Source organism: Salmo salar, chromosome 08 (genome assembly GCF_965601325.2).
Source record: "Salmo salar chromosome 08, fSalSal1, whole genome shotgun sequence".
In the NCBI taxonomy this organism is placed as follows: domain Eukaryota; kingdom Metazoa; phylum Chordata; class Actinopteri; order Salmoniformes; family Salmonidae; genus Salmo; species Salmo salar.
In genome coordinates, this window is record NC_138298.1 from 29,582,123 (window position 1) to 29,726,301 (window position 144,179).

The following is a 144,179-nucleotide window of genomic DNA, read 5'->3' on the forward strand; positions in this document are numbered from 1 at the left end:
TGTTTTACTACTTCCTCTCAATGACTGACGTAATGTTACCGACTCACAGCATCCCCTTGTTTTACTACTTCCTCTCAATGACTGACGGTAATGTTACAGACTCACAGAATCCCCTTGTTTTACTACTTCCTCTCAATGACTGACGTAATGTTACAGACTCACATCATCCCCTTGTTTTACTACTTCCTCTCAATGACTGACGGTAATGTTACAGACTCACAGCATCCCCTTGTTTTACTACTTCCTCTCAATGACTGACGGTAATGTTACAGACTCACAGCATCCCCTTGTTTTACTACGTCCTCTCAATGACTGACGGTAATGTTACAGACTCACAGCATCCCCTTGTTTTACTACTTCCTCTCAATGACTGACGGTAATGTTACAGACTCACAGCATCCCCTTGTTTTACTACTTCCTCTCAATGACTGAAGGTAATGTTACAGACTCACAGCATCCCCTTGTTTTACTACTTCCTCTCAATGACTGACGTAATGTTACCGACTCACAGTATCCCCTTGTTTTACTACTTCCTCTCAATGACTGACGGTAATGTTACCGACTCACAGCATCCTCTTGTTTTACTACTTCCTCTCAATGATTGACGTAATGTTACAGACTCACAGCATCCCCTTGTTTTACTACTTCCTCTCAATGACTGACGGTAATGTTACAGACTCACAGCATCCCCTTGTTTTACTACTTCCTCTCAATGACTGACGGTAATGTTACAGACTCACAGCATCCCCTTGTTTTACTACTTCCTCTCAATGACTGAAGGTAATGTTACAGACTCACAGCATCCCCTTGTTTTACTACTTCCTCTCAATGACTGACGTAATGTTACCGACTCACAGTATCCCCTTGTTTTACTACTTCCTCTCAATGACTGACGGTAATGTTAGACTCACAGCATCCCCTTGTTTTACTACTTCCTCTCAATGACTGACGGTAATGTTACAGACTCACAGCATCCCCTTGTTTTACTACTTCCTCTCAATGACTGACAGTAATGTTATAGACTCACAGCATCCCCTTGTTTTACTACTTCCTCTCAATGACTGACGTAATGTTACCGACTCACAGCATCCCCTTGTTTTACTACTTCCTCTCAATGACTGACGGTAATGTTACAGACTCACAGAATCCCCTTGTTTTACTACTTCCTCTCAATGACTGACGTAATGTTACAGACTCACATCATCCCCTTGTTTTACTACTTCCTCTCAATGACTGACGGTAATGTTACAGACTCACAGCATCCCCTTGTTTTACTACTTCCTCTCAATGACTGACGGTAATGTTACAGACTCACAGCATCCCCTTGTTTTACTACGTCCTCTCAATGACTGACGGTAATGTTACAGACTCACAGCATCCCCTTGTTTTACTACTTCCTCTCAATGACTGACGGTAATGTTACAGACTCACAGCATCCCCTTGTTTTACTACTTCCTCTCAATGACTGAAGGTAATGTTACAGACTCACAGCATCCCCTTGTTTTACTACTTCCTCTCAATGACTGACGGTAATGTTACAGACTCACAGCATCCCCTTGTTTTACTACTTCCTCTCAATGACTGACGGTAATGTTACCGACTCACATCATCCCCTTGTTTTACTACTTCCTCTCAATGACTGACGTAATGTTACAGACTTACAGCATCCCCTTGTTTTACTACTTCCTCTCTCAGCCTCTTGAAACATCTCATTGGTGTAGTGGCTTGTTCTACAGCACTGGAACAGGCAAGGCAGAGACACTAAACATTGACTGATATATTAATGTAGACTAGATATCAAATAATGAAGTCAGCATCCCCCTTATTTTACTACTTCCCACTGTCGCTTGAAACATCTAATTGGTGTAGTGGCTTGTTCTCCAGCAGTAAACAGGAAAAGGCACTAAGTAAAGTCAGAACATTGACTGATTATATGAATATATCAAATAATAAAGTTAAACAATTTGTACAATGTACAGCACTGTTAGCTATGGACTCTTTCATTGAGTGCTGCATCTTTCTACTACTCTAGCTCCAATACTTCCCCACACCTGTCACATGGAATAACGCTGGAGAGACGAAGCAGGTACGAGGAGTCAAACATTTAATATAGAACGGACATGGAACGAGAAAGGAACAGCGTCAGAAAAACAAGTAACACAGACAAAAAACTATTAATGCAGCAGCGGGGAACAGAGCAAGGGAACTGACAAATATAGGGGAGGAAATAAACAGATGATGAGTTATTCCAGGTGAGTCCAATATCGCTGATGCGCGTGACGAGGGAAGGCAGGTGTGCGTAATAGATGATAGGAGTGAGTGATGCAGGGCAGCCTGGCGCCCTCGAGCGCCGGGGGGGGTGGGAGGGGGTTGGCGGGGGCATGACGTGACAACACCGACTCGACCTTTCGTCCAACAACTGGTCCAACAACTATTTCAGTTATAGCACCAATCCAGCGTGAAGATGATGCATATGTTTCCGCTTGCTCTGTAGCTTCTCTTTCATGTTTTTCCTTCAGCTCCTCTTCTTCTTCCATTAGACGCTCTCCTTCAAGCTGTTCCTTCAGTTCTTCCATCTCTTCTCTTTGTTCTCTCTCAGGATCCTGTTTCTTTTCTTCAATCTTTCTCTCAGCCTCTTGTAACATCTCAGTGGTGCAGCGGCTTCCTCCACTTCTTTTCACCATCTTGTTTATCTTCTCAAGCAGCTCAGTGACCTGAGAGGGATTCTGATCTCTGTTGTTGAAGACATGATATCCCCCATGACATTGTTTTATGAAACGTTGAAGATCTGGAGAATCATCCAGATATTCTTTAATTGACGTTCCCTTGAGACGATCTCCATGGGTAAATAGGACCATTGTGTAATTTGCAGCCCGTTCTCCAAAGGTTGTCTGAATGATCTTCAGTATTTCCTTCTACTCAGGTGTAAATCTACCCAGCTGGATCACAACCAGGAACACATGGGGACGAGGAACAGAGAGAAAGATGCACTTTTCTATCTTTATCATTGCCTCCCCTTTGGTACAGTTGGTGTGAAACACACCTGGATTCTCGATAACAGTGATCAATTGTCCATCCACCTCACCTTTGACCATTATACAGTCTGTCACATAGGAGGGAGATCATTTAGACTTAAAAGCATTTCTTCCCAGGGTGGTGTTTCCTGCTGCACTCTTTCCAGCTCCAGTCTTCCCCACCAGCACAATCTGGACCTCATCATGGAGTTCTGTTGGATTACAAGGACACTGTTGTTACCTTTGACACTAGTCTAACCTTGATCTTATGTTAGCACATTGACAAAGTGTTTTGAATAAAATAATTTTCCTTCCACAAAGTGAGAGGAAGAATGGACGGCATCACCCGTGTTAGTAGGCTTTCATTTTGTTGAGGGAAACTATTTTACTGAAACATTTCTCAAGATTAGTCAATTTTGCAGAGGTTCTCTTTCTCTATAAGTCAATACATTAAGCTGCATTTTTAGTTTCACACTGCTTCTGGACTCCAACGACTAACATTTATGGTCTATAGACTATACACTTCAAGCAAATGAATGATGACTTAATGAATCAGTGGAAACATTTAAGAAACACGGAAGCCTACACTTTCAATTAATACTCACTGATTCTTTAGACTAAACAAGGAGGCCTACACTTTCAATTAATACTCACTGATTATTTAGACTAAACAAGGAGGGGCTTGAAATGGAACATTTCCACTCGTTCAGATGGTTCCACTTCCACCCCCAGTAGTAAATTGAGTAGCTTGCTGTCTATGATATGTGAGAATTGGTACTAGGTTCCGATATTAGTTTTTGAAACAATTTTACGACAAGTCGGCATAGTGCAGGCCTTACTAGAGCAGATGGTTGTAGAGACAGGTTCACTCTGTTCCCCATTGTTCAGCACAGTTGAGACACTGATGGTGTACTGGGTACCAGGTCGTAGGTCAGAGAGTGTCTTGTGACAGTCGTCAGTGTATGCTGCCATGGGCTCTGTTCTTGGGCTGCAGTAAAATATGAGGAAGCGCTGAGGGTTTTGGTCCAGTCCGAGAGTCTTGGTCCATCTTACAGAGAGGGAGGTAGATTTCAGCTTCTTTATAGCCAAGTCTCCTGGTGCTGGGACCTCTAAAATAAATTGTAAACAATTAAAGGAAGGCGTTAGTATGTAAAACTGAGTGACCTAACTGGAAATTGCATGAAAAAAAATATTTCTAAAGTTGTTCCTTACTTGTGGTCAAGGTGATTGACACTATTTGGCTTTGTACCCCATCGTACAACCCAGAACAGACAGTGACTAAGTATTCAGAGCCACATTGAAGGTCAGAGAGAGTGATGCTGTGTGAAGATGTGGTAGTGATGTGTGGTTCTGTCCCTGGACAGTGGTAGGAGATCTGGTAATGATGTTGCGTTTGGTCCAATCCTGGTGGCTGGCTCCAGCTAACAGCAGCTGATGTGGTGTCCACTGAGTCAACAGTCAGCTGGTCTGGAGCAGGAAGTACTATGGGGAAATACATTATTGTTAGTGTTACAGTTTAACTCCAGAAATATACTACAGGAGGAAAAGTAGAATAAGTCCAGTGATAAACATGTCTGCAATTGCTTTTGATATGGGAAGAAATAAGTTAAAACAGAAGTCACAACAGAAGTTGATTTGTAATGTAACAAAATGTCTGTTCTGGTTACTGGTAAAGAGATGATGAGCTGTAACAAGGTGAGGTAGATCTCTTACTGGTGTAGATGGTTGTAGAGACAGGTTCACTCTGTTCCCCATTGTTCAGTACAGTTGAGACACTGTTGCTCAGCAACATCGAGAGCATCCTGACTGGTTGCATCACTGCCTGGTACGGTAGTTGCTCGGCCTCCGACCGCAAGGCACTACAGAGGGTAGTGCGTACGGCCCAGTACATCACTGGGGCTCAGCTGCCTGCCATCCATGACCTCTACACCAGGTGGTGTCAGAGGAAGGCCCTGAAAATTGTTAAAGACACCAGCCACCCCAGTCATAGACTGTTCTCTCTACTACTGCATGGCAAGTGGTACCAGAGTGTCAAGTCTAGGACAAAAAGGCTTCTCAACAGTTTTTACCCCCAAGCCATAAGACTCCTGAACAGGTAACCAAATGGTTACCCGGACTACTTTAACTATACATTCATGTACATACTACCTCAACTGGCCTGACCAACCAGTGCTCCTACACATTGGCTAACCGGGCTATCTGCACTGTGTCCCACCACCCGCCAACCCCTCTTTACGCTACTGCTACTCTCTGTTCATCATATATGCATAGTCACTTTAACCATACCACATGTACATACTACCTCAATCAGCCTGACTAACCGGTGTCTGTATATAGCCTTGCTACTCTTTTTCAAATGTCTTTTTACTGTTGTTTTATTTCTTTACTTACACACACACACACACACACACACACACACACACACACACACACACACACACACACACACACACACACACACACACACACACACACACACACACACACACACACACACACACACACACACACACACACCTTTTTTTCGCACTATTGGTTAGAGCCTGTAAGTAAGCATTTCACTGTAAGGTCTACTACACCTGTTGTATTCGGCACACGTGACAAATACACTTTGATTTGATTTGATAGTGTACTCGGTCCCAGGTCGCAGGTTTGAGACAGTTTTGTGGCATTCCTTAGTATTTGCTGTGCAGGGATTTTTTACTGGGATACAGTAGGATATGAGGAAGCGTTGTAGAACTTTCTCCATTCCTTCAGCCTTGGACCAGTGGAGAGTGAAGGAGGTATCTTTCAAATGGTCTACCTTTAAGTCTCTGGGTGGAACCACTGGAACATAACATCTGTTTTATGAAGATCCATAACAATATCTCTTTAAAACACAAAGTATGTCAGTGCAAAATGACTAAAACCAAACTCTTTACCTATGAATACAAATGCTGAGACCCATCTGCTTTGTCTGCCATCTTCTCCCTCTGTGGCCACACTGAACTGATACTTTTCACCAGGTTGGAGACTGTTTATTTTAAGATGATACCCGCCTTTCACTCTTGATGAGCTTGTTTCTCAGTCACATTCCCAGGTCATTCTGAACTTGTGTGGTCCTTCAACCCCCTCAGGAGAACCCCAGTTCAGAGACACAGAGTCTGATGTCAGCAACAGGATCTGGATGTTACCAGGAGGGGGCAGCACTGCTGAAGACATGACAGGAGAGAAAAAACAGACAATTGGAACTGTATTTACAAACACAAATGCATATCAGAATTTAAGGAGTAACAAATGATATCCTAACAAATCATTTTTTATTGTATATTCAACATTGTTCACAAGTTATAAGCTATCACTAAAGGTCTCAAAACACAACTTTTGGGTCAGTTAATTATTGTTTGTACATTCACTTACCATCGACTGACTGACTTTACGCGTTGCTCTCCATCAAAAGTCTTGAGCAGTGGAAACAGAGTAAGAAATCTTTTCATTGAAAAAACTAAATGTTTATGTTGCAAAACAAGCAATGATACAGCTTGTAGCATGATCTTGCATAAACAGTACTACCAAATGCATAATCTTCTGTAATAATTATATTCAGTTATCCACTCAGTTAAATGAGGGGGAAATCAGCTACCTGTCGTCCAGCTTGTTTCATCCCATCATAGATGGTATCATGTCCTTTGTGTTCTGTTACTACACAGACTGCAGATCAGCTTCTGGTCTGTCCTGCAGAACACCTCCAGAGCTCTGTGGTGTTCCTGACAGTCTCTCCTCCAGGTGTCTAGTCATATCCACCACTGTGTGTCTTTGTGTTTGATGTTGATACCTTTCTACAAATTACGCACAAGCCATTACCACGTGATCGTCCTCCCCAATAAAGGTGCCACCAACCCCCTGTGCCATGGGTACACCTTCCTGAAAACTATGGCACTGTACTTTGCTAAAACCTGATCTGCCTGTTCATGTCCTTAAAGATGAGAATGTTCTAATGTGGTTAGATGACAAGAGAGTAAGAGATGATAAATGTGTGACCTATCGAATAGATAAGTCATATTTTTGGTCCGTCCGTAACTTATTTTCTGCTTGTAGCAGGGCGCGGTAACAGGAATCCTTTTCTCTAACTATAAGTCACATGATTTCATGAGAAAATGTTTCTGCAGTAAGGGTGTATAAAGCAAGTCAAGGTGTGCTTGTGTAACAGTGTAGGTTCCGTCCCTCTCTTCGCCCCAACCTGGGCTCGAACCAGGGACCCTTGCACACATCAACAACTGACACCCCACGAAGCATCATTATCCATCGCGCCACAAAAGCCACGGCCCTTGCAACGCAAGGGGAAACCCTACTTCAAGTCTCAGAGCGAGTGACGTCACTGATTGAAACGCTATTAGCACGCACCACCGCTAACTAACTAGCCATTTCACATCGGTTACACTTGGATGAATGTCAACAAGATGTTTACCAGCATTGTTAAAATAACTATGTTTTAGTTAAATCTGACCATACCAGTTCCTTCCCTAAAACCCTCAAATTCAAATCTGGACCAGTTCCTGTTCCACTGCTTCCCCCCCTTCTCCCCCTCTATCAGGGACTGATTTACACCTGGGACACCAGGTGGGTGCAATCAGTTATCAGGTAGAACAAAACCAGCACCATTTCAAGATTTGAATACCCCTGGCCCAAAATAAGAAAATGTTCCAATGTAGTTCATGAAGAGGTAGGCCTATTAGGATTATGTGCACAGCTATTAACCTCACGTGTAGCTGTAGCAATTGATTAGGGGCCAGGGTTATTCAAACTTTACCCTACGAGGACTGGACTACTGCTGGTTTCCTGTTCTACCTGATAATTGTTGACAGCCACCTGGTGTCCCAGGTCTAAATCAGTCCTTGATTAGAGGGGAAGAATTGAAAACAAGCAGTGAACTGGTTTAGAGGTCCAGATTTGAATTTGAGGGGATTAGGCCTACAACTATATTGAGAGAAAGATCGTCTTTTTCTGCATATGAAAATGATCAGATCTCATAACGTTTGGGGAAGTATGCATCACGTCAGGAAACCCATTCATGTGACATTATATTGCAATCTTCTGAGACTTGCAGCGCAACTGCAAAAAATACTACCTGGAACGCTGCCAGCTTTTTTGCAGTTGCAAGTAGTAAAAACAAAAACACTAATTTGACAATTGTTTAATGTATGCTAAGAACAAATAAAACCCTTTTTGTGAACTTCCTTGTGCGCAATCTGTCATTATGTGAGATCTGGGACATTTGATTTTTAACTGTTCAAATTACCTGAGAGGAATCGCAGTTGTTATGACATTGTGAGTCCCAAAGTCTTTCACAGTTTGAATAAGAATCAGCCGACCTGCCAGTCATCAAACATATATTAACCTGACACTTTTAAAAAACATGTTGACTTACCATTGTCCTGCTGCATCCAGTGTAGCCAGGAGCATGTAATAAAAGGGTGGAAGCCTAAGGTGCTGTTCCAGACATAAGACGAGGAAGACAAACAGGAGGCGAAGGGAGGAGCATCTGCTCATGCATCACTTGGGACCCCCCCGCATGGAGGGGGCAATAAGTAGTCCACTCGAGTGGCCCCTCCCTAATCCAAATAAATGTGCGAGTGTGGTGTCTCGCTTTTTCTACCGTCTCTGACTTTAGATATCCTTGTTTTTCTACAGTGAAAAGACTACAATAGCCACAAAGCTGTTGATAACTAAGGCAATCCATGACGGCAGTTGTTTAACATAGCAGTCAACCTATTTCCTGTAGTCTCAAAATGATTCAACATTTTGTTTAAAGTAACAGTGTATTTTTAATGTCTACTTCAAAATGGAGCACACTTTATTAATAACATGCATTAAATCATATGAAATATGTTGACTCACCCACATAAGTATACCTGGATCCACATGTATCAACTCTGATGGTTATCTTTGTTTTGGTTAATGGCTATGCTAATGTAGCGTCTACCTGAGGACAAGGCACTTGGTAATAGCCTGCAATTTACATCTCCCATGTATACGGAACAAAAATATAAACGCAACATGCAACAATTTCAACAATTTTACTGAGTTACAGTTCATATAAGGAAATCAGTCAATTGAAATAAATTAATTAGGCCCTAACCTATGGATATCACATTACTGGCCAGGGGTGCAGCCATGGTTGGGCCTGGGAGGTCATAGGCCCACTCACTTGGCATCCAGACCCACCCACTGGGGAGCCAGGCCCCGACAATCAGAATGAGTTTTCCCCCAAAAAAGGGCTTTATTACAGACAGAAATACTCCTCAGCACCCAACCCTACGACGATCCCCCAGGTGAAGAAGCCAGATGTGGAGTTCCTGGGCTGGTGTGGTTACACGTGGTCTGTGATTGTGAGGCCAGTTGGACGAACGTCTCTAAAACCACGTTGGAGGCAGCTTATGGTAGAGAAATCAACATTTAATTCCTGGCAACAGCTGCAGTCAGCATGCCAATTGCAAGCTCCCTCAAAACTTGAGACATCTATGGCATTGTGTTGTGTGACAAAACTGCACATTTTAGAGTGGCCTTTTATTGTCCCCAGCACAAGGTTAACCTGCGTAATGATGATGCTGTTTAACCAGCTTCTTGATATGCCACACCTGTCAGGTGGATGGATTATATTGACAAAGGAGAAATGCTCACTAACAGGGATGTAAACACACTTGTAGAGGTGCTGAGGGTGGTGCAGCACCCCCTGCTAAATCAAAATGAAATAAATACAAATAAAAAGCCTTTATTACTCCTGTATGAGTGGACAAACATTTCTTTATTTTATCTTTATTTAACTAGGCAAGTCAGTTAAGAACACATTTTTATTTACAATGACGGCAGTGGGTTAACTGCCTTGTTCAGGGGCAGAACGACAGATTTTCACCTTGTCAGCTCGGGGATTTGATCTAGCAACCTTTTGTTACTGTCCCAACACACTAACCACTAGGCTACCTCAGATCAAATTTTCTTGAACACCGGGACACTTTTTGGTTATGAACCAAACTTGAAACGTCAGTTCTCCCATTTGTTGTTGTGTCGTCTGGCCTTAGAGCAGGTTGGAGCCCAAACACTGTAGCCATAGAGATAGATGGAGGACTCATCTTTATATCTATGCCATTATAGTGTTTGTGATATCATGGGCAGCGCCAGTGAGGCTACAACCCATAGGAATCCCCATCCAATTGACTACTTTAAAATGGCGGAAGCCGTCAATGGCAATATGCATGCTATAATGGCTTATATCCATGATGAGTCCTCTAACTCTATGACTAATTTAAATTTTGTCTGACTGAGTCATTCAGGAAATACATTTAGCTTGGCCAGGATAATTGATATATATTATAAATTCAGGACAAACAACTTTCCGTCTGTTCTTCTAAAACATTTTCAAAGAGACTCAATTTATTTTGCATAGCTCATATGATATCAAATTTTTATCAAAGACAATTTTAGACTACTTTGTATATGGTCAAATACTGTAAAATGAATTAAAACAAAAGCCTATTAGCAGTAGCGAAAATCTGATATCAACTTTGGAGGGGACAATTACATTAAATTTTCTCAAGAGCAATTCCTGAGGGGGACACCAAAAGTAGTGCTGTAACACATAGCAATATGGTAAATGTATATTGAGGAACCAAAGAAATAAGGTGTTTGCCGTACTCCTAACTACCGGTACCCAAAACTACACAACTAATCACAACAGCAATACCATTGCCTTTAACAAATCTTAGTTCAGTCACCAGTTTAAGTTGAGAGTGGGGGTATCCATGGCATTTTCCAATTATGTTCCTATTTTACAAGTCAAAAAAATGGAGAACCTTTCATAATGTTGCCAAACAAAGACTCAACAAACTTACCTGAGACTCCCTGTCTCTGCCAGTCTGTCCCTGCATATCTGTCCCCAACTCTGCTGTCTGTGTGCCATCTGTTGCCTGCTCTGCCTAATGACATCATTGTGAAACTTCCATTCCAAATTTCCATTAGAATTTCATTTCTTTCTTATGAACATTTTATCAACTAGTCTTTGAGATATTAGGCTACTAGGGTTCTTACTTTGCGTTTTGGTGTACTGAAAAATACTCTGATGTCCGTCTTTTATTTTTCTGCCATTTTTCTACCTGGCTGGCTGGCTGGCTACACACACACACAGTGTGTAGGTTATTTACAGTAGGAGATGGGCTTCTATCATCTTATCTTTTATCATTCTATTTGGGCTTCGATCTAAAAGGTAGCTAGCAAATGTGAAACGGATTAAAATGACAAGAGTTGACAGCTGTATGAGTTCACCATTTACACAACATATGCTGCAACCTTTTGTAATTTTAATAGTTTGTTTCATATTGGCTGGCTTCCAACAATAGATTGAATTTGCAAAGCTAGCGAGCACCAATTCCGTTTCAGTGGTGTTTGCTACCCGGGTTAAATAAAGGTGAAATAAAATAAATAAATAAATAAAAGTTCCCTTGCGACAATTTAGCTTTTGCAACGAGACCATTAAATATATTTAAGACAATGGTAGAAGAGAGTGTAGTTCTGTTCAATTTATCGCTAACCTTATCGCAGGGACTTTGAAGCACTAACATACATCATCTGCATGCTGATCTTGGAATAAATTGACGATAGCAAAGATTCCATCTTTGACGAGGCCACATAAATGGAATAGGTACTAGCTAGCTTAATAGTTAATATTTGCGCGCTAGCTCTGCATATTCAGCTAGTGTGTGTGCGCGATTGACTGGATTATCCTCACTTCAGTTACGTTCATTGAGTGCCTTTCAGACAGTAGATACGACCCCTCTGTTACCTTGCCAACTAAGGAACTGGCAGTGGATCAAAACATTGTGAGGGAAAGGGTGGGGGGGGGGTCGCAATCTTTTGAAACTTAAAAACGAGCTATTAAGTGTCTATAATCAGCACAATTGCTTTCATTGCGTATTATTAATATTATTTAAATTACATAGTTATGTTTCAGTGATATATTGGGGGGGACAAATCATATTTTTCCAAGGATTGGGGGGTTGTGTCCCCCCCGTCCCCCCCGGGATTTCCGCCCCTGCCTATTAGCCTAATCATGTTGGCAATAGTGCGTTTATAGGCTCTAATTAGGATTCGTAATTTGCACAAAATATTTCATGAATTCAAGCATTAGGCTATAATTAGGCCTTCTGGTTGTGTAGGCGATTATAGGGAAATCTGCAATTTGTATTGCAATTAGTACAGTTAAAACACTTTGGTGAAGTGAGCCGACACTCGCAAATGCAGTCTATTCATTCACTGCAGCTGCAGCGCGAGTGTTAGTAAGCGGAGTTTGTATTTTCAGACAAATGAAAAGGTTCATAATAGGAACACTTTGTGTACCTGTGGCGCAGGATCAAGTGCTCCTACCGCCAACACCAATAAAAAAAGAACGTAACCCTCCATAGCTGGGTTATCTTCAGAAATGTTTGGTGATCGACTAGGAATGCCTTGAAGATCGACCAATTGACCGATTGGTGACCACTGCTTTACGGTATAGCGTGTTTCCTGGAAGGGAAACGGAGTTGAATAAAGATCATAGCTACAAAGCATTCATTCCAAGCAAAAAGTTTGCAGTACACTTATTCAATCTTTCATAATCCACATGTAATTTTAATTAAATAATGTGAAAGCAAGATGTGTTACAGTCATGACATACAAACACAGTACACACACGTTCACAGCAAGATCTAAGTGAGCTTGATATGTTTTTCTTTGTATTTTCATTAGAGATATTATCAATTTAAATAAGTGTTCAATAGCTACATTTACTTTTTTAACTGTAATAATGGCTGGTAGATTTTTTTTGTGTGCCACTAGTAGATAATTAATCCAGTGTGTTGACCATTGTTTACCATACGATGCCCATGAGTGTATATAAATGAAGTTAACAGACAAAATGGCTGGTAAACATATTTTGAGATGTGTGCCACTAGTAGATCATTAATCCAGTGTGATAACATGCCCATATTATGCCAGCTTAAAGGGAGTCTTTTTTTATTTTTCCCAAGTGGCCTGGCTGTGTTGGGCCGGGCTGAGGTGGTGGTGGTGGTTTCTGGGTACTGGTCTAGGCAGAGAGGCAGAGGCAGGAGGAGCCTGCAGTGGAGGAGTGGCATTGGGTGTTGAGGTGGTGCCCATGCTAGGCCAGGCCCGGGTGCTGGGGAGGGCTGAGTAGATAGCAGCTAACCCGCTCTGCTCGGCCCTCCCTACAGACACTGGTAGGACTAGGAAGCAGCCTCTGCAACAGCAACGGACCCAAGAATAGGTGAGAAATGGATGACGGGGGACGACACACAGATATAGAGTGACAAACACACACACACACACACACACACACACACACACACACACACACACACACACACACACACACACACACACAGACTGGGTACAGTACTGTACTACAACAAGCAGGCTTAACATCCCCTCCCCAAACACACAGACTAGTTTGAGCTTGTTAGCATTGTTAGCTAGCAGCCTACATGCAAATTCGCTATTACTTGTGCTAATTCTGTTAGCTTTCAGGCAATATACTCTCAATGGGCTTTTTTACTTTTTTTGCACCCACTTGTGTACTAAACTGTTACAATATGAAAATCTGGATACCGCCCAACCCTAAATATAAAACTGGTAATAGAACACTGGTAGTAGAAAACTAATAATATAACACTGTTAATATAGCACTGGTAATCAAACATTAATAATAGAACACGGGTACTAGAACACTGGCAGTAGAACTCGAATAATATAAAACAACACTGGTAATAGAACACTAATAATATAACACTGGTAATACAGCACTGGTAATAGAACACTAATAATATAACACTGGTAATACAGCACTGGTAATAGAACACTAATAATATAACACTGGTAATACAGCACTGGTAATAGAACACTAATAATCGAACACTGGCAAATCGAACACAGGTAATAGAACATTAGTAATAGAACACTGGCAGTAGAACACTAATAATATAAAACTGGTAATAGAACAATAATAGAACACTGGTAGTAGAACACTAATAATATAAAACCGCTAATAGACCACTGGTAATAGACCACTGCTAATAGACCACTGGTAATAGACCACTGCTAATAGACCACTGGTAATATAACACTGGTAATATAACACTGCTAATAGACCACTGGTAATATAACACTGCTAATAGACCACTGGTAATATAACACTGCTAATAGACCACTGGTAATATAACACTGCTAATAGACCACTGGTAATATAACACTGCTAATAGACCACTGGTAATAGACCACTGCTAATAGACCACTGCTAATAGACCACTGGTAGTAGAACACTGGCAGTAGAACACTGCTAATAGACCACTGGTAATATAACACTGCTAATAGACCACTGGTAATATAACACTGGCAGTAGAACACAGGTAATAGAACATTAGTAATAGAACACTGGCAGTAGAACACTAATAATATAAAACTGGTAATAGAACAATAATAGAACACTGGTAGTAGAACACTGGTAGTAGAACACTGGTAGTAGAACACTAATAATATAAAACTGCTAATAGACCACTGGTAGTAGAACACTGGCAGTAGAACACTGGCAGTAGAACACTGGTAGTAGAACACTAATAATATAAAACTGCTAATAGACCACTGATAATATAACACTGCTAATAGACCACTGGTAATATAACACTGCTAATAGACCACTGGTAATATACCACTGGCAGTAGAACACTAATAATATAAAACTGGTAATAGAACAATAATAGAACACTGGTAGTAGAACACTGGTAGTAGAACACTGGTAGTAGAACACTAATAATATAAAACTGCTAATAGACCACTGGTAATAGACCACTGGTAATAGAACACTGGCAGTAGAACACTGGCAGTAGAACACTGGCAGTAGAACACTGGTAGTAGAACACTGGTAGTAGAACACTGCTAATAGACCACTGGTAATATAACACTGCTAATAGACCACTGGTAATATAACACTGCTAATAGACCACTGGTAATATAACACTGGCAGTAGAACACAGGTAATAGAACATTAGTAATAGAACACTGGCAGTAGAACACTAATAATATAAAACTGGTAATAGAACAATAGTAGAACACTGGTAGTAGAACACTGGTAGTAGAACACTGGTAGTAGAACACTAATAATATAAAACTGCTAATAGACCACTGGTAATAGACCACTGCTAATAGACCACTGCTAATAGACCACTGGTAATAGACCACTGGTAATAGACCACTGGTAATAGACCACTGCTAATAGACCACTGGTAATATAACACTGCTAATAGACCACTGGTAATATAACACTGCTAATAGACCACTGGTAATATAACACTGCTAATAGACCACTGGTAATATAACACTGCTAATAGACCACTGCTAAGAGACCGCTGGTAATAGACCGCTGGTAATAGACCGCTGGTAATATAACACTGCTAATAGACCACTGGCAGTAGAACACTGGCAGTAGAACACTGGCAGTAGAACACTGGTAGTAGAACACTGGTAGTAGAACACTAATAATATAAAACTGCTAATAGACCACTGATAATATAACACTGCTAATAGACCACTGCTAATATAACACTGCTAATAGACCACTGGTAATATAACACTGGCAGTAGAACACTAATAATATAAAACTGGTAATAGAACAATAATAGAACACTGGTAGTAGAACACTGGTAGTAGAACACTAATAATATAAAACTGCTAATAGACCACTGATAATATAACACTGCTAATAGACCACTGGTAATATAACACTGCTAATAGACCACTGGTAATATAACACTGGCAGTAGAACACTAATAATATAAAACTGGTAATAGAACAATAATAGAACACTGGTAGTAGAACACTGGTAGTAGACCACTGCTAATAGACCACTGCTAATAGACCACTGGTAATAGACCACTGCTAATAGACCACTGCTAATAGACCACTGGTAATATAACACTGGTAATATAACACTGGTAATATAACACTGCTAATAGACCACTGGTAATATAACACTGCTAATAGACCACTGGTAATATAACACTGCTAATAGACCACTGCTAATAGACCACTGCTAATAGACCACTGGTAATATAACACCGCTAATATAACACCGCTAATAGACCACTGCTAATAGACCACTGCTAATAGACCACTGCTAATAGACCACTGGTAGTAGAACACTGGCAGTAGAACACTGGCAGTAGAACACTGACAGTAGAACACTGACAGTAGAACACTAATAATATAAAACTGGTAATAGAACAATAATAGAACACTGGTAGTAGAACACTAGTAATATAAAACTGCTAATAGACCACTGCTAATAGACCACTGATAATAGACCACTGGTAGTAGAACACTAATAATATAAAACTGGTAGTAGAACACTGGTAATAGAACACTTATAATAGAACACTAATAATTTAAAACTGGTAGTAGAACACTGGTAATAGAACACTGGTAATAGAACACTAATAATTAAAAACTGGTAATATAACACTAATAATTTAAAACTGGTAATAGAATACTGGTAGTAGAACACTAATAATTTAAAACTGGTAATAGAACACTGGTAGTAGAACACTGGTAATAGAACACTGGTAATAGAACACTGGTAATAGAACACTGGTAATAGAACACTAATAATTTAAAACTGGTAATAGAATACTGGTAATAGAACACTGGTAATACAAAACTAATAATTTAAAACTGGTAATAGAACACTGGTAGTAGAACACTGGTAATAGAACACTGGTAATAGAACACTAATAATTTAAAACTGGTAATAGAACACTAATAATTTAAAACTGGTAATAGAACACTGGTAATACAACACTAATAATTTAAAACTGGTAATAGAACACTGGTAGTAGAACACTGGTAATAGAACACTGGTAATAGAACACTAATAATTTAAAACTGGTAATAGCACACTGGTAATAGAACACTGGTAATACAACACTAATAATTTAAAACTGGTAATAGAACACTGGTAGTAGAACACTGGTAATAGAACACTAATAATATAAAACTGGTAATAGAACACTGGTAATAGAACACTGGTAGTAGAACACTGGTAATAGACCACTAATTCACTGGTCATCAGGTCTCTCTTGGAAAAGAGATATTGATCTCAATGAGAATAAACCTGTATAAATAAAGATAAAATAAAACATTTAAAAATAATAATAGACCACTGCTAATAGACCACTGCTAATATAACACTAATAATTTAAAACTGGTAATAGAACACTGCTTATAGAACACTGCTTGTAGAACACTGGTAGTAGAACACTGGTAGTAGAACACTGGTAGTAGAACACTGGTAGTAGAACACTTGTAGGAGAACACTGGTAATTTAAAACTGGTAATAGAACACTGCTAATAGAACACTGGTAATAGAACACTGGTAGTAGAACACTGGTAGTAGAACACTGGTAATAGAACACTGGTAGTAGAACACTGGTAGTAGAACACTGGTAGTAGAACACTGGTAATTTAAAACTGGTAATAGAACACTGGTAGTAGAACACTGGTAATAGAACACTGGTAATAGAACACTAATAATTTAAAACTGGTAATAGAACACTAATAATTTAAAACTGGTAATAGAACACTGGTAATAGAACACTGGTAATACAACACTAATAATTTAAAACTGGTAATAGAACACTGGTAGTAGAACACTAATCATTTAAAACTGGTAATAGAACACTGGTAGTAGAACACTGGTAATAGAACACTAATAATATAAAACTGGTAATAGAACACTGGTAATAGAACACTGGTAGTAGAACACTGGTAATAGACCACTAATTCACTGGTCATCAGGTCTCTCTTGGAAAAGAGATCTCAATGAGAATAAACCTGTATAAATAAAGGTAAAATAAAACATTTAAAAATAATAATAGACCACTGCTAATAGACCACTGCTAATATAACACTAATAATTTAAAACTGGTAATAGAACACTGCTAATAGAACACTGGTAGTAGAACACTGGTAGTAGAACACTGGTAATTTAAAACTGGTAATAGAACACTGCTAATAGAACACTGCTAATAGAACACTGGTAGTAGAACACTGGTAATAGAACACTGGTAGTAGACCACTGGTAATAGAACACTGGTAGTAGAACACTGGTAGTAGAACACTAGTAGTAGAACACTGGTAGTAGAACACTGGTAATTTAAAACTGCTAATTTTAACATTTAACATTTAATTCATTTAGCAGACGCTCTTATCCAGAGTGACTTACAAATTGGTGCATTCACCTTATGATATCCAGTGGAACAACCACTTTACAATAGTGCATCTAAATCTTTTAAGGGGGGGGGGGGGGGGGGGTTAGAAGGATTACTTTATCCTATCCCAGGTATTCCTTAAAGAGGTGGGGTTTCAGGTGTCTCCGGAATGTGGTGATTGACTCCGCTGTCCTGGCGTCGTGAGGGAGCTTGTTCCACCATTGGGGTGCCAGAGCAGCGAACAGTTTGGACTGGGCTGAGCAGGAACCGTGCTTCCTCAGAGGTAGGGGGGCCAGCAGGCCAGAGGTGGATGAACGCAGTGCCCTTGTTTGGGTGTAGGGCCTGATCAGAGCCTGAAGGTACGGAGGTGCCGTTCCCCTCACAGCTCCGTAGGTAAGCACCATGGTCTTGTAGCGGATGCGAGCTTCAACTGGAAGCCAGTGGAGAGAGCGGAGGAGCGGGGTGACGTGAGAGAACTTGGGAAGGTTGAACACCAGACGGGCTGCGGCGTTCTGGATGAGTTGTAGGGGTTTAAAGGCACAGGCAGGGAGCCCAGCCATCAGCGAGTTGCAGTAATCCAGACGGGAGATGACAAGTGCCTGGATTAGGACCTGCGCCGCTTCCTGTGTGAGGCAGGGTCGTACTCTGCGAATATTGTAGAGCATGAACCTACAGGATCGGGTCACCGCCTTGATGTTAGTGGAGAACGACAGGGTGTTGTCCAGGATCACGCCAAGGTTCTTAGCACTCTGGGAGGAGGACACAAGGGAGTTGTCAACCGTGATGGCGAGATCATGGAACAGGCAGTCCTTCCCCGGGAGGAAGAGCAGCTCCGTCTTGCCGAGGTTCAGCTTGAGGTGGTGATCCGTCATCCACACTGATATGTCTGCCAGACATGCAGAGATGCGATTCGCCGCCTGGTTATCAGAAGGGGGAAAGGAGAAGATTAATTGTGTGTCGTCTGCATAGCAATGATAGGAGAGACCATGTGAGGATATGACAGAGCCAAGTGACTTGGTGTATAGCGAGAATAGGAGAGGGCCTAGAACAGAGCCCTGGGGGACACCAGTGGTGAGAGCGCATGGTGCGGAGACAGATTCTCGCCACGCCACCTGGTAGGAGCGACCTGTCAGGTAGGACGCAATCCAAGCGTGGGCCGCGCCGGAGATGCCCAACTCGGAGAGGGTGGAGAGGAGGATCTGATGGTTCACAGTATCAAAGGCAGCAGATAGGTCTAGAAGGATGAGAGCAGAGGAGAGAGAGTTAGCTTTAGCAGTGCGGAGAGCCTCCGTGACACAGAGAAGAGCAGTCTCAGTTGAATACCCAGTCTTGAAACCTGACTGATTAGGATCAAGAAGGTCATTCTGAGAGAGATAGCAGGAGAGCTGGCCAAGGACGGCACGTTCAAGAGTTTTGGAGAGAAAAGAAAGAAGGGATACTGGTCTGTAGTTGTTGACATGGGAGGGATCGAGTGTAGGTTTTTTCAGAAGGGGTGCAACTCTCGCTCTCTTGAAGACGGAAGGGACGTAGCCAGCGGTCAAGGATGAGTTGATGAGCGAGGTGAGGTAGGGGAGAAGGTCTCCGGAAATGGTCTGGAGAAGAGAGGAGGGGATAGGGTCAAGTGGGCAGGTTGTTGGGCGGCCGGCCGTCACAAGACGCGAGATTTCATCTGGAGAGAGAGGGGAGAAAGAGGTCAAAGCACAGGGTAGGGCAGTGTAAACAGGACCAGCGGTGTCGTTTGACTTAGCAAACGAGGATCGGATATCATCAACCTTCTTTTCAAAATGGTTGACGAAGTCATCCGCAGAGAGGGAGGAGGGGGGGGGGGGGAGGATTCAGGAGGGAGGAGAAGGTAGCAAAGAGCTTCCTAGGGTTAGAGGCAGATGCTTGGAATTTAGAGTGGTAGAAAGTGGCTTTAGCAGCAGAGACAGAAGAGGAGAATGTAGAGAGGAGGGAGTGAAAGGATGCCAGGTCCGCAGGGAGGCGAGTTTTCCTCCATTTCCGCTCGGCTGCCCGGAGCCCTGTTCTGTATATGTAATAGAACACTAACAGAAAAGTTAGAGCATGTTTGCAGAGAGACAGCCTTAGGCATGTGGTGTGTGTGTGTGTGTGTGTGTGTGTGTGTGTGTGTGTGTGTGTGTGTGTGTGTGTGTGTGTGTGTGTGTGTGTGTGTGTGTGAGACAGATCACAAACAATTGAAGCACTCACCATCCCTGGCCCAGAAGAGCTACAGCCTGTATAGGATTTTGTTCCACCCCAACACTAATGACACCTGATTAGGTAGTGATTCAGATAGTGATCAGTTCATAAGTAGAATCAGCTGTGTTAGTGCTGGACTGGGACAAAAGCCTGCACATCTTGTAGCTTCCTCCAGTTCCAGTGTTAATGATCACCATCCTATCTGTAGTGTAGTTTACTAAACCAGTGTTTCTTAATCCTGGTCCTGGGGCCCCTAAGGGATGTACATTTTTGTTTGGCCCAAGCACTGCACACCTGATTCCACTTATCAATGGTTTGTTATCTTATTTTATCAGGTGTGTAGTGCTAGGACAAAAACCCATGTTCACCCCTTTGTGTCCCCAGGACCTGGGTTAAGAAACACTGTTCTATACATTACCAGATGATTTACCCATTATAGCAGATTGGATGTGAGAACAGGAGAATAGTGAGGGTGTTGTGCCCAGAGATGTGTGATGACTAGTTGAGATTAAAGAGAATTTAACTAGTAGTAGAACAAGTGGCAGGGACACTGTTGTGTTTTTCAAATCCCAGAATGTAGCTTTAATTATTAAACCAAGGACTACTTCTTTAAATCAACAACACAACCACATACACCTGGGCTCTTTCTCAGTCGTCTAAACATCTGTCCTCTCCTTCTCTGATCTGAAAGAAGTGAACAGGTGTAAGCTAAGCCAGTCTAATGATGAGCTTCCTTCTACTATTTTGTTTTTACCTGTTTTTTTTCCAAGCTGTTGAAGGGGAGGAGAGAAGGGATTTTTAAGCAATCGATTACATTTCCAAAGATGCCATACCAACACCTTCATCTAGTGGTCAATTCTGGTGTTTGTGATTACCAGGGATTAAATAATGTACCAAGCGTCTCAGAATAACATTGTTGATTTAGGATCAGTTTAGCCTTTTAGATCACATTTAATAAGACTGCATGGACAGGGAGGACCTGATCCTAGATCAGCACTCCTACTCTGAGACGCTTGATACGTATGGCCAGTGTGCCATTACATGTCTAATAGCTGATTAAAACAGTCAAATTACTAACTATAAATACCTAGGCCAAGTGAACAAGCAATACTGGTGTTCTATTGATGGACAGTATTTCTCATGACAGCAGATAATGCTTTACACCAAATAATGTTTTTATTCATGATCTCTATCGACAAGATAGTACACAATGTATGCTCTTCAACCAATCGCTGCCTGCACCCGCCCGCCCGACTAACATCACTACTCTGGACGGTTCTGACTTATAATATGTGGACAACTATAAATACCTAGGTGTCTGATGAGACTGTAAACTCTCCTTCCAGACTCACATTAAGCATCTCCAATCCAAAGTTAAATCTAGAATCGGCTTCCTATTTCGCAACAAAGCCTCCTTCACTCATGCTGCCAAACATACCCTCGTAAAACGGACTATCCTACCGATCCTCGACGATGTCATTTACAAAATAGCCCCCAACACTACTCAGAAAACGGGATGTAGTCTATCACAGTGCCATCCGTTTTGTCACCAAAGCCCCATTTACTACCCACCACTGCGACCTGTATGCACTCGTTGGCTGGTCCTCGCTACATATTCGTCGCCAAACCCACTGGCTCCAGGTCATCTATAAGTCTCTGCTAGGTAAAGCTCCACCTTCTCAGCTCACTGGTCATCATAGCAACACCCACCCATAGCACCCGCTCCAGCAGGTATATTTTACTGGTCATCCCCAAAGCCAACTCCTCCTTTGGCCGCCTTTCCTTCCAGTTCTCTGCTGCCAATGACTGGAACGAATTGCAAAAATCACTGAAGTTGGAGACTTATATCTCCCTCACTGACTTTAAGCGTCAGCTGTCAGAGCAGCTTACCGATCGCTGCAGCTGTACACAGCCCATCTGTAAATAGCCCATCCAACCAACTACCTACCTCATCCCCATTTTTGTTTTTCTGCTCTTTTGCACGCCAGTATTTATACTTGCACATGCTCATCTGCACATATATCACTCCAGTGTAAATTACAAAATTGTAAATACTTCGCCACTATTGGCCTATTTATTTCCTTACCACCTTACTTCATTTGCACACACTGTATACAGATTTTCTATTGTGTTATTGACTGTACGTTTGTTTATCCCATGTGTAACTCTGTTGTTTTTGTCGCACTGCTTTGCTTTATCTTGGCCAGGTCGCAGTTGTAAATGAGAATTTGTTCTCAACTGTCCTACCTGGTTAAATAAAGGTGAAATAAAATAAAGGCATTTTTACTTTCAATTTCAACAATTTGCATGATTTCACTTAATGTCTGAAAAGTCCAGTGTATGTGTGTTTTCACTGCAGATGAAATAACATTTGTAAGAGATCATAAACAATATATTTGAACAGTACAACAAAATAGTTTTTTTTTGTCTTTATCATGGTGATAGTTTAGTCAACTGAAAGCCATGTACTGCAGGCTCTCGAGAGTTCAATCTCACATCATCAACTATAAAAATAAAATCACCAACATCAACAAATCTCAAAGAGAAAATTGGCATTATCATCATCATCATCAACAAAAAAAACATAATTATCAACACCAAAAAGCAAAACTCTCATCAACAATATAACCTTCATCAACAGCTACATTTATAATCACCATTATCAACAAAAACACTCATCACCATCATCAATACCATCATAATCATTAGCATCCAAAACAACAGAGTGCAGTACTTCAGAACATACTGTATACATCAAGCATACCTGAAGAGTATTAATGAAGTTACATTACTGATGGTCACTAAGCAGTACTTCAGAACATACTGTATACATCAAGTATACCTGAAGAATATTAATGAAGTTACATTACTGATGGTCACTAAGCAGTACTTCAGAACATACTGTATACATCAAGCATACCTGAAGAGTATTAATGAAGTTACATTACTGATGGTCACTAAGCAGTACTGCAGAACATACTGTATACACTCAAGCATACCTGAAGAGTATTAATGAAGTTACATTACTGATGGTCACTAAGCAGTACTTCAGAATATACTGTATACATCAAGCATACCTGAAGAGTATTAATGAAGTTACATACTGATGGTAACTGATTATGAAGTATACTTTATACAAACTAATGTGTTCAAAGCAATGAAGTCATTGAACAAATCACTATTAGAAGGAGCAATCAACTAAAAACAATTTTATTTTAAGTCTACTTAGTAATCATTCTTGAAGTAAATTATTTAAAAGACCAATACATGTGTAATACCTGTATATGAAACAACACGTGCATATTCTCAACCAAAAAAATTACAATAAGATGAACATTTAAAACGTAAAATAACTGAAACAAAAGCCAACTGTTTACCACTGAACCATACAGCCCTTCTAATCATTAATCTGTGATCAACTGTTTACCACTGAACCATACAGCCCTTCTAATCATTAATCTGTGATCAACTGTTTACCACTGAACCATACAGCCCTTCTAATCATTAATCTGTGATCAACTGTTTACCACTGAACCATACAGCCCTTCTAATCATTAATCTGTGATCAACTGTTTACCACTGAACCATGCAGCCCTTCTAATCATTAATCTGTGATCAACTGTTTACCACTGAACCATGCAGCCCTTCTAATCATTCATCTGTGATCAAGCCATATAGGTTAGATGGCAAAGTAAATGAGAAAATAATTATTATAATTGAAAATAAATAATCAATGCCAGACTAGCTCCTTATTTACCTGTGTATTGTGTTTATCTAGACTAGAGTAACCGATGTGAAATGGCTAGCTAGTTAGCGTGGTGCGCGCTAATAGCGTTTCACATCGGTTACACTAGCTCCTTAGTTACCTGTGTATTGTGTTTATCTAGACTAGATCCTTAGTTACCTGTGTATTGTGTTTATCTTGACTAGATCCTTAGTTACCTGTGTATTGTGTTTATCTAGACTAGCTCCTTAGTTACCTGTGTATTGTGTTTATCTAGACTAGCTCCTTAGTTACCTGTGTATTGTGTTTATCTAGACTAGATCCTTAGTTACCTGTGTATTGTGTTTATTTATGGACATTATCAGTAAAACACTCCATCTGTTGGTTAACCTGTTGGTGTTCACGTTGACTTTTCTATGATTTCTGAATTAACTTAAAATGCTTTACTTACATGGACATTATATATATTTTTGTATTACTTGATTATATTGTATTCCTTTACCATAAAACTCAGTGTTAGCCATTTCATTATGGAACATCAGATCTGTAAATTGCCAAGTTCATATAATTTATCAAAGTATCTGAAATAACTTGTCGTGCCATAGTTTCTCCTTTTCAAATTGAATTGGGTATTGCCAGATCTGTACATTATTTCACATATATTGATTTCTGTGATATAGCCATGTCATGAGAGTTATTTCTGGTTGTCATGTCTGACATCTTTGAACGGTTGGATGTGGACAACTAGAGTTGTTATTGCTAGTTTTATACTAATCTTCAATGTTGAATGACTTTTTCAAGCTCTTCAATGCATCCTCAGGTGTTAATGCCGTCCAGTCCTTTGGGATATCTGCAGGGAGTGCATCTGTGTCTTTAGCAATTCTCTCATTGAATGTAGCCATCACATACTTCCAGTAGTCTGTAGCCTCCATACTGGAATCTCCATCTATGTTCCAGTCAGGGTAATATTTCTGGTAGTCCTTGTAGGGATAAGGTTCTTTTGCTGTTGAGGATATGTAAAATGAAAGGCCACTTATCACAAGAGATGAACATATGTTAATAACTAGCACCTTTGTATTTTTGTACCTCCAAGCGCTAAGGCCTTTTGAACGGTGAATGGAGGTGAAGTGTTTGGTATGCTCCTTACCTCCTGCTTCACATGGTGCTTTGCAGAAGGGACATACCTCCCCACAGCCAAACAGACTGGTGAACATCTTGTCCTGAGGCTTGAATGGCAGAGATCTGAGTCTCTTTTCAATGTCTCCTCCCTTATCGTACTCAGCTGCCAGTGACAGATCCATTTCTCTCACACAATCTGTTAGGTAGTCAGCAAACTCTTCCGTCTTTTCAGAGTAGTTCAGAGTCATGATTGAATCCAGACCATCCTTGGGGAAGACAAGCTTCTCTCCAAGGGCACAACACATGTTCTGAATAAATGTATTGATGTCTTTTACAGTGCTTGTTGTATTTCTGATGTTTGAAATTGCTGCAGTGATTATCTTGACTATCTCTGAAAGATGTTTCTTCTCCAATTTCTCCAGACAGCTGTCCTTTGAGAGTTGTTGGGCAATTCGGTCTAACAGCCAGTCCTTCACAAACTTTTCATAATGGTTCATGTACCCTTCATATTTCTCATATTCTCCATCAGTCAGGAGTTGTTTCAAAATGGAGAACTGGAAGAACGTCCGTGTGCTGTAATCCTGTGACCCTTTACCGGTCTTCACTTCATCAACCACATCAGGACCAATCATTTTGGACACATATTCCTGTACAGCTGGCTGTAAGAGCTTTGTGAACTCCTCAGCTTTCTTTTCGCACTGATCTCGGTTATGAAACAAGTCTATGAAGTCAGTAAGGTACTTGTTCTTAGACTGTTCCAGACATTTTCGGGGGTCGTTGACTGAAATGAAATCATCATGTTTCTTTTGAAATGTTCTTGCTGCTCTGCCACAGATGTGCAACTTCAGCTTAACCTCACATTCCTCACTAACTTTACGTTTGATGTTTTGTTGCGATGTTTCATCAATTATTTCAAGCAGCTCTTTGATGTAAGTGGCATGGTAATCTGTTTTGCTTTCCACCTTCTGGGTTATAAAGTCCTGACACTGCGTTATGATGTAATCACACAACTCTTGCAGTTTCATCCTGCTATGGGCTCTATTCAAGTGCATCACAAAGCCTTTAGTCTTCTGCCACCAATCCACTGACTCTACAATAAATGGTATCTTCCCATAATTAACCAAGCTGTTTTCAACCAACATATTATTGACATAACCCGACCTCGTAGATAAATGGTCACGTAAAATGCTGAAGGCATCCTGAGCAACATCTCCTCTTGTGAGTCCTCTGAATTTGATCTCAGACAGAGTTTCCTTCCACATACTTTCAAACTCTTCTCTGAGTGCCTCATCAGATAGGACAGATTTGTTCTGTCTACAAGTTTTCAGCAAAGCCAGCACTTTTTTTTCTAGTGTTTTTGCTTGTGAACGCTTGATGTCATCTAGTTTGGCCATTCCCTCTTTGATTTCAACAGCTCCATGTAGAGTGTTACTCACTGTGTTTTCTGTCTCTCGTTTCAGTGTTTTGGCACTGGCCACAAATTCTTCCCTGTATTTTTCCACCAGATTGACATGGCCATCTTGCTTTTTAAAGTATGTAATTAGATTGTTTTGGATTTCCTTTTTCCCCACTGACAGCTTCTCCGATGCTTCTCCCATCAGGTTATTAAGCATATAACTTATGGTGATCTGGGGATTAAGAACTGTCATGCCAAAATTTGAAATTTTGGTTTCAGCAGCAATCATCCAGTTGTACATCTCCTTCTGGAATATCCATTCCCAACCATTGTACTCAGAGCATAATCTGGAGTATGCATCTGCAACCAAGCTGTTTCTGAAACTGAAGATGAAGTTCTCAAATTTAACAGACTCCCACAAGTTTTGTGTCCACTTCATGAAAAGTGTCAAATCATCATTTTTTTGGCATTTTTTAAAATCTTGCATCAAGCTCTTTTTGAAGTCATACACAGCCTCACTGTAGCCAGCATTGACTGGAACCATAGGGGGAGTCCCATTCCAGAGCCCTGGGATGTACCAGCTGCTTGTGTCTGGATCATACTCCATCATGTCAGTGAACTTTGTGTTTTCCTCTTTATTCTCCATTTTGGCTGCTGCGTGGGTCATTTCATTCAACTGTTCCAACAACTTCTTCCTCTCCCTCATGTTGTTGTCATGAGCAGACATGTCAGGCACATTCTGGTGCACAAAATGACATACTGGCTTCTTCCCCACTTCCTTCATCCTGATAAAAGCATGAACAACAATCTGTAGAATGTCTTTCATCTCTGTGGAGTTCTCCATGGCGATGTTGACAATCGTGACATCACTGAGTCCAATCACCAGTGTTGCCAGTTCATTGTCATGTTCATGGCTATCATCTAGTTGAGACAAATCAGGTGATTTCAACCCCTCTGTGTCAATCACCATGATGAAGTCACATTTCAGCTCCTCCTTGAGGTCTTTGTTGACTTTTATCAGTAGCATGAAGGCCCCTCTGGTGCATCTTCCACTGCTGACTGCAAACTGGACCCCAAACATGGTGTTGAGGAGAGTGGACTTCCCAGTGCTTTGGACCCCTAAAACTGTGACCACCCGGATCTTGCTATTGGATTCCACAAGAGTATGAAGCTGAGTCAGTACAGCTGATATCCATTTCAGAGGGATATTTGATGCATCTCCATCCACAAGCTCAATGGGGAAACCATCCAACAGCATCTGAGCACACAATCCAGGGAGATGCTCCATCTGTTTCCTTTGAGGGCTGTCTTCGGGGAGGGAGCAGGTAGCTTCATATAACTGGCCTAACTCACGCAGGAAGTGTTCAAGTCCAAGGGAACAGTCAGATATTTGCCTATCCACATCTGCAATGTGTTTTTTATCTGCAGATTCTTTTTCCTGATGCATTTTATACTTTTCTTGCAAACCAGACAGATTCTGCCGTGACAGATTGTCCAAATATATCCGCATCCATTTGAGGAAATAGGTCCGCTCCACTTCTGAACTTGACATGCAGATTATGAAATCTGTCATTGCTTCTGTCATATCAAATCTTTGTTGCTTCTCTCTCAGCTCTTTCTCCTTTATCCTCAGAGAACTCTTGTAGTGTTCAATTTCTTGACCTCCTGCTTTTCTCAGTCTACATCTCTCTTTCTCCAACTGGGAAAGCTCTTTCCAGATTTTCCCTTGTAAGGGTAGCTGCTTGTCTTTGAATTTCACTGTGTCTGTGATGCTGCTGGTGATTTTGTCTGCCATCTTCCTGGCACTCTGACACTCATTACGGTCTTCATCAACCAGAATCCCCATCTGACGAGCAATACCAGACATTTTTTCAATTGTCAATTTGTTTTGGCATTTGTCAATTACATCACCCACAGATGACTGCAGGGTTTTTACAAATGCTGCTTCATTCCGCCCCTTCTTTTCTATTACATGTGTTACTTTGTCTCCTGTGAATGTTTCTCTCTGAGAGTTAACAACCAGAAATAACTCTGTGTTTATGTCTTTCAAAACCTCAGAATCTGTCTCTAATTCATCACTAAACATGTAAATTGCTGTTGATGTTTGACACAGAAAGGAAAACTGTGTCTTAAAGGACCTGATGTCTCCTCTGAGGTTGGCAAAAGCCACAGGCTTAGTGAACCTGTCTATGTTTCTTTTCCCACATGGGAGGTACCAGCTGATTTCAACTAGGCCATTAGAAATCGTCCGAGGTACATCACCACAGTCCATATCATGATGGACAAATGTGTCAGGATTACTTAGCAGTTTGTTCAACATATTAGACTTGGACAAGTTGCTCTCTCCCAGCCTAACAAAGGACACCATAGGAATGTCTGAAAGTATAATTCTCTCCTCTTTGAAGGACTTTGTGTCTACTTGTGAAGAGAGTCTAAACTTCCTCACAATGTCCCTCAAGGCCCACAGCATCAACGTGCTTTGTTCTGTGTCACAGTTGGGCAGCAGAAGAGGAACAGCAAACTGACACATGGACATTTTAAGGGTCATCTCCTGCTGGAGGAACCCATCTGAACACAGAAACAGGGCAGTACTCAGGTCCAATGGATTAATCGCATAACTGTTATCAGAGTCACTTTTTAGTGTCACTCTCCTAGCATTCACATTTGCCATCATTAATTTCTTAAGGAAGGCCCCTGGAAGTGACTGCATAGTGGTAAGAGGTTCATCTGATGTAGTATTAGCATTTATCTCATGGACAGTACTTAACGTCAGCTTGTTTTCATAATGATCTTCTAGTCCAGCCTTTGACAACAGCTCCATGAGACAGGGTTCTGGAAATAGAAAGGAAGATCAGGAAAAAGAAAAGATCCAGGGAATTCACCATCAAATATATATATTTTTTTGTCTATGCCACTCCGACATTCCCATCAAAACAACAGTTTGTTAACTTTTTTCAAATCCACTGTATTTTCCACGTAGATTCCATGTCACAATACGTTGACAAATTATGTTGACTATAGTTGACGCAACCATTTTTTTCCCAGACATAATACTTAAGTAGAGTACTTCCTTACCTGTGGTGAGGGTTGTTGACACCAGTTTACTTTTCTTTCCATTCTTCAGCACAGTGCAGACAGTGACAGAGTACTGAGTACCACCTTGCAGATCAGAGAGAGTGATGCTGTGTGAAGATGTGGTAGTGATGTGTGGTTCTGTCCCTGGACAGTGGTAGCAGATCTGGTAATGATGTTGGGTTTGGTCCATTCCTGGTGGCTGGTTCCAGCTGACAGCAGCTGATGTGGTGCCCACTGAGTCAACAGTCAACTGGTCTGGAACAGGAAGTACTATTTGGAAAATACATTATTGTTAGTGTTACAGTTTAACTGCAGAAATATACTACAGGAGGAAAAAGTACAATAGTAGTTGAATAGTAGAAAAGGCCTGCATGCAATTATTTTTGATATGGATAAGAAATATGCTAAAAACAGAAGTCACACAACAAGGTCTATAATGTTGATATCATGAAAGGTCAGTCCTTGCATCCACAGCTCTGTCTGCATTTGAGTGGTTACATTTCTCCAGGCCCATCCCTCAGCTTTTTACCAAAACTGAGGCGGGTTGCTCTGCTTTGTTATTGTTTCAATGAAGGATTCTAGCTTTAAAGGAGATGTAACTACTGCTTGGATAGTTCCATCTGAACAACTGGCTTAGTCTCATCATTTAACTTTAGTTTTTGGTTGTTAGATACGTCCGGTTAATAGGCTGTTTATTGTATTTCAAAAGAGATATTGAATTGTGTTTGGTTGTCAACGCAGTCAAAAAGCAACATTTGAATGTGATTTATCTTCTACCTGGATAGTTCCATTGTCAGGTTCTGACCAGTAAAGGGGTCATTTGTTATTGTAGTTTGGTCAGGACGTGGCAGGGGGGTATTTGTTTTATATGGTTCGGGGTGTGTGTTTATGTAGAGAGGTGTTTGATTTATGTATTCCGGGGTTTTGGTCTATGTTCTATGTTAGTGTATTTCTATGTTCCGTCTAGTCATTCTATTTCTATGTTTAGGTAATTGGGATTGGGGCCTTCAATTGGAGGCAGCTGTTTATCGTTGCCTCTGATTGAAGGTCCTATAATTAGGAGTGTGTTTGTTATGGGAATTGTGGGAGGTTGTATTCGCGCACTGCTATGTCTAGCCTGCAGAACTGTTAGCTGGTTTGTTTATTTAAGTGTTCACAATAAAAGTCAAGATGAGCACTCAACCCGCTGTGCCTTGGTCCACTTACTACGACAGCCGTTACATCACTCTGTGCCACTGTCTGGCTTTAATTCCAGTTTGTCTACAAATTAATAATTGATATGGGGGATTCACGTCTACATCTCAACCAAAAATCTAAGTTAAAGAACATGACTGAATCAAACTTTAAATGCACCTTAAATAAAGATTGATTTGATTTAGTCACATTTTTTTACTTAGATTTTTTGGCCACTGACAAATATCATAGCCAAGAAGATTAAAACCCTGGGAGACAAAAGGGTAGATCAACTCTCAGGTAGGAGGTTCTGCCCAGCCGATTGTTTATTTATTCTGATAGTGGATATTACACTGAAGATCTGACATTGTTTTAAAGGTACAAATCCAACATATTTTACAAAAGGTTTTTCTATGTTGAAATGTGGTTACCATGATGACATGATCCTGTAGTAGAATTAATCCCCTCAAAACAACAGTTTAAGTTTTTTCAAATCCAATGTATTTTCCACGTAGATTCCATGTCACAATACGTTGACAAATTACGTTTAAATACAGTTGATTCAACCAGTTTTTGCCCAGACATAATAATTAAGTAGGGTACTTCCTTACTTGTGGTGAGGGTTGTTGACACCAGTTGACTTTTCTTTCCATCTTCCAGCACAGTGCAGACAGAGACAGAGTACTGAGTAGGTACTTGCAGGTCAGAGAGAGTGATGCTGTGTGAAGATGTGGTAGTGATGTGTGTTTCTGTCCCTGGACAGTGGTAGGAGATCTGGTAATGATGTTGGGTTTGGTTCAATCCTGGTGGCTGGCTCCAGCTAATAGCAGCTGATGTGGTCTCCACCGAGTTAACAGTCAGCTGGTCTGGAGCAGTAAGTACTAAGGGAAAATACATTGTTGTTAGTGTTACAGTTTAACTGCAGAAATATACTACAGGAGGAAAAAGTTGAATAGTAGAAAAGGCCTGCATGCAATTCATTTTGATATGGATAAGACATATGCTAAAAACAGAAGTCACACAACAATAGCTGGACTTAACAAAAATAAAGATTTTCCGCTGCACATTTTGTTTTGGTGGGGGTTCTTACATTGGAATGATAAAGAATTCTGCTTATATAATCATACTCATCTACCGCAATAAACAAAGTTCAAATGTCCAGACTGGGATCATGGCATGCTTTTGAAATCTGTAGCCTATTTCTGCTGCGCTGTATCAGCACAATGGACAGCACCCTACATCAATGCTGTTTTGGTAATGGATTGTAGACTACAAGATAGGATAATTCACCTATTACAAACAGCCTATGTGAATGCAGCCGTACACACAGCTGTCTTACCAAAATAATGCTAACTAAACGCTGAAAGTAGTAGCCTAGTTATTCAAGCATGCAAAGACAAAATACCGAATAGTTTGCCTTAGACACAACTGCAAATACGAATGAATGAATGTGAACAGAAGAAAACAGCGGTAACAAGTAGTAGGCCTAGTAAAATATCAGATAGATAAAGACATGACACAATCTATATTTAGACTAGTTACATTAACAGTAAACATAATATCAGATAGATAAAGACATGACACAATCTATATTTAGACTAGTTACATTAACAGTAAACATAATATCAGATAGATAAAGACATGACACAATCTATATTTAGACTAGTTACATTAACAGTAAACATAATATCAGATAGATAAAGACATGACACAATCTATATTTAGACTAGTTACATTAACAGTAAACATAATATCAGATAGATAAAGACATGACACAATCTATATTTAGACTAGTTACATTAACAGTAAACATAATATCAGATAGATAAAGACATGACACAATCTATATTTAGACTAGTTACATTAACAGTAAATATAATATCAGATAGATAAAGACATGACACAATCTATATTTAGACTAGTTACATTAACAGTAAACATAATATCAGATAGATAAAGACATGACACAATCTATATTTAGACTAGTTACATTAACAGTAAACATAATATCAGATAGATAAAGACATGACACAATCTATATTTAGACTAGTTACATTAACATAATATCAGATAGATAAAGACATGACACAATCTATATTTAGACTAGTTACATTAACATAATATCAGATAGATAAAGACATGACACAATCTATATTTAGACTAGTTACATTAACATAATATCAGATAGATAAAGACATGACACAATCTATATTTAGACTAGTTACATTAACAGTAAATATAATATCAGATAGATAAAGACATGACACAATCTATATTTAGACTAGTTACATTAACATAATATCAGATAGATAAAGACATGACACAATCTATATTTAGACTAGTTACATTAACATAATATCAGATAGATAAAGACATGACACAATCTATATTTAGACTAGTTACATTAACATAATATCAGATAGATAAAGACATTACACAATCTATATTTAGACTAGTTACATTAACATAATATCAGATAGATAAAGACATTACACAATCTATATTTAGACTAGTTACATTAACATAATATCAGATAGATAAAGACATGACACAATCTATATTTAGACTAGTTACATTAACAGTAAACATAATATCAGATAGATAAAGACATGACACAATCTATATTTAGACTAGTTACATTAACATAATATCAGATAGATAAAGACATGACACAATCTATATTTAGACTAGTTACATTAACATAATATCAGATAGATAAAGACATGACACAATCTATATTTAGACTAGTTACATTAACATAATATCAGATAGATAAAGACATTACACAATCTATATTTAGACTAGTTACATTAACAGTAAACATAATATCAGATAGATAAAGACATGACACAATCTATATTTAGACTAGTTACATTAACATAATATCAGATAGATAAAGACATGACACAATCTATATTTAGACTAGTTACATTAACAGTAAATATAATATCAGATGGATAAAGACATGACACAATCTATATTTAGACTAGTTACTTTAACATAATATCAGATAGATAAAGACATGACACAATCTATATTTAGACTAGTTACATTAACAGTAAACATAATATCAGATAGATAAAGACATGACACAATCTATATTTAGACTAGTTACATTAACATAATATCAGATAGATAAAGACATGACACAATCTATATTTAGACTAGTTACATTAACATAATATCAGATAGATAAAGACATGACACAATCTATATTAGACTAGTTGCATTAACATAATATCAGATAGATAAAGACATGACACAATCTATATTTAGACTAGTTACATTAACAGTAAACAAACACAGTAAACAACAGGTGAATGGAGATCCAAATAGCCAAAACAGCCTACACCCTCTTACAGTGAGATGCAGCCATGAACAGCTGTTTAGACAAACAAACAGGCCTACAGGCCCGCTTCAACAAGGAAAATCATGCTGCTCTTGAGTTCAGCATCACCTTGTGAAATGGCACAATACACTTCTGTTGATCAAATTTGACCCACGTAATCAATTACGCAATGTCAGCCTACCATAAACACGTTTCCAATAACGACATCTTGCATTGGAATGATATAGAATTCTGCTTATACAGTTGAAGTCGGAAGTTTACTTTCACCTTAGCCAAACACATTTAAACTCAGTTTTTCACAATTCCTGACATTTAATCCTAGTAAAAATTCCCTGTCTTCGGTCAGTTAGGATGACCACTTTATTTTAAGAATGTGAAATGTCAGAATAATAGTAGAGAGAATGATTTATTTCAGCTTTTATTTCTTTCATCACATTTCCAGTGGGTCAGAAGTTTACATGCACTCAATTAGTATTTGGTAGCATTGCCTTTATATTGTTTAACTTGGGTCAAACATTTTGGGTAGCCTTCCACAAGCTTCCCACAAATAAGTTGGGTGAATTTTGGCCCATTCCTCCTGACAGAGCTGGTGTAACTGAATCAGGTTTGTAGGCCTCCTTGCTCGCACACGCTTTTTCAGTTCTGCCCACACATTTTTTATAGAATTGAGGTCAGGGCTTTGTGATGGCCACTCCAATACCTTGACTTTGTTGTCCTTAAGCCAATTTGCCACAACTTTGGAAGTATGCATGGAGTACATTGTGCATTTGGAAGACCCATTTGCGACCAAGCTTTAACTTCCTGACAGATGTCTTGAGATGTTGCTTCAATATATCCACATAATTTTCCTGCCTCATGATGCCATCTATTTTGTGAAGTGCACAAGTCCCTCCTACAGCAAAGCACCCCCACAACATGATGCTGCCACCCCCGTTCTTCACGGTTGGGATGGTGTTCTTCGGCATGCAAGCTTCCCCATTTTTCCTCCAAACATAAATGGTCATTATGGCCAAACAGTTCTATTTTTGTTTCATCAGACCAGAGGACATTTCTCCAAAAAGTATTATCTTTGTCCCCATGTGCAGTTGCAAACCGTAGTCTGTGTCACGCCCTGACCATAGAGAGCCCTCAGAATTCTCTATGGTGGTTTAGGTCAGGGTGTGACTAGGGGGGTTTTCTAGAATTGTATTTCTATGTTGGTGGTTTGTATGGTTCCCAATTAGCGGCAGCTGGTAATTGTTACCTCTAATTGGGGATCATATTTAGGTAGTCCTTTTTCCCACCTGTGTTTGTGGGATATTGTTTTTGTTTAGTTGCCTTTGTGCGCGACATACTACACGTTCGTTTATTCTTTGTTGTTTTTGTAAGTTTCACCGTTAATAAATATGTGGAACTCTACACACGCTGTGCCTTGGTTCGATTATTTCAATGACGGACGTGACAGTCTGACTTTTTTATGGCGGTTTTGGAGCAGTGGCTTCTTCCTTGCTGAGCGGCCTTTCAGGTTATGTCGATATAGGACTCGTTTTCCTGTGAATATAGATACTTTTGTACTTGTCTTTTGCTGTTGTTCTGGGATTGATTTGCACTTTTCACACCAAAGTACGCTCATCTCTAGGAGACAGAACGTGTCTCCTTCCTGAGCGGTATGACGGCTGCGTGGTCCCATGGTGTTTATACTTGCGTACTATTGTTTGTACAGATGAACGTGGTACCTTCAGGGCATTTGGAAATTGCTCCCAAGGATGAACCAGACTTGTGGAGGTCTACCATTTTTTTTCTGAGGTCTTGTCTGATTTATTTTTTATTTTCCATAATGTCAAGCAGAGGCACTGAGTTTGAAGGTAGGCCTTGAAATACATCCAGTGGTACACCTCCAATTGACTCAAATCATGTCAATTAGCCTATCAGAAGCTTCTAAAGCCATGACATCATTTTCTGGAATTTTCCAAGCTGTTTAAAGGCACAGTCAACTTAGTGTATGTAAACTTCTGACCCACTGGAACTGTGATACAGTGAATTATAAGTGAAATAATCTGTCTGTAAACAATTGTTGGAAAAATTACTTGTGTCATGCACAAAGTAATTGTCCTAACCGACTTGCCAAAACTATAGTTTGTTAACAAGAAATTTGTGGAGTGGTTGAAAAACGAGTTTTAATTACTCCAACCTAAGTGTATGTAAACTTCCGACTTCAACTGTATGTATATATAGTGCAAATCAATCCCAGAACAACAGCAAAGGACCTTGTGAAGATGCTGGAGGAAACAGGTACAAAAGTCAAAGTCAAGTATTGGAGTGGCCATCACAAAGCCCTGACCTCAATCCCACAGAAGATTTGTGGGCAGAACTGAAAAAGATTGTGCGAGCAAGGAGGCCTACAAACCTGACTCAGTTACACCAGCTCTGTCAGGAGGAATGGGCCAAAATACACCCAACTTATTGTGGGAAGCTTGTGGAAGGCTACTTGAAACGCTTGACCCAAGTTAAACAATTTAAAAGCAATGCTACCAAATACTAATTGAGTGTATGTAAACTTCTGACCCACTGGGAATGTGATGAAAGAAATAAAAGCTGAAATAAATAATTCGCTCTACTATTATTCTGACATTTCACCTTCTTAAAATAAAGTGGTGATCCAAACTGACCTAAAACAGGGGGAATTGTTACTAGGATTAAATGTCAGAAATTGTGAAAAACTGAGTTTAAATGTATTTGGCTAAGGTGTATGTAAACTTCCGACTTCAACTGTATGTATGTCAGTGGAGTCTGGATAAGGGAGGATGGCCCACAACAATGGCCAGAATGGGGTGGAATGGCCGCAATGGAATGACTGGAACTGCACCAAACCGCCCTCAACAGCCTTATTTACCATTGGTACACACACTTCACCACAATGTTCCCCCTACTCTATACAATATGTTTATAGATATGTGTTGTTTATTTGATGTATTGCTAAAATAAAGGTTCAATAAAATAAATAATAGTCAACTTGAGTTCTTACTGATTTTTTTAAAATCTTCAATAATGGTAAAGACTGACTCAAACTACAAAGAGATCACATTCAAGTCCTCCATCCCCCACTTAGTCTGACTCCTCTTGCTGTCTCTAGCTCCACACCCACCCCCTCCCGGCCATCCAAGAAGTGGCATCAGCACACGTGACTCAGGGTTGGAATATCCATTGCTGTGTGTAGTGCAGCCTAGTTTTATTTACACCATCCCAGCAGCCATATTAGAAATATAACTTTGCTCTGTGCTTCTCTGAGCATGCACTTTGTAGCTTATAGGCTATTGATCATTTGATTGAGACCACACTAAATAAACTATAGGTGCACTAGATATTGCACGCCCAGCGGAGAATCAGAGATGAGGGGCGGCATCGGGCACACATTGATATATAGCATAATAAGCAACTAATTAAAAAACACTGAGAAATATTGATTTGAATCAATTACAAATTACATAACCTTCCCCTGGACTAGACAAAAAAAAATTACTAAACCCTTCCCTTAACTGAAATTGAAAAAGCATGACCCTACCCCATTTTCCTCCAGGTAACCATTCTGGACGTTTTTATCCGTCTTTAACCTCTCTTGGGTAGGGGGCAGTATTTTGACGTCCAGATGAAAAGCAGGCCCGTAGTAAACTGCCTGCTACTCAGGCCCAGAAGATAGGATATGCATATCGATTTTGGATAGAAAACCCTCTGAAGTTTCTAAAACAGTTTGAATGATGTCTGTGAGTTTAACAGAACTCATATGGCAGGCAGAAACCTGAGAAAATCCAACCAGGAAGTGTGGAAATCTGAGGATTGTAGTTTTTCAAGTGATTGCCTATCCAGTATACAGTGTCTGTGGGGTCCTTTTGCACTTCCTAGGGCTTCCACTAGATGTCAACAGTCTTTAGAACATTGTTTCATGCTTCTACTGTGAATGGGGAGAGAATAAGAGGTCTTGGAATCAGATGACTGAGAAAATGACATGAGCTCAGTGGCGCACTCCCGTGAGAGTTAGCTGTGTTCCTTTTCTTTTTTGAAGACAAAGGAATCGTCCGGTTGGAATATTATGGAAGATTTATGATAAAAACATCCTAAAGATTGATTCTGTACATCGTTTGACATGTTTCTACGAACTGTAATATAACTTTTTGGACTTTGTCTGAACTTACTGGGCGAGCACAGTGCATTTGGATTACTCGACTGAACGCGCAAACAAAAAGGAGGTATTTGGACATATATATGGACTTTATCGAAACCAATGGATATTTTTTGTGGAACTGGGATTCCTGGGACTGCATTCCAATGAAGATCATCAAAGGTAAGTGAATATTTATAATGTTATTTCTGAGTTTTGTTGACTCCAAAAAATAGCGGGTTTGGTTTCGTGACTGAGCGCTGTACTCAGATTATTGCAAAGTGTGCTATTGCTGTAAAGTTTTTTTGAAATCTGACACAGCGGTTGCATTAAGGAGAAGTGTATCTATAATTCTTTGAAAAACAGTTGTATATTTTATCCACATTTATGATGAGTATTTATGTAAATTGATGTGCTCATTCACCGGAAGTTTTGGGAGGCAAAACATTTCTGAACATTACACACCAATGTAAAATGGGGTTTTTGGATATAAATATGAACTTTATCGAGCAAAACATACATGTAATGTGTAACATGAAGTCCTATGAGTGCCATCTGATGTAGATCATCAACGGTTAGTGATTCATTTTAGCTGTATTTCTGGTTTTTGTGACGCCTCTCCTTGCTTGGAAAATGGCTGTGTGGTTTTTCTTGTCTAGGTGCTGTCCTAACATAATCTAATGCTATGCTTTCACCGTAAAGCCTTTTTGAAATCGGATAATGTGGTTGGATTAACGAGAAGTTTATTTTTAAAATGGTGTAAAATAGTTGTATGTTTGAGAAATTTGAATTATGAGATTTTTGTTGTTTTGAACTTGGCGCCAAGCTATTTCACTGGCTGTTGGCGAGTGGGACGGTAGCGTACAGGTTCACATTTTTTGTCGCCGCGCCCCTGAATTTGTTTTAAACAATTAAAATAATGTTGTGATTATGAATCCTCTTCACAATAACAAGTGTTTAACACTGTACTACTGATGCAATTAAAGCAAGCAGAGGCAGATCAACTCCTTGACATAAAACATAATGACTCACATGAATGGAAGAAAGCATGAATTCAGATATTATAAAAACTGTTTATTGATTTCAACACCAAACTCCATTATGAGTACTGGGCAATTCACCATCATATATTTCTCATCAGGGAAGATACTGTACCTTCATATCCCATGCTGACACATCATTACGATTAGTTAATTTACATGAGTCATTTTGATAACTAGTCAAAGCTTAATTAACTTTGACACCAGAAATAATACTTAAGTAGGGTACTTCCTTACCTGTGGTGAAGGTTGTTGACACCAGTTGACTTTGCTTTCCATCTTCCAGCACAGTGCAGACAGTTACTGAGTATTCAGTATCACGTTGCAGGTCAGAGAGAGTGATGCTGAGTGAAGATGTGGTAGTGATGTGTGGTTCTGTCCCTGGACAGTGGTAGGAGATCTGGTAATGATGTTGGGTTTGGTCCAATCCTGGTGGCTGGCTCCAGCTAACAGCAGCTGATGTGATGCTTACCCAGTCAACAGTCAGCTGGTCTGGAGCAGGAAGTACTAAGGAAAAATACATTATTGTTAGTGAAATAGTTTAACTCCAGAAATATATTACAGACAAGAAGAAGAGTAGTAGTAGTAAAATAGGAAAGGCCAGATTGTAATTCCTTTTGATATGGGAAGAAATAAGCTAAAAACTGAAGTCACACAACAGAAGTTCGATTTGTAATGTAACAAAAATTAAGCGTTTCGCTACATTCATATCTGATGGCACTGCACCTCTGCTAAATTAGTGCAACCACAAACAAATTAAAATAATAAAACGTGTATGCTGTGAATATAAATCCTCTCCACAATAACAAAGTGTTTATACTGTACTACTGATAAAGTTAAAGCAAGCAGAGGCAGATCAACTCCTTGACATAATGACTCACAGGAATAGAATCATGCATGAATTCAGATATTATTAAAACGTTTATTTATTTCATTACCATTCTGCATTATGAGATCTGGGGAATTCACCATCATATATTTCTCATCAGGGAAGATACTGTAACTTTACATCCCATACTGACACATTCATTATGATTAGTCCATTTACATTTGAGTTATTTTAATACAATTTAACACCAGACATAATTTTTCAGTAGAGTACTTCCTTACTTGTGGTGAGGGTTCTTGACACCAGTTCACTTTTCTTTCCATTTTCCAGCACAGTGCAGACAGTGACAGAGTACTGAGTACCACATTGCAGGTCAGAGAGAGTGATGCTGGGTGAAGATGTGGTATTGATGTGTGGTTCTGTCCCTGGACAGTGGTAGGAGATCTGGTAATGATGTTGGGTTTGGTCCAATCCTGGTGGCTGGTTCCAGCTAACAGCACCTGATGTGGTGTCCACTGAGTCAACAGTCAGCTGGTGTGGAACAGGAAGTACTAAGGGAAAATACATTATTGTTAGTGTTACAGTTTAACTCCAGAAATACAGTGCATATTACAGGAGGAAAATAACAATAGTAGTCAAAAAGTAGAAAAGGCCAGCTTGCAATTACTTTCGATATGGGAAGAAATAAGCTAAAAACAGAAGTCACACAACATAAGTTGGATTTGTAATTCAACAAAAATGAAGAGTTTCCGCTATATTCATTTATTAACGGCGCTGTGCCTCTGCTAAATTGTTGCCGACACCCCCCCACCAAAAATGAAAAATATTTAAATGAAAATAATGTTTATTATAAATCCTCTCCACAATAGCAAAGTGTTTATACTGTACTACTGATAAAGTTAAAGCAAGCAGAGGCAGATCAACTCCTTGACATAATGACTCACAGGAATAGAAGCAAGAATGAATTCAGATATTATAATAAACTTGAATTGATTTCAACACATAACAGCATTATGAGATGAGGAATTCACCATAATATTTAGAATCAGTGAAGATACTGTACCTTTACATCCCATGCTGACACATCCATTAGGATTAGTTAGTAACAATTTATTTGCACTATATATCCATAACGCATTCATTACATATCTATAAGCATTTCATGAATGTGTTATAACAGGTCATGTCATGCTATGTAGGAGCTCATATGTAGGTATCTTTATAGAAGCATCATTACAATAACAGCATAGTGTCATCATTATGGCTGTTCTCTAAAGTGTACTTCTGGCATGCCAGTGTTAGTGAATATGCCAAAAGGCCAAACCAGATTATGCTGGTATATAGCCTGTACCAGCCCCATTTCCCCACCAGCTGGAATAAAACTTCTTATTCTTCTCCTTGAGGTCAATAATGCATGAAGATCTCCACAGGGGTGAATCGTCAGGGTCAATTTTACAGATCAAAACGTGTAGTTGAGACTCATACGATAACTCTTTCGTAACTCATTAACAGACCTCCTCCACATCACAATAAAATGGGTCATACTGGTCTAACACATACATGAAGGGTCTATGTATGAATTCTATGCAGTCAAGCTAAAGTCAAATCTATTTTCCCAATCATAAAACATTTATACTGTAGCTAAGCACATTTATAGCCGAGCACTTTGTGGTAATTAACTGTATTGTTTGCCACTCTGATATATAACAGCAACATTAAATATCTACAGCGCATTCGAAAAGTATTCAGAACCCTTGACCTATTCCACATTTTATTACATTGCAGCTTTATTGTAAAATTTATTAAATCGTTTTCCCCCCCTCATCAATCTACACACAATATCTCATAATGACAAAGCAAAAACAGTTTTTTTTTGTTTTTTTTGCAAATGAATAAAAAAATAAAAAAACTGAAATATTACATTTACATAAGTATTCATGTCACGACTTCCGCTGAAGTCGGCCACTCTCCTTGTTCGGGCGTCGTTCGGTGGTCGACGTCACCGGCTTACTAGTCACCACCGATCTATGTTTCCCTGTTCGTTTGCTTTTGTCTTAATTGTACGCACCTGTTTATGATTCCCTGATTATGTTCATTATTTAACCCCCGCCTTCCCTGTTTGTCTTGTCCGTGATTGTTTCCTGTTTTGTGGTTGTTGGAGGTGTTTTCTCCCAACCATGTATTATTGCTGTGGGAGAAGTTTTACTATGGTTTTGAGTAAACACGTTTTGTTTGCACTCATCCCTGTGTCCTGCGCCTGACTCCGATACTTCTACTAACGAAATCATTACAATTCAGAACATTTACTCAGTTGTTGAAGCACCTTTGGAAGCTATTACAGCCTCAAGTCTTCTTGGGTATGACACTACAAGCTTGGCACACCTGTATTTGGGGAGTTTCTCCCATTATTCTCTGCAGATCCTCTCAAGCTCTGTCAGGTTGGATGGGGAGCATCATATGGTAGCAAAATTACAAGATTGTTATAATAATCCTTATGCACCGAATGGTTGTTTTATGCAACAGAGTAGGGTTCTTAGACCTCTCCTCATTTCTGAGTGAACTGAGAGGAGTCTTTGAAGTTTGGGCTGGCAACTGATTAAGTGATGGCTTGGTTATAAATAATTTTACAGCCACATTCCATTCTATGATTAGTGGTGCATGTGAGACGTATCTCTCCGGTCTGACTGAGTCTGCATTCATAGATAAGATGTGGTGTGTGTGACTCAAGATAGAGATAGCCTGAAGGAATAGAACAAACATTTCATTGTTTGTTCTCATACTTGCATCTGGGAAACAGCCTGGAGGAGTAAAATAACAACCCCCGTGCAGATGGACAACAGGATGAACCCAGGGTGGTTTATGGTGTCCTCAATCTGCATGGGAGGAGTGGAGCCAGCCATGACTAAGCATTTTGAGGTCTTATATATAAAGACCCTGTATTCTCTGTATGATTTTAAGCTCTCGGCAACACACACATCGGAGTGTGGGGTCGATGGTTTCATTATTGCAATAATTCATAGATATTGAATAAAGATGATTGTTTGAAGAAATGTCTCTCCCACTTGATTAGAATATTCCACGACAGTCGCTGCACAGCTATTTTTAGGTCTCTCCAGAGAGGTTTGATCGGGTTCAAGTCCAGGGTCTGGCTGCTCCGTTCATCTTGCCCTCGATCCTGACTAGTCTCGCAGTCCCTGCTGCTGACAAACATCCCCACAGCATGATGCTGCCACCCCTATGCTTCACCATAGGGACGGTGCCAGGTTTCCTCCAGACGTGACGTTTGGCATTCAGGCCAAAGAGTTCAATCTTGGTTTCATCAGACCAGAGAATCTTGTTTCTCATGGTCTGAGAGTCCTTCAGGCAAACTCCAAGCGGGCTGTCATGTGTCTTTTACTGAGGAGTGGGTTCTGTCTTGCCACTCTACCAAAAATACCTGATTATTGGAGTGCTGTAGAGATGGTTGTCCTTCTAGAAGCTTCTATCATCTCCACAGAGGAACTCTGGAGCTCTGTCAGAGTGACCATCTGGTTCTTGGTCACCTCCCAGACCAAGGCCCTTCTCCCCAGATTGCTCAGTTTGGCCGGGCGGCCAGCTCTTGGAAAAGTCTTGGTGGTTCCAAACTTCTTCCACTGAAGAATGATTGAGGCCACCATGTTTTTGGGGATCTTCAATGCTGCATAAATGTTTTGGTACCCTTCCCCAGATCTGTGCCTCGACACAATCCTGTCTCGGAGCTATACGGACAATTCCTTCGACCTCATGGCTTGGTTTTTGCTATGACATGCACTGTCAACTGTGGGACCTTATATAGACAGGTGTGTGCCTTTCCAAATCATGTCCAATCAATTGAATTTACCACAGGTGGACTCCAATCAAGTTGTAGAAACATCTCAAGGATGATCAATGAAAACAGGATGCACCAGAGCGCAATTGTGAGTGTCATAGCAAAGGGTCTGAATACTTATGAAAATAAGATATTTCTGTTTTTCGTTTTTTTTTAAATAAATTTACAACAATTTCTAAAAACCAGTTTTTGCTTTGTCATTATGCGGTATTGTGAAGAGGGAAATGTTTTCTTTAATCCTTTTCAGAATAAGGCTGTAACGTAACAAAAGGTGGAAATTAGTATACTTTCCGAATGCACTGTATGTATGAATTATATGCAGTCAATGTAATGTAATTTCTATTTTCCCCATTTATAAAGCATAACTGATCAGCATAGACTTTTCTTGAATAGATTTATCATATTCGTACTCAAACCATTCAAATTCAATTCCCCATTTCAGACTCATAGCAGTAATTTTTTTAATGAGTAAAATGTATTAACACTGGGTGGTAAAGCTAGCTAGTGTTTCCCTCCTATTCACTGATGTAGCTAGTTAGCTAGTAGCTAGCTAAGCCCCTGGCACAATGTCAACATGTTTTTCAACTTGGTCAATAAATGTTACAAAATCGTCATCAAACTCATGAAACATTTAGTTAAATGTTATTTCACTATTTACATTGTATTTTTGCACATTACAAATATTTGAAAACAGGAAAAATTATATTGCAGGAACCAGCTGCATTCATTTTGACTGCAGAGGAGAGGTGAGAGGTTAATGTGACATCACTTCCTGGCAAGACAGCCCAGCTTTTGGCTTGGCTTCTTAGCTATTTGTCTTATTTTACATTTGCAAATGTGCAATGCCAGTCATGAAATAGTGAACAAAAAGGTTAACTAAATGTTTAATCATTTTTTTGATGATTTTTGGAGAAGCAAGAGGTCAACTGTAAGTGACATTTTCACTGACCTCTCACTCTATCCTCCCGTGCAGCCAAAATGGAAAGAACCTCATGTTCCTGTCTCTTAATTTTCCCATAGTTAAAGGTTCAGAATGTGCACAAGTACAATGTCAATCTTAAAATAGTGAGATAGTTAACTGTTAACTAAATGTTTCATTTATCTTATGACGTTTATTGTCCGAGTTGGAAAACGTGTTGACATTGTTCCAGCTAGCTACTAGCTACAGCTATTTATTAGTGAAAAAAGAGGAAATGCTATCTAGTGTTAACACCCTGTGTTAGGAAGTTTTACTTACTAAAATTGTTGATGTGACTTGCGAAAGCAAACGTCCCACTTTAAATCATTCTCATATTTCTAATTATTATTATTATTTGGAACGCTACTCCTTTTACACCGTTTAACACTAGAACCGCCATAGGCAAATGGACACTGACGTTGGATTTTGTAAATCAAAAAAATATTCCCTGAGAATTATTACCACGTCCTGCTCCTTCCCTGACTTTTCCTAAATATTAATATTTTACATTACTCAATTGTCAGAATTTTTTCATGACGAACAGAAACATATTTGAAGCTGTTTACCAGTTTTTTTAACAGCTGTTAGTAATTTAAGGGGCCAAGACAAATGTGTTGAAAGGTGTTGGTACCCTGCCGCTTATGCATCTCTTTCCTCACTGAATTAATGTTGTCAATGGATGAACGGGCATTATTCAACGGGTGGTTCTAATCCTGAATGCTGATTGGTTAAAACCGCATTCCAGCCAGTGTCTATTCCACAAGCTACCACCGGCTAAATCTATGACGTTACAATCCCAATTTACTCTGTTCCATCTGACTGTGCAATCCACTGTCTCATCAGCCCAGCCAGGCAATTTATAATCTTGATCTCCACTATAAAAAGCATCTAGACATTATCTCACATTTCTTTTAGACTAACATTTAGTTTTCAAAAGCAGAGATTTGTCTCTGACATTTGCAACATTGTTTCAATATTGAAATTCTATCTCCAACTGTCCCATAGTAATGACAAGTCGGTAGTCTGGACGAGACAGACAGGCAGGCAGCGATTCTCTGCAAGTCGAAATCGTGAATCAGCTGGCATCATTTTTATGGATACATACAAATAAATGCCAATTGAAAAAAGGTCAAACAAAATGAATTGCAGCTAGTTACAGTCTTTCAAGCTTCAGTTTGAAGTGATTGTGTTAGCTGTGTTGTTGGCTAGGTCCTCTGAACAACAGTGTCCTGACGAGAGAGCACATTTTCTATGCCAGGCAAAATTGCACCTCATTAGCTCATTGTTATGGATGTATCCAAATAAATGTCCCCTAGAAAACAGCTTAAATAAATGCAAATGCAGCTACTTTTGTTATTCTGGCTGCACTGTTTGACGTGACTGTAAGTTAGCCGTAGTTGGCTAGCTAGCAAGAAAGGGATAAGAACGTTGCCAGCTTGTATGGCAATGGAACATTTAGAACGAACAACTGGGACGTGCCCATAGACACAGAATAAAAAGACTGAAAGACTGGGTCGCGTCTCTGGCTACCGAACCAATAGAACTAACAACCAGCCAGCTTGGGTTGTAACCCTAGATTTGTGTCGGGACTATATCTTGTGAAAGGATGAAGTAGTATGAATAAATTCATCAAAATAAGGTTTTTAATGAAAATGTGTCAATTATTATTTTTAAATGTTGCTTACCAGTTGTGTAAAAGTGATAATGCACGAGAAGCCTGTGTTTGGAGCATATATTGGCACAGTTTGCCGGCCCCTGACGAAGCCAATATATCCTACAAACACCGGCTTCTCTGGCATCATCACTTAAATAGAAACAGGATAGAAACTGATAAATGTGACTTCACAATTGAATTTGAATGAACTGAATGATGAGTGTGAAGAGGATGATTGATTGAATTTAGATCAATAGAGTAATGATGATGAACAATTGTGGGCTTTGTGGTAAGTGTAATTCATTTAATACGAAAGGCTGGAAATGGTATATTATCTCCCCTCGGTGTGTAGTTCATAATGGCAAGCTGAAAAAACAGAACAGGGGACAACTGAGACGGTGATCCTAACTGCCACAAGAGTCTGGCAAAAAAGACTAGCCTGCTCGCAACAGTGAACAAACAGTGACGGAAGCTGCTGCCCTCCACGCAAAACAACATCCAGCAAGAATCACATTGTAATAAAATAGTAAGTGTGGTTTGCGTCGCTCTAGGCTCTCCTTAGTGTGAAACTAACTTCCCACTGTTGAATTCACCGCCATGGATCTTTGAAAAATTAAAATATATCGCCCTGTAGCATTCACTTCTGTCATCATGAAGTGCTTTGAGAGGCTAGTTGAGGTCCATATCACCTCCACCTTACCTGACACCCTAGACCCACTTCAATTTGCATACCACCCCAACAGATCCACAGACTATGCAATCGGTATCGCACTGCACACCGCCCTATCCCATCCTCACAAAAGGAATACCTACAGTATGTAAAAATGATGTTTATTGACTATAGCTCAGCCTTCAACACCATAGTACCCTCCAAGCTCATCATTAAGCTCCGGGCCCTGGGTCTGAACCCCGCCCTGTGCAACTGGGTCCTGGCCGCCCCCAGGTGATCAGGAAACAGCAGAAGGAGCATGCCCCTAGCCACATTGACGGGACCGCAGTGGAGGAGATGGAAAAGCTTCAAGTTCCTCGGCAGACACATCACTGACAATCTGAAATGGTTCACCCACACAGACAGTGTGGTAAAGAAGGCGCAACAGCGCCTCTTCAACCTCAGGAGGCTGAAGAATAAGACCCTCACAAACTTTCACAGAAGCACAATTGAGAGCAATTGAGAGCATTATGTCGGGCTCGATCACCACCTGGTACGGCAAATGCACCACCCGCAACCGCAGGGCTCTCCAGGGCTCTCCAGAGGGTAGTGAGGTCTGCCCAATGCATCACCGGGGGCACACTGCCTGCCTTCCAGGACACCTACAGCACCCGATGTCACAGGAAGGCCAAAAAGATCATCAAGGACAACAACCACCAGAGCTACGGCCTGTTCACCCCACTATCATCCAGAAGGCGTGGTCAGTACAGGTGCATCAAAGCTGGGACCGAGAGACTGAAAAACAGCTTCTATCTTAAGGTCATCAGACTGTTAAATAGCCATCCCTAGCTGGCTACCACCTGGTTACTTAACCCTACACCTTAGAGGTTGCTGCCCTATGTACATAGACATGGAATCACTGGTCACTTTAATAATGGAACATTAGTCACTTTAATAATGTTTACATACTGTTTTACTCATTTCATATGTATATACTGTATTTTAGTCAATGCCACCCCGACATTGCTCATCCTAATATTTATAGATTGCTTAATTCCATTATTTTACTTTTAGATTTGTGTGTATTGTTGTGAATTGTTAGATACTACTGCACTGTTGAGCTAGGAACACAAGCATTTCGTTACACCTGCAATAACATCTGCTAAATATGTGTATGTGACCAATAACATTTGATTTGATGCTAGCACTGGGTGAGCATATTCTAAGAATTAGTAAACAATGTGACTTTTTGACACAAATTAGCTACTTTCACCATTATTCCAACGAGTTAGACAACAGTTAGAGGATGTTATTCTTCTATTCAAATCTGAAATCAGAACAGCAGTATCTCCTACCAATCAAACGATACAGCTGTTTTATAATGAACAAAAATATAAAGGCAATATGCAAGATTTTACTGAGCTACAGTTCATATAAGGAAATCAGTCAATTGAAAAATTCATTAGGCCATAATCTATGGATTTCACATGACTGGGAATACAGATGTGCATCTGTTAGTCACAGATACCTTAAAAAAAGGTAGGGGTGTGGATCAGAAAACCAGTCAGTATCTGGTGTGACCACCATTTGCCTCATGCAGCGTGACACATCTCCTTCGCTTAGACTTGATCAGGCTGTTGATTGTGGCCTCTGGAATTTTGTCCCACTCCTCATCAACATATCTGGCAACAGCTCTGGTGGACATTCTTACAGTCAGCATGCCAATTGTACACTCCCTCAAAACTTCAGAGATCTGTGTTGTTTGACAAAACTGCACATTTTAGAATGGCCTTTTATTGTCCCCAGCACAAGCTCCACCTGTGTAATGATCATGCTGTTTAATTAGCTTCTTGATATGTCACACCTGTCAGGTGGATGGATTATCTTGGCAAAGGAGAAATGCTCACTAACAGGGATGTAAAACATTTGAATCTTTGTTTAATCTATTCAAGAAAAGTCCAAATGAAAAATGTCAATAGGATAATTCGTAGTCCTCAGCAATTGTTTTCTGTGCTACATTTTTTTATAAAATGTTAGTCTTTCCTTTAACATTCTGTGTTGTGTCCATCAGTTAAGCATGTTTTAAATGCTTTATGAATGGGGGAAATATAAATTACTTTACATTGACTAAATATAATTCATACATATAAAGTGGGGGAAAAAAGTATTTGATCCCCTGTTGATTTTGTACGTTTGCCCACTGACAAAGAAAGGATCAGTCTATAATTTTAATGGTAGGTTTATTTGAACAGTGAGAGACAGAATAACAACAAAAAAATCCAGAAAAACGCATGTCAAAAATGTTATAAATTGATTTGAATTTTAATGAGGGAAATAAGTATTTGACCCCCTCTCAATCAGAAAGATTTCTGGCTCCCAGATGTCTTTTATACAGGTAACGAGCTGAGATTAGGAGCACACTCTTAAAGGGAGTGCTCCTAATCTCAGCTTGTTACCTGTAAAAAAGACACCTGTCCACAGAAGCAATCAATCAATCAGATTCCAAACTCTCCACCATGGCCAAGACCAAAGAGCTCTCCAAGGATGTCAGGGACAAGATTATAGACCTACACAAGGCTGGAATGGGCTACAAGACCATCGCCAAGCAGCTTGGTGAGAAGGTGACAACATTTGGTGCGATTATTCGCAAATGGAAGAAACACAAAAGAACTGTCAATGTCCCTCGGCCTGGGGCTCCATGCAAGATCTCACCTCGTGGAGTTGCAATGATCATGAGAACGGTGAGGAATCAGCCCAGAACTACTCGGGAGGATCTTGTCAATGATCTCAAGGCAGCTGGGACCATAGTCACCAAGAAAACAATTGGTAACACACTACGCCGTGAAGGACTGAAATCCTGCAGCGCCTGCAAGGTCCCCCTGCTCAATAATACATATACATGCCCGTCTGAAGTTTGCCAATGAACATCTGAATGACTCAGAGGACAACTGGTGAAAGTGTTGTGGTCAGATGAGACCAAAATGGAGCTCTTTGACATCAACTCAACTCGCAGTGTTTGGAGGAGGAGGAATGCTGCCTATAACCCCAAAAACACCATCTCCACCGTCAAACATGGAGGTGGAAACATTATGCTTTGGGGGTGTTTTTCTGCTAAGGGGACAGGACAACTTCACCGCATCAAAGGGACGATGGACGGGGCCATGTACCGTCAAATCTTGGGTGAGAACATCCTTCCCTCAGCCAGGGCATTGAAAATGGGTTGTGGATGGGTATTCCAGCATGACAATGACCCAAAACACACGGCCAAGGCAACAAAGGAGTGGCTCACGAAGAAGCACATTAAGGTCCTGGAGTGGCCTAGCCAGTCTCCAGACCTTAATCGCATAGAAAATCTGTGGAGGGAGCTGAAGGTTCGAGTTGCCAAACGTCAGCCTCGAAACCTTAATGACTTGGAGAAGATCTGCAAAGAGGAGTGGGACAAAATCCCTCCTGAGATGTGTGCAAACCTGGTGGCCAACTACAAGAAACGTCTGACCTCTGTGATTGCAAACAAGGGTTTTGCCACCAAGTACTAAGTCATGTTTTGCAGAGGGGTCAAATACTTATTTCCCTCATTAAAATGCAAATCATTTTATAACATTTTTGATATGTGTTTTTCTGGATTTTTTTGTTGTTATTCTGTCTCTCACTGTTCAAATAAACCTACTATTAAAATTATAGACTGATCATTTCTTTGTAAGTGGGCAAACGTACAAAATCAGCAGGGGATCAAATACTTTTCCCCCCCACTGTACATGTAATGTTGGTGTTAAAGATCAGAGTGGCAAACAGCATTTTAAAAACAATATATATATACTGCTCAAAAATATAAAGGGAACACTTAAACAAGACAATGTAACTCCAAGTCAATCACACTTCTGTGAAATCAAACTGTCCACTTAGGAAGCAACACTGACTGACAATAAATTTCACACGCTGTTGTGCAAATGGAATAGACAACAGGTGGAAATTATAGGCAATTAGCAAGACACCCCCAATAAAGGAGTGGTTCTGCAGGTGGAGACCACAGACCACTTCTCAGTTCCTATGCTTCCTGGCTGATGTTTTGGTCACTTTTGAATGCTGGCGGTGCTTTCACTCTAGTGGTAGCATGAGACGGAGTCTACAACCCACACAAGTGGCTCAGGTAGTGCAGCTCATCCAGGATGGCACATCAATGCGAGCTGTGGCAAGAAGGTTTGCTGTGTCTGTCAGCGTAGTGTCCAGAGCATGGAGGCGCTACCAGGAGACAGGCCAGTACATCAGGAGACGTGGAGGAGGCCGTAGGAGGGCAACAACCCAACAGCAGGACCGCTACCTCCACCTTTGTGCAAGGAGGAGCAGGAGGAGCACTGCTAGAGCCCTGCAAAATGACCTCCAGCAGGCCACAAATGTGCATGTGTCTGCTCAAACGGTCAGAAACAGACTCCATGAGGGTGGTATGAGGGCCCGACGTCCACAGGTGGGGGTTGTGCTTACAGCCCAACACCGTGCAGGACGTTTGGCATTTGCCAGAGAACACCAAAATTGGCAAATTCGCCACTGGCGCCCTGTGCTCTTCACAGATGAAAGCAGGTTCACACTGAGCACATGTGACAGACGTGACAGAGTCTGGAGACGCCGTGGAGAACGTTCTGCTGCCTGCAATATCCTTCAGCATGACCGGTTTGGCGGTGGGTCAGTCATGGTGTGGGGTGGCATTTCTTTGGGGGACCTTACAGTCCTCCATGTGCTCGCCAGAGGTAGCCTGACTGCCATTAGGTACCGAGATGAGATCCTCAGACCCCTTGTGCTGGTGCGGTTGATCCTGGGTTCCTCCTAATGCAAGACAATGCTAGACCTCATGTGGCTGGAGTGTGTCAGCAGTTCCTGCAAGAGGAAGGCATTGATGATATGGACTGGCCCGCACATTCCCCAGAACGGAATCCAATTGAGCACATCTGGGACATCATGTCTCGCTCCATCCACCAACGCCACGTTGCACCACAGACTGTCCAGGAGTTGGCGGATGCTTTAGTCCAGGTCTGGGAGGAGATCCCTCAGGAGACCATCCACCACCTCATCATGTGCATGCCCAGGCGTTTTAGGGAGGTCATACAGGCATGTGGAGGCCACACACACTACTGAGCCTCATTTTGACTTGTTTTAAGTACATGACATCAAAGTTGAATCAGCCTATAGTGTGGTTTTCCACTTTAATTTTGAGTGTGACTCCAAATCCAGACCTCCATGGGTTGATAAATTGGATTTCCATTGATTATTTTTGTGTGATTTTGTTGTCAGCACATTCAACTATGTAAAGAAAAAAGTATTTAATAAGATTATTTCATTCATTCAGATCTAGGATGTGTTATTTAAGTGTTCCCTTCATTTTTTTGAGCAGTGTATATTTAAAACATCCTTGTAGTGAAGCCGCTCAACAACTACATCAAATTAGTCATCTAACAGACTCCGATCCAGAGCAACACACAGAAGAAACCAGGGTCAACACCCTACTCAAGGGCATGTCGACAGATCTCCCACAAGGTCAAAAACGGGGAACCGAACCAGCAATCCATCAGCCATCGGCCCAAGCTCCCAACAGCCAGGCCACCAGCCGTCCAAGACGCCTGACCCCCCCCCCCGTGCAAACTGCACAGTTAATAATTATGAATGGGAAAATAGATTTGACTTTACACTGACTGCATATGTGGGACCCATAGTAACATTAGAGAATACATTATGGATATGTAGTCAAAGTAAATTGTTACTGATTAGGACATTTACATAAGTTATTTAAAGAAATGTTGACAACATACAATTTTTAAGTAGAGTACTTCCTTACTTGTGGTCAGGGTTGTTGAGACTAGTTTACTTTTCATTCGATCTTCCAGGACAGTGCAGACAGTGACAGAGTACTGAGTACCACATTGCAGGTCAGAGAAAGTGATGCTGGGTGAAGATGTGGTAGTGATGAGTGGTTCTGTCCCTGGACAGTGGTAAGAGATCTGGTAATGATGTTGGGTTTGGTCCAATCCTGGTGGCTGGCTCCAGCTAACAGCAGCTGATGTGGTGTCCACTGAGTTAACAGTCAGCTGGCCTGGAACAGGACGTACTAAGGGAAAACACATTATTGTCAGTGCTACAGTTTAAAGTTATTTAATATTCCCATTAGTTAAATTTTTTCCATATAGAATGGGAGGCCGACTATGCTTGGATGCATTATTTGCGGTTGAATTGATGACATGTTGGCGGTAGCCTACCTGACTTTCTGCCTGGAATGTGGAAAGCCGACTTAAACAATTTCATCAAACGCCAAGGGGAATCTGTTTGGGGACATCGATATGAATGTGTTTTCACAACTAAATATATATCATTAAACTGTTGACTGCCCCTCAACAAAGGAATGAAGGAGAGAGAGAGAGAAGAGGAGATGGAAACACTGTGGAGAGATATTCTGTTGCTGAAGGTAATGTGTCAGGCTATTAATTATAACAATATAAACTAGAGGTGTTCCAGTACCTCCCAATTTACAAATTAAGCACTGATTGTTGTGATAAGAAATCCACTCCACAATAACAAGTGTTTTACATAGTAATACTGATACAGTTAAAGCAAGCAGAGGCAGATCAACTCCTTGACATAATGACTCACAGGAATAGAATCAAGCATGAACTCAGATAATATTAAAATATTTATTCATTTCACCACCAAACTGCATTATGAGATCTGGGGAATTCACCATCATATATTTCTCATCAGGGAAGATACTGTAACTTTACATGCGATGCTGACACATCCAATATGATTAGTTAATTTACATTAGAGTCATTTTGATAACTAGTCAAAGTTATATCAACTTTGACACCAGACATAATACTTAAGTAGAGTACTTCCTTACCTGTTGTGGTGAGGGTTGTTGACACCAGTTGACTTTGCTTTCCATTTTCCAGTACAGTGCAGACAGTGACAGAGTACTGAGTACCACGTTGCAGGTCAGAGAGAGTGATGCTGTGTGAAGACGTGGTAGTGATGTGTGGTTTTGTCCCTGGACAGTGGTAGGAGATCTGGTAATGATGCTGGATTTGGTCCAATCCTAGTGGCTGGCTCCAGCTAACAGCAGCTGATTTGGTGTCCACTGAGTCAACAGACAGCTGGTCTGTAGCAGGAAGTACTAAGGGAAAATACATTATTGTAAGGGCTACAGTTTAAATCCAGAAATATTTATCAGCAGAAAAAGTAGAATGGCAGTCGAAAAGTATAAACAAACGGCTCCCTTTTGATATGGCAAGAAATAACATAAAGCAGAAGTCGCAAAACAGATGTTACATTTGTAACATAAGAAAAATTACAAGTTTCCACTACATTCATTAAGCATCGGCGCTGCACCTCTGCTAAATTGTTGCTGCCACGCTAAAAGAGAAGAAAGTAAATGAAAATAATCAATAAAGAGTTTAATTCCAAAATAATATATCTATTTTTAGAAATGTAGGTGAATTAGATTTTATTGTTTAAAGAATCTGTGAAAGAGATCATTGTGTTTGTTCACTATCTAGTTGTGGCATGAGGTTATTTAATGACAGAAATGTATTTGTTTAAAATGTATCACAAATATTTGCAAAGGTAGAAGAAAAAAAACATAAATAAGTTATTCAGACCCTTTGTTATGACACTCGAAATTGAACTCCGGTGCATTCAGTTTTCATTGATCGTCCTTGAGATGTTTCTACAACTTGATTGGAGATGATATGGAAAGGCACACACCTGTCTTTATAAGGTCCCACAGTTGACAAAAACCAAGCCAAGCCATGAGGTCGAAGGAATTGTCCATAGAGGTTCGAGGCAGGATTGTGTCGAGGCACAGATCTGGGGAAGTGTAACAAAAAGGTCCCCAAGAACACAGTGGCCTCCATCACTCTTAAATGCAAGAAGTTTGGAACCACCAAGACTCTTCCTAGAGCTGACCACCCGGCAAAACAGAGCAATCGCGGGAGAAGGGCCTTGGTCCGGGAGGTGACCAAGAACCAGATGGTCACTCTGACAGAGCTCCAGAGTTCCTCTGTGGAGATGATAGAAGCTTCCAGGACAACCATCTCTACAGCACTCATATAATCAGGTATTTTTGGTAGAGTGGCAAGACAGAAGCCACTCCTCAGAAAAGGCACATGACAGTCCGCTTGGAGTTTGCCTAAACGAGAAACAAGAATCTCTGGTCTGATGAAACCAAGAAAATTTGGTCGAATGCCAAGCGCCACGTCTGGAGGAAACCTGGCACCATCCCAACGGTGAAGCATGGTGGTGGCTGCATCATGCTGTGGAGATGTTTTTCAGCGGCAGAGACTGCCAGACTAGTCAAGATCAAGGGAAAGATGAACGAAGAAAAGTACAGAGAGATCCTTGATGAAAACCTTCTCCAGAGTGCTCAGGACCTCAGACTGGGGTGAAAATTCACCTTCCAACAGAACAATGACCCTAAAGACACAGCCAAGACAACGCAGGAGTGGCTTCGGGACAAGTCTCTGAATTTCCTTCAGTAGAAATCCCGGACTTGAGCATCTCTGGAGAGACCTGAAAATAGCTGTGCAGGGACTCTCCCCATCCAACTTGTCAGTGCTTGAGAGGATCTGCAGAGAACAATGGGAGAAACTCCACAAATACAGGTGCGCCAAGCTTGTAGTGTCAAACCCAAGGAGAATAGTAATCACTGCCAAAGGTGCTTTAACAAAGTATTGAGTAAAGGGTCTGAATACTTATGTAAATGTAATATCAATTGTTGTCATTTTACATTTGCAAAAATGTCTAAAAACCTGTTTTTCCTTTGTCATTACGAAGTATTGTATGTAGATTGATGAGATTTTTTTTAACATTTAATCTATTTTAGAATAAGGAAAAAGTCAAGGAGTCTAAATACTTTCCAAATTCACTGTATATATGTACATACAGTACCAGTCAAAGGTTCGGACACACCTACTCATTCAAGGGTTTTTCTTTATTTCTACTATTTTCTACATTGTAGAATAATAGTGAAGACATCAAAACTATGAAATAACACATGGAATTACGAAGAAACCAAAAAAGTTTTAAACAAATCAAAATATATATATAATATATTTGAGATTCTTCATAGATGCCACTGATTGCCTACACGTGTTTATATATATATATATATATATATATATATATATATATATATATATAATATATATATGTGTTTGTGTATATATATATAAAATAATTCAATATTGTAATATGAGATATGTATGTAAAACATTTACTGTTGACATTTTTGTCAGTTAGAAGATGGTTTTATCCAGAGCGACTTAGAGTAAGTACATTCATCTTAAGATAGCTAGGTGAGACAACCACATATCACAGTTAAATATAGAGGATATGGACAGTCCAGTCCAGCTAAAGAATAGATATACATTTTCATACACGTCTAACATTTATTAATAAAAAATCTGAGACTGGTAATATTTTACACACACATCAAGGTAACCATACACAATCATTTCTAAACTCTTCCAATCCTCTTCACAATAACACGTGTTTTACACTGTATTTTGAATGAAGTTAAAGCAAACACAGACAGATCAGCTCCTTGACACAATGACTCACAGAAATTAAGGTAAACATGCACGCAGATATAAAATATCACATTTGGTGCTGAAAATTATTTCAACACCAAACTGCATGATGAGATCTGGGGAATTCACTATGATATATTTCTCATCGGGGAAGATACTGTACCTTTACATCTCATGCTGACACATCCATTAGGATTAGTTCATAGTCAAACATCAGAGATAATACTTATGTAGGGTAAATCCTTACTTGTGGTGAGGGTTGATGACACAAGTTCACTTTGCTCCCCATTTTCCAGCACAGTGCAGACAGTGACAGAGTACTGAGTACCACATTGCAGGTCAGAGAGAGTGATGCTGGGTGAAGATGTGGTAGTGATGTGTGGTTCTGTCCCTGGACAGCGGTAGGAGATCTGGTAATGATGTTGCGTTTGGTCCAATCCTGGTGGCTGGCTCCAGCTAACAGCAGCTGATGTGGTGTCCACTGAGTCAACTGTCAGCTGGTCTAGACCAGGAAGTACTAGGGGAAATATATATTATTATCAGGACTACAGTTATATTAATATATTATAGGAGAAAAATAGAATAGTAGTTGAGAAATAGAAAAGGCGGCCATGCAATTCACCATGATATATTTCTCATCAGGGAAGATACAGTACCTTTACATCCAACGCTGAAACATCCATTAGGATTAGTTCATAGATTAGTTCAGGATTAGTTCATAGTCAAACATCAGAGATAATACTTATGTAGGGTAAATCCTTACTTGTGGTGAGGGTTGTTGACACCTGTTGACTTTGCTCCCCATTTTCCAGCACAGTGCAGACAGTGACAGAGTACTGAGTACCACCTTGCAGGTCAGAGAGAGTGATGCTGGGTGAAGATGTGGTAGTGATGTGTGGTTCTGTCCCTGCACAGTGGTAGGAGATCTGGTAATGATGTTGGGTTTGGTCCAATCCTGGTGGCTGGTTCCAGCTGACAGCAGCTGATGTGGTGTCCACTGAGTTAACAGTAAGCTGGTCTGGAGCAGGGATAACTATTGGAAACAGATTATTGTCAGTACTACAGTTTTAATCCAGAAATATTTATCAGGAGAAAAAGTAGAATAATAGTCGAAAAGTACAAAAAAAATGCTTTTGATATGGGAAGAAATAATCTAAAGCAGAAGTCGCAAAACAGAGGTTAGATTTATAAGCAACAAAAATTACAAGTTTCTGCTATATTCATTAAGCGTCAACGCTGCACCTCAGCTAAATTGTTGCTTCCATTCAAAAAAGAGTGAAAATTAAAGGAATACTGTGACCATCAAAACATTTTTTAATTCCAACATGCTATATATCTATTTTTAATTAATTATGGTAAATGTGATTTTATGGTTTAAATAATCTATGAAAGACATTGGTGTGCTTTTACACTATCTAATTATGGCATGAGATTGCTCAATGACAGATGTATTTCTTTAAAATCTATCCCAAATTCTTGCAAAGGTAAAAGAAAAAAACAAACATAAATAAGTTATTCAGACCCTTTGCTATGTCACTCGAAATTGAACTCTGGTACATTCAGTTTTCATTGATCATCCTTGAGATGTTTCTACAACTTGATTGGAGTCCACCTGTGATAAATTCAATTGATTGGAGATGATATGGAAAGGCACACACCTGTCTTTATAAGGTCCCACATTTGACAGTGTATGTCAGAGCAAAAACCAAGCCATGAGGTCGAAGGAATTGTCTGTAGAGGTCCAAGGCAGGATTGTGTCGAAGCACAGATCTGGGGAAGTGTAACAAAAAATTCTGCAGCATTGAAGGTCCCCAAGAACACAGTGGCCTCCATCTTAAATGCAAGAAGTTTGGAACCACCAAGACTCTTCCTAGAGCTGGGAAACTGGTCAAAATTTAAGGAATGATGGATGGCACTAAATACAGGAAAATTCTTGAGGGAAACCAGTTTCAGTCTTCCAGAGATTTGAGACTAGGACAGAGGTTCACCTTCCAGCAGGACAATGACCATAAGCATACTGCTAAAGCAACACTTGAGTGGTTTAAGACCAGCTGCAAGTCTGGAAACATTTAAATGTCTTGGAATGAACCTAGTCAAAACCCAGACCTCAATCCAATTGAGAATCTGTGGGATGACTTAAAAATTGCTGTACACCAGCGGAACCCATCCAACTTGAAGGGGCTGGAGCAGTTTTGCCTTGAAGAATGGGCAAACATCCCAGTGGCTAGATGTACCAAGCTTATAGAGACATACCCCAAGAGACTTGCATCTGTAATTGCTGCAAAAGGTGGCTCTACAAAGTATTGACTTTGGGGGGGTGAACAGTTATGCACGCTCAAGTTCTGTTTTTCTTGTCTTATTTCTTGTTTGTTTCAACCTAAACAAATATTTAGCATCTTCAAAGTGGTAGGCATATTGTGTAAATCAAATGATACAAATCCCCCAAAAATCAATTTTACTTCAAGGTTGTAAGGCAACAAATAGAAAAAAATGCCAAGGGGGGTGAATACTTTCGCAAGCCACTGTATATACATGGTACTGTCAGAGCTAGAAACACAAGCATTTCGCTACACCCACAATAACATCTGCTAAACACGTGTATGTGACCAATAACATTTTATTTTATATACATAAATTATATACATACAGTGCATTTGGAAAGTATTCAGACCCCTTCACTTTTTATACATTTTGTGACATTATAGCGTTATTCTAAAAAACATATTTTCTTCATCATCAATCTACACACAATACCCCATAATGACAAGGCAAAAAAATGTTGTCCAAATTTCATTTCAAAATAAAATATCACATTTACATAAGTATTCAGACCCTTTACTCAGTACTGTGTTGATGCTACTTTGGCAGTGATTACAGCCTCGAGTCTTCTTGGTTATGACGCTGGAAGCTTGGCACACCTGTATTTGGGGAGTTTCTCTCACTCTTCTCCGCAGATCCTCTCAAGCTCTGTCAGGTTGGATGGGGAGCGTCGCTGCACTTTGCTCCGTTCAGCTTTCCCTCGATCATGACTAGTCTCCCAGTCCCTGCCGCTTAAAAAAATCCCCACAGCACAATGCTGCCACCAGCATGCTTCACCGTAGGGACGGTATTGGTCAGGTTTAGACAGGTGTGTGCCTTTCCAAATCATGTCCAATCAATTGAATGTATCACAGGTGGACTCCAATCAAGTTGTAGAAACATCTTAAGGATGATCAGTGAAAACAGGATGCACCTGAGCTCAATTTCATGTTTCATAGCAAAGGGTATGAATACTTATTCAAATAAGGTTCTGGTTTTTATTTGAAGAAAAATTAGCAAACATTTCTAAAAACCTGTTTTCGCTTTCTCTTTATGTGGTATTATTTGTAGATTGATGAGGGGGAACAACAATTTTATCCATTTTAGAAATGGCTGTAACGTTACAAATTGTTGAAAAGGTCAAGGGGTCTGAATACTTTCCGAATGCACTGTATATATATTAAAATATGAATTTCATACAGTGGACTCCATGAAGTGGACATGTATTGTTTTATTAAAGTATCCCACAAATACACATTTCAAATCCAGAGCCAAAGCAACAACACATTTTCAATGTCCAAATACTTTTGGACCTCACTGTATAAACTCAGCAAAAAAATAAACATCCCTTTTTCAGGACCCTGTCTTTCAAAGATAACTTCACAGATCTTCATTGTAAAGGCTTTAAACACTGTTTCCCATTCTTGTTCAATTAACCATAAACAATTAATGAACATGCACCTGTGGAACGGTCGTTAAGACACTAACAGCTTACCGAAGGTAGGCAATTAAGGTCACAGTTATGAAAACTTAGGACACGAAAGAGGTCTTTCTACTGACTCTGAAAAACACCAAAAGAAAGATGCCCAGGGTCCCTGCTCATCTGCGTGAATGTGCCTTAGGCATGCTGCAAGGAGGTATGAGGACTGCAGATGTGGCCAGGGCAATAAATTGCAATGTCCGTACTGTAAGACAGCGCTACAGGGAGACAGGACGGATAGCTGATTGTCCTCGCAGTGGCCGACCACGTGTAACAACACCTGCACAGGATCGGTACATCCGAACATCACACCTGTGGGACAGGTACAGGATGGCAACAACAACTGCCCGAGTTACACCAGGAACGCACAATCCCTCCATCAGTGCTCAGACTGTCCACAATAGGCTGAGAGAGTCTGGACTGAGGGCTTGTAGGCCTGTTATAAGGCAGGTCCTCACCAGACATCACCAGCAACAACGTCGCCTATGGGCACAAACCCACCGTCGCTGGACCAGACAGGACTGGCAAAAAGTGCTCTTCACTGACGAGTCGTGGTTTTGTCTCACCAGGAGTGATGGTCGCATTCACGTTTATCGTCGAAGGAATGAGAGTTACACTGAGGCCTGTACTCTGGAGCGGGATTGATTTGGAGGTGGAGGGTCCGTCATGGTCTGGGGCGGTGTGTCACAGCATCATCGGACTGAGCTTGTTGTCTTTGCAGGCAATCTCAACACTGTGCATTACAGGGAAGACATCCTCCTCCCTCATGTGGTACCCTTCCTGCAGGCTCATCCTGACATGACCCTCCAGCATGACAATGCCACCAGCCATACTGCTCGTTCTGTGTGTGATTTCCTGCAAGACAGGAATGTCAGTGTTCTGCCATGGCCAGCGAAAAGCCCGGATCTCAATCCCATAGAACACGTCTGGGACCTGTTGGATCGGCGGGTGAGAGAAATGTCCGGGAACTTGCAGGTGCCTTGGTGGAATAGTGGGGTAACATCTCACAGCAAGAACTGGCAAATCTGGTGCAGTCAATGAGGAAGAGATGCACTGCAGTACTTAATGAAGCTGGTGGCCACACCAGATACTGACTGTTACTTTAGATTTTGACCCCCCCCCCCCCTTTGTTCAGGAACACATTATTCAATGTGTTAGTCACATGTCTGTGGAATTTGTTCAGTTAATGTCTCAGTTGTTGAATCTTGTTATGTTCATACAAATATTTACACATGTTAAGTGAGAGGATGTTTCTTTTTTTGCTGAGTTTATTTACAGGAAATAACCTGTACCTTTACATCCCATGATGACTAGGGCTGTCCCGAGTTTGTTGACTGTTTGGTCGATAGACTGTTGGTCGACCAAGATTTCTCCCCCCCCAAAGAAATATATAATATCATGATGTACAAGACACCTGTCTGATTTGCGCCTGTCTGAGTGGACTGATCCATTGTGGAGGCAGTGGGGATGGCACAGTCCATCACTCTAAGATATGTACTACTGAAATTGTATATGGTCATATTACATGGGAACAATGGTGCAACACTCATACAAATAATATTATTTTAGAACAGATGCACTTTCTCCCGTGTTGGATAGCGGTCGCTGTCCGCTGTCCTGAAACATACCAGTGCGTTGTTGAATTGGCGCCATTTCCTAGACCATGTTGCTATGTGCATAATAGCAAACTTAACCAACATATTGGTGTTGACAACAATGTGGTGGAGGCAGCAGCAGAGTTAGGAGATGAGAAAACAGCGCTTGCCTTAATTGTCGAAGAAAAGTGAGAGAGGAAACCCAAACTTAATTACGTCTCTATTCATGAGCTTAACGGTTAAATGTGCCTAGCTTTATAAATCATTCATATATATCTACAGAAATAAGACAGATCCTATTCTGTTGCCTGTTTGAGTGTTTGTTTAATAGCCTACTGATTCCGTGAGGACCAAGCCAATATACAAATATAGATTTGTGAAATTGTTTTACCTGAGCATAACCTAAAAACGAACAACTTATTAGCCTACTCTGTTGTTTATGTTTATGTTGTTGTTGACTGGGCTCATTGTTTTGTTATTATCATTAGTAGGCTTAGTATAGCAGCTTTGTATAACAACCATCTAGCTGTAGGCCTAAGTGCGCATCCTGTTTAGTCTTAATACAGTAAATTACTTAGGCCTACATTTCAATACTTATGTAAGCTACAGTACTGTATCAATCAATCATTCATTTGTTCATGTCATCACACAGCATACTGGTCATTCATGATCTGAAATGCAATCAATCATTTTTGTTTTAAAATAAAATAACGCGACCTTGATTAATTAGCGTAAACAATAAATAAACCGTTTAAATTTGGAAATTGCATTCACGAATGAATGCGACTGGTTTTAGTCTTTTCTGTAAAAAAGGCTTTAAAAATGTTTTTCTAACAGACTCTCTGGTACGCTTATAACTTATTTAGTGTTGTTCACAGTGTTCCAAACGATCCGAGAAATTATATTGCAATCTAACAGCATCTGTTTGGCACCCATAATAAGGCCACTGTCAGAAGGGTGGGTGTAGTTGGTGCATGAAGTCAGGCGCAGGAGAGCAGAATGAGTGAGCAATGTAACTTTACTCAGGAAAAGGTACAAGGTAACAATTACACTTGACCAAATAAACATAACGTAACAATTACGCACGGGTACACATAGCACCGGTTGAAAACCCAGCCATCAAACCAAACTGAACAACAAACAATCCCGCACAAAACCATGGGGGGAACAAAGGGTTTAAATACAGGAAACAATAAAGTGAATGCAAAACAGGCATGAGAAAACAGGGCAAAACCAAACTAAAAGGAAAAATGGATCGGCGATGGCTAGTAGACCGGCGACGCCGACCGCCGAGCACCACCCAAACAAGGAGAGGAACCGACTTTGGCGGAAATCGTGACAGCCACAGCGCTTGCTCCTCACGTTGTTTAACTTGATTTCAAGTATTTCAAATTTATTCCACACATCTGACTTCCCCTTTACCTCCTGAGCAAGCAATAAATATTCCCCCATTTAGAGTTTATTTGTCACGTCCTCTGAAACCATTTTGCTGTCAACTGTGTTATGGTGTTCAGGGTTTGTTATAACCAATTTATTGATGTGATTATATGCTATAGGTCAGGCTCTATTGGTCACGTGCATGCGGTGCATACATGTGTCACGTAAAGAGAGCCAGGGTTGAGGAAATAGGGAATGTTTTTCTTAAGCAAATGAAGGATTTCAGTGACAGAACTTTTCGGTCAGAAATGGATGTAATTATGTTGCAGCTTCAGCAACAAAGACAGCACGACAAACACTGTTGATGTTCTGTGGTGGTCGCTGCAACAGGGAGGAGAGCGAGACAATGGGTGCTAGTCACACAGTCACTCAATGTCATTTCTTTTAACACAGCAAGTCTGAGCCCGCCTGGCACAATCAAATCAATTGCGGTCAGACTGTCTCCAGTCATTTGTGTGTCTTCATTATTTAATCAAACAGTGCGCTTAAAGCTTCAGACAAGCTCACTGCATATATGTGACTGACCGGCTCAAATCAGTCTTATGTAGCAACATTTGTAATTGTGTTTTTTATATTGGATAAAAGTAGAGACTCAGAGCTACAAAAAAGGTATATAATACACTACAGTTGAGAAACAATGGGAAAGTAATTTTACTTTGATAGTTGATAAACTTGTAAACTCATTTTTGAGAAAATGGCCTTTGAATATTTTGGCACTACTACTGGAGAGCCCTTCTTTGTCTACACCCATTCAGAATCGTTCACACCCTCTGAAGCTTTAGCCCCACCCATCTCTTTAAGGGTTGATCCAAGCGTTCTGTACTAACAACAGCAGTCAAGTATCCAAGCTAACTTGCTAGCTACTTCCAGACACAAATGAGTGAACAGCTCACTGAACACTACTCGCCCTAGCAGAGCTGGTTTGGCTTTCCAGAGTATTGGTGACTGCAACTATGCTGTCAGAATGTCCGTTCATAAATTCAGAGCATTTCGATCTTAGAGCGTTCAAAGCGCATAATGGACGCTCTGGCCGATGAGTAGGGTTGACCCGAACGTTCTGACCTCACAACGGCAGTCAAGCACCCTAGCTAACTGGCTAACATTGACTAGCTTGCTAGCTACTTCCAGACACATAATGAGAGAACGCTCCACTCTGACCATTTTACTCGCCCTAGCAGAGCTGGTTAGGCTGTTTTCATGTTATCCAGAGCATTGGTGACTGTAACTGTGCTGCTGGCAACAATTTAATTATGCTTTTTGCAGACCTTTACTGGCACAGGCCATATTCAACGGGTGTTGAGCGTTCGTAAATTCATCAGTTATTCTGCGCTCTGGCACATTCAGACGTGAGTCTTTCGATAAGACATGTAGCTAGCTAGCTAGGTAAACAATAAACCATAATCCCAACTCATGTCGTTACTACCATGCATGAACCAACCAGGTTCAATGTTAGATAGCCCTTCATTAGGCTATAACTAGTGCCTAAGAGATACAAATTATAAGATCATACACATAACGTTAGCTAGCGATCCAGCCAGCTAACGTTAGCTAGCTAGCTAACAGTACAATTTAACTTGAAATGAAAACACTTTCTGTCAAAATTAGAAATGTGTAATATCTGAAAATGTAGCAAGCTAGACTATCTTACCCGTATACATAATGGATGGATGCGGCTCTTGTCGGATGCCATGGTTGTCCTTTAGTTTGAAGATGTAATCCAGAGTTTTCTCCATCTACTTAGCTACCTTTCCAGAAACAAGTCTCTCACCGTTGCCGCTTGCTATAGACCACCCTCTGCCCCCAGCTGTGCCCTGGACACCATATGTAAATTGATTGCCCCCCATCCATCTTCAGAGCTCGTGCTGTTAGGTGACCTAAACTGAGACATGCTTAACACCCCGGCCATCCTACAATCTAAGCTTGATGCCCTCAATCTCACACAAATTATCAATGAACCTACCAGGTACAACCCCAAATCCATAAACACTAGCACCCTCATAGATATCATCCTAACCAACTTGCCCTCCAAATACAACTTTGCTGTCTTCAACCAAGATCTCAGCGATCACTGCCTCATTGCCTGCATCTGTAACGGGTCTGTGGTCAAACGACCACCCCTCATCACTGTCAAACGCTCCTAAAACACTTCAGCGAGCAGGCCTTTCTAATCAACCTGGCCCGGGTATCCTGGAAGGATACTGACCTCATCACGTCAGTAGAGGATGCCTGGTTATTCTTTAAAAGTGCTTTCCTCACCATTTTAAATAAGAATGCCCCATTCAAAAACATTTTGTGGCGTACTGCATTAGCATCAAATAGCCCCCGTGATATGCAACTTTTCAGGGAAGTTAGGAACCAATATACACAGGCAGTTAGGAAAGCAAAGGCTAGCTTTTTCAAACAGAAATTTGCATCCTGTAGCACAAACTCAAAAAAGTTCTGGGACACTGTAAAGTCCATGGACAATAAGAGCACCTCCTTCCAGCTGCCCACTGCACTGAGGCTAGGAAACACTGTTACCACCGATAAATCACGATAATTGAGAATTTCAATAAGCATTTTTCTACGGCTGGCCATGCTTTCCACTTTGCTACCCCTACCCCGGTCAAGCCCTGCACCCCCCACAGCAACTTGCCCAAGCCTCCCCCAATTCTCCTTCACCCAAATCCATATATCTGATGTTCTGAAAGAGCTGCAAAATCTGGACCCCTTCAAATCAGCCGGGCTAGACAATCTGGTGCCTCTCTTGCTAAAATTCTCTGCCGAAATTGTTGCAACCCCTATTACTAGCCTGTTCAACCTCTCGTATCGTCTGAGATCCCCAAAGATTGGAAAGCTGCCGCGGTCATCCCCCTCTTCAAAAGGGGAGACACTCCAGACTCAAACTGCTACAGACCTATATCCATCCTACCCTGCTTTTTTAAGGTCTTTGAAAGCCAAGTTAACAAACAGATCACCGACCATTTCGAATCCCACCATACCTTCTCCGCTATGCAATCTGGTTTCCGGGCTGGTCATGGGTGCACCTCAGCCACGCTCAAGGTCCTAAACGATATCATAACCGCCATCGATAAGAGACAATAATGTGCAGCCATATTCATCGACCTGGCCAAGGCTTTCGACTCTGTCAATCCTCACATTCTTATCGGCAGACTCAACAGTCTTGGTTTCTCAAATGACTGCCTCGCCTGGTTCACCAACTACTTCTCAGATAGAGTTCAGTGTGTCAAATCGGAGGGCCTGTTGTCCGGACCTCTGGCAGTCTCTATGGGGGTGCCACAGGGTTAAATTCTCAGGCCGACTCTCTTCTCTGTATACATCAATGATGTCGCCTTTGCTGCTGGTGATTCTCTGATCCACCTCTACGCAGACGACACCATTCGGTATACTTCTGGCCCTTCTTTGGACACTGTTAACTAACCTCCAGACGAGCTTCAATGCCATACAACTCTCCTTCCGTGGCCTCCAACTGCTCTTAAATGCAAGTAAAACTAAATGCATGCTCTTCAACCGATCACTGCCCGCACCTGCCTGCCCATCCAGCATCACTACTCTGGACGGTTCTGACTTAGAATATGTGGACAACTATAAATACCTAGGTGTTAGACTGTAAACTCTCCTTCCAGACTCACATTAAGCATCTCCAATCCAAAATGAAATCTAGAATCGGCTTCCTATTTCGCAACAAAGCATCCTTCACTCATGCTGCCAAACATACCCTCGTAAAACTGACTATCCTACCAATCCTTGACTTCGACGATGTCATTTACAAAATAGCCTCCAATACTCTACTCAACAAATTGGATGCAGTATATCACAGTGCCATCCGTTCTGTCACCAAAGCCCCATATACTACCCACCACTGTGACCTGTACGCTCTCGTTGGCTGGCCCTCGCTTCATATCCGTCGCCAAATCCACTGGCTCCAGGTCATCTACAAGTCTTGGCTAGGTAAAGCCCCGCCTTATCTCAGCTCACTGGTCACCATAGCAGCACCAACCTGTAGCATGCGCTCCAGCAGGTATATTTCACTGGTCACCCCCAAAGCCAATTCCTCCTTTGGCCGCCTTTCCTTCCAGTTCTCTGCTGCCAATGACTGGAACAAACTGCAAGAATCACTGAAGCTGGAGACTCATATCTCCCTCACTGACTTTAAGCACCAGCTGTCAGAGCAGCTCACAGATCACTTCACCTGTACATAGCCCATCTGTAAATAGCCCATCCAACTACCTCATCCCCATACTGTTATTTATTTATTTATTTTGCTCCTTTGCACCCCAGTATCTCTACTTGCACATTCATCTTCTGCACATTTATCACTCCAGTGTTTAATTGCTATATTGTAATTACTTTGCCACTATGTCCTATTTATTGCCTTACCTCCCTTATCTTACCTCATTTGCACACACTGCATATAGACTTTTTCTACTGTGTTATTGACTGTATGTCTATTTATTCCATGTGTAACTCTGTGTTGTTGTTTGTGTCGCACTGCTTTGCTTTATCTTGGCCAGGTCGCAGTTGTAAATGAGAACTTGTTCTCAACTAGCCTACCTGGTTAAATAAAGGTGAAATAAAAAAAATAAAGAAATCATATTCGAATTCCACTGATTTCAAAACTCGGTCCTCCAGAAAGTGGAAAGCATACACGTAACGTTAGATAGCTAACAGTACACTTTAACTTGGCATTAGGTTTATGCGGTTTTACCAAACAATATATTTTTTTAAAGCTGCGTTAGACAGAAATACCTAGACATACTGACCAGCTCAAATAGACAGAAGCGTGCTATATGGCAGACCAATCCAAACTCATCTCTCGGCATGTCCAGCCCACTCATTATCTCAGTCAATCATGGCTAGCAGGAAGGTTGCCTACTTTTTCTCTGGCTAAATCAACTAGGCTCGTATTCGTATTTACAGAAGGCATACAAGTTTGTTATTAAGCACATGAAAGTTCACATGTTTGAGAAGGCATTTTTGCCAAAAAACACATTTTGATTTAAAAAAACGTTTACGTCCAAACGGCTCTCCTGTGAAGTAGTGACCCACGACATACACCTAGTTTCCTGAAACGGGTCACATATTTGATTTGATTAAAACACTTATTTATATGTCTAAATATGGAAAAACATTAATTTTTGAAATGTTCAATCAATCGATTGGTCGAAAGAACAGACGTGGTCGTCCAGGATTTTTTTTATTTGGGGACAGCCCTAATTGCTGACACTTCCATTATGATTAGTTCATTCACATTAGTCATTTTGATAACAAGTCAAAGCTTAATTTATTTGACACAAGAGATAATACTTAAGTCGGGTAACGCCTTACTTGTGGTGAAGGTTGTTGACACCAGTTGACTTTGCTTTTCATTTTCCAGCACAGTGCAGACAGTGACAGAGTACTGAGTACCACATTGCAGGTCAGAGAGAGTGATGCTGGGTGAAGATGTGGTAGTGATGTGTGGTCCTGTCCCTGGACAGTGGTAGGAGATCTGGTAATGGTGTTGGGATTGGTCCAATCCTGGTGGCTGGTTCCAGCTAACAGCAGCTGATGTGGTGTCTACTGACTCAACAGTCAGCTGATCCGGAGCAGGCAGTACTAAGGGAAAATACATTTATTGTCAGGGCTACAGTTTAACTCCAGAAATATATTACAGGACAAAAAGTAGAATAGTAGTTAAAGTAGAAAAGAATGCAATTCCTTTTGATGTGAGAAGAAATAAGCTAAAAACAGAAGTCACATGGCAAAAAGGGATTAGATTACATTTCTTTCCTACCGATCTGCACAACCTACTCCACATTTCAAACTGAAAGCAAAATTATACAAAATACATTTTAAAAAACAATGTCTTCATTGTGTCACGTCCTGACCATAGAAAGCTGTTATTTTCTATGATAGAGTAGGTCAAGGCGTGACAGGGGGTTGTCTAGTTTAGATTTTCTATGTTGTTATGTTCTAGTTTTTGTTTTCTATGTTGTTGTTTTTTGGGATGAGCTCCAATTAGAGGCAGCTGGTCATCGTTGTCTCTAATTGGAGATCATACTTAGTTGTTTTTCCCACCTGGGTTTGTGGGAGATTGTGTTTGAGTTAGTGTATGTTGCACCTCTTCGTCACGATTTGTTTTTGTTCATTAGTTTATTTGTGGATCTTGCATATTTTCACAGTTAAAATAAAATGTGGAACGATACACACGCTGCACTTTAGTCCCATTCATCAGACAGCCGTGACAGATTGTGTATGTCTTGCATACAGTTGAAGTCAGAAGTTTACATACACCTTAGCCAAATACATTTAAACTCAGTTTTTCACAATTCCTGACATTTAATCCTAGTAAAAATTCCCTGTCTTAGCTCCGTTAGGATCACCACTTTATTTTAAGAATGTGAAATGTCAGAATAATAGTAGAGAATGATTTATTTCAGCTTTTATTTCTTTCATCACATTCCCAGTGGGTCAGAAGTTTACATATACTCAATTAGTATTTGGTAGCATTGCCTTAAATTGTTTAACTTGGGTCAAACGTTTCGGGTAGCCTTCCACAAGCTTCCCACAATAAATTGGGGAAATTTTGGCCCATTTCTCCTGACAGAGCTGGTGTAACTGAATCAGGTTTGTAGGCCTCCTTGCTCGCACACGCTTTTTCAGCTCTGCCCACAAATTTTCTATAGGATTGAGATCATGGCTTTGTGATGGCCACTCCAATACCTTGACTTTGTTGTCCTTAAGCCATTTTGCCACAACTTTGGAAGTATGCTTGGGGTCATTGTCCATTTGGAAGACCCATTTGCGACCAAGCTTTAACTTCCTGACTGATGTCTTGAGATGTTGCTTCAATATACACTGCTCAAAAAAATAAAGGGAACACTTAAACAACACAATGTAACTCCAAGTCAATCACACTTCTGTGAAATCAAACTGTCCACTTAGGAAGCAACACTGATTGACAAATTTCACATGCTGTTGTGCAAATGGAATAGACAACAGGTGGAAATTATAGGCAATTAGCAAGACACCCCCAATAAAAAAGTGGTTCTGCAGGTGGTGACCACAGACCACTTCTCAGTTCCTATGCTTCCTGGCTGATGTTTTGGTCACTTTTGAATGCTGGCGGTGCTTTCACTCTAGTGGTAGCATGAGACGGAGTCTACAACCCACACAAGTGGCTCAGGTAGTGCAGCTCATCCAGGATGGCACATCAATGCGAGCTGTGGCAAGAAGGTTTGCTGTGTCTGTCAGCGTAGTGTCCAGAGCATGGAGGCGCTACCAGGAGACAGGCCAGTACATCAGGAGACATGGAGGAGGCCGTAGGAGGGCAACAACCCAGCAGCAGGACCGCTACCTCCGCCTTTGTGCAAGGAGGAGCAGGAGGAGCACTGCCAGAGCCCTGCAAAATGACCTCCAGCAGGCCACAAATGTGCATGTGTCTGCTCAAACGGTCAGAAACAGACTCCATGAGGGTGGTATGAGGGCCCGACGTCCACAGGTGGGGGTTGTGCTTACAGCCCAACACCGTGCAGGACGTTTGGCATTTGCCAGAGAACACCAAGATTGGCAAATTCGCCACTGGCGCCCTGTGCTCTTCACAGATGAAAGCAGGTTCACACTGAGCACATGTGACAGACGTGACAGAGTCTGGAGACGCCGTGAAGAACGTTCTGCTGCCTGCAACATCCTCCAGCATGACCGGTTTGGCGGTGGGTCAGTCATGGTGTGGGGTGGCATTTCTTTGGGGGGCCGCACAGCCCTCCAATGTGCTCGCCAGAGGTAGCCTGACTGCCATTAGGTACCGAGATAAGATCCTCAGACCCCTTGTGAGACCATATGCTGGTTCGGTTGGCCCTGGGTTCCTCCTAATGCAAGACAATGCTCGACCTCATGTGGCTGGAGTGTGTCAGCAGTTCCTGCAAGAGGAAGGCATTGATGCTATGGACTGGCCCGCACATTCCCCAGAACGGAATCCAATTGAGCACATTTGGGACATCATGTCTCGCTCCATCCACCAACGCTACGTTGCACCACAGACTGTCCAGGATTTGGCGGATGCTTTAGTCCAGGTCTGGGAGGAGATCCCTCAGGAGACCATCCGCCACCTCATCAGGAGCATGCCCAGGCGTTGTAGGGAGATCATACAGGCACTTGGAGGCCACACACACTACTGAGCCTCATTTTGACTTGTTTTTAGGACATTACATCAAAGTTGGATCAGCCTGTAGTGTGGTTTTCCACTTTAATTTTGAGTGTGACTCCAAATCCAGACCTCCATGGGTTGATAAATTGGAATTCCATTGATTATTTTTGTGTGATTTTGTTGTCAGCACATTCAACTATGTAAAGAAAAAAGTATTTAATAAGATTATTTCATTCATTCAGATCTAGGATGTGTTATTTTAGTGTTCCCTTTATTTTTTTGAGCAGTGTATATCCACATAATTTTCCTCCCTCATGATGCCATCTTTTTTGTGAAGTGCACCAGTCCCTCCTGCAGCAAAGCACCCCCACAACACGATGCTGCCACCCCTGTGCTTCACGGTTGGGATGGTGTTCTTCGGCTTGCAAGCGTCCCCGTTTCCTCCAAACATAACGATGGTCATTATGGCCAAACAGTTCTATTTTTGTTTCATCAGACCAGAGGACATTTCTCCAAAAAGTACGATCTTTGTGCCCATGTGCAGTTGCAAACTGTAGTCTGTCTTTTTTATGGCGGTTTTGGAGCAGTAGCTTCTTCCTTGCTGAGCGTCCTTTCAGGTTATGTCGATATAGGACTCGTTTTACTGTGGATATAGATATTTTTGTACCTGTTTCCTCCAGCATCTTCACAAGGTCCTTTGCTGTTGTTCTGGGATTGATTTGCACTTTTTGCACCAAAGTACGTTCATCTCTAGGAGACAGAACGCGTCTCCTTCCTGAGCGGTATGACGGCTGCGTGGTCCCATGGTGTTTATACTTGCTTACTATTGTTTGTACAGATGAACGTGGTACCTTCAGGCATTTGGAAATTGCTTCCAAGGATAAACCAGACTTGTGGAGGTCTACAATTATTTTTCTGAGGTCTTGGCTGACTTCTTTTGATTTTCCCTTGATGTCAAGCAAAGAGGCACTGAGTTTGAAGGTAGGCCTTGAAATACAACCACAGGTACAATTCCAATTGACTCATATGAAGTCAATTAGCCTATCAGAAGCTTCTAAAGCCATGACATCATTTTCTGGAATTTTCCAGTGTATGTAAACTTCTGACCCACTGGAATTATGATACAGTGAATTATAAGTGAAATAATCTGTCTGTAAACAATTGTTGAAAAATTGTGTCATGCACAAAGTAGATGTTCAAACCGACTTACCAAAACAATAGTTTGTTAACAACAAATTTGTGAAGTGGTTAAAAAACAAGTTTTAATGACTCGAACCTAAGTGTATGTAAACATCCGACTTCAACTGTACTCTCCACAATAACAAGTGTTTTACGCTGTACTTTGGATAAAGGAACACCATCGCTTTTAGGGATGTCTCCTGGTGTGAAAAACACATCCTTAGGTCTGCCACTTTCCACCGCAGATCCGGAAGGCTGACATAAGCGGATACGGTGGATTGAGGCACTGCCCATGCAAGAAAAGTGATACCTCTAGCTTCAACCTTTTTTGAAAGTGTATTGGTTTCAGCACCAAACTGCATTTTGAGGCCTCGGGAATTCACCATCATACATTTCTCATCATGAATAAAAATCCCATGCTGGCACATCCATGATGATTAGTTCACTTACATTAGAGTCATTGATAACAACTTCCTGACTGATGTCTTGAAATGTCTATATAACAAGTCTAAGTTATATAAATGTTTACACCAAAAATAATACTTAAGTACTTAAGTCTCATCAAGTAAGATACTGCACATTAACATCCCATGCTGACACATCCATTATGTTTAGTTTATTTCTGTCATTTTGATAACTACTCAAAGTTAACTACATTTGAAGGGTACTTCCTTACCTGTGGTGAGGGTATGAGACATCAGTGGACTTTGCTTTCCATTTCCCAGTACAGTGCAGACAGTGACAGAGTACTGAGTACCACATTGCAGGTCAGAGAGAGTGATGCTGGGTGAAGATGTGGTAGTGATGTGTGGTTCTGTCCCTGGACAGCGGAAGGAGATCTGGTAATGATGTTGGGTTTGGTCGAATCCTGGTGGCTGGTTCCAGCTAATAGCAGCTGATGTGTTGTCTACTGAGTCAACAGTCAGCTGGTCAGGAGCAGGGATTACTGAGAGAAAATACATTATTGTTAAGAGCCATTTTGATAACTAGTCAACTTCTGTCTGTAGCGTCCAAACAGTTTGGGCACATACATGTCGTTTGTTTGTTTCTACGACTACCACAAGCTTCACAAGAATTGTCTGAAGGTATCCCGGTACCAGTAAAATATTTATTACATTTACATTTACATTATAGTCATTTAGCAGACGCTCTTATCCAGAGCGACTTACAAATTGGTGCATTCACCTATAATATCCAGTGGAACAACCACTTTACAATAGTGCATCTAAATCTTTTAAGGGGGGGGGGGGTAGAAGGATTACTTTATCCTATCCCAGGTATTCCTTGAAGAGGTGGGGTTTCAGGTGTCTCCGGAAGGTGGTGATTGACTCCGCTGTCCTGGCGTCGTGAGGGAGCTTGTTCCACCATTGGGGTGCCAGAGCAGCGAACAGTTTTGACTGGGCTGAGCGGGAACTGTGCTTCCTCAGAGGTAGGGGGGCCAGCAGGCCAGAGGTGGATGAACGCAGTGCCCTTGTTTGGGTGTAGGGCCTGATCAGAGCCTGAAGGTACGGAGGTGCCGTTCCCCTCACAGCTCCGTAGGCAAGCACCATGGTCTTGTAGCGGATGCGAGCTTCGACTGGAAGCCAGTGGAGAGAGCGGAGGAGCGGGGTGACGTGAGAGAACTTGGGAAGGTTGAACACCAGACGGGCTGCGGCGTTTTGGATGAGTTGTAGGGGTTTAATGGCACAGGCAGGGAGCCCAGCCAACAGCGAGTTGCAATAATCCAGACGGGAGATGACAAGTGCCTGGATTAGGACCTGCGCCGCTTCCTGTGTGAGGCAGGGTCGTACTCTGCGAATGTTGTAGAGCATGAACCTACAGGATCGGGTCACCGCCTTGATGTTGGTGGAGAACGACAGGGTGTTGTCCAGGGTCACGCCAAGGCTCTTAGCACTCTGGGAGGAGGACACAAGGGAGTTGTCAACCGTGATGGCGAGATCATGGAACGGGCAGTCCTTCCCCGGGAGGAAGAGCAGCTCCGTCTTGCCGAGGTTCAGCTTGAGGTGGTGATCCGTCATCCACACTGATATGTCTGCCAGACATGCAGAGATGCGATTCGCCACCTGGTTGTCAGAAGGGGGAAAGGAGAAGATTAATTGTGTGTCATCTGCATAGCAATGATATGAGAGACCATGTGAGGATATGACAGAGCCAAGTGACTTGGTGTATAGCGAGAATAGGAGTGGGCCAAGAACAGAGCCCTGGGGGACACCAGTGGTGAGAGCACGTGGTGCGGAGACAGATTCTCGCCACGCCACCTGGTAGGAGCGACCTGTCAGGTAGGACGCAATCCAAGCGTGCGCGGTGCCGGAGATGCCCAGCTCGGAGAGGGTGGAGAGGAGGATCTGATGGTTCACGGTATCAAAGGCAGCAGATAGGTCTAGAAGGATGAGAGCAGAGGAGAGAGAGTTAGCTTTAGCAGTGCGGAGAGCCTCCGTGACACAGAGAAGAGCAGTCTCAGTTGAATGCCCAGTCTTGAAACCTGACTGATTAGGATCAAGAAGGTCATTCTGAGAGAGATAGCAAGAGAGCTGGCCAAGGACGGCGCGTTCAAGAGTTTTGGAGAGAAAGGAAAGAAGGGATACTGGTCTGTAGTTGTTGACATCGGAGGGATCGAGTGTAGGTTTTTTCAGAAGGGGTGCAACTCTCGCTGTCTTGAAGACGGAAGGGACGTAGCCAGCGGTCAAGGATGCGTTGATGAGCGAGGTGAGGTAGGGGAGAAGGTCTCCGGAAATGGTCTGGAGAAGAGAGGAGGGGATAGGGACAAGTGGGCAGGTTGTTGGGCGGCCGGCCGTCACAAGACGCGAGATTTCATCTGGAGAGAGAGGGGAGAAAGAGGTCAAAGCACAGGGTAGGGCAGTGTGAGCAGGACCAGCAGTGTCGTTTGACTTAGCAAACGAGGATCGGATGTCGTCAACCTTCTTTTCAAAATGGTTGACGAAGTCATCCGCAGAGAGGGAGGAGGGGGGGGGGGGGGGGGGGAGGGAGGAGGATTCAGGAGGGAGGAGAAGGTAGCAAAGAGCTTCCTAGGGTTAGAGGCAGATGCTTGGAGTTTAGAGTGGTAGAAAGTGGCTTTAGCAGCAGAGACAGAAGAGGAAAATGTAGAGAGGAGGGAGTGAAATGATGCCAGGTCCGCAGGGAGGCGAGTTTTCCTCCATTTCCGCTCGGCTGCCCGGAGCCCTGTTCTGTGAGCTCGCAGTGAGTCGTCGAGCCACGGAGCAGGAGGGGAGGACCGAGCCGGCCTGGAGGATAGGGGACAGAGGAAATCAAAGGATGCAGAGAGGGAGGAGAGGAGGGTTGAGGAGGCAGAATCAGGAGATAGGTTGGAGAAGGTTTGAGCAGAGGGAAGAGATGATAGGATGGAAGAGGAGAGAGTAGCGGGAGAGAGAGAGCGAAGGTTGGGACGGCGCAATACCATCCGAGTAGGGGCAGAGTGAGAAGTGTTGGATGAGAGCGAGAGGGAAAAGGATACAAGGTAGTGGTCGGAGACTTGGAGGGGAGTTGCAATGAGATTAGTGGAAGAACAGCATCTAGTAAAGATGAGGTCAAGCGTATTGCCTGCCTTGTGAGTAGGGGGGGAAGGTGAGAGGGTGAGGTCGAAAGAGGAGAGGAGTGGAAAGAAGGAGGCAGAGAGGAATGAGTCGAAGGTAGACGTGGGGAGGTTAAAGTCACCCAGAACTGTGAGAGGTGAGCCATCCTCAGGAAAGGAACTTATCAAGGCGTCAAGCTCATTGATGAACTCTCCAAGGGAACCTGGAGGGCGATAAATGATAAGGATGTTAAGCTTGAAAGGGCTGGTAACTGTGACAGCATGGAATTCAAATGAGGAGATAGACAGATGGGTCAGGGGAGAAAGAGAGAATGTCCACTTGGGAGAGATGAGGATTCCAGTGCCACCACCCCGCTGGCTCGATGCTCTAGGGGTATGCGAGAACACGTAGTCAGACGAGGAGAGAGCAGTTATTAATAGAAGTATGGAAGTAGTTTGATGGGGATTTTTTGTAACCATTTTTTGTTCTTAACTGACTTACCTAGTTAAATAAAGATCAAAAATAAAATAAAAAAAGTAAACAGAGTGTTGGACATTTTTGCATAAAAACTGGTTGCCTGGTTACTAGGAGGATGACACTTCCCTGCAAATGGATCTTCCAGCAAGACAATGACCCCAAGCACACATCAAAATCTAAATGGTAATTGACCACAAAATTAACATTTTGCCATAGCCATCTCTTTATCCGAACTTGAACCACATTGAAAACCTGTCGTTTGAATTGAAGAGGGCAGTCCATAATCGCAGAATGAATGATGTCAAGGACCTGGAAAAAATCTACATGGAGGAATGGTCTAAGATCCCTCACAATGTGTTCTTCTATCTCATTAAACATTATAGAAAAAGGCTAAGTGCTGTTATCCTCGCAAGGAGAATGTACACAAAGTATTGAAAACAGGCGTGCCGATAATTTTAGCACTTATCTTTTAAAAAATCTAATAGTTGTTAAACAATCTGAACAATAGTATAAAATCATATAATTTTCCAATTTTATGATCATAAAATATAGCTCAGTATTTGGATTATATATTTTATAGTATTTTTTGATCATCTTTAACAAGGGTGCCACATGTTGGAGGTGAATGTATTTCTCATCAGGGAAGATACTGTACCTTTACATCCCATGTTGACACATCCATTATGATTAGTTCATTTACATTTGAGTCATTTTGATAACTAGTCAAAGTTAGACAACAAACCTGATAATTTACTAGAGTACTTCCTTACTTGTTGTGGTGAGGGTTGTTAACACAAGTTGACTTTGCTCCCCATTTTCCAGCACAGTGCAGACAGTGACTGAGTATTCAGTAGACGGTTTCAGGTCAGAGAGAGTGATGCTGGGTGAAGACGTGGTAGTGATGTGTGGTTCTGTCCCTGGACAGCGGTAGGAGATCTGGTAATGATGTTGGGTTTGATCCAATTCTGGTGGCTGGCTCCAGCTAACAGCAGCTGATGTGGTGTCCACTGAGTCAACAGTCAGCTGGTCTGGAGCAGGAAGTACTAAGGAAAAATACATTATTGTCAGGGCTACAGTCCATAAATATATTACAGGAGGAAAAAGTAGAATAGTAGATGAAAAATTAGAAAAGGCCGGTTTGCAATTCCTTTTGATATGGGAAGAAATAAGTTAAAAACAAATGTCACAACAAAAGTAGTATTTGTAATGTAACAAATATTAAGTGTTTCCTCTATATTCATTTAGCAACATCGCTTTGCCGCCGTTCAATTGTTTCCACCACGCCACAAAATATATCAATTAAATGTTTTTGGGGTTATAAATACTCCACAATAATAAGCGTTTTACACTGTACTTTGGATAAAGTTAAAGCAAGCAGAGGCAGTTCAAATCCTTTAAATACTGTAATGCTGGACCACATTTTGATTTTAAAAAATGATTGCGACCTGACGTGATGTCTCTTATCTTACCACCACTAATGAGATGGGTGTGGCTTGATGCATGTCGCGTTGGAGATTCTCAAAGTCAGGGGGCGCGGTTGACAGTGTGCACCTCATCTCTGCTGTAACATCCAACCTGGACGAATATTTGGTTTTAATGCAGACGAGAGCACTGAATCCAGCTTCACACAGATACCATGAGTTTTAATGCTCGGAGGGAGACGGCAGCGTATTCCGTTTGAGTCAGGAACCAAAATTCCTCCATAGTGACCCATGAATGCGTTGTCTGCAGCATTCGGTCACATGACAGCTCAATCAGCTGTTCGATTTCACTTACCGACATGTCAACCGAGCCAGGATCACAGTCCAACGGATTTCTCTTCAATAAGAAATCTTTCCTCTGAATCCACTGATTCAGTCACTCATCTGTAGAATGTTTATGTATTCCCCCTGCATGCTTGCGTTCAGTTCGTTCAGTGTCCCAAATATGTCTGTTACATTACAAGGATACACATTTCATTACAATGAAAGTAAACCAAAAGTTCCTCACAGAATTAGAAAAATCTTTCCAGCATGTCCCCTCGATAACCATCAAGCCTTGGTGTGAAATAGAAATCGTCACGCTCTGATGCCATATCTCCACATAGTTTTGTGAACAGGCGTGAACGCAGTGGATGTGGTTTGATGATGTAGTTTACAATGGAAGTTATCTGCTGCAGTATGGCTCAAAGTTCTGCACTCAGATCTTTTGCCGCCGGTTGCTCTCAATGTATCAGAGACCTGCCCGCTGTCCCGCTAGAGATGGAGCCCCATCTTTGCAAAAGCCCACCATTTGATCCCATGGTTTCTTTGTTGGCAATATAGCCACGCAGCATTCTGAACATCCCCTGTGCTATTTCATGCTTGGGAATCGTGTGTTACGCTCGTCGTTTGAATGAGGAGACCAAGGCGCAGCGTGGTAAGTGTACATCTTTCTTTATTCGATGAACACCAACAAAATACAAAACCGAACATAACGTTCTGCAGGGCTAGACAGCACAATGAAAAAACAAGATCCCACAATCTCAGGTGGGAAAAAGGGCTGCCTAAGTATGTTCCCCAATCAGAGACAACGATAAACAGCTGCCTCGGATTGGGAACCATACTAGGCCAACAAAGAAATAGAAACATAGATTTGCCCACCCAAGTCACACCCTGACCTAACCAAATAGAGAATAAAACAGACTCTCTAAGGTCAGGGCGTGACATTGTGAGACGGAACAATATGTCCTCGTGAATAGCATCCCCCAATACGTAGCGAACAAAAGTCAGAACTAACATCCATTTGGAGAGCATAAATTGGGGAGTTTTTGAGTCGTTCAGTCAGTTTCCTCATGATTGCTAGATATAGAAAATTAATGATTTGTTTCACAATGTTATCTGACAATGGTATTGATGTGAGTTTCTGTGCCTCTGCCTCCCCTCACCATACAGTGTGTTTTCACCATATCAATTGCGGCCGGTAATATCAAAGTCTGAAGTAGTGTTTGGTGTCATAGCTTAGTGGGCCTAGCCATTCAACGTGGGAAAGATTCATGTGCAATGGTCAAGTGTTGCCTTTTCCCACAAAGGGCCCTCTCTGGTTGAATTTGATCTTTTAGATTTGAAACATTTTATTTCAATTTTTAAGCTTAACCACATTACAATGCTTGAGATACAAAAACAGCATTGTAAAATATATATATATAGTACCAGTCAAAAGATTGGAAAACCTACTCATTCATAGGATTTTCTATATTTGTACTACAGTATTTTCTACATTGTAGAATAATACTGAAGACATCAAAACTATGAGATAACACATATGGAATCATGTAGTAACCAGCGTAAAACAAATCAAAACACATTTTATATTTGAGATTCTTCAAAGTAACCACTCTTTGCCTAGATGACAGCTTTGCACACTCTTGGCATTCTCTCAACTAGCTTCATGAGGTAGTCACCTGGAATGAATTTCAATTAACAGGTGTGCCTTGTTAAAAGTTAATTTGTGAAATTTCTTTCCTTCTTAATGTGTTTGAGCCAATCAGTTGTGTGGTGAGGTATGGGTGGTATACAGAAGATAGACCTATTTGGTAAAAGACCAAGTCCATATTATGGCAAAAACAGCTCAAATTAGCAAAAAGAAATGACAGCCCATCATTACTTTAAGACATGAAGGTCAGTCAATCCGGAAAATATCAATAACTTAGAAAGTTTCTTAAAGTGCAGACGCAAAAACCATCAAGAACTATGATGAAACTGGCTCTCATGAGGACCGCCTCAGGAAAGAAAGACCCAGAGTTACCTCTGCTGCAGAGGATATGTTCATTAGAGTTAACTGCACCTCAGATTGCAGTCCAAGTAAATGCTTCACAGAGTTCAAGTAACTGACACATCACAACATCAACTGTTCAGAGAAGACTGCATGAATCAGGCCTTCATGGTCGAATTGCTGCAAAGAAACCACTACTAAAGGACACCAATAAGAAGAAGAGACTTGCTTGTGCTAAGAAACACAAGCAATGGACATTAGACCGGTGGAAATCTGATGAGTCCAAAATTGAGATTTTTGGTTCCGACCGCTGTGTCTTTGTGAGACGCAGAGTAGGTGAACGGATGATCTCCGCATGTGTGGTTCCCACCATGAAGCATGCATGTGGTGTCCACTTACCCAGCATGGCTACCACAGCATTCTGCAGCTATACGCCATCCAAATCTGGTTTATCATTAGTTTTTCAACAAGACAATGACCCAAAACACACCTCCAGGCTGTGTAAGGGCTATTTGACCTAGGAAGGTGATGGAGTGCTATATCAGATGACCTGGCCTCCACAATCACCCGACCTCAACCCAATTGAGATGGTTTGGGATGAGTTGGACTGCAGAGTGAAAAAAAAAGCAGCCAAGTACTCAGCATATGTGGGAATTCCTTCAAGACTGTTTGAAAAGCATTCCTCATTAAGCTGGTTGAGAGAATGCCAAGAGTGTGCAAAGCTGTCATCAAGGCAAAGGGTGGCTACTTTTTTCTGAGTTCCCAGTTGTCTTGAAAGCATCATAAATCCAGACTTTGATGACAAAGTTTGATGACAAAATTTGCCCACAAGGACCGCCGCGCCACATTCCTTTTCATGTGAGCACAGCACAACAAGGTAAGTCCAAAAATGTCTTGTATACTGTTGTATAAATGATGTAATATGCCAGGGATATGTATACTTTAGCTAAGAAAGTAATACTAAGTGTATATTGTGTAGTAAGCTGTTAGTAGACCATGTGCCTAACCCTAATAATTTGGTCCCTTTCCCCCTCATAACTTAGCATACTGTTCTGACTTGGTGGTGCACATGTAGCCTGTAGCCTGTTTTAGAGAAATGATCTTATCGATTAGTGTAAGAGCTTTCATTTTCTGCTTATATGCCCTCTTTATTTATCCTTCAGTTCTGACTTGGTGTACAGGGAGAATACTGTAAGAACAGCCCATGTTCTGAATTCTGTCACTGTACATTTCAAAAGTGCTGAACAAATAGTTATTATATTGACTACGTCTGTCTTAGCTCGCTCATTAATGTCTTAATCGAAATTACGGATTGCCTTTTATCCGCTCATCATTCCCTTATGCCATAGTTTGTACAACTCAAATGTCAGTAGAAATCACATTTGTTTAAGCAAGTCAGCCATATGAGCTATCTTTTTTAAAAAGGCAGTAAATGAGACTGAATGAACTGTTTCACTGCCAGACAAGCCTCCGCTGATAGCCAGTTGTAGCAGTGGTAAGGAGGGGCTTTATGGTTCTGGAAAAAATCTCTGCTGTTGGGACAGCTTTATGTAGGCCCTAGCAGTTTGTGGGCACTGTTTGTTATAGTGCAATTCATGTATTGTTTAGTGTTGAGTTGTGTAGTGGCTTTGCTGGCATGCATCTAAAAAAAATATTTTGATTACGCCCCACAAAGATTTGCATGCTAAAATCACCACTGTACAGGAGGAAAAGTAGAATAGTAATTTAAAAGTAGTAACACTGCTGCACTACTGCAAAATTGTTGCCGTTACGCTAAAAAAAAATATATAAATTAAAAGAATGCTGTGATTATAAATACTCTCCACAATAACAAGTGTTTTACACTGTACTTTGGATGAAGTTAAAGCAAACAGAGGCAGGAATGGAATAAAGCATAAATTCAGATATTACAGTACGGTGCATTCGGAGAGTATTCAGACCCCTTGACTTTTTCCACATTTTGTTACATTTACATTTAAGTCATTTAGCAGACGCTCTTATCCAGAGCGACTTACAAATTGGTGCATTCACCTTATGATATCCAGTGGAACAACCACTTTACAATAGTGCATGTAAATATTTTAAGGGGGGGGGGGGGGGGGGGGGGGGGGTTAGAAGGATTACTTTATCCTATCCCAGGTATTCCTTAAAGAGGTGGGGTTTCAGGTGTCTCCGGAAGGTGGTGATTGACTCCGCTGTCCTGGCGTCGTGAGGGAGCTTGTTCCACCATTGGGGTGCCAGAGCAGCGAACAGTTTTGACTGGGCTGAGCGGGAACTGTGCTTCCTCAGAGGTAGGGGGGCCAGCAGGCCAGAGGTGGATGAACGCAGTGCCCTTGTTTGGGTGTAGGGCCTGATCAGAGCCTGAAGGTATGGAGGTGCCGTTCCCTTCACAGCTCCGTAGGCAATCACCATGGTCTTGTAGCGGATGCGAGCTTCAACTGGAAGCCAGTGGAGAGAGCGGAGGAGCGGGGTGACGTGAGAGAACTTGGGAAGGTTGAACACCAGACGGGCTGCGGCGTTCTGGTTGTTACGTAACAGCCTTATTCTAAAATGGATTAAATTTATTTTTCCATTCATCAATATACACATAATACCCTATAACAACAAATTGAAAACAGTTTTTTTCAAATAAATTTGAATCTTTATTTACATAACTATTTAGACCGTAAAAGTCTGTTTTTGCTTTGTCATTATGGGGTATTGTGGGTAGATTGATGAGGGGAAAAAACGACTTAATACCTTTTAGAATAAGGAAAGGATGTAATGTAACGAAATGTGGAAAAAGTCAAGTGGTCTGAATACTTTCCGAATGTACTGTCTGTCCTGGGATTTCCAATGATCTTAAGTGTAGGTAGAAGAACCATTTCCCTTCTAACAACTATTGTGTAGCTTGTGAGCAACATAGAGCGAAACATTACATATGCGTGTTCATGAAAGTCATAGATGGCGTTTCATAGTTTGTAGCTCAAACCATTCGGACTTAAAATACATTTCTGTAAAAAGACAGGCCCCTTCATGATCCACCATTGTCTCACAAACATTGCTCTAACTCAGCCTTTGATAATCACACAGATACCAATGGATGCAGAAGAAATAGACAAATCCAATAGTACAACCCAGAAGTCTGTACACAATGGTTAAAAGGGTTTAAAAGTACAAAATCACGGTGGCGTGACATAGGGTTACAGCAAGCAGAGGCACACCAAGTCATTAAACATAATGACTAACAGGAGTGGAAGAAACCATGAACTCAGATATGATCGGGGGTTTTTTGCATTGTTTTTGCATTGTGAGAACTGGAGAATTTACCATCATATATTTCTCATCAGGGAAGATACTGTACCTTTACATCCCATACTGACACATCTACTATGATTCATTTATAGAGTCATTTTGATAACTAGTTAATAGATAGATTAATAACCTTTGACCCCAGAGATAATACTTAAGTAATGTAATCCCTTACTTGTGGTCAGAGTTGTTGTTGACAGTTGACTTTGCTTTCCATTTTCCAGCACAGTGCAGACAGTAACAGAGTACTGAGTACCACAATGCAGGTCAGAGAGAGTGATGCTGTGTGAAGATGTGGTAGTGATGTGTGGTTCTGTCCCTGGACAGCGGTAGGAGATCTGGTAATGATGTTGGGTTTGGTCCAATCCTGGTGGCTGGTTCCAGCTAACAACAGCTGATGTGGTCTCCACTGGGTCCACATTCAGCCCTACCGGGACAGGGATAACTAGGGGAGGGGTTTAATATAGTTAATAATAGCTGATCATTTGTAGCCCTGTTGACTTCCATTCTACTGTTACTATTCCTCTATAGGATAATATCCCACTACTACTTAGTCACTACTCACTACTACACTAGCCTACATGTTATAACACTAGGCTCCTATCAATTACAATTATAAACACTACTTCTATCACACTAGCCTACATGTTATAACACTAGGCTCCTATCAATTACAATTATAAACACTACTTCTATCACACTAGCCTACATGTTATAACACTAGGCTCTATCAAATACAATTATAAACACTACTTCTATTACACTAGCCTACATGTTATAACACTAGGCTCCTATCAATTACAATTATAAACACTACTTCTATCACACTAGCCTACATGTTATAACACTAGGCTCTATCAAATACAATTATAAACACTACTTCTATTACACTAGCCTACATGTTATAACACTAGGCTCTATCAATTACAATTATAAACACTACTTCTATTACACTAGCCTACATGTTATGACACTAGGCTCTATCAATTACAATTATAAACACTACTTCTATTACACTAGCCTATATGTTATAACACTAGGCTCTATCAAATACAATTATAAACACTACTTCTATTACACTAGCCTACATGTTATAACACTAGGGTCTACCAATTACAATTATAAACACTACTACTATTACACTAGCCTACATGTTATAACACTAGGGTCTAATAATTACAATTATAAACACTACTTCTATTACACTAGCCTACATGTTATAACACTAGGCTCTATCAATTACAATTATAAACACTACTTCTACAACACTAGGCTCTATCAGTTACAATTATAAACTTCTTAGACTATCGTAAAAATACTTTTAGACAGCTGAAACAAGCACACAATTTCTCTTCAGGAAAAAGGTTCAGTCTAGTTCAGATTTGTCCAATTCCACCCCAGAAGTGAAGTGAGTCGTTGTACAGTACTTACTTGTACAGACGGTTGTAGAGAGAGGTTTGCTCTGTTTCCCATTGTTCAACACAGTTGAGACACTGATGGTGTACTGAGTACCAGGTAGCAGGCCAGAGAGAGTTCTGTAGGAGTCCTCAGTATTGGCTGAGCGGGTCTCTGATCCCGGGTTGCAGTAGGATATGAGAAAGCGTTGTGGGACTTTCTCCAATTCTTCAGCCTTGGACCAACTGAAAGTGAAGGAGGTCGCTCCTGACTGGTTTATTTGTAAGTCCCTGGGTGCTGGGACCACTAGGAAGAAATATAATATGTTTGATGAAACAAAATATAGGATAGGCCTATAGCTAATGTCTTGTTTGGACATCACATGAAAAAACAACATCCTTAGAAGCAAATAACCAAAGACCAACTCAAGTTACTGTACCAGTTAATACAGATGCTGAGACCCATCTTCTTTGTCTGCCATCTTCTCCCTCTGTAGCCACACTGAACTGGTACTTTTTACCAGGCTGGAGTCCATCTATTTCAACATTACACCTATCTTCCACCATCAGGCTCCCCTCTTCCCCATCACATCCCCAAGTCACTCTGAACTTCTGTGCTCCTGTCAGTCCCTCAGGAAAACCCCAGCTCAGAGACACAGAGTCTGACGTCACTGACCAGAACTGGATCTCACCAGGAAGGGGGAGCACTTATAAAGAAATAATGGAAGATCAAAAATAATTACTTTAATTGCACTAACATACACTAAAAAGAAAACTACATATTAATCATACAATCATTATGGAATAAGCATCTTTAATCTAAACAAATTCATCTTCCTCTTTTAATGGTCTTAAAATTGTTTGTATGTTGTTGAATACAATGTAAAGGTCTCAAAATATATTGTTTGGGTAATGCATTTCTTGATTGTACACCTACCGTCAACTGAGGCCAGCTTTAGTAAGAATATTTTGATGAAAAACACTTGTTGTTTTCCAGAACATATGATGAAGAAGCTTGTATGACTATGAACATCATCATTATCAAATGTAATATCTTCTTTATATAGCATCTACCTACCTGTCTTCCAGCTTGTTTTATCTCATCATAGACTATATCATGTCCTTCATGTTCTGTTACTACACACAGACTGCAGATCAGCTTCTGGTCTGTCCTGCAGAACACCTCCAGAGCTCTGTGGTGTTCCTGACAGAGTCTCTCCTCCAGGTCTCCAGTCACCTCCACCAGGGTGTGTCTCTGTAGTTTAGGTACTGTGTAGTGCTTCTTAACGTGGGTCCCACAGTAGGACTGAGTGCAGGTCAGACAGAACTTCACAGCTTTGACCTCACAGACCATCTCTTCTGGCCTGATGATGCTAAGTCAATTACACACATTAAAACTTAAACATTAAAACATAGCAAAATACATGACCTTATTAGATTTACCAAGCAACTTTAAATTTCACAAGAAAAATGTACTTTATATACCTGTCAAACATGTACACTGTATATACAAAAGTATATGGACACCCCTTCAAATGAGTGGATTTAGCTATTTCAGCCACACCAGTTGCTGACAGGTAAATAAAATCGAGCACACAGCAATGCAATCTCCATAGACAAACATTGGCATTAGAATGGCCTTACTGAAGAGCTCAGTGACTTTCAACATGGCACCGTCATAGGATGCCACCTTTCCAAAAAGTCAGTTAGTTAAATTTCTGCCCTGCTAGAGGTGCCCCGGTCAACTGTAGGTGCTGTTATTGTGAAGTGGAAACATCTAAGAGCAACAAGAGCTAATACGCAAAGTGGTCGGCCACACAAGCTCACAGAACGGGAATGCCAAGTGCTGAAGCGCGTAGCGTGTAAAAACATCTGTCCTCGGTTGCAACACTCACTACCGAGTTCTAAACTGCCTCTGGAAGTGTCACGGTTGTCATAGTGATGAGACCAAAATGCAGCAGGTATGTTTATGTTCATCTTGACGTTTAATAAATTCAAAATGAACACCAAAATAACGAACGATCAACAAAACAGTCTGGCAAGGCACAAGGCTAAACACAGAACAATCTCCCACAAATGACAAACAAACACACCCTAATATATGGGACTCTCAATCAAAGGCAAATAGACAACACCTGCCTTCAACTGAGAGTCCCAACCCCAATTAACCAAACATAGAAACAGACACACTAGACTAAACATAGAATACATGAAAATCAAACAGTGCCCAAAAACCCCGGAATACTTAAATCAAATGCCCTTCTAGAAAAACACCACCCCGAACCACATAAAACAAATACCCTCTGCCACGTCCTGACCAAACTACAATGACAATTAACCCTTATACTGGCCAGGACGTGACAGGAAGCAACGTCAGCACAAGAACAGTTCGTCAGAAGCTTCATGAAATGGGTTTCCATGACCGAGCAGCCGCACAAAACCTGATCACCATGCACAATGCCAAGCATAATGCTGGAGGGCTGTGAAGCTTGCCGCCATTGGACTCTGGAGCATAGGAAATGTGTTCTCTGGAGTGATGAATCACCCTTCACGATCTGGCAGTCCGACGGACGAATCTGGGTTTGGCGGATGCCAGGAGAATGCTACTTGCCTCAATGCATAGTGCCAATTGTAAAGTTTGGTTGAGGAGGAATAATGGTTTGGGGCTGTTTTTCATGGTTCTGAATAGGCCGCTTAGTTCCAGTAGAGGAAAATCTTAACGTTACAGCATACAATGACATTCTAGACCAGGGGTGGGCAAACTTTTTGGCTCAAGGGCCACATTCAGCTTTTGAAACCAAGTGAAGGGCCACATACTATATGCGTGACAAAACATATGAAGCCTTTGTTCACATTGACACACAACTAGTAGTGTACTGTAGGTGTACATATGCTGCTAAGATTGCAGAACAATTCTGTCACTGTACTACCCAAAATCAGACTCACAGACACAAAAAGTAAGTGAAAACTTTTGAAATATGAAAAAACATGTTTATATGACTGGAAACAACACATAACAAAATTTGGATTCATGTTGATATATAGATGGTCTATAACTCTTTATATTAAAACAGATTACTGAATAGTTCTCAAATCATCTCAGCCCAAATAAAGTACAATCTGAGCCGTTGTAGTAAGGATTCAATATCAAATGAATGGGGTAATGGCCAGTATCCAAGTGCATTACTGGATAATTCTCACTGCAATAACCATCACCATAAGAATTTTAAAAAGACTGTTGAAAACAGGGAAAGAAAACATACGCCAGGCCTACACCACTCTTGGTGATTTCAGTCATAATGTGAGCAATGGTCACCTCTCTTGTAAAGGGCATCAAAGTCTGGTGTTACTTCTGAAGTAGAGATCCTCAGAACAGCTGACAAGTGGTTTGTTAAATTTGACCTGTGATGGGATTTGTTGTAGTTCATGACTGAGAAAGTCTGTTCACACACATATGTGGATCTGAATAAAACCAGCATCCTCTGGGTGTGATTTTTCATGTTTGGAAACAGTGTTTCATTCAGTGAGCCATAAAACTGGTATTTTGTGGCTGTGTTGTACTTCTCCTTCAAAGCACTGTCACACTGGATGTCAATGAGCTCCAGTTGTGTCTGGTGGTGCTTTCTCACTGTCGAAAGACAGGGGGCATGATACAACCTCCAGCTCAGTCTCAATCTTGCCAAAGTCTACTGTATGTCAGTGCGGCACTGCTGTGTGGGGCGTATTCAGTGCGGCCAGTGACGGAAAATGAGCGAGAGACCGGCGGCTCATTTGTCTGGAGAACATACCTATCTCCACTCTCAGTTCCCACACACGGCGAAATACTTTTCCCAGGCTTAGCCAGCGCACATTTGAATGGTACAACAAGTCCTGGTGCTCTGCCTCTGTCTCATTGAGCAGCTGAATGAACTGATGATGGTAAAGCCCCCTTACCTGTATAAAGTTGACAAGTTGTACAACCACTTTGACAACATTTTCCAGCTTTAAAACACTTTCACACAGGGCTTCCTGATTAATAATACAGTGAAGAAATATACATTCCTCAGAGTTAGTGCTTGCTTCTTTTATATTGTCTTGTAATCTTTTTATCAGGCCAATGTTTTTACCGGTTAGATTTGGTGATCCATCTGTTGTGACGTTTGCTCCACGGTACATTCATTTTTTCCAAGCATGCAGACATGCTGTTAGTATGCTTGCTTGAAAAATGACAATTGAGATTATATTCCTTAAAAACGTCAACACTTTCTTGGCATATCATACCGCCTTATGTCCAATATTATTAAAAAGTATTTTGCTGTCCATTCTTCTTTAAACATGACATTCAGAGTCCACTTTTCTCAATTTCGCAGCACTCATTTTTCACGTCAAAAGTCGTCAAGCAATGAAGTGGCTATGATTAGGCTGGACACATGACATTTTTAACAACGCTTTTTTCGGATAAAAACTAGTTCATTGCATCCGCATTGGAGCCCAGTTTAATAATATTACCATCTGTCCCAACTGCTTGCCTTGGGTTCGAAGTAATCGCGAAAAAACGGGCCTTTTTTTAGGACATTTTTCACCCTGCCAACTCCTATTAGTTCTATTGAGCACCGTTGAGTACTCTCTGGCAAATGATTACACGGGCTGCTTTATATAATTAACATTTATTTATTTATTTAATCCATATTTTCCTCATTGTTTCTGTGATCGAAAAAAATACAATTAACATTTCAATGAAATTCTTTAAGAGTGCTGTGTAGTATTTTAAGCATTAAAAACTTTGTGGCTGGAACCTTCGAGTGGGGCAGTGGTTTAAGACATTGCATCGCAGTGCAAACTGCGTTTCTATAGACGCTGGTTCAAGACCCGTGCCGACCGCGACCGGGAGACCCGAGGCGACGCACAATTGGCCCATTGTCGTCCGAGTTAGGGGAGGGTTTGGCCGGCTGGGAAGTCCTTGTCCTATTACGCTGTAGCAACTCCTGTGGCGGGCTAGAAGCTGACAAGGTCACCAGGTGTATGGTGTTTCCTCTGACACAAATAGTTTTTTTGTGGATGGGTATAATTTGTATGTATAAAATGTATAATAGTGGCACGCCCTGACCTTAGAGAGTCTGTTTTATTCTCTATTTGGTTAGGTCAGGGTGTGACTTGGGTGGGCAAATCTATGTTTCTATTTCTTTGTTGGCCTAGTATGGTTCCCAATCAGAGGCAGCTGTTTGTCGTTGTCTCTGATTGGGGATCATACTTAGGCAGCCCTTTTTCCCACCTTAGATTGTGGGATCTTGTTTGTGTGTAGTTGCTTTCTGCACTGCATATAGCTTTACGTTCATTTTTGGATTTTGTTGTTTTTTCCGGTGTCATTTTTAGTAAAAGTCAAATGTACGCCTACCACGCTGCACCTTGGTCTCATTCCAACAACGAGCGTAACAAATTGTCATATTTAAAATGACTAAATCGGGTAATTTTGTATACCTTTATTTAAATTTGCATCGGGCTGCTTCTGGTAAGATGCTGGCAAAGTCGACTGAATTCCGGTAGACGGAAACGACCCAATGTATTTGGGCCGATTCTGGGCAGTCATTCATTTTGATTCCGGGCTGAATACAACACCCGATTCCGGGCCGATTCCTCATTGCTAGCTGGGATCACTCCAGTCAGACGAGGCTCTGCAAAGGTTAGTTTCAATTAATTTGCTATGCCCTCACGCTAGCGTTCCAGCTCAGCCTACATTATTTTGACGTTTTTCAGCCTTGGGTGAATTTTGACTTGTTCTATTGTCCAGCCTACTATGATGACTGAGTACATTCTAAATATGACTGGAGGCCCAAATACTGAGCGTGCTGCCAGGCTACAGAGCCATCTATTGGAGTTTTTTTGTATATCATGGAATGAGTACTTTTAGGCCAAAAATCGTAGCTGAAATATAATAATATTTAATACATTTAAAAAATGTCTCGCGTGGAGGTTTGAAGTGCACGGCGGGCCGGATGCGGGCCGTACTTTGCCCCCCCCCCCCCCCTTGTTCTAGACGATTCTGTGCTTCGGAGAAGGCCCTTTCCTGTTTCAGCATGACAATGCCCCCATGCACAAAGCGAGGTCCATACAGAAATGGTTTGTCGAGATTGGTGTGGAAGAACTTGACTGGCCTGCACAGAGCCCTGATCTCAACCCCATCGAACACCTTTGGGATGAATTGGAGCTCTGACTGCGAGCCAGGCCTAATCGCCCAACATCAGCGCCCGACCTCACTAATGCTCTTGTGGCTGAATGGAAGCAAGTCCCCACCGCAATGTTCAAACATCTAGTAGAAAGCCTTCCCAGAAGAGTGGAGGCTGTTATAGCAGCAAAGGGGGGACCAACTCCATATTAATGCCCAAGATTTTGGATTGAGATGTTCGACAAGCAGGTGTCCATGTACTTTTGGTGATGTAGTGTATGCCATACAACTCCATGTAGTAATGCATGTGTTGTTGATTTACCTTCCATCCCTGGTTTGGTCTCCATCATCACTTGGGTATTTGCTTGAATTCACTGACTGGTCACTCTGGTCACAATGACTAGCTGCACGTAGCTGGAGATGCTTCAAATTGTTCCTGTAAACAAAGAAAGATGCAATGAAAGTTTTCTTCACAGTTGATCTGGCTGCTGTTGATTCCTACTATCTCCTACTGTTGTGCCCTTGCTCAAGCACAACTTCTCCGTGGTCACTGCACAGTGGCTTGACCCTGTGCTCCTCTCAGTGTGTGTGTGTGTGTGTGATGCAGTGGCATGTATTTATGGATGTTTCCCCCAAAAATGTACCAAAAATAAATTTCAATATATCAAATAATGTATCTTTCGTCTCTCTGCGATTCATAATTTTCCTTTAATTTGCAAGAGGCTGAATGTATCTTACAGGAGAAAGCATCTGAGTGAGCGAAACAGCGCCCCTCTGTCTCTATGTGTAGCCAATCTATCTGACTCTGTCTGGTCAAAAAGAGTATGACATTGTTGCCACCCGTAGCCAGCAAGCATTTGGCCTCCCTTGATATATTTTTTTTTACAAGAATAGACCATCAGTGTTGAGCTAAACTGAGTGAGCTCAGCTGTGAATGCTCCTGGCGCACCCAAAAAACAGTGAAGGGAAACCAGTTTGGATTTGGCTTTACACCAATCACATCACATTAACCCAAACGTAATTTGACAGAAATTTTTGGGGAATTGTTGCATCTCGTTCTGTTGTCCACCGGTGGCTTGCTAGCTAACATTGCCATTGAAAAGAAGTTAGGCTTAGAGAGCAAGTATTTTAGCCAGGTAGCCTAGGACAACAAAAACTGAAAGTGTGTACTGTATGACATACTCAGAGAGGAGGATGGCATTTGGTTTTTCTCTATAAGTAGGATTAGACATGTTTTTTTTCTACTTACGCACGCAAACAGACAGAAATCAGTACTATGGACAGCCACGTGATATTTAGTTTACGTTGATTGACTAAATAGTTTTTTTAATCTTTTAGTTGTCACTGTAGTAAACTAAGCATAGGTGATTTGATGTTGAAATTTTTATGTTGAAATGGTGCTGGCGTAGTGTAGGCAGCTCCTGTTTTCTTTGCGACTTAAAGTAACTTATTTAATATATTTTAAGGCTGTAACATAACAAAATGTGGAAAAAGTCAAGGGGTTTGAATACTTTCCGAATGCACTCTATCATGGTGGCAAGGCATATGAACAAACAGGAAATAGAGCAAACCATGCAATTATTACAACACACAGATTGTAATTGTAACTTATCTTTTTTTTCCTGGCTCGTCTTCCCCTAGTGTTTTTACCCACACCGCTACTGCTCGAACAGTTCAAGAATTGCCTTCAAGCAGAAGTCACATTTTCTTGTCTTATGTGGAGTGGGGAACAAATATGGACTACTTAAAACCTGTTGGGGCTACAGGTTAGCAATGAACCCCGAGCCGGGATTGCTAACAAGGCTGGAAATTCAAAACATCAAAAATCTAATAATTTCAATTTCTCAAACAATCAACTATTTTACACAATTTAAATGATAAACATCTCCTTAATCTAACCACATTGTTCGATTTTCAAAGAGGCTTTACGGCAAAAGCATAAAGTTAGATTATGTTAGGACAGTACATAGCCACAAAAGTACAAACATCCATTTTCAATTCAAGGTCAGGCATCACCAAAAGCAGAAACCAGCTTGAATTATGCACTAACTTTTGTCAATCTCCATCAGATGACACTCCTAGGACATTATGTTATACAATACATGCATTTTTTGTTCCATCAAGTTCATATTTATATCCAAAAACAGCATTTTACAGTAGCGTGAAATTCAGATTTTTTTCTTCTCTGAAATGCTTCCGGTGAACATAACAAAATTACTATTCGAAAACATTGGTAAATTATAATATTGTCATTCAAAGAATAATATATTATCATCTCGTAATTGCTACCGAATGGCCAGATCTCAAAATAACTTTACTGGGAAATCACATTTTGCAATAAACGGGGTGCTATGCTAAGAACAACAGGCTATGCTATACAGTTAGCATCATCTAAAATCGATAATAACATTGTAAATACCCCCTTACCTTTGATTATCTCCATCAGAAGGCAGGATCCCAGGTCCGGAAGGCATTCCAGGTCCGGAACAAATGTGGTTTCTTTTGACAAAGTTCATAATTTATGTCCAAATAACACCAAGTACTTAGCGTTCATTATGCTCCCACAAAACGTGGTGTGGGGCTGGTAAAATCACACCGAAAAGCTAAAAAAAACCTAGTAAATAATCTATTTATGTTCGTTCAAACATGTCAAATGTTGTTTAGCATTAATCTTTTGGTCCATTTTTAACGTTAAACATCAGTAATATTTTCACACAACCTATCCTATGTCTAGATAAAAAATTATGACAAACTCACGTTTCTCAGATTTATGCGCAGGCGCAAAAAAATGAAGTGATGACGTGTCAACTTCCTCGGATTCTAATTTGCTCTCTGTTTATCATAGACGCTTCAAACAACTTTATAAAGATCGTTGACATCTAGTGGAAGCCGTAGGTGTTGCGAAATGAATCCTTTCTCACTATGGTATCTATAAAACAATGACACTAAATAGTACAGTCACAAAATTCACATTTTTTTGGATCTATTTTTCACAGGTTTTTGCCTGCAATATGAGTTTTGTTATACTTACAGACACCATTCAAACTGTTTTAGAAAATTCAGAGTGTTTTCTATCCGAATGTGTTAATAATATGCATATCCTAGCTTCTGAGTTGGTGTAGGAGGCAGTTAAAAATGGGCACATATTTTTTTCAAAATGTCTCAATACTGCCCCCGAGCCCCAACAGGTTTTAAAGCTACAATATGTAACTTTTTGGGTGACCCGACCAAAATTCACATAGAAATGTGAGTTAGCTATTTTATTCCCGTTGAAAGCAAGTCTAAGAAGCGGTAGATCTGTTCTATGTGTGACATTTCTACGTGTTCTGAAGTTTTGTATATTTTACTTTCAGTTTTGTACACCAGCTTCAAACAGCTGAATATACAACATTTTTGGTTATGGGAAAGTTATTTCACAGCGGTTCAGATGGTACAATGATTCTCTACACAATGAGTGCTTGTTTTGTCACAAACTGAAATCAGGCAATTTTAGAATTTTAGCAACCAGGAAATGGCGGCGCGATTTCTGCATAGTTCATCTTTAATGTGGTGATGCCATTTTGCACCCCGTGCGTTGTTACTTTAATAAGAGACACTTGCTGATCAATTGACAATTTTCTCAACCAATGAGTAGGAAGGAATGATTTTTAAATGGACCACCCTTGGCCGGAAATTCGTCACTCGTTCATCCCGCGATGATTGTATTTTCATCCACCGGTAGCTTGTGGGTGCTTTATATGCGCTACAGTCAATTATGAGTGCATGTCTACTTATATTAAATATATAAGAATTAATATACACCTACTGTATGATAGCTAGCAAATTAATTAGCTAACTAACGTTAGTCTGCCTAGCTGGAACTTCTGAAGAAGGAAAATGTTTTATTTCTACAATTTCCAAAATATAACCAAACAAACATTCACTTTTTACGTAGTAGCAAAATGTCTAACTTATTTGCATTTGTTTTTACTTACACTTGTATGTTGACTTCTCCATTGTTTTATTTCTTTCATCACATTCCCAGTGGGTCAGAAGTGTACATACACTCAACTAGTATGTGGTAGCATTGCCTTTAAATTGTTTAACTTGGGTCAAACGTTTCGGGTAGCCTTCCACAACCTTCCCACAATAAGTTGGGTGAATTTTGTCCCATTCCTCCTGACAGAGCTGGTGTAACTGAGTCAGGTTTGTAGGCCTCCTTGCTCGCTCATACTTTTTCATTTCTGCCCACACATTTTCTATAGGATTGAGGTCAGGGCTTTGTGATGGCCACTCCAATACATTGACTTTGTTGTCCTTAAGCCATTTTGCCACAACTTTGGAAGTATGCTTGGGGTCAGTGTCCATTTGGAAGACCCATTTGTGACCAAGCTTTAACTTCCTGATTGATGTCCTGATGTTGCTTCAATATATACACATAATTTTCCTTCCTTGTGATGCCATCTATTTTGTGAAGTGCACCAGTCCCTCCTGCAGCAAAGCAACCCCACAATATGATGGTGCCACCCATGTTTCATGGTTGGGATGGTGTTCTTCGGCTTGCAAGCCTCTCCCTTTTTTCCTACAAACATAACAATGTTTGTAGGAAACTGGCCAAACAGTTCTATTTTTGTTTCATCAGACCAGAGGACATTTCTCCAAAAAGTACGATCTTTGTCCCCATGTGCAGTTGCAAACCGTAGTCTGGCTTTTTTATGGCGGTTTTGGAGCAGTGGCTTCTTCCTTGCTGAGCGGCTTTTCAGGTTATGTCAATATAGGACTCGTTTTACTGTGGATATGGGTATTGTTGTACCTGTTTCCTCCAGCATCTTCACAAGGTCCTTTGCTGTTGTTCTGGGATTGATTTGCACTTTTCGCACTAAAGTACGTTCATCTCTAGGAGACAGAATGAGTCTTCCTGAGCGGTATGACGGCTGCGTGGTCCCATGGTGTTTAAACTTGCGTACTATTGTTTGTACAGATGAACGTGGTACCTTCAGGCATTTGGAAACAATTGTTGGAAAAATGACTTGTGTCATGCACAAAGTAGATGTCCTAACTGACTTGCCAAAACTATAGTTTGTTAACACATTTGTGGAGTGGTTGAAACACTTAGGTTGGAGTCATTAAAACTCGTTTATGTAAACTTCCGACTTCAACTGTATATTTTTTACCAAGCTAGCTTCATACTTTTTTGACATGCCGAAAATGCAGCCTTGTTGATTACATTTGACACTTCACGGCCACCAGAGTTTTACATGTGACGACAGTTTGCATTAAATTGTGGGTCATATCAACCCCGCAAGTGACCAAAGTTGTTCACTCGCTCCCTTGAGCTAAATTGAGGGTTGAGGGGGCAACATTAGTGAATTGGACCTCCACTTAAGATGGCAATCAAACTGCATCCGGTTTTGACAGGGATTCCCCTGGGGGAAAGTGGATAGCGCAATGGCTGTGGGGGTACAAATAACATGTTTGGACTGCAGCCACAGTCCAATTCAAAGTGAATGATTGCAGGCCTGTGTGAAAGGCTTATTTGCATAAAGGCCTACTGTAAAGCTCTGATTGGCTATGGCACACCGGTCTGGGTCTCAACCCTGCCCTGTGCAACTGGGTCCTGGACTTCCTGATGGGCCGCCCCCAGGTGGTGAGGGTAGGAAACAACATCTCCACCCCGCTGATCCTCAACACTGGGGCCCCACAAGGGTGCGTTCTCAACCCTCTCCTGTACTCCCTGTTCACCCATGACTGCGTGGCCATGCACGCCTCCAACTCAATCATCAAGTTTGCAGACGACACTACAGTGGTAGGCTTGATTACCAACAACGACGAGACGGCCTACAGGGAGGAGGTGAGGGCCCTCGGAGTGTGGTGTCAGGAAAATAACCTCACACTCAATGTCAACAAAACAAAGGAGATGATCGTGGACTTCAGGAAACAGCAGAGGGAGCAGCCCCCCCATCGACGGGACTGTAGTGGAGAAGGTGGAACGTTTTTTTAAGTTCCTCGGCGTACACATCACGGACAAACTGAAATGGTCCACCCACGGCTCATCACCAAAAACACTCAAACTTTTACAGATGCACAATCGAGAGCATCCTGTCGGGCTGTATCACCGCCTGGTACGGCAACTGCTCCGCCCACTACCGTAAGGCTCTCCAGAGGGTAGTGAGGTCTGCACAACGCATCACCGGGGGCAAATTACCTACCCTCCAGGACACATACACCACCCGATGTCACAGGAAGGCCAAAAAGATCATCAAGGACAACAACCACCCGAGCCACTGCCTGTTCACCCCGCTATCATCCAGAAGACGAGTTCAGTACAGGTGCATCAAAGCGGGGACCGAGAGACTGAAAAACAGCTTCTATCTCAAGGCCATCAGACTGTTAAACAGCCATCACTAACATCTCAAGCCACTTTAATAATTAAAAACTGGATGTAATTATATTTTTATGTACATATTCTTATTCATTCCTTTACATTTAGCCTTCCCTGTAGCTCAGTTGGTAGAGCATGGTGTTTGCAACGCGTTTGCAACGCCAGGGTTGTGGGTTCGATTCCCACGGGGGGCCAGCACAGGAAAAAAAATGTATGAAATGTATGCATTCACTACTGTAAGTCGCTCTGGATAAGAGCGTCTGCTAAATGACTAAAATGTAAAAAAAAATGTAAAAATGTACATTTGTGTGTTTAAGGTAGTTGTTGTGAAATTGTTAGATATTACTGCATGGTCGGAACTAGAAGCACAAGCATTTCGCTACACACGGATTAACATCTGCTAACCATGTGTATGTGACAAATAAAATGTGATTTGATTTATGTGTTCAAAATATGTATTACATTATTGCCATTTTAATACATTATCTGTTGCTAGTGGTGTAAAGTACTTAAAGTATTTTATAGTATTTAAGTCGTTTTTGGGGGTATCTGTACTTTACTATTTATATTTGACAACTTGTACTTTTACTCCACTACATTCTTAAAGAAAATTCACTTTTTACTCCATACATTTTTCCTGACACCCAAAAGTACTTGTTACGTTTTAAATGCTTTGCAGGACAGAAATGGTCCAATTCACACTTTTCAAGACAACATCCCTGGTCATCCCCACTGCCTCTGATCTTGCGGACTCATTAAACACAAATGCTTTGCTTTGTTTGTAAATTGTCTGAGTGTGCCGCTGGCTATCCGTAATAAATAAAAAAATCGGGCCATTTGCTTAAAATAAGGAATTTGAAATGAATTATACTTTTGATCCTTAAGTATATTTGAGAAATTACATTTACTTTTACTCAAGTATGAAAATTGGGTACTTTTTCCACCACTGTCCGTTGCTACAAGGTCATCAATGTTTTATTAGTTGACTCCACCAGTATTTGGACACAACACTTGAAGCTATGTTCTTGCTGTTGTAACAACTGCTTGTAGAACTCTTTTTGTTCATTTAAAAGATCCTTCCCCTCTGATAGACACCACTGTCCTCAACGGTACTCCCAGCAACTGATGCCAACCGCATTGCGGGATCCGAACTCAAAAGGTAGCTAGCTACAGTAGTAACCAAACTTTTTCAATAGAACACTTTTTCAGAGATTCCAAAACAACAAACTGAGCTTTCCCTCATTCCGCAGTCAAAAGAAAGTGACGTATGTGTACTCATTAATCACAGTGAGGACAGGGACCAAGAGACTACATCTCAGATATGTTACGTTTGGTATGGTTACATAAGACAGAAAGTTACTTACGTCAAAAATGATGGATGGATGGCCGTATAACGCAAACATCTAGCAACCCAAAGGTTGCGTGTTCGAATCTCATCATGGACAACGTCAGTATTTTAGCAACTTTGCAATTACTTACTAGATCTTAGCTACTTTGCAACTACATAGCATGTTAGATAACCCTAACCTTAACCCTTTAACCTAGCTCCTAACCCTAACCTCTAGCCTAGCTAACATTAGCCACCTATCTAATGTTAGCGGCAGCCACCTAGCCACCTACTGTAGCGACAACAAATTGGAATTTGTAATATATTAAACATATCATATGAATTGCAATTCGTAACGGACCACACAAAATGGATGATGGACATCCACAAATTAATACCTACCATACAAAACATAACATATAACACTCAATGGAGTGTCTCGGATTTACGTAAAGAATAATATAAAGTACTCTGAGAGCACTTTGCCTAACCTGCCACATTAGTTATCCTAACCTACCACATTAGTTATCCTAACCTGCTATGTAAACAATTAATCTGTGTCGAGAAACCATCAGTCTCATAACACCAGACCTGACCAATAGAAGGCACCAATGGGCATTTTCTGTTATCAAGAAACGCCCCGAATTGCATTCACAATGCGGACGCAGATAGCTAGGTTAATTTTAGCCACAGCTAGCCAGTGGTTGTAAGCTTGTAACACTAACATCATGGTGCATGCAAACAACTCATTTGTGAAAATACACTAATTGAAAATATCCTGTGCGAGCTGCATCTAGCTACCGCAAATGTTTACACCTTGACATGAACAAATAGGCCTCTGGAAGGATGTCCCAACTTGCCCTTTCCTCTCTGCCAAACTGACGTTGGCTTTAGTACAGACGTGTATGCTGGAACATTGGTACATTGTGGGAGGCAACACGTCTGTCTACAGAGACTACTCTGCTTGTACCAAGTCATTTTGAATGAAAAGTAACCCATAAACTGGTTTGATTCTGGTATATTAACTCCAAAACATGTCTGCCACAAGTGGGTGGGACTTTTAATGTTGAATTCAAATTATTTGTGAGTTAATGTTGAAGTCTGAATTGATCCCTAGTTGAATGAAATACCCTTAAAACAAAATGGAATGGCTGGGTTGCTAAAAACATTGTGTGCCTCCTCACGATAGCAAAGAAAACTAACCTTCTGCATATGTGCAAGATTTTCGACTTTACAATTCTTTGCTCCCAATACTGTCGCTTCCCTCTGTTGTGTGTGTGTGTGTGTGTGTGTGTGTGTGTGTGTGTGTGTGTGTGTTAAATTGGGAGAGTTAAGTGTTCAAGTTCAATTTATTTTTGGTCATTTTGGGATACAATGTTAATGCCATTCTTGTAAATGTTCTGTGAAATATCACCACAACCTAGCAACCACTGTTGCTTGTACTTTAGCTGTCACCTTGATTAACTGGCTACACTAGTTAGCTAGCACTTTCCTCGCCCTGATGTTAATAGAACTATTCAACAGTGGATAAACCCCCAGAAAGGACACTGTGACCCAACTTGCCGTGCATGCTCTCCCCACTGAATAGACTGTATCCCGGTGACATTCAGATGGTTACCAATACCAATATAATAATGTCATAAAGTAGGTGCATATTGGACCGGCAGATTTGGTTAGGATTAGGCCTTAGAGATCGAAATTGGTTAAGTTTAGGATCAAGGTTAGGTTTTTTAAGGAGGAGTGATGGAGCGCTGCATCAGATGACTTGGCCTCCACAATCCCCCGACCTCAAACCAATTGAGATGGTTTGGAATGAGTTGCACCACAGAGTGAAGGAAAATCAGCCAAACAAGTGCTCAGCATATGTGGGAACTCCTTCAAGACTGTTGGAAAAGCATTCCAGGTGACTACCTCATGAAGCTGGTTGAGAGAATGCCAAGAGTGTGCAGAGCTGTCATCAAGGCAAAGGGTAGCTCCTTTGAAGAACCTCAAATATAAAATATATTTAGATTTGTTTAACACTTTTTTGGTTACTACATTATTCCATATGGGTTATTTCATAGTTTTGATGTCTTCACTATTATTCTACAATGTAGAAAATAGTAAAAATAAAGAAAAACCTTTGAATGAGTATGTGTGTCCAAACTTTTGACTGGTACTGTATATATAAAAAAAATGTATGCGTATTTTAATTTACATAATTAACAAATAATATATGTAATAATGTAGGCAGTTCATGAGAAGGAACGTTACCTATGTCCAGGATTGCCATTACAAAAATCTCATTTTTGGCAAGCATTGTTTTAGCAAACAATTATTTGGATTCGTCCTATATTGTCCCTAACTCATTACCCCATTGCAACAGATGTGGGATACATACTATAGGTCGACCGATTAATCAGAAATGGCCGATTAATTATGGCTGATTTCCAGTTTTCATAACAATCGGTAATCGGTATTTTTGGATACCGATTTGCCGATTTTGTTTTTTGGGAGGGCAAGTCAGTTAAGAACACTAGGCAAGTCAGTTTAACTAGGCAAGTCAGTTAAGAACACATTCTTATTTTCAATGACGGCCTAGGAACGTTGAGTTAACTGCCTTGTTCAGGGGCAGAACGACAGTATTTTACCTTGTCAGCTTGGGGATTCAATCTTGCAACCTTACGGTTAACTAGTCCAACGCTCTAACCACCTGCTTTACATTGCACTCCACGAGGAGCCTGCCTGTTACGCGAATGCAGTAAGAAGCCAAGGTAAGTTGCTAGCTAGAATTAAACTTATCTTATAAAAAACAATCAATCAATCATAATCACTAGTTAACTACACATGGTTGATGATATTACTAATTTATCTAGCCTGTCCTGCGTTGCATATTATCGATGCGGTGCACATTCACGAAAAAGGACTGTCGTTGCTCCAACGTGTACCTAACCATAAACATCAATGTCTTTCTTAAAATCAATACACAAGTATATATTTTTAAACCTGCATATTTTGTTAATATTGCCTGCTAACATGAATTTCTTTTAACTAGGGAAAATGTGTCACCTCTGCAACAGAGTCAGGGTATATGCAGCAGTTTGGGCCGCCTGGCTCATTGCGAACTGTGTGAAGACTATTTCTTCCAAACAAAAACAGCCAACTTTGCCAAACGGGGGATGATTTAACAAAAGCGCATTTGCGAAAAAAGCACAATCGTTGCACGACTGTACCTAACCATAAACATCAATGCCTTTCTTAAAATCAATACACAGAAGTATATATTTTTAAACCTGCATATTTAGCTAAAAGAAATCCAGGTTAGCAGGCAACATTAACCAGGTGAAATTGTGTCACTTCTCTTGCGTTAATTGCACGCAGAGTCAGGGTATATGCAACAGTTTGGGCCGCCTGGCTCGTTGCGAACTAATTTGCCAGAATTTTACGTAATTATGACATAACATTGAAGGTTGTGCAATGTAACAGGAATATTTAGACTTAGGGATGCCATCCGTTAGTTAAAATACGGAACGGTTCCGTATTTCACTGAAAGAATAAACGTTTTGTTTTCGAGATGATAGTTTCCCGATTCGACCATATTAATGACCTAAGGCTCGTATTTCTGTGTGTTTATTATATCATAATTAAGTCTATGATTTGATATTTGATATAGCAATCTGACTGAGCGGCGGTAGGCACCAGCAGGCTCGTAAGCATTCATTCAAACAGCCCTTTCGTGTGTTTTGCCAGCAGCTCTTCGCAATGCTTCAAGCATTGCGCTGTTTATGACTTCAAGCCTATCAACTCCCAAGATTAGGCTGGTGTAACCAATGTGAAATGGCTAGCTAGTTAGTGGGGTGCGCGCTAATAGCGTTTCAAAAGTCACTCGCTCTGAGACTTGGAGTAGTTGTTCCCCTTGCTCTGCATGGGTAACGCTGCTTCGAGGGTGGCTGTTGTCGATGTGTTCCTGGTTCGAGCCCAGGTAGGAGCGAGGAGAGGGACGGAAGCTATACTGTTACACTGGCAATACTAAAGTGCCTATAAGAACATCCAATAGTCAAAGGTATATGAAATACAAATCGTATAGAGAGAAATAGTCCTATAATTCCTATAATAACTACAACCTAAAACTTCTTACCTGGGAATATTGAAGACTCATGTTAAAAGGAACCACCAGCTTCCATATGTTCTCATGTTCTGAGCAAGGAACTTGAAAAAACGTTAGCTTTCTTACATGGCACATATTGCACTTTTACTTTCTTCTCCAACACTTTGTTTTTGCATTATTTAAACCAAATTGAACATGTTTCATTGTTTATTTGAGGCTAAATTGATTTTAGTGATGTATTATATTAAGTTAAAATAAGTGTTCATTCAGTATTGTTATAATTGTCATTACTACAAATAAAAAATTTAAAAATTGGCCGATTAATCGGTATCGGCTTTTTTGGTCCTCCAATAATCGGTATCGGTATCGGCGTTGAAAAATCATAATCGGTCGACCTCTAATACATACACACACACATAATCATACACACTCAACCTTTTCCCCCACAAACAACCACAAGCTCAGATGTTCAACAGTTGTTCCATCCCTGAGCGCAACTCAAGAAAGGACTTGATGTGCGAATGTATATACAGTTGCGTCTGTTTGAGAAGGCATGCAAAATGTTGAAAAACTGGCAAAAATATAAAGATTTCATTAACCAATGTCAAGTCCTAGCTCATGGACATCAGATCCACTCCCTTCTCCTGAATCTCACATACTCTGGTCGCCCGTTGTAACCATTTTCCCAAGCATCTCTGTGCAGTCAGACCTTTGATTATTTTGTGCCAACAGGGCCACAATAATTTCCCCCCTCTCTAACTGTCAGTGTGAACCCCTCCCCATGGGTTACTGCAGCTAGTGTTGCCAACACTGCCACTACCTGGGTGGGGGCACCCCACCAGAATCCCCACCGGCTAGGTACAAAGTCGTCAAGGTTCTCAGTCGCAGCTTTGAGAAATTTCTTGTATATTATGCTCACCCATCAGGGGGCTTTGGCTTTGTAGGACCAACCCTGCCAGGCAGGCTCAGAGTCTTGTGGGGGCAGTGCTACTTTAGTGGGTCTATGACCACATTCATCTTTCTGTTTTGGCTGCGTATAGGCTACTTACAGTTAGCCCATAAAACAGATAAGGACGTCTCCTTAGTGTAAGGGTTGGTCAGGTGGGTGTCTAGGGTATATGGTTGGGGACCACTCAATCATGATAGGACAAAAATAAATAAACGAGATTTATAATTTAATGTTAAAATGTATACCCCATATCGACACAAAATTGAAAGCTCTCTCTCACAACCCCTGCTCGCAGACACACATTCAATTGTTTCCATACAGAGCTGGCGAGTCCGTTGCTAGGTAACTAGATAATGTTAGCCAATTGTTTGCTAGCTGGTTAAAGCTAATGTAGGGATTGAATGCTAGGTAAATAAAATTGTCATTAAAATTAGTACTTCACATAAACACTCAGAGAACATTGAACTATTCATTTTAGGTTGCTTACCTTGAAATAAAGCTTAAAATTGTGTTAGTTGGGAGTTTTGTTATTCTGTCTTCATAGCTAAAGTTTGCTTGCTATTCTCAAACTCTTGTAAGATTGCGCTAGAGATTTCAGAAGAAACAACCTACAGTCCTTCCAGGATTTAGTGATTCTGCGTTCACAATTTTTCGTTGCAAAATCAAAAATGTTCTGCATATTATGCGAGGGCTTGCAAATTTAAACAATCACGCAGTATTACCACATAAAACAGTCAAATCGCTGCAATATTACCGCATATAACTGTATCACAATTTTAACCAATAACCACTCTTTGACTGCACAAAATAGTTAAATCAAGCATCACGTCAACAAACGTTTTCCCTTGTCAGCTAATTTTTTGTGACAAATAGCACAATATCATTGTAAATGGCCATGCAAAATGTAATTATTGCCGAAGCAGAATCAAACATTTTGGCCAGCAACTATGACAAAAAAAAACTGAAATCCTGGGGGGACTGTCATAAAAAGGCAAATGGGGACGTCTTGTGGAGGACACACAATGAACAAAACCCTTTTCTATAGACCTGAATAGGATAATAACAATATAATTGGTAACGCTGCTATATTCTACTGCACATAACCAATTATCGTCTACTACAAGCAAAAGTTAATTAATTAATTAGTGACATCAGATTAGATAAAATGCCATAAATAAAATGTATTATCTCACCCCTCTTTCTGAGTCAAGTCTTCCTCCTTGAATACAGGAGGGTTACGCATTGATTTGTCACTTTTCATTGATAGATCACTGGGGGTTGGTGACACTGGTCTCTCCAGATGGACCCTGAAAGCAACAAAAGACCGTCCCACAATTCAATTGAAGATACAATAAACATATACATTACATGATACACATGTCATACAGCTATACTACTCTGCATGAGTTGTACTGGTTTACCTTTGTGAAAATAGAAAGATGTTCAAAATGTATTTATTGTTATTTCAATGCAACTGTTTTATAAAACATTGAACTGTGATTCAACTGTGTATTGTGAGGTAATCAAGAAAAATAAAAGATCACATAAACAACAAATAATAATTAGAAGCACCTTAGTTCTCCTTCACTCTCGAGTGTTCTAGTGGACTCACAGCTGGGTGTAGGAAAGTCTATTTTTTGCACATGGACACTGTGAACAGAGAAGATTTTTACTTTTTACTGCAGGTTTAGCGTTTGAGAATTTTCTGATTAGTGAACCAGGGGTTGGAACGTTTTAGGGAACAGAAACGAAAACCATAAAGGAACAAAATAATTTTTGAGGAACGTAAACAAAACTGGGAACGAAAGTGATTTCTACTGTTCCGGAACAGAACCATTATTTTAAAAGCATGGGAACCGGTTAATAACGTTCTTTTAAATTTTGGGGGAAAATGCCATCAAACCAATGAAAAGCACTTACTCAGTCACACAGAAACTTCTCCTTGCCTGCCTGCCAGCTTGTTTTCTAGGCTAGTTAAGGATACTTTAGTTATCACGTTTCACATTGGATTTAACAGAAAGTTAAGACTTATTTTGAATTCTGGTGCCGCTGCACACACAAGCTTGTTAGCTAGCTCTGGTCCACGACGTTGAGCTAGCCTCAGCGTTGAGCCAACTCTTGGGACATTCAAAGTTCCTCCATATTATTCGCTCCTCCGTAGCTAGGTACAGTACCTTCAAAAAGTATTCACACCCCTTGACTAGTTTTTTGTTGTGTTATAGCCTGCATTTAAAATGTCAAAGTGGAATTTGTTTTTAAACATTTTTACAAATTAATTGAAAATGAAAAGCTGAAATGTCTTCAGTCAATAAGTGTTCAACCCCTTTGTTATGGCAAGCCTAAATAAGTTCAGGAGTACACATTTGCTTAACAAGTCACATAATAAGTTCCATGGACTCGCTCTGTGTACAATAATAGTGTTTAACATCATTTTTTATGACTACCTCCTCTCTGTACCCCACAAATATACTGCTCAAAAAAATAAAGGGAACACTTAAACAACACAATGTAACTCCAAGTCAATCACACTTCTGTGAAATCAAACTGTCCACTTAGAAAGCAACACTGATTGACAATAAATTTCACATGCTGTTGTGCAAATGGAATAGACAACAGGTGGAAATTATAGGCAATAAGCAAGACACCCCCAATAAAGGAGTGGTTCTGCAGGTGGTGACCATAGACCACTTCTCAGTTCCTATGCTTCCTGGCTGATGTTTTGGTCACTTTTGAATGCTGGCGGTGCTTTCACTCTAGTGGTAGCATGAGACAGAGTCTACAACCCATACAAGTGGCTCAGGTAGTGCAGCTCATCCAGGATGGCACATCAATGCGAGCTGTGGCAAGAAGGTTTGCTGTGTCTGTCAGCGTAGTGTCCAGAGCATGGAGGCGCTACCAGGAGACAGGCCAGTACATCAGGACACGTGGAGGAGGCCGTAGGAGGGCAACAACCCAGCAGCAGGACCGCTACCTCTGCCTTTGTACAAGGAGGAGCAGGAGGAGCACTGCCAGAGCCCTGCAAAATGACCTCCAGCAGGCCACAAATGTGCATGTGTCTGCTCAAACGGTCAGAAACAGACTCCATGAGGGTGGTATGAGGGCTCGACGTCCACAGGTGGGGGTTGTGCTTACAGCCCAACACCGTGAAGAACGTTTGGCATTTGCCAGAGAACACCAAGATTGGCAAATTCGCCACTGGCGCCCTGTGCTCTTCACAGATGAAAGCAGGTTCACACTGAGCACGTGACAGACGTGACAGAGTCTGGAGACGCCGTGGAGAACGTTCTGCTGCCTGCAACATCCTCCAGCATGACTGGTTTGGCGGTGGGTCAGTTATGGTGTGGGGTGGCATTTCCTTGGGGGGCCGCACAGCCCTCCATGTGCTCGCCAGAGGTAGCCTGACTGCCATTAGGTACCGAGATGAGATCCTCAGACCCCTTGTGAGACCATATGCTGGTGCGGTTGGCCCTGGGTTCCTCCTAATGCAAGACAATGCTAGACCTCATGTGGCTGGAGTGTGTCAGCAGTTCCTGCAAGAGGAAGGCATTGATGCTATGGACTGGCCCGCCTGTTCCCCAGACCTGAATCCAATTGAGCACATCTGGGACATCATGTCTCGCTCCATCCACCAACGCTACGTTGCACCACAGACTGTCCAGGAGTTGGTGGATGCTTTAGTCCAGGTCTGGGAGGAGATCCCTCAGGAGACCATCCGCCACCTCATCAGGAGCATGCCCAGGCATTGTAGGGAGGTCATACAGGCACGTGGAGGCCACACACACTACTGAGCCTCATTTTGACTTGTTTTAAGGACATTACATCAAAGTTAGATCAGCCTGTAGTGTGGTTTTCCACTTTAATTTTGAGTGTGACTCCAAATCCAGACCTCCATGGGTTGATAAATTGGAATTCCATTGATTATTTTTGTGTGATTTTGTTGTCAGCACATTCAACTATGTAAAGAAAAAAGTTTTTAATAAGATTATTTCTTTCATTCAGATCTAGGATGTGTTGTTTAAGTGTTCCCTTTATTTTTTTGAGCAGTGTATAATTATCTGTAAGGTCCTGCAGTCGAGCAGTGAATTTCACAAAGACACAAAGGAGGTTTTCCAATGCCTCGCAAAGAAGGGCACCTATTGGTAGGTGGATAAAAATAAACAGACATTGAATATCCCTATGAGAATGGTGAAGTTATTAATTACACTTTGGATGGTGTATCAATACACCCAGTCACTACAAATATACAGGTATCTTTTCAAACTCTATCGCCAGAGAGGAAGGAAACCGCTCAGGGATTTCACCATGAGGACAATGGTGACTTTAAAACAGTTACAGAGTTCAATGTCTGTGATAGGAGAAAACTGATGATGCATCAGCATTGTAGTTACTCCACAATACTAACCTAATTGACAGAGTGAAAAGAAGGAAGCCTGTACAAAATAAAAAATATTTCAAAACATGCATTCTGCTTGTAACAAGGCACTAAATACTGCCAAAAATGTGGCAAAGCAATTCACTTTTGGTCCTGAATACAAAGTCTTATGTTTGGGGCATAAATATGCCACTCTCCATGTTTGGTGGCTGCATCATGCATAGTGGTGGCTGCATCATGTTATGGGTATGCTTGCAATCATTAAGGACTGGGGAGTTTTTCAGGATAAAAAATAAACCTGGTTCAAACTGCTTTCCACCAGACACTGGGAGATTAATTCACCTTTCAGCCGGACAATAACCTAAAACACAAGGCCAAATCTACACTGGAGTTGCTTACCAATAAGACAGTGAATGTTCCTGAGTGGCCAAGTTACAGTTTTGACTTAAATCTATGGCAAGACTTGAAAATGGTCTAACGATGATCAACAACCAATTTGACAGAGCTTGAAGAATTTTGAAAAGGATAATTGGAAATGTTGCACAATCCATGTGTGGAAAGCTCTAGAGACTTACAAAGACTCACAGTTGTAATCGGTGCCAAAGGTGCCTCTACAAAGTATTGACTTAAGGGTGTGAATACTTATGTACAGTGCATTGGGAAGGTTTTCAGACCCCTTGAATTGATTAAATACTTTTTTCTCATCAATCAATCTACATAATGACAAAGTGAAAACAGGTTTTTTAGAAATGTTTGCAAATTTATAACAAATAAAAAACAGAAATATCTTGTTTACATAAGTATTCAGACCCTTTGCTATGAGACTCGAAATTGAGCTCAGGTGCATCCTTGATGTTTCTACAACTTGATTGGAGTCCACCTGTGGTAAATGCAATTGATTGGACATGATTTGGAAAGGCACACACCAGTCTATATAAGGTCCCACAGTTGACAGTGCATGTCAGTGCCAAAACCAAGTCATGAGGTCAAAGGAATTGTCCGTAGAGCTCCGAGACAGGATTGTGTCGAGGCACAGATCTGGGGAAGGATACCAAAACATTTCTGCAGCATTGAAGGTCCCAAAGAACACAGTGGCCTCCATCATTCTTAAATGGAAGAAGTTTGGAATCACCAAGACTCTTCCTAGAGCTGGCCACCGGGCCAAACTGAGCAAATCATGGAAGAATGGCCTTGGTCAGGGAGGTGACCAAGAACCCGAAGGTCACTCTGACAGATCACCAGAGTTCCTCTGTGGAGAGGAAGGACAACCATCTCTGCAGCACTCCACCAATCAGGCCTTTACGGTAGAGTGGCCAGACGGAAGCCACTCCTCCATAAAGGGCACATGACAGCCCACTTGGAGTTTGCCAAAATGACTCTCAGACCATGAGAAACAAGATTCTCTGGTCTGATGAAACCAAGATTGAACTCTTTGGCCTGAATGCCAAGCGTCACGTCTGGAGGAAACCTGGCACAATCTCTACGGTGAAGCATGGTGGTGGGAGCATTGTGCTGTGGGGATGTTTTCAGCGGCAGGGACTGAGAGACTGGTCTGGTTCAAGTGAAAGATGAACGGACCTCAGACTAGGGTGAAGATTCACCTTCCAACAGGACAACGACCCTAAACACACAGCCAAGACAATGCAGGAGTGGCTTCGGGACAAGTCTCTGAATGTCCGTGAGCGGCCCAGGAAGAGCCCGGACTTGAACACAATCTAACATCTCTGGAGAGACCTGAAAATAGCTATGCAGCGACACTCCCAAGAAGACTCGAGGCTGTAATCACTGCCAAACGTGCTTCACGTAAATGGTCTGAATACTAATGTAAATGTGATTTTTCAGGGGGGTTTTTGCAACAACAACAAAAAATTCTAAAAACCTGTTTTTGCTTCATCATTGTGGGGTATTGTGTGTAGATTGATGAGGGGGGGGCAATGTAATCCATTTTAGAAAAAGGCTGTAACATAACAAAATGTGGAAAAAGTGAAGGGGTCTGAATACTTCCCGAATGCACCGTAAATTAGTTATTTCTACATTTACTAAAAAAATTATGTTTTAAATCACTTTGTCATTATGCGTATTATGTGCAGATGCGTGAGAACAAAAATAAATGTAATCAATTTTGAATTCAGGCTGTAACAACAAATTGGGGTATAAGTCAAAGGATATGAATACTTTCTGAAGGCTCTGTATCTAGCTTGCATAGAATTATGTAATTCAGTGAAGTAATGATAGGCCAACTACTAATATCCTAAACACATTATAATGCATGTCATACCATGATGCCGAGCACTTCAAGGCAGCACCCCTCTCTCTCCCCATCCCGCAAAATGTAAGTCACACTTGTCTGTCATTCAAGGATTAAACTAGCTTGCCCGGTCCATACAAAGCTGCTTTCTCAGCACTGATTGGTGGAGTAATTTAATGAGCTAAATGTAAAAATGATGTCGACTTCACAAGTTAACAAAGGAACAGAGAGGAACGATATAAACGGGTACTTTTCTCTCAGTGAAACCTGTTCAGAACTTTATTATGCTGGTCAGAACAGTGGAAAAATGGTGGTTCTACTCAGAAAGAAACAATTGGAAAATTATTTTGTATCCAACCCCTGTGGTGAACACAAATAGAGTACTAGTTTGATAGAAATGAAAGACTGCACTACATACTGCAGGGTTAAGTTAGGGGAAACTGAGTTCCACCATTATCTGACTGGAAACAGCATTCAGTTGAAATGTAATTTTCATTTTCCCATCGCATTTTCCAATTTAATCTATTATTATACCTTGCAATGTCAGTAAATACTACAATAAACAGTTATCCTGATAATTACTATAATATACAGTTATCCTGATAATTACTATAATACACAGTTATCCTGATAATTACTATAATACACAGTTATCCTGATAATTACTATAATACACAGTTGTCCTGATAATTACTATAATACACAGTTATCCTGATAATTACTATACTAAACAGTTGTCCTGATAATTACTATAACACACAGTTATCCTGATAATTACTATATAAACAGTTATCCTGATAATTACTATAACACACAGTTGTCCTGATAATTACTATATAAACAGTTGTCCTGATAATTACTATATAAACAGTTGTCCTGATAATTACTATATAAACAGTTATCCTGATAATTACTATAATAAACAGTTATCCTGATAATTACTATAATAAACAGTTATCCTGATAACTACATCAGATTGCATCATCCAATGGACGGACACACACACACACACACACACACACACACACACACACACACACACACACACACACACACACACACACACACACACACACACACCCCTACCTCATATCAGGGTCCATGGTCTCATCAAGAATCTTGTTAGGTGACCCATCCTTCTGTCTTTCTTTATGGATGGCTCCACCCTCAGCCCCCTGATGATAACTCATTCTAACTCTCAGAGAGGAGACCTCACAATCCTGAAGAGGACTGGTCTAGTCCCATATCAATCTGTAAATCAGAAGAGTTATTACCATTATATTAAAACATTTAAACACAAAAGCAGAGTAGGCCTACTTTTGGCTGCAGTGCTGGGGATTTAAATTGACATTATAATGACATTCTGTAAAGCATTTTGTACCGAATACAATTGTGAAAAGCACTAAAGGCTGAATGTAATTTTTTTTTTATTATACAAATTTTTATAAAAAGATTTAACCTAGCAATGTAACATCATTTTAGTGAAGATGTAATCAGGTTATTTAGTTGTCTTTTTCGTGTCAGTGCTCTTTTAGGAAATGGTGTTATGCCTAGATGGTAGACAGTTAATTTTTGCATTTTAGTTAAACGTAACCCTTTCTTTAACTTTAACCTAATTTTCCCAAACTACTACGTTAATTATACTAACCTGTGGAGTCATTTCTCCTAACCTGCTAGGAAAAGTCAATCCAGGTCAATTCTGACATAAACCTTCTTGCCAAAACGTCTCAACCTGCCTCGACCATAGAGAATAGAGGCCTCTAGTGGCCAAAAGCCTGCATTACCATGGGCAGCGCCATTGAGGGCTTCCACCATTTTAACGTAGTGAACTGGGTGGGGCTTCTAACTTCATTTGCTTACCCTTCCTGGTGACCCAGTTGGAGTCATGTCCAGCCAGGTCATTAGAAGGGATCAGACAGTCCTAAAGTAGAAAATGTACTACTTTAAAAGTAGACAGCATCAATGGTGCTGCCCCAGCTGTGTAGCTTTATGGCCCAACGCAAAACCACGTTTTTATGATTCCATTTTGTCAAGGTTTGCTGGGAGTCATAGGCGTATCCGAAATCTGTATTGCCTACTACTTACTATAACGACATAATGTGTACTACTAATCGTATTATATAATATTTAGAAACGTACTGTTTACAACAAATGTATGCCGTAAGCAACAAATATGAACATAAATTACTAGACTCACCGTTAATTTGGGTACAGTGCGTCATTCCTCAAAAGTGTGCAGTGAATTATAGCCGAAATGAGTATAACATCCAGGAATTTAACGCACACTCGATTTTCCAAAATTCACATATAAAACTATATTTTCACATACCTAAAATGCCTATTATTTAGAATGCAAGTATGGGTATTCGGATACGCGCACTGTACAAATGTAACGGGACTCAATTAGGCCTATGACCGCCTATCAAAGTTTGGTAGAAATACACTGTATGTATACAATACACACAATTGTCTATTATTTCTTTCCTCATAAGCATCTCTTATTTTCGGATAAATATATGAATATATCTGCTAAATCGCTAAATCGCAGTCAGCGTCTGGTAGCTGTGTAAAAGAGAACACTTTTCGTGGTCTTCCTTGTGCGCACTAACCATTATGCTGGTGGGCCTAGTGGGGTACTACATTTTTCTACTTGCCGTTCATTAGAAATAAGTTGAAAAATCGGGTCTTTATTTAAAGCAAGTTTCTTTGAGTTAAATAATAATTGACTCCCAAAGAATCTTACACCTGACTTTCATAATAAAAACATTAACCTACCATTTCTGCTGCTGTCTTGCAAGTCGAAAAACCTTGGTGAAGCCACAGAAAGAAAAAAGTTGTCGAATTTACTTTCAGTTTCTCACAGGAAAGAACTTCGACAAACAACTCCCGCTTAGAAAACGTAGACCAGTTTTTTTTAATTGGCAGAATATGTAGTTCTAATATTTGAAATGTTTGTGGTGTCATATATTGATCAGAAAACATTATACAGTATTCTTATCAGGTTTTTGGCGTTCCTGTGACAGTTGTAATTACTCCTTTGTTCCACGGAGGACTTTGTAGAACTGATGGGTCCTGAGCGTTATAGCAGACTGCAGAATGAAAGGAGTGAAGGGACGCTTTCAGAGGTAGAGACCATAGCCACGGGAAGTAGTTTGTGGGTGGGGGTGCTGCGATGTTTCCCGTTGGGTGGGGGGAGGGGTTTACAGGAATAGACACAAATAAACTGAACAAAATATGGCATTTAGTTATTTAAGAACCATCATTCATCATATATTAATTTTCTATTGTTGTCACAAGGGTCATATTGAGTGGACCGGTAAAGTGCTCATCTTCTTTCTTTATTAAAGAAAAACACTTAAACAAAATAAACAACGAAAACAGTCCAGTAAGGTGCACAGACTATACTGGAAACAACCACCCACAAAACACAAGTGAAACGAACACAACTAAATATGGCCTCCAATTAGAGACAACAACAACCAGCTGCCACTAATTGGAGGCCATTGCAAAAACCCACATAGAACTAGAAAAACTAGATATAAACATAGAAATAGAAAACATAGATCCTAACCAAAAACCCCAACACACACAAAACAAACACCCCCTGCCACACCCTGACCATACTATAATGACAAATAACCCCTTTACTGGTCAGGACATGACAATAGTTGAGGTTGGTTTATACTTCCTCTAATGTGTGTCAACCATTAGATTGTGTCCACAGATAGTTCTTAGACGAACTGTAAATCAACCACCCAACCAGTCAAAACAATGACAGCTGGTAATGTTACAGACACTCATTATACACAGCATTCCCCTTGTTTTACTACTTCCCTCTCTCAGGCTCTTGAAACATCTCATTGGTGTAGTGGCTTGTTCTACATCATTATACTTGTATTTATTTTATTTAACTAGCATTAAACAGGAACAGGCAAAGCAGAGACACTAGCCAAAGTGTCAAAGCATAACACCCTGCATCCCACTGCTGGCTTGCTTCTGAAGCTAAGCAGGGTTGGTCCTGGTCAGTCCCTGGATGGGAGACCAGATGCTGCTGGAAGTGGTATTGGAGGGCCAGTAGAAGGCACTCCTTCCTCTGGTCTAAAATATATCCCAATTCCCCAGGGCAGTGATTGGGGACACTGCCCTGTGTACGGCGCTGTCTTTCGGATGGGACGTTAAACGGGTGTCCTGACTCTCTGATGTCATTAAAGATTGCATGGCACTTATTGTAGGGGTGTTAATCCTGGTGTCCTGGCTAAATTCCCAAGCTGTGCCTCATACCATCATGGTTACCTACTCATCCCCAGCTTACAATTGGCTCATTCATCCCTCTCCCTGTAACTATTCCCCAGGTTGTTGCTGTAAATGAGAATGTGTTCTCTGTCAACTTACCTGGTGAAAGTCAGAATATTGACTGATATACACAGTGTGCAAAACATTAAGGACACCTTCCTAATATTGAGTTGCCCCCCCAGCCTCAATTTGTTGGGGCATGGTGTTGAAAATGTTCCACAGGGAAGCTGGCCCATGTTGATGCCACTGCTTCCCACAGTTCTGTCAAGTTGGCTGGATGTCCTTTGGGTAGTGGACCATTCTTGATACACATGGGAAACTGTTGAGTGTAAATAACTTGACACAAACTGGTGCACCTGGCACATACTACCATACCCTGTTCAAAGGCACTTAAATGTGGTGTCTTGCCCATTCACTCTCTGAATGGCACACATACACAATCCATGTCTCAATTGTCTCAAGCCTAAACCTGTCTCCTCCCCTTCATCTACACTGCTTGAAGTAGATTTAAGAAGTGACATAAACAAGGGATCATAGCTTTCACCTGGATTGACCTGGTCAGTCTATGTCATGGAAAGAGCAGGTGTCATTAATGTTTTGTACACTCAGTGTATATAGTCTATAGATATCCAGGAAAGAAGACAAACAACTTGTAGAATGTACAGCACTGTTAACTATGGACTCTAATTGAGTCCTGCATCTATTTACTGCAGCTTCCACTGTAGTTCCCTCTACTGCCATTACAACTGTACTTTCAACACCAAATCTATCCCTTGGATGCTCTCTTTCAAACGTTTCCTCCCTCTCTCTCTCAGGATCCTCTCTTCCTCTTCTTCATTCTCTCTCAGGATCCCTTCTTCCTCTTCTTCATTCTCTCTCAGGATCCTCTCTTCCTCTTCTTCATTCTCTCTCAGGATCCCTTCTTCCTCTTTTTCATTCTCTCTCAGGATCCCTTCTTCCTCTTCTTCATTCTCTCTCAGGATCCCTTCTTCCTCTTCTTCATTCTCTCTCAGGATCCCTTCTTCCTCTTCTTCATTCTCTCTCAGGATCCTCTCTTCCTCTTCTTCATTCTCTCTCAGGATCCCTTCTTCCTCTTCTTCATTCTCTCTCAGGATCCCTCTCTTCCTCTTCTTCATTCTCTCTCAGGATCCCTTCTTCCTCTTCTTCATTCTCTCTCAGGATCCCTTCTTCCTCTTCTTCATTCTCTCTCAGGATCCCTTCTTCCTCTTCTTCATTCTCTCTCAGGATCCCTTCTTCCTCTTCTTCATTCTCTCTCAGGATCCTCTCTTCCTCTTCTTCATTCTCTCTCAGGATCCCTTCTTCCTCTTCTTCATTCTCTCTCAGGATCCTCTCTTCCTCTTCTTCATTCTCTCTCAGTATCCCTTCTTCCTCTTCTTCATTCTCTCTCAGGATCCCTTCTTCCTCTTCTTCATTCTCTCTCAGGATCCCTTCTTCCTCTTCTTCATTCTCTCTCAGGATCCTCTCTTCCTCTTCTTCATTCTCTCTCAGGATCCCTTCTTCCTCTTCTTCATTCTCTCTCAGGATCCTCTTCCTCTTCTTCATTCTCTCTCAGGATCCTCTCTTCCTCTTCTTCATTCTCTCTCAGGATCCTCTCTTCCTCTTTCAGGATCCTCTCTTCCTCTTCTTCATTCTCTCTCAGGATCCTCTCTTCCTCTTCTTCATTCTCTCTCAGGATCCTCTCTTCCTCTTCATTCTCTCTCAGGATCCTCTCTTCCTCTTCTTCATTCTCTCTCTCAGGATCATCTCTTCCTCTTCTTCATTCTCTCAGATCCTCTCTTCCTCCCTTCTTCAATCTCTCTCTCAGCCTTCTGGAACATCGCATTGGTATAGTATCTTCCTTCATTCATCATGACTATGTTGTTTATCTTCTCAAGCAGCTCAGTGACCTGAGAGGGATTCTGATCTCTGTTGTTGACGACATGACATCGCCCTTTACATTTCTGAGTAAAATGCTGAAGAGCTGAATGACAATTATCCAGAATGTATAAACGCAACATGTAAAGTGTTGGTCCTATGTTTCATGAGCTCAAATAAAATGAGCATATCAAGAAGATGATTAAACAGCATGATCATAACACAGGTGCACTTTGTGATGGGGACAATAAAATGTGCAGTTTTGTCACCGAAAAGAGGTGTGGGGGGCTGCCATAATCGACATCCACGTCTTCAGCCGGGGAACAGTGGGCCTTGCTCAGGGGGAAAATGACAAAGTTTTACCTTGGGGACTCAATCCAGCAACCTTTCGGTTACTGGCCCAATGCTCTAACCACTAGGCTACCTGCCACCCCTGGGAGCAAGCAACTGGCATGCTGACTGCAGGAATTTTGCCAGATAATTTAATGTTAATTTCTCTACCATAAGCCATCTCTAATGTTGTTTTAGAGAATTTGGCAGTGCTCCCAACCGGCATCACAACCACAGACTACATGTAACCACGCCAGCACAGGACCTCCACATCTGGCTTCTTCATCTATATGGATTGTCAAAGACCAGCCACCCGGGCAGCTGATGAGACTGAGGAGTATTTCTGTCTGTAATAAAGCCCTTTGTGGGGGAAAACTCACTCTGATTGGCTGGGCCGAGCTTCCCAGTGGATGGGCCTGCCTCCCAAGTGGGAGGTCCTATGCCCTCCCAGGCCCACCCATTGCTGCTCCCCTGCCCAGTCATGTGAAATCCATAGATTAGGGCTTAATGAATTTATTTCAATTGACTGATTTCCTTATATGAACTGTAACTCAGTAAAATTGTTGAAATTGTTGCATGTTGCGTTTATATTGTTGTTCACTATATAACAGCTAAACTTTGCCCATCCACCTCTCCTTTGGCCTTTTCACAGCCTGATGTAACACATTATGTAAAACTGCCTTTGATTCAAATGCTTTCCTCCCCAGAATGGTGTTTCCTGCTAAACTCTTTCCAACTCCAGTCTTCCCCACCAGAACAATCCGGACCTCATGTTCTGTTGGAAGAGTATAACCTTGATGTTCTTCTTGTTAGCACATTTACAAACAGCATTTTTCAGTAAAATAGTTTTCCCTACAAAAAGTGAGTGGAATAAGAGATGGTATCAGTTCAGTGTGAACAGTCAAGAGAATGTGTTTCAGTTAAATAGTTTCAGTAAAAAAAATTTAAGTAAAATCGTTTTCCCTCCAGAAAATAAAATAAATAATGTGACATCACCACATGAGAACTGTGAGGACTCAAGGTCTGCTACTGAACTGATTAAGATGATGCAGATGACTAGTGCAGACAGTAGAATGAGGGCCATGTTTTAACACTGGTAGAAAAACAGAACCGCTTGATCAGTTCAGGGTCAGATAGCGCTTTAATGCTATGGAACGCCGATTGGGTCTTAAAGCACGTGGTCAAAACGTGATCTTTTTAATGCTACACGTGTAAAGTAAGGTGGTTCATATAACACAGTGTTATATGATTAGAGTTAATGTTACACAAATTCTTATTTACAATGACAGCCTAGGAACAATGGGTTAACTGCCTTGTTCAGGGGCAGAACAACAGATTTTTACCTTGTCAGCTCGGGGATTTGATCTAGCAACCTTTCAGTTACTAGTCCAACGCTCTAACAACTAGGCTATCTGCCTCTCCATTATAGGCTCAGGGTTACACAGTGTTATAGGATTACGGTTACACAGTGTTATAGGATTAGGGTTACACAGTGTTATAGGATTAGGGTTACACAGTGTTATAGGATTAGGGTTACACAGTGTTATAGGATTAGGGTTACACAGTGTTATAGGATTAGGGTTACACATAGGGTAATACAGTTAGGCTACCAATACAGTCAATAGCCACCAATCAGCATGTGTTAAATTCCCATGTCCAAATCATCCCAAAATGTCGCAAACTGATTATGTAGCTCAATCAAGTAACTTTAAAATGACTTATTAAAACATGCTAATTTGGGGGATATTGACTTAGGCCTAGGTATGTTTTGTTCCAGAGTGAAGATCCAAGACACATCAAAAAGACTACCTTGGAATGATATTATCTGACGCAATCATCTTTTAGAGATTTTTTAGGTAAAGATGCATTGGAACTCATAGCCTAGACTTTAATTTTAGTGTAATTTCTACCTGTTGCTTTTACCTGGTGGTGATGTTCTCATTGGGTCTCAGAACAGCTCATATGCACCAGGTGATGACCTGAGGGATACTGACTAATCAGCTGTTATTCATAGATACAGCCAGGTGATGACCTGAGGAATACTCTGCTTTACACCTCTGAAGCCCCCATATTCATTATGGATCCCCATTAGCTCTTGCCAAAGAAGCAGCTAATCTTCCTGGGGTCCTGATAAAATGAAGGCATTGAATACAATTTATAACATTAAAATACATTTGACAACACACCAAATGTGTGCTCTCAGGCCACCACTTTACCACAGCACAAAATCCATATGTACGTGTGTGTATAGTGTGTGTTATCATGTGTATGTGTGTATGCTTGTTTGTACCAGTGTGTGTGTCTCTTCACGGTCCCCACTGTTCCATAAGGTGTATTTTTATCTGGTTTTAAAATCAGGTTTTTACTGCTTGCATCAGTTACCTGATGTGGAAAAGAGTTTCATGTAGCCATGTAGTGCTCTGTGTCTCCCATAGTCTGTTCTGGACTTGGGGATTGTGAAGAGACCTCTGGTGGCATGTCTTGTGGGGTATTCATGGGTGTCTGAGCTGTGTGCTAGTAGTTTAAACAGACAGCTTGGTGCATTCAGCATGTTAATAACCTCTCCAGCGTCTCATCCCATTTGCGGGATCAAAATCCAAAATCCATCAAAATCTAATCTAATGATTTGCTTTTCCTGTAAAACCTTTTTTTTTTTTTATAGATACACCTCTCCTGAATCGACCCACGTCGTCCGATTTCAAAAAGGTTTTACAGGAAAAGCAAATCATTAGATTATGTTAGATGAGTCCATCGTAAAAAGCAGCAAAATAGCCATTTTCCGACCAACCACTTGCATCACATATAACCAAAAAACAGCTAAATGCAGCACTAACCTTTTACAAACTTCATCAGATGACACACCTAAGACACCATGTTACACAATGCATGCATTCTTTTGTTCAATAAAGGTCATATTTATATATAAAAACAGCATTTTACATCGGCGTCTGACGTTGACTAACGAATTTCCCCTCAAATGCGTCCCGGGAAACAATGCTACAATTCCCTAAATTACTATCCTATAACGATTTTTTAAATTTATATTGTCAATCTAACATTTATAGATGAATATCTCTTGAGAACACCTGTCATAGCAGATTTTAAATTAACTTTACTGGGTAATCACACTTTGCGATAAAAGGAGATGCGATACTCAGAAAATGAGCTAATATACAGAGCTCGGCGCCATCTTGGAACAATCGCATGTCACATCTCATCTTGTATAATATTGTCAATAATCGCCTACCTTTAGTTGTCTTCATCAGAAAGAATCCCAGGTCCACAACAGATGTATTTTCGGTCGAAAAAGTCCATACTTCACGTTCCATTAGCCTGCTGTTGGTAGCGCGTCCTTGGGCTCTCTCCAAATTCTCCGATGTGCGCAGGGCTGAAGTTTCGGATAAAATGATTCTCCCGCCTGTAGGTTCGTTCAAACATCTCAAACGTTGTAAAACATTAATCTTCAGGGCCTGTAACACCAAGAGAGCCAATAAGATTCGAGGGGGATGATTTAATTGTCTTTCAGACCGTTTCCAAAGGTGGGGGTAGACATGGCCGCCGGCGTCATAATGGTGATGGCCCATCCCCTGTGACCAATTTCCAATGAGTCTCATTCACTGAGTTTCGACTGTATAAGGCTCAAACCACTGTGAAAAGACTGGCGACATCTAGTGGAAGCAATAGGAAGTGCTCACTGAACCATGGTTAACGGTGTGATTTATAGGGAAAGATGAGAAGTCGAGTCCACAATTCTGAATTCCACTTCCTGTTTCAATCGGTCTCGGGGTTTTGACTGCCATTTGAGTTATGTTATACTCACAGACACCATTCAAACAGTTTTAGAAACGTTAGGGTGTTTTCTATCCATATATAATAAGTATATGCATGCCCTAGCTTCTGAGTTTGATTAGTAGGCCGTTGAAAATGGGAACGATTTTTTTTCAAAATGCGCTGTGGCGCCCCCTATCCTAGGGTATTTAATACCTCTTACAAAAAGAAGTATTGATGAAGTCAATCTCTCCTCCACTTTGAGCCAAGAGAGATTGACAGGCATATTATCAATGTTGGCTCTCTGTGTACATTTAAGGGCCAGCTGTGCTGCCCTGTTCTGAACCAGTTGTAATTGTACATGGCTAAATAACAGTTGTCAAGTTACATTGTAAGCCCATCATCTCAAAGTATATATTTTTAAAGCCCAATGCTTTACACCTCTGAAGCCCTCCTGTGTCATGGTATATTTTCATAGAACTGTATGTGCAGAGGAGGCTGGTGGGAGGAGCTATAGGAGGATGGGCTCATTGTAATGGCTAGAATGGAATCGATGGAACGGAGTCAAACATGTGTTTTATACCGTTCTATTTATTCCATTCCAGTCCATCCTCCTATAGCGCCTCCCACCAGCCTCCTCTGGTACCGTGTCATTGAATATCCTTTACTGAATCAAAGTGTATCGATGTGAACAATCCCTCTGTAAATATTGATGTACATATTTACTTTCTGCATTTCTTTTTATCCTTTATGTTGATATTTTTACTGGGAAAAGGTAGATATTCATAACTATATAGCCTCTATAGCTCATGAAGCATTGTGGGGATACATAGATACATTGTTGTTCACTAATTCTGTACCCAACTAGTGCATAAATAAAACATGGAATGGAATTCTGAGTGTATCAGTTATCAATATAATGAAACCATGGACTGGACTACTAGTAATGTTCACGAGTAGGATACACTACAGTAGTTATCAGTATAATGAAAACATGGACTGGACTTCTAGTAATGTTCACGAGTAGGATACACTACAGTAGTTATCAGTATAATGAAAACATGGACTGGACTATCAGTAATGTTCACTAGTAGGATACACTAAAGTAGTTATCAGTATAATGAAAACATGGACTGGACTAAAATGAATGTTCACTAGTAGGCTACACTACAGTAGTTATCAGTATAATGAAAACATGGACTGGACTATCAGTAATGTTCACTAGTAGGATACACTACAGTAGTTATCAGTATAATGAAAACATGGACTGGACTACCAGTAATGATCACTGTAGAGTACAGTACACACATAAACAAGAGTGTCTTAACAAATGAAGGTATCTGTCCAGCACTGCCTCAATACTCTGATAATATAATGCTGATGGCTGCTGTATTATCTTAGTATGTGGACTGGGATATGTTCCGGGTAGCTTCCGAGAATAATATCAACAAATATACTGAGACGGTGACTGCGTTTATAAGGAAGTGTATAGGAGATGTTGTACCCACTGTGACTATTAAAACCTACCCTAACCAGAACCGTGGATAGATGGCAGCATTCGAGCGAAACTGAAAGCGCGACCCACCGCATTTAACCATGGCAAAGTGACTGGGAATATGGCAGAACAGAATGATAAATCAGTTGATTTAAGACAGACTACTTACAAAGGTACACCATCAGCATGTGATTTAGTTGATCATTTTCTTGTCAATAATTTTTTATGAAATTATAGTAAACAATTGTAGAGTTGAGTTCGTTTCAGACAGTCTATAGACTGTAGTATACACCGCTCCACCATTTTAGGGCATATTTATCTGACAGTGATTCAGTACGGAGAAAAAAAGAAAAAAAAATATGAAATTAAATGAAATGTATGCATTCACTACTGTAAGTCGCTCTGGATAAAAGCGTCTGCTAAATGACTAAAATGTAAATGTATATGTAAATTCATTAACCTCACAAGTAGCCTAGTAATTCATTAACACTTGACCCATTTAATTAAGAACAAGTGGCGTTTCAGATCATCTCATTTTTTGCAGTTACGCTACGAACTTATCAGATCTCACAACGCCTGGAGAAGTATTTATCACGTCAGGAAACCCATTCATGTAACATAGCAATCTTGGTAAAGCTTCATTTTAAGGGGTTCATATTATAGTATAAATATATATGTAAAATTATTGTAATTAATTGTAATAATTCATAGTTACACTGTAATAACAACATGCAACTGGTTATAATTGCAGTCTGTAAGTACAGGGATGTAACAATGAACAATTATGGTGACCATATTACAGCCACACTGGCGGTCACGAGTCATGATGGCAGTCAGAGTCCATGTGACCGTTTAGTCACGGTAATTAGGCTTCTCCAAGTTCTGATGCTGCTGATGGTCATTAGTGGCCTACCAAACCTGCTAACTGCCTGGTACTCTGCACTCTATTGTCCCTCTAATCACTCTGACATTAATGCAAATGTTATCGAAAATCTAACAAAAAACCACTTGATGAGCCCATGAGCTCATGTTGCTCAACATTTCTATAGGCTATGAAATTGCGTGAGAAAACAGTGATGTTAAAAAGAGGAGGATCCCATCAGTTTTCTATAGGCCAGGCTTACTATATTTATTTCTCAACTTGCCTAGTATTAAGCACATTGCTTCTCTTTACAACAGGAGTATAGCCTACCTGGCTGGCAGGAAAATGAACCGTTGGGAAAAGCGTTCCCCCATTCGCTATTTCAGTGCATAGATGACATGTATTTTCCCCCCTGCCCCTGTCTGAGACAGGTGCATGATAATGGTCCATTCTAATTCAAAACTAATTTCACACATATATTTGTTGGTATATGTATCAACAATCTTCAATCAAAAATAGTCTGATGGGTGACAATGTTAGCCTACAACTTGTGAATTCTATATTATTACTTGTATATCTCTATATATACACAACCGTTCAAAAGTTTGGGGTCACTTAGAAATGTCCTTGTTTTTGAAAGAAAAGCACCTTTTTTGTCCATTAAATAACATCAAATTGATCAGAAATACAGTGTAGACATTGTTAATGTTGTAAATGCTATAGTAGCTGGAAACGGCTGATTTTGAATGGAATATCTACATAGGCGTACAGAGGCCCATTATCAGCAACCATCACTCCTGTGTTCCAATGGCATGTTGTGTTAGCTAATCCAAAATTAGCATTTTAAAAGGCTAATTGATCATTAGAAAACCCTTTTGCAATTATGTTAGCACAGCTGAAAACTGTTGTTTTGATTAAAGAAGCAACAAAAGTGAAGTGAAGAGGCGACTCCGGGATGCTGGCCTTCTAGGCAGAGTTCCAAAGAAAAAGGCATATCTCTGTCCAGTGTCTGTGTTCTTTTGCCCATCTTAATCTGTTCTTTTTATTGGCCAGTCTGAGATATGGCTTTTTCTTTGCTGCATCCCGGAGTCGCCTCTTCACCGTTGACGTTGAGACTGGTGTTTTGCGGGTACTATTTAATGAAGCTGCCAGTTGAGGACTTGTGAGGTGTCTGTTTCTCAAACTAGACACTCTAGTGTACTTGTCCTCTTGCTCAGTTGTGCACCGGGGCCTCCCACTCCTCTTTCTATTCTGGTTAGAGCCAGTTTGCGCTGTTCTGTGAAGGGAGTAGTACACAGCGTTGTACGAGATCTTCAGTTTCTTGGCAATTTCTCGCATGGAATAGCCTTCATTTCTCAGAACAAGAATAGATCTACGAGTTTCAGAAGAACGTTCTTTGTTTCTGGCCATTTTGAGCCTGTAATTGAACCCACAAATGCTGATGCTCCAGATACTCAACTAGTCTAAAGAAGGCCAGTTTTATTTCTTCTTTAATCAGAACAACAGTTTTCAGCTGTGCTAACATAATTGCAAAAAGGTTTTCTAATGATCAATTAGCCTTTTAAAATTATAAACTTGGATTAGTTAACACAACGTGCCATTGGAACACAGGAGTGATGGTTGCTGATAATGGGACTCTGGACGCCTATGTAGATATTCCATTAAACATCAGCCGTTTCCAGCTATAATAGTCATTTACAACATTAACAATGTCTACACTGTATTTCTGATCAATTTGATGTTATTTTAATGCACAAAAAGGTGCTTTTCTTTCAAAATCAAAAAAATGTCTGAGTGACCCCAAACTTTTGAACGGTAGTATATATATATACATTGATATATTCATTGCATTCGGAAAGTATTCAGACACCTTTTAATTTTTCCACATTTTCTTATGTTACAGTCTTATTCTAAAATGGATTGAATCTTGTTTTTTTCTCATCAATCTACACACAATACCCATAATGCTTTTGGTGTATATTCTTATGTATAGTCATGCGCTAAAAACAGATATGCTACATTATCATCGGTCAATAAGTCACGGACAAAACCACAACCACTGGCCAGAGCATATGGATTAAATTCCCGCTTTCCTTTGGAAGCCAATAAAGAATGCATGTTCAGTTTGATTTAGCATCCTTAATCTAGAGTGTGAAAAACATACCTGACTATCAAAACATGGTAGGCTGTGTAAGTGCGAACACCACCCACACGCTCCTGCAGCGCAATTTAAAGGGATAGTTCATCCAAATTACAAACTGACACATTGGTTTCCTTACCTTGTAAGGTATTTATGGACAAGGTATGACAGCCATCTATGCTTTGCTTTAGTTTACCTGGCAGTGGCTGGCACTGTGTCAGAATGCTAACGTTTTAGTATTTGGTACTAAAAGTCATGGTACCAATAGTATTTGGTACCATTCAAGTCATGGTACCAATATTAGCATTTTTCGCGCATCATGTTCAAATCCTCTACAAGTGACTTTGTTGAGTTTCACAATCAATTTGAGATACTTTTGGATTATTTGGACATGGTGTACAAAAAAATGCTAATATTGGTACCAGGATTTGAATGGCATTTTTATCACAAAGTATTGAATGGTATTTTGGCCACAAATGCTAAAATGTTAGCATTTGGAAACCGTACCAGGGAAACTAAAGGGTAAGGAAACCAATATGTAATTTGGGTGAACTACCCCTTTAAGCGCATCCACACAGAGTGTATGCTATCCATGAAGGCGTCAGTTCAGCTGGCGGACCCGGTTTATCTCTCTGTCTTCAACCGAAATTGTGATGTCAACATCTTACTTTTAAAGTCTTAGCTAGCTGTCATCATCAGTTGTCATCAAGGTTACTCAGTGTGGGGGCGGTTCGGCACAGCTGTGCTGTGACTGGATCAGAGACGGTAGGAGAGAGGGATGGAGAAGGAAGTGAAGCAAGTATGGAGCATAGTGGTACAAATAAAAGAGGGATTAAGAAAGAGAAAAAGAAAGCGGGAGAGAAAGGGAGTAGGGGTTTGAAGGGGAGAGAAAAGGAGTAGGGGATTGAAGGGAAGAGAAAGGGAGTAGGGATTTGAAGGGGAGCGAAAGGGAGTAGGGATTTGAAGGGGAGCGAAAGGGAGTAGGGGTTTGAAGGGGAGAGAAAAGGAGTAGGGGTTTGAAGGGAAGAGAAAGGGAGTAGGGGTTTGAAGGGGAGAGAAAAGGAGTAGGGGTTTGAAGGGAAGAGAAAGGGAGTAGGGGTTTGAAGGGAAGAGAAAGGGAGTAGGGGTTTGAAGGGGAGCGAAAGGGAGTAGGGGTTTGAAGGGGAGTGAAAGGGAGTAGGGGTTTGAAGGGGAGAGAAAGGGAGTAGGGGTTTGAAGGGGAGAGAGAGGTCTATGGAGGCAGAGATGAGGCAGAAAAGGAAGTTTGAGGAGAGCAACATAGTTTCTAACGCTAGCGGCAGTTCGGAGGTAGAAATTGCCAAGGAAGGGAAAATAAGACATGAGGGGAGCATGGAGGTGAGGAGGAGCATAAAGTGATTCTGAAGATAAGGGAGGAAGGGGGAGTAGGGGCGATGAGTCTGATAAGGTTGACGGCTGTGATAAAATAGTTACTTGGGGAAGTTGTCAATGCTAAAGTGTTAAGAGATGGGAGTTTGTTGGTGTTCTGTAAGGACATGGTGCAGAGGGAAAAAGCTCTCAAAGTGAAGCAAGTTGGGAAGTGTAAGGTGGTGTCGAGCAGCCGGAATGACCAAGCAGGGAAACAGTGGATTAAAGGGGTGATAACAGGAGTGCCTGTGAGTGTTGGTAATAAAGAGGTAAGCGACAACTTGAGAGGAGGTGTTCTAGCAACAAGGGGTGGAGTTAGGGTAGATAGCCCATCTAGTCTGTTACACTCCAAGGACCAGGTTCTGCCAAATATAGTAACCATAGGGTATATGAGTTATTATGTGAGGGCTTATGTACCGAAGCCTTTAAGATGTTATAACTGCCAGAGGTTTAGGCATGTGGCAACAGCCTGTAAAGAGAAAAAGAGATGTGCCAGGTGTGGAGGGGAACATGAGTATGGGAAATGTGGGGATGGTGTAAACCCAAAGTGCTGCAGCTGTGGGGGTGCTCATAGGGTGGCTTATAGTGGGTGTGAGGCTATGAAGAAGGCAGTGGAGGTGCAACAAGTGAGAGTGGAGAGAAGGGTGTCATATGCGGAGGCAGTGAGGATGGTCCAGGTCCAGAGAGATAAAGGTTCAAGAGAGAGATGGGTAGGAGCATCTAGACCAGGGAGGTGGGGCAGGTGGGTGGCGATATGGTATACGTAGATAAGAGAAACCTGGTGACGTTCATAGCAGGAGTTATCAATAGCACTGCTGAAGTAGAGTCTAAAACGGAGAAGATTAAGCTCATAGTGGATGCTGCTGGGAGACATCTGAGTATGACAGGGTTGACATGGGAAGAGGTTCAAGATGACCTCAATCAGCCGAGGGTGGAGTCATGTATTACTGGATCTTAGTTATGGTGGTAATACTACAATGGGATGCTCCAAGCCTGTTGGCTAATGGGCAGGAGTTCAAGCAGTTCATTGTGGATATTCCAGCTAAGCCTGATGTGATTTGTGTGCAGGAAACATGGCTCAAACCGAATGTGGAGTTTATAATACATGGATATGTAGCGAATACAGGGATATGAGCGAAGACAGAACACAAGCTTTGGGTGGGTGGGTAATATCCAGGCTAAAGAGATGGGAATGTATAAATAAAGGTTAAATTAAAATATAAAATAAGAAGAAGAATTATGGAAGGGAGTTTAGTCCAACGGTAGCTATTACTGTAAATCCACCAAGGCTACTCCCACCTCCAGTAGTTCATCTAGAAGTGTTGGAGAGACTACAGAAAGACAGGGAGGGTGTTGATCCATCTGATTTGTTTAAGAGACGTCTTGATACATGCTACAAACCCATGGCAGGAGTAAACAAATGGGTAAACAGATCATATTTATATGGGTCCCAGCTCATGTGGGAGTGGAGGGGAACGAGGCAGTTGATGTACTGGCTAAACAAGCACTAAGTCGTGGGTATGTTGATGTTGTAGTTTCAATGAGCAAGGCAGAGGCAAAAAGCCTGATACGGACAGTGATGGTGGAGAAATGGCAGGATCAGTGGAATAGAGATACTACGGGCAGGCATTTATTTCAAGTACAGAGGAAAGTTGGGGAAGGGAGAACTGCAGGAAGGGACAGAAGAGAGGAGGCTATATTTACAAGATTAAGGGTGGGACACAGTCAGTTGAATAAGACCTTACATGTGATAGGAAAGCTTCCAACAGGAAAATGTGAGTATTGCCAGGAAACAGAGACTGTGGAGCATGTATTGATACAGTGTGGACATTATTGGAGGGAAAGAGAGAAAGGATGAGATCTAGTATGAGGGAGAAGGGGATACAGGAAATTAGTTTAAAGAGTATATTGAGTAGAACGTCATTAGATAGTCTCAAATATTTTATATATTTTTTAAGAGCAACGGGGTTAGCAGGTAGGATTTAGTTGCTCCCTGTCTCTGGTCCACACTCCAGTACAATAGGTGGTTGTAATGCACCATAACGTTGGATGCCAACCGCCGATAAACCGCACCGAAGAAGAAGTTAAACTGGTGCCTAGCCAAACTCTGCTAGTTGAACCAAACGAGTGCACTCGTATAGTCTTTTAAAAAAGACCTTCGCTTGAAAACCGAGAAGAAAGCGGCAATAGTAATGTTTGTCCATTTTGAGACGCCGTAACCTGTACGTCCTCAAAATAGTCAGAAACGAATCTAACATAACTCAAGAAATCTGTCATTCATTTTGATGTTTTTACATCTAACTAAGATGTATAGTGCAGTATTTTTCAATGAAAAAAAGTGTATGAAAACGAGTCGTCTCTCGTTGGACGACAACAAAGACCTTATTGTAGAGTCCTACTGTTGACCAATCACCGAGGAAGGGGAGTACATAGACTTCGGCTCTGAACTTCACCTTGCTACCAGAAAATGTTTTGTGTGCCCGAACATCCGAAAAACCATCGCCGACGTCCAAAACGTCAGAAAATGTCGCCATAATATAAGCACGAACTCTTCCGAACGGTTTCGGCTGGGAAGCGTGCGGACTCCTTGGTTATTATTATTATTATAGGCTATGGTCAGCCGTGAAAATGGGTGTTGTCTCTAAACCTGAAGTCAAAGCCGCAGTTTGGGTGCATTTTGGTTTTAAGCCAAACGGCAAAGGAGAGCCTCATACTCTTGATGAGGCCGTTTGCAGGTTATGTCGGATTGTTTGTGTCAAACGTGGAAACACGAGTAATCTAAAACATCCCACTGTTTTTCTGAGTTTATATTGGGAATGGATACTACTACTCTGATCCATCATGTGAGTCTGCTCTGCTGTAAGTCATTTGCACTGGCATAGGAATTCAAACTTTGAATGTAGATTTCAAACGTTTTAGAATTGTAGGCTTCGATGTGTTTTTCCCCATGACTAAATTACCCAGTGTCGATTTCTCTCTCAATTTCACTCACTTCCATGCTGTGCATTTCGCATAGGCCAGTGGTATAACACGACAATCTCTGTAGAGTTGTCTTCCTACATTTCCATGCAGCCCATCCATAGTACTCGATATTTACATACTTGTATAAAAAAAATTCTCCGTTTTTTTAAAATAACTGTACATTTGGTGACCGTTGCAAAATTGAGCCCGGTATATCGAGTGCACGCATGCCACGCCGGGGTAGGTTACTGGGCGGTCAGTAGAACGAGCGCACCCAGATTGAAGGACCAGCCCTCAACGGAGTGAAGGCTACTGCTACACGTAGATTATAATGGTCGGTCGTGAGAATGGATCTTGTCTCTAAACCCAAAGTCAAATCCGCAATTTGGGTGCATTTTGGTTTTAAGCCAAACGAGAAAGGAGAGCCTCAGAATATTGATGAGGCGGTTTGCCGGTTATGCCGGAGGATTGTTTTTGTCAAAGGAGGAAACACGAGCAATCTAAGACATCACCTGCGACTACGACACCCTGATATATTTTCTGAGTTTATATCGGCAACGTCTGGGCATGGGTACTATTTTGAGCCATCAGGTGAGTCTACATTGAAACGTTTTTAGAATTGTAGCCTATGCTTTTTTGGGGACATATTATTGTCGATTTTTTTCTCTCTCTTTCACTCGCTGTCATGCATGATGTGCATTATATACAACTCAATACTTGAAGATGATTTGCTAACGCACCAAAACGCCTGAATATGATTGGTCATCCAGCGATGTCAGTCAAACTCTATCCTCGATGCGAAAGAAGTATCGGATATCGCCATTAAGGGTCACTGATATCGTACACATTAACTTGTTGTTCGTCGGATATGTTGCTGAATTTGTTGGCAATTAAGTAAAATATACAGACGCGGTATATTCTGTAAACATTCTAAATTGGTAACGATTGTGTGTAAATCGATAACCGTTTATGATTTCATCATCGGTAGGCCTAATCTTTAGGCTATATCGAGGTATCCAGGTAAACCTATTTCACTGTGCTAACTGGCAGATTTTAGTCATTGAACGATGGATCTTGTCTCAAAGAAAAGAGCTACATCCACAGTCTGGGTTCATTTTGGTGTAAAACCAAATGATAAAGGGGAGCCTGAAAATAAGGACGAGGCCATTTGTCGGTTGTGCCGAAGGATAGTTCCGTGCAAAACTGGGAGCCCGACCAACCTGAGATCACATTTAAGGGTTCACCACCCTGATGTGTTTTATCAACTCGTGTATGGTGGTGTTGGAGCCTCCATGCGTCAATCAGAGACATCAGGTGTGTAATAAGCAAGTTATTTGCGCCGTGTGTGTTGGGAATTGACAGGGACCTCACCATACGATATTATCACGATACATAGGTGCCAATATGATATGTATTGCGATTCCATATGTATTGCGATTTGATATTGTGATTCAATGTCCAAACATATTGCTCACTGTCTGCTGCAAAGGGGCAAGAGAGCGCCATGAACAGGAGTTTTGATCAGTCATGGAAAGTCCTGAATTAAATAAGCGCTGATGTTTTGCTCATCATTTTTTTTAAACATGGTGAACAAGCTATGAAGAAAAAATACTGGAGTTTTGGTGCAGGTACAACTGACTAGCTCAAAAAAATATTGCGCTATTGTAAAAAAAGAAAAGAAATTGCGATATATCGTCAAATAATATCTCTATATTTAACTGTACATATTTCCCCCCCCCCCTTAGTGTGTGTAAGAGAGGGAAAGAGACTGCAGTCTGCTTACTCATATTCTATTTATTTTAAATGTATACTTGAGATTTGGTGGAAGAGAACAGAGGTGTCCTACTGCCAGCCTAATTCCGGTGTGCATTTTCCTCCATCCACAGTCCAGGCAGATTCTCCTAATTCCCTCTCCACCTCTACCCAGGTTCAGAACAGAGTCAACACTACAACAACGACAACGGTTCCCAAGGCAACTTTGGCAGTGGCCATGGTAACTTCGGCAGTGGCCATGGTAACTTCGGCGTTGGCCACGGTAATGACAGACTGCTTCACTTCATCCCAGACACGGTGGTCTGCGGTGAGCCATGGTTGGAGGGCGGTGACCCCCGTGCGGTGGGTTCCATCCCCCCGTGCCTCAGCCTGCGGAGATGGGGCAGTGGGCCTGTGTCTGGGGGGTCAGCGGAGGAGGAAGAGGCGGGGGTGTTTGCCAAGACCCTGTCACTGCATCAGGGGTGGACGTTTGGACCCTTCGTGGGAGAGTTGACCCGCGGCCCTCTGAGTTGCCTCAAATACGCCTGGGCTGTGAGTATGGACAGATGGATATTAGCCTGGGCTGTGAGTATGGACAGATGGATATTAGCCTGGGCTGTGAGTATGGACAGATGGATATTAGCCTGGGCTGTGAGTATGGACAGATGGATATTAGCCTGGGCTGTGAGTATGGACAGATGGATATTAGCCTGGGCTGTCAGTATGGACAGATGGATATTAGCCTGGGCTGTGAGTATGGACAGATGGATATTAGCCTGGGCTGTGAGTATGGACAGATGGATATTAGCCTGGGCTGTGAGTATGGACAGATGGATATTAGCCTGGGCTGTGAGTATGGACAGATGGATATTAGCCTGGGCTGTGAGTATGGACAGATGGATATTAGCCTGGGCTGTCAGTATGGACAGATGGATATTAGCCTGGGCTGTCAGTATGGACAGATGGATATTAGCCTGGGCTGTGAGTATGGACAGATGGATATTAGCCTGGGCTGTGAGTATGGACAGATATATATTAGCCTGGGCTGTGAGTATGGACAGATGGATATTAGCCTGGGCTGTCAGTATGGACAGAAACATATTAGCCTGGGCTGTGAGTGTGGACAGATAGATATTAGCCTGGGCTGTCAGTATGGACAGATGGATATTAGCCTGGGCTGTCAGTATGGACAGATGGATATTAGCCTGGGCTGTCAGTATGGACAGATGGATATTAGCCTGGGCTGTCAGTATGGACAGATGGATATTAGCCTGGGCTGTCAGTATGGACAGATGGATATTAGCCTGGGCTGTGAGTATGGACCGATGGATATTAGCCTGGGCTGTCAGTATGGTCAGATAGATATTAGCCTGATCCACCATCCTGACTAAATCACTGTGTAGAATAGGTAAGCGGTGTAACTGAATATTGAAGCGAACCTGGTTTATAAGCGCGGATATCTACTCTGCCGCTTCAGCATGCTTTTGTGGCACAGTCGATGGCACGCTGGGCTTCTGGCCAGAAGGTTGAGGGTTCGAGCCACACTCCCTGCCGGTTTTATTACAATATGGAAGCTGTGTAACAGAATATGTTCAGGGCCTTCAGAAAGTATTCATACCCCTAGATTTAGTCGACATTTTGTTGTTATAGCTTGAAATCAAATAATACCCCATAATGACAAAGTGAAAACATGTTTTTAGACATTTTATCAATGTATTGAAAATGAAATACAGAAATATTCACACCCCTGAGTAGAAGAGAATTTGGCAGTGATTACAGCAGAGTCTTTCTGGGTAAGTCTCTAAAAGCTTTCCACACATGAATTGTGCAACATTTGCCCATACTTTTTTTCAAAATTCTTCAAGCTCTGTGAAATTGTTTGTTGATCATTGCTAGACAACTATTTTCAGGCCTTGCCATAGATTTTGCAGTTTGGGGGACGTTAAAATGTTTTGCTCACGTGTGTGGGGGGTGTATGAACGTGGGTACACAGACCCACAAGCCACTGCAGCCCCTCAGGATGAATTCCCTGCTATAAAATATGGAGAATGGTACTCAGTAATGTGTTGTATTGAATTTGCCCCAACATAACATGTTGTGTTCAGGACTAAAAGTTAATTACTTTGCCACATTTTATGAAGTATTACTTTAGTGCCTTGTTGCAAACAGGATGCATGTTTTGGAATATTTTTATTCTGTACATGCGTCATTCTTTTTACTCTGTCAATTAGGTTAGTATTGTGGAGTAACTACAATGTTGTTGCCTATATCTTTGTAGTGACTGGGTGTATTGATACACCATCCAAAGTGTAATTAATAACTTCACCATGCTCAAAGGGATATTCAATGTCTGCTGTTTTTATTTTAACCTATTTACCAATAGTTGCCCGTCGCGAGGCATTGGAAAATCTTCCTGGTCTTTGTGGTTGAATTGGTGGTTGAAATTCACTGTTCGAATGAGGGACCTTACATATATTTATGTGTGGGGTACAGAGATGAGGTAGTCATTTAAAAATCATGTTGAACACTTATTGCACACAGTGAGTCCATTCAGCTTATTATGTGACTTATTAAGCACATTTTTCTCCTGAATTGTAGGCTTGCCATAAGGTTGAATATTTATTGACTCAAGACAGTTCAGCTCTAATTTGATATTAATTTGTAAAAATGTCTAAACATAATTCCACTTTGACATTATGGGGTATTGTGTGTAGGCCAGTGACAAAACATCTCCATTTAATCCATTTTAAATTCATTTTAGAAAATGTCAACGGGTGTGAATACTTTCTGAAAGTGTTGTAAACTGTGTAACAGAATACGGAAGCTGTGTAACAGAATAGTATATATATATTTTTTTTACAATTATTTAACTAGGCAAGTCAGTCACGAACAAATTCTTATTTACAATGACGGCCTACCGGGGAACAGTGGGTTAACTGCCTTGTTCAGGGGCAGAATGACAGATTTTTACCTTGTCAGCTTGGGGATTCGATCCAGCAACCAAATGACGTTGGCGGCGCCTTATTGTAGAGAAATTAACATTCAATTATCTGGCAACAGCTCTGCTGGACATTCCAGCAGTCAGCATGCCAATTGCACGCTCCATCACCTTGAGACATCTGATAACGATTGTCCCCAGCACAAGCTGCACCTGTATAGTGATCATGCTGTTTAATTAGCATATTGATATGCCAGACCTGTCAGCTGGATGGATTATGTTGAAAAAGGAGAAATGCTTGCTAACAGGGATGTAAACACATTTTTTAGAAATAACCTTTTTGTGAGTATTGAACATTTCTGGGATCTTTTATTTCAGCTCAAGAAACATGGGACCAACACATGTTGCGTTTACATTTTGTTCAGTATGGTCTTGATAGATAAACACTGTAAACTAGATGCAAATGTGGTCAGTTTGGTCTACAAATCAGCTAATAGTTGATTCTCTTCTCTTGTTCCCAGATCAAAGAAAATGATTCCTACTACTTCGTAGATGCCTCGGATGAAAACAAATCAAACTGGATGAGGTGAGAAGTTATGTTTGAAACAATGTCTGCATTTAGTCTTTCAGGTTGTTAGCGATCTGTTTAACCTTTTTCAATTCCAACATGTATTCCTTTAGTGATCTTATTAGTTAACCCAATGAATATAACAATGTCATTTATTTAGTAATTTATGTTTCTCATGTCCAAACAGACATCCCTACTTCATATTTATCTCATATCTATTTGAATATCATCTTTAGTCAAGATATACATTTAGGGCTTGTTTCCAGGACACAGATTAAGCCTAGTCCTGGACTAAAAAGCAAGATCAATGGAGATTCTCCATTGAGAATACTTTTTAGTCCAGGATTAGACTTAATCTGTGTCTGGGGAAACCGCTCCATTGGCTATGCAATGTTAATTTCACTGCATTGTCATGCCTCTCATCCCTGTTCAGGTATGTAGCGTGTGCTGCCTGCGAGGAAGAACACAACCTGACGGTGTTCCAGTACCGCGGTCAGATCTTCTACAGGGTCTCCCAGCCCATCCCTGAGGGGACAGAACTCAAGGTCTGGATTGGCCAGGAGTACGCTGCCATGCTGGGTCTAGGGATAGGTACGTTTTGTGATTGGGAGTTCTAGCGCAACAGAATGAATGTTATTAGGTGCTATGAACTGGTATAATATTATTTATTACTTGATAACAATTGGAGCTTCCTAGTATTCATCCCATGTGACGGAGAAGTATGTTTTTGGGTATTAATTATGGAATTACGTTATCTTGTAGTAAAAGGTAGCTGATCAGGGAGCTGCAAAATAAAGCATTACCTATATTTTGACTCACACAAACACTGTTATTAAACACAATATTCTCTCTCTTACTGTCACTCTCACAGGTGAGAACATCAAGTGTGAATTCGGGGACAAGGAAATCCTACTGCGAATCTTCCGTGACATCCAGGTCGTGCCAGTAGGCGGAACTAGCAGTCTCCCAGACACCAATGGCTCCTACAGCTGGTCAGACAACAGCCAATCAGGGAGCCCCCTGCCAGTCATCAGTGATGTCAGTAGCGGGTTACAGACTGATACCACTGACCCCACCCCTGTCCTCAACCCACCTCAAAACACCAATCAGACGGGACTGGCAACAACCGTGAAGTACGACTTTGTAAAGGGTGCTGAGATACTGTTGAGCCCCTCTCAGCCCAACAGCCCCGTATGGGAGTTCTTTGGGTTTGAGCCGGACCCCAACGGCCAGCCGTTGGACAAGGACAAAGTCATGTGCAAGCTGTGTGGTCAACACGTGGACTACAGTGCTACTGTCACCCACCTGGAGAACCACCTGGTCCAGATGCACCATATGAAGCGCCGGGACGTCATCAAGGATGGCAACAAGCCCTGGGTTTCGTCCTCACGCTTCAGGCCTTACCACAGTACGGGTGGCAGAGCACCTCATTCTAGCAGCCCCTCAACCCACAGAACCACCAACAACTACAGTAATGAGGACTGGACTTGGAGTGGGAACGGCAGTTCAGCAGTGACCGATACTGTAACACCGAGTTCGACCGCTACACCGGGACAGAAAACGCTCTCTAACTTCCTGACCAATCAAACCACCACAGCCATCACTAACTTCCTCATCAAAGACTTGTTGCCCCCAGATACAGTGGAGGGGGAGGGCTTCAAGCAGCTGATCCAGAACCTGCTGCCATCCTGCCAGGAGATTCCTTCAGCTTCTCTACTGGAGGAGGTGCTGAGGGATGTCCACACCAAGGGAAGAAAGAACTGGGCCAAGCTGCTGACCAACAGCACTGGGTTTAATGAGGATGACACTTCCAAGCCAAATATTCCAGTTCAATTCAAACCCAGCTCCTCAACAAGAAAAGCTGCCCGTTTCTGCTCACAGACCCAGAACCAAGTATCTCACCACGTAGCTGTTAGTGCTGACGTGTGGTGTCATGACTGGCAGGGAGACCAGGAGAGATACGCCACCCTTTGGGCCCATTTCATCAACGCTGACTTCACTTCCCATAACCTGGCTTTGGCCACGCAGCATCTGGGTGAGACAGGAACTGGGGATATGGATCTGAGCATGGTCGAGGCTACAGTGAGGTCCATGGCTCAGGAGTGGGACATCTCTCAGCCCAGTTTCATCCTGCTTGGGGGCGACGAGATGGAAAAGACGAAGGTAGGTCCGAAGAAGAGAGAGAGAACTGGAGAAGGGGTTGGCGGAGGTGCCCGTCCCCACCACCCGAACTCCACCACATTCCTGGAGATGGAGGACTCCATATCCTCTGATGATCTCTCAGGTCTGGAACGAGCGATCGAACGAGCCAACTCCACCAGCGAGGAGTCCCACTCTCCACCCATACCTTGTTTCTTCACAGCCGTTCAGAGCTGCATAGAGGAAGTCATGGGTCATTCCATCATCTCAAAGACCCTCAGTGTATTCCAACACCTTCTCTACAGCCTCTTCTCCCTCCATGATAAAGACATGGTAACTCTTCACCCAGCCAGGAAACTGATCTCAGTCCTACAGAAGCAGGAGACGGCTGAGCTGAAGGCTTGGGCCTATGGGAAACCAGGCTGGAATGGGCTTTACAGTGTGGTTAAGACGCTCCTCCGCTATCAAAACATGATCTCTGAGACACTAAAACAAATAGACAGTGAGATCCAAACTGGACAAGACACAGGAAGTCCCACTGACTTGGATTCAGGGGCGACTGCCGCTTTGAAAACCGCTGACAAACATGGCACAAACTCCACTTCCGCTGCCTGTGCTAACTCTGACACCACCGACAGCTCCAACTCATCGGTACCCGTCCCTCCCAAGCGATCTGACTGGAAGGTGTTGGAGGATCTCTCCTCCATGCTGAAACCCCTTGACGTGGCGTGCCGTACCCTGGCCAAGGAACTGTTCCCCAGGCTCTCGCTGGTCAAGCCCATCCTCACCGGCCTGCTCGACCGACATTTCGCCCCCCACCCCCGCCATCGCAACGACTCCACCATCTTGAAGGAACTCAAAAAGAAGATAAGGTGGGGCCTTTCCTGCCGGTACAACGACCCCCAGATCAACCAGGTGTTGTGTGTAGCGTGCGCCCTCGACCCCCAGTTTCACGGCCTGGGCTTCATGGACGTCAGGGAGCAGGCGACCACCTTCGCCTGTCTGAAGAAAGAAGCGGTCCGGATCGTAGAGGAGGACCGGAGGAGGGCCGATGCAGCATCTCCAGGGGGCAAGAAGAGGAAGAAGAGGGGATCCTCCTCAACCACCTCATCATCAGGAGATATGGAGGGAGACGTCCTGAGAAGAAGCAAAAGGCTGAAGGAGATCACCCCGGTCAGTTTCAAAGAGGGAACCGAGAGTGATTCAGACGAGGAAGCCACCGGTAGCTCTGTGAACGACGACAGTGAGACTGATAACATGGAGCTGAAACTGGAGCCCGCCTCCCAGCAGACCGGCATGGAGTTCCTTCTAGGGGACCTATTCGGCTCCCAGTCCCAGAACAAGCAGCCCTCAGTGGAAGAGACAGTGGACATTGAGCTGTCTGTCTTCAGAGCAGAGAAGGGGGCCACCCTGGGCGTGGAGCCTTTACAGTGGTGGAAGGCTAGATCAGGACAGCTCCCCCTGCTGGCCAAAGTGGCACGAGCCTACCTGGCTGCCCCGGCTGTCGCAGGCAGTGCCGTCCAGATGTTCCTGCAGGATGGAGGAGGGGTGATACAGAGGAAGAGAACCAATATTCCTCCAGAGGGCCTTGACCAGATGCTGTTTCTGCACCATAACGGTCTGACCACGACCACACAGGGTTACACAACGGTCTGAAAGGATCAACACAACTTGCTGACTGTCACTCAATACATAGATTTAACTATGGGGCTTCTCTCTCTCCAAGTTGGTGAGATGGACTTTGTGAAGACTATCACTCAATCTCTGAAACTCGAAAGACTTTCCTTTCTTGGTTAAAATGTTGGACTGTTAAACATGTTACTGTTGTGTGTTTTCAGTATGTAGATCGAAACTAAATTCAGAGAGAAGTCCCTTTTCGGTTAGTGCCTTATCATTCTTTGAACTGTTTGCATAACTACTGTACACATGTATTGTTTAAGTAAAAAAAAAATGTTTTATTGTTTAAGCTAGTTTACCGTCCGAAGTCTGATGGGACTCCTACTTCTGAAACTATTCATTTCAGTTTTAGGAAAACTCTACTTATATTTTTTACATTTCAGAATTTTATAGATACATAATTGGTTAACCAACAAGGTTGAATTTTCATAGTGTCTGTAGGATTCATTTACTTCTCTGAGAATAACACTATATGAAATATATTGCAGCTGAAACAAACAAATGAAGATTTATTGGTTCTGTGGAGGAAATCAGACTTAACATACACAGTGGATTATGTCAAAGCTGTACACCTAACAAGAAATTGAACATGTGTAACTTTTATAGTCTTAACTGTTTAATCAAATCTTCCAAGTCTTAAATGTTAGAATAGTAAACTAACACATTTGTAATCCTAAACGTGTTCACATAATCAGTTCTTCATCCTGTAGAAGGTTGTGTTTGCATGTTAGAATGACTGTTCTTTATGAAAGGAACTTGAAGTATATCTGATCAGTTTGTATGGTCATACAAATAGCATTTATCACTGTGTACATTCTTACTGTCAATGGCTTTTGGCAGTAAACTTTGTTTTAGAGAGATGTTTCAATGGGTCTTTTCATTGACACTCATCAGGGTTTACTTCAGCCAACTGTTAGCGTGGAGGAGTAGCCATGGGTGAATTCATTAGTTAAACGCTGTAGCAAAACATTTTGCAACTAAAACGGTCCCTCCCTGTCCCTATTCTATATATAATTTATTTAACAAAAAAAAAAATACATTTGCTTCTATTTGGTCTTCACCTGGGAGTTACTGGTGCTGCCATAGTTGTGATGTCATTGCTGGTCTGGAGGTGACTGGTGCTGCTACAGGTGAGACTTGTCACTAGAGGTTTTGCTAAGGGATTTACTAGTGTTACTATGGGTTTGGATACTATACTGCTGCTACTGGTCTGGCTATGGGTGTTGCTGTGGATGATACCACAGGCATGTAAACTAGTCACAGAGGGTGTTGCTGTTTCACTGTTTGGCCTGTAGATGGTGCTGTGACTCTACAAGTTGTGAACCTCACTGCAGGTGCTTGGAACAAGGTCAGAGGCTGTCCCACTCCCTGGTTGGCTACAATCATAAAAACAGGCCTGGGACTTGTTCTTCCTGCTGACCCGGACACACGCTGCATTCTAGCAGTTCCTAGACCTGTATTCCCTGCTACAGCACTCCCCGGCCCTGACACAAGCTGCAGTCTAACTGGTCCTAGACCTGTTCTTGCTGCTACAGCACTCCCTGGTGCTGACAAGCTGCGTTCTAACAACTGGTCCTAGACCTGTATTCCCTGCTAAAGCACTCCCCGGCCCTGACAAGCTGTGGTTTAACAACTGGTCCTAGACCTGTTTTTCCTGCTACAGCACTCCCTGACACAAGCTGGTGTCTATGGAGTGTACTACTAGACACTGGCAGAAGTAGTCTATAAGACAGGAACACGTTTTCTTCTTTCAACACCAAACTCTGCTCTGACTTCTTCATTGTGATCCTCGTTCTGCTGTAACTGTCTGTGTCTCTGACTCCGTCTCTCCTCGTCACAGATGTGGTTATCCAGTTGGTTCAGACCTGTAAAACTAACCCGACACAGGTTACACCTGAACCAAGGCGGTTTGGGTTTGACCTGTCCTAGTCTTCGCCTCCAATCCAGATGACAGTTCAACTTTGACCCGGGGGGGATGGACGGTTCGACGCCGTGCTCAACATTAAGGTGTCTCTCCTTGGTGAACGCCCGCAGGCACATGGAACACTCGTGGCGCGTCTTCCTGGACTTGGGCTCTGCAACGTGGGTACGGCAGTGGAGGGTGAGGCGGTCGGGACAGACGTAGGGCGTGTCCTCCGAGTGGAGCTTCAGGTGATGGGGTGTCTTGTTGCAGTCCTCACAGGTGATGGGGGTGTCTTGTTGCAGTCCTCACAGGTGATGGGGGTGTCTTGTTGCAGTCCTCACAGGTGATGGGGGTGTCTTGTTGCAGTCCTCACAGGTGATGGGGTGTCTTGTTGCAGTCCTCACAGGTGATGGGGGTGTCTTGTTGCAGTCCTCACAGGTGATGGGGGTGTCTTGAAGGTCTTGTTCTAGTCCTTACAGGCGTGGTCACAGTCCTCCATGTGGTGGACCAAATACAGGGAACAATGTTAGTTTTTTTTAGGCCGCCCATTTAGCTATGCTCATTCTCAATGGCAGTCCTTTTATACGGTAATATTTTAATTTAAAAAACAACCATTCTCAAAGCAGATCTCTAGTATACCTTTGTGTAGTATTGTGAAGAGTAATTACAGGAGTCTGCATCTCTCATACACTTCCCCAAACCTCTATGAACAGTGTTTCCTACCTACATGTATACTGACAGCAAAACCAGGGACCAGTCCTGTCAACCTAACTTTACTGACCTTGTGGTTATGCAGAATCCTGGCTGTCCTGAAGGCGTTGGGACACTTCTCACACAGGAAGGGCCTTGTCACCAGCTGAAGTCTCAGATCATGCACTGTTCTGAAGTTCTTATCACACTGGGTACACGGGCGAGGTTGCTCACTCAGGTGGCACAGGGCATGCACCTTCACCACACTGGCGGTCACAAACGTCTTCTCACAGTACGGGCACGGAAACGGCTGCTCTCCCGTGTGCGGCGACCGCCGTGGCGTTGGAGAAGTATTTGCCGCAGTGCGAGCACATGTACGGCTTGGGCCTGTCCTCTTGGTGGGCATGTGTTGCTTGCGTCCGTCAGAACGGAAGAAGGTGCGCGGGCAGGCAGAGGCCTCCCCCCTTGGTGTAGTAGTTTGTGTTAGATTCCTGTCGGCCAAATAAAAACAGAATGTGTAGGTTGGCACTCAGAGTAGCTAGTTCCAAAGAACTCACTCTTACCACAAGCTGAAATCACGTTTTGCTACGTCTACCCAGTACCTACCTGTCTGTGGAAGGTCTTGTTACAGTCGGAGCAGGAGTAAGGCTTCTCTCCAGTGTGGACATGTGCAGGCATCATCCTCCTGTCCTGAACATATGGCCACAGGCTGCATGTGTGGAGGGGTGTGGTGGAGGCTTGATCCACTGCCACAGTATGATGGATCTGGGTCTGCTTTGGTATCACTGTGGTCTACATGTGACCTGTTGTTGTTGGAAGTAAGGCAAGTGTCAACATTGGCAATAACTTGAACCGATTTTTATCTCCTGACTTGTTATGGGCTACATTTCATAAATTAACCCCCAAACTTGATCAAATGACCTCTACTGTGTGTTAGATTGCAATCAATTATACAGCAGTAAGCTACACACATATTGGACAATAATTTGTATGTTATATTGATTCAGTGTGTGTGGAATGAACTACCTGTGTCTGTGCCATTGTTGTCGAAACTGACATCTTCATTTTCAGCTTTTTCCGCCGCTAACTGGAGTACTCTGCTCTCTCCGTTCTCGGTACTGGACCTTTCACGGTAAGAATAACGTCGGCGACCTGACTTTTCGACAGCTTGGCTCTCCGCCATTAACGTTTTTTGCAGAGAACCCATACAATGAGCCAACGGCACTTCCGAGATGGACAGAAATAAAGCCACGACTTCCTCTGTTGACATATGTAAAGATTAGTTGTTGTTTCTGAAGTTGTGTAAAACTAGATCGCATCAGACGATTACTTCATCTACCGTTCGTCTCGGAATAATATTGTAGTTAAACGTGGTTTCCTTCATTTCTAAAGCTGTTGTGAAACTCGGGATATTGGGTGTACCTCGGCAGTTTCAACTCTGCCTACACGAGACACAAACCTTTTTATACCAATCTTTATCAGGCTAAATTGATATGTGATCGCCAACTGGTTTGTTTTGGACTGCGTGACTCAATTTGACCGGAAACCAGTTTGTTTTCAATGACGACTTCCGGCGTGACGTACTCTGCCATGACCTATTACGCTTAAATCAGGACACAATAATGGATAATCATTTTTATTGACAACTATCCAACAAAACATACTGATGGAATATATGGGATTACTGTAAAACATAAGTATAAAAAAGCTTTTATTATTATTTTACATATTCCCTTTAAACAATTAGAAATAAGACAATTCCTGTTTCCCTTGGCTCAGGACCCTCATGTAATGTCCCCTACATTTTGGCCTCAGCCAATGTGATGGCAGCACCGCCGGCCATATCCTCCCTCTGATTGGTCAGTTTCCTGCAGTGGTAGAAGATGTTGATTGGATGGATGAAGGCCAGCAGAGTGAGGAGAGTCAGAGCGATGTTCACCTGAGGAGGAAAGAAGACAAAGCCAGCCCTTTTGAGAGAGCAGCCTTAACCTTACATGTCTGCAAAGTAGGCCAACTGCAAGTTACACGGTTATTATGTTATGAGCTGTGAGGTTCAACAAAGACATTTCAATATTTACTTTTTGGCAAGTACAGTACATCTACTAATCTCGTCCACCCTGCCGGCTCTCTCGCGATAGAAACTGAGCCTGGGGAGGTTAGTCATCTAGTGAGCGTATGTTCGTATGACCCACTCACATAGAAGGGGTCTCCACCTAGGGCTCCTTTGACCAGGGCGAAACAGGGGTACTGCAGCAGTGACACCACGGCAGACAGAGACATCACCAAACCATACAGCTTCCCAAAGTGGACCCCAGGAAAACTGGTGAGAGAGGGCAGGGAGGAGAAAAGAAAGGAGAGCCAGGCATC

At 41.4% G+C, this 144,179-nt stretch overlaps 4 protein-coding genes across 6 annotated transcripts in view; 1 reads left to right on the forward strand and 3 right to left on the reverse strand.

Annotated features, from left to right (window-relative positions):
- Positions 1-2,096: 2,096 nt before the first annotated feature.
- Positions 2,097-114,142, reverse strand: LOC106610493 (fibronectin). Its single transcript, XM_082978280.1, is given in 22 exon segments — positions 2,097-3,226; positions 3,854-4,123; positions 4,227-4,496; positions 39,743-40,012; positions 40,616-40,885; positions 53,267-53,536; positions 53,685-53,747; positions 54,323-54,595; positions 57,256-57,525; positions 57,772-58,041; positions 69,147-69,416; positions 73,802-74,071; positions 77,903-78,175; positions 84,331-84,600; positions 85,587-85,856; positions 85,990-86,256; positions 86,628-86,922; positions 92,014-92,127; positions 105,609-105,722; positions 105,988-106,065; positions 112,122-112,286; positions 113,811-114,142. Coding segments are annotated over 16 exon segments (4,689 nt in total). The 5' UTR covers positions 86,117-86,256; positions 86,628-86,922; positions 92,014-92,127; positions 105,609-105,722; positions 105,988-106,065; positions 112,122-112,286; positions 113,811-114,142; the 3' UTR covers positions 2,097-2,243.
- Positions 114,143-129,344: 15,202 nt separating this feature from the next.
- LOC106610491 (uncharacterized) lies at positions 129,345-140,077 on the forward strand. Of its 2 annotated transcripts, none has more exons than XM_082978546.1 (5): positions 129,345-130,736; positions 132,073-132,449; positions 135,357-135,421; positions 135,837-135,994; positions 136,275-140,077. In XM_082978546.1, exons 1-5 carry the CDS (start codon positions 130,493-130,495, stop codon positions 139,196-139,198), a joined length of 3,768 nt encoding a protein of 1,255 aa, XP_082834672.1. In that variant the 5' UTR covers positions 129,345-130,492; the 3' UTR covers positions 139,199-140,077. The 2 variants fall into 2 exon arrangements, with proteins under 2 accessions (XP_082834672.1, XP_014065343.3); XM_014209868.3 differs by lacking the exon at positions 129,345-130,736 and adding an exon at positions 130,927-131,459.
- On the reverse strand, positions 139,702-143,349 carry LOC106610536 (uncharacterized). Its single transcript, XM_014209924.3, has 4 exons — positions 142,839-143,349; positions 142,419-142,615; positions 141,904-142,303; positions 139,702-141,615 (listed from the first exon to the last, which is right to left on the reverse strand). The coding sequence occupies exons 2-4, from the start codon at positions 142,478-142,480 to the stop codon at positions 141,589-141,591; spliced, it is 489 nt and encodes a 162-aa protein (XP_014065399.2). The 5' UTR covers positions 142,481-142,615; positions 142,839-143,349; the 3' UTR covers positions 139,702-141,588.
- Positions 143,350-143,434: 85 nt separating this feature from the next.
- Positions 143,435-144,179, reverse strand: part of LOC106610534 (equilibrative nucleobase transporter 1) — a 10,310-nt gene continuing 9,565 nt past the window's right edge. For both annotated transcript variants that reach the window (XM_082978547.1, XM_082978548.1), the window contains exons 12-13: positions 144,009-144,132; positions 143,435-143,751 (exon numbers count right to left, since the gene is read on the reverse strand). In XM_082978547.1, the coding sequence (XP_082834673.1) occupies positions 143,611-143,751; positions 144,009-144,132 (265 nt within the window). In that variant the 3' untranslated portion in view covers positions 143,435-143,610. The remainder of the gene's footprint in view (positions 143,752-144,008; positions 144,133-144,179) is intronic.

What these genes read in the sequence shown, in the direction of transcription:
- LOC106610491 (XM_014209868.3), top strand. Translation starts at nt 131,213, where the DNA reads ATGGATCTTGTCTCAAAGAAAAGAGCTACATCCACAGTCTGGGTTCAT. An exon ending in GCGTCAATCAGAGACATCAG is followed by an intron (nt 131,460 to 132,072) that starts GTGTGTAATAAG and finishes ACCTCTACCCAG; the next exon opens with GTTCAGAACAGAGTCAACAC. An exon ending in CATGCTGGGTCTAGGGATAG is followed by an intron (nt 135,995 to 136,274) that starts GTACGTTTTGTG and finishes TCACTCTCACAG; the next exon opens with GTGAGAACATCAAGTGTGAA.
- LOC106610536 (XM_014209924.3), bottom strand. Translation starts at nt 142,480, where the DNA reads ATGTCCACACTGGAGAGAAGCCTTACTCCTGCTCCGACTGTAACAAGA. An exon ending in ACAAGACCTTCCACAGACAG is followed by an intron (nt 142,304 to 142,418) that starts GTAGGTACTGGG and finishes TTTGGCCGACAG; the next exon opens with GAATCTAACACAAACTACTA. An exon ending in GGATTCTGCATAACCACAAG is followed by an intron (nt 141,616 to 141,903) that starts GTCAGTAAAGTT and finishes CACCACATGGAG; the next exon opens with GACTGTGACCACGCCTGTAA.